Source organism: Caretta caretta, chromosome 7 (assembly GCF_965140235.1).
Source record: "Caretta caretta isolate rCarCar2 chromosome 7, rCarCar1.hap1, whole genome shotgun sequence".
NCBI lineage: Eukaryota > Metazoa > Chordata > Testudines > Cheloniidae > Caretta > Caretta caretta.
In genome coordinates this window covers 45,123,424-45,265,962 of record NC_134212.1, presented here as the reverse complement: position 1 = coordinate 45,265,962, position 142,539 = coordinate 45,123,424, and the positions used below count along the sequence as shown (strand labels likewise).

Below are 142,539 nucleotides of genomic sequence, written 5' to 3'. Positions count from 1 at the left end.
CACTTCATGCCAAAAATCATTCAAAGCATCTCACCTGCCTTACAGATCCCCTGGAAACTCCATACGCCCTGGAGACCGCAAGCCAGTGGGGTAGTGGAGCGTACCAATCAGACTCTTAAATGACATCTCTCAAAAGTGTGCCAAGAAGCCTCACTGCGATGGCCTGATGCTTTGCCCCTCGTCCTACTCCGTATCCGCGTTCTCCCAAAGGGTAGATTAGGGCTCAGTCCCTTTGAAATTATGTGTGGAAGGGCATGGCCTATGAATGGCATCCCGGTTCTGTCAGGGTAATGGTTTTTTGTCACAGTATATGTGTTCCCTGTCTGCTGTTCTCTTGTCTCTTCACAGGTATACCAAGGATTCCCAGCCTCTCCCCTTGGACACTCCCGTCCACTCCTTACAGCCCGGTGACTCTGTGCTTGTTCGCACCTGGAAAGACGAGCCTCTCCAGGAAAAGTGGAAAGGACCCTATACCGTCCTGCTGATCTCCCATACAGTGGCAAAGATCGAGGGACACAAGAACTGGATCCATCACTCTCATCTGAAGGCAGTACCCGCCCCCTTGTCCGCAGAACAGTGGACCGTCCAAACTGCTGACTCCTCATCCAGTGACTATCTCAGGCTAAAGCTACTGTTTAAAAGACACAAATAGCGGGCACCTTAATGCTAAAATGGGCCCACCCAGGTACTGGAGACCCTGGGTTGGGAAGACTCTGGTGATAATTAATTGGGTAACATTGTTATTCTCTGTATTGGTATTTCCAAACTGTGCATATTGGGAGCATAACTCTTTTGTTTCGCTTGCGCACCATGTTGCTACTTTAACAAACCAGACTGATTGCTGGGTTTGTGCTCCAACTCCACTGTCCCCCAAAATGGGAATGCCCCTTGACATGCTGCCCCTGACCCTACCAGAAATAGCCACCACCAAAGAGCAGGAAAGAACGGATTCACCGTTCTGGAATAAGACCTCTTTACAGCAAGCCACTTATCAGGACCAGGAGTATTCAGTTGCAGTATTCAGTGAGGGAGTGCTATGTTTTACCCGAAACCAATCTGATCACTATGGGCGTCCTGTGGGAAAAAGCTCCTGTGTTATTACACAGTGGGCTGATGGGTATTGGATAAAGACCAACAGGGGAGGCCAACAGTGTGGGTGTAATGGTTCCTCCCCTTTTAGGGAAACTCTTACAAATAATCTTACCACAGAAGAGGGGTTTGGAAATGTAACTTGCCGTCCAGTTAACATCTCCAACGTAGCAAGCCAATGGTGGGTTTGTAGTGGTCTCTATGGCGAGTGTAATTTGAACAGCACAATTAGAAACGCCCCCACTTGTACCCAATCAAAAAAATAAGATGCCCCCTTAGGGGCATATAAATTGTTTAAAAAAGTAGCCAAAGCAGCCTTAAATATCCCAGGAATCCCCTTAAGAAACAGTCCTTACTGGGCCCTACAGGGTCACTATTTTGTATGTGGCCGAAAGGCTTACAAGGTGCTGCCAGCCAACTGGACAGGTAGCTGTTATATAGCTCATGGAGTTCCTCATCTTTCCATAACTGCCACACTGCCCAAAGGAAAGATTAGAAATGCCCGAGACACCTCTGTTGAGTCACAAGAAAAGACCCTGCGGCGACTGACTAAGGCATTGGAGGGCAATATGAAGAATCCCCTCACAACCGAGAAGCTTGTAGGGTGCTCTGTACTGGGAATAGCGCCACTAGTTTCTGGACCAGCCATGGCATGCATAGGCCACTATACTATAAGGCTGCAAATGGTACTTGAGAAAGTGGCCTTAGAGTTAGAGGACTCGGTTAGTGATTTAGGGTCAGCAGTAAAAACATTAAATAAAGAGGTACAGCAGCTCAGGATGTTTTCCCTCCAAAACAGGCTGGCTTTGGACTATCTCTTGGCATCCCAAGGAGGGGTTTGTGCCCTCGTTGGGCCCCGATGTTGTGTATATGTAAATGAGAGCAGTTATGAGATCTATGAAAAGGTGGTACAGGCTGAGGCCCATGCCCGAGCCGGAGCACAGGTTGCCTATATTGCCCCAGAGAACGATTGGTTGCAAACCTTGTTTTCAGGCTGGGGTTTGTCGTCTTGGCTTGGTGGTTTATTTAGCCTGCTATTGAAAATTCTCTTTCCTGTATTGCTTGTATTATTGATATTATGCTGTACAGTATCATGTGTTAGGGCCCTTTTGCAAAAGTTAATAAGTCATTCTTTTCAGGGCTATCACAAAGTGCTTATGCAAAGTCCTATTGTAAAGAAATAAGTAGCCCAAGTGAGAAAACTCAGAGCCAAGGTTGTTGAGTGTTCTCAAAGGGGGGAGTTGTTGGGGACACTGAGGCATGGCCACTAGGTAACTCGAGGGGATGGAAGACCACGAGTGTCGATGAAGCCCCCTCGCACTAGGCCCAGGTGTCCTTGGCCCCCCCTCCCGCCTGGAGGCACTCGCAGCAGCTCTGCGTACTAGGCCCAAGTGTCCTTGGCCCCCCAGCCTGGAGGCACACACAGCAGTTATGCTGAGGATCTGCAACAATATGCTGCAGAGTCAGACTGCCTGAAACTAAGCAAGGCCAAACAGGGCAGATATGGAAGAACAATGCTGAATAAAGCAGCTTTATGTATAGTTTAACAAATGATACAGAGAACCAGGGAACTAGCTGGGAACTGGACTGGCTGGCTATATGGATACTTGGGGCAGCTTGCTATTGGATAAGTATGCTGGGGAAAAGGATGTATAAAAGCCTGTGTAACTTCCTGCTCTGTGTACAGGATTTGAGAGTCAAATCTCCCTGTACCTATTTGAAGCTTCAAATAAACTTTTCTGCTTCTCCACCCCGTTGTGATAATTTGGTGTAGCGCACCGGGTAACGAACCAACTCAAGCTGTTGTTCGGCCTCTCGGCACTGGGTGCCGGTAACACCAGCCTGAGGATTGGCAACACCTGCTAACTTGACAAGCCAAGGGCTATAGAGGCTGGGAGGGAACCAGAAGGCAGGGGGCAGCAAGGGAGAAGTCAGTCAGGGAGGGAGCTGGAGGCCTCTTAGCTAAAGGCTGACTGCCTGTAAAGCTTGTATGTAGATGGACACTGGTGGTGGGACAACCTTAAGTAAATAAAGACACGGGTGTTGCGCCTCTCTGAGCCTTATTGTGGAGAGCAAGCGGGTCCCAGCAAGAGGGGCGGGTTGTGAACCCTGTTACACAGTGATTTTCAACCGGGGGTCCGCAAACCAGGGCAGAAAGCTCGGAGCCCTGGTACCCTGTGGCTGAAGCCTGAATGCGCCCCCTGCCACTTGAAGCCTAGAACCTCAAGGTCCCTCTGCAGATGAAGTCCTGAGGCTCCCCTGCCCCAGAACTTTTATAGCATGTGCAGGGATGGGGGGGCTCAGAAAGACAAAAGTTGAGAACCTATGACCTATTGTTAGGCCACCTGAATATCTTCCCGAAATATAAAAAAAAACAAAACATAAAACACATACAAACCCCAAACTAATTGGCTGTATTATGGGCTTTAAATACACAGTCCTCTTGCAAACACATAGAGGATTTGCTGTTAAAGTGCTGCAGCCTTGTGGAAATCTCTGAAAAAATGTTTCAGTTGAAACCATTCTCCTGCTGACATATATATATTCCAGTGTACTGTTTATAGGGATATTTACACGAAGCTTAGATTTTTGCTTCTTTAAGGATCCTTTTATATTCCTGCTGCTCATCCCCACTATAGTCATAAATCTCTATGACATCACCATTGCTTCTACATTGGTTAACTAACAATATTGTAATAAAAGGGCTGCAGATGGGAAATAAATACTGTCTTGGCTGACACAATTTCCTCTTTATACTTACATTGTAATATCTTTGGGATGGGGCCTCATTGTTATTTGTACAATGCCAAGCACAGAGGGGGCCTAATCCATGACCAAGGCCCCTGCTTGCTACTGCAATATAAATAATAATCCTCCTTTAGACTTCTAGTCAATTCTCCCCCTTTGAAACTCCTAATACATTCCACTCTGAAACATCTACCTGAAGTCAACACAATAAGACTATTTAATTTGATCAAAAAGACTCCTCTTCTATTTCCTGCTTCCAATGTTTGAGATTAGGAAGTTGTACTGTTTCTATTTTATATTTTTCTAACCTCCTGAAATCCATGAACTTGCATTAACGTAGAACTGAGGAGAAATTAGAATGTGGTTCTACTTATTTTAGAGATGATGGAAGAAGACTGGAAGAGGAAGCAGTTCTACATTTGTAACGGTATTTAAATAGCCCTACTGAAAGTGTGATAAAGGTTGTGGGTCTGAACCACACTGCAAATGCCTGGTTTTCATACAAATGACCCCAGTCAAGAAAGCGATGGGGATGAAATTCCTAAAACTCAGAATGTGTGTTTTCTGTAGACAAAGATTTTGTTGTGGTTTTCTGGACAGTTTGAGCGGCTCTTTCAGTGTTTGCAGATGCCAGTGCTAACAGTTCTAATTTTGTAGCTATTTTACCCACACAATCACACATCCTGATTGCAATGCCATTTTGCATGTCCTAAAAAGCGTGTCAGGCCAGAAAAGTGTCATCACATCTTGAGTATGTCACATGATGAGCACAACATTACATTAGGAAGTGATTTTGTTTTTCCATGGTATCACTATGTTGCATCATGACTGTGATATCTGTCATGGAAGCACTAGGAGCATTATCCAAGACCACAGTGGGCTTTGGATCAGGCCCTAGGAAAAAGGCAAATGCTCTATATCTTTTCTGTAAAGGAGAAGGTAAATAGAGTGAATGAAGCCATTAGTCTGTAAAGATCACATAGCCCAGAAGATTTTGTACATATATGTCAAGGATAGGGAACATCCTAACCTCAGAAGAAACTTCATGCTTCAGTCTTGCCAGCTTCCAACATGGTGGCTGGAAATGACATCATGCCAGTAGTGTGAAGCCTTTTCCTTCCTTTACCTGTTACCCTAAAGTAAGCAAGAATGACATCAGGCCAGTAGTTTGAAGTCCCCTATCCCCTCCTGCCCCCCCCCCCCCTTAAATCATTAGTTGGAAAATAAAAGCAGACTGAATGTCTGAATTTTACCAAATTAGAAAGCATAAAACCCTACTGTACTAGGGTAGATTACAAATTAAACTGAGCACTAATTTAAAGTATAACTACTTGTCCTTTTCAGCTGTAGCTCTCAGAGTGCTTTACAAAGGGGAATTGCTATCATTAGGCCCATTTTACAGAGATGGAAACTGAGCTACAGAAATGGCCAATTTTTCCTAAAGAAGGGTGCCTATGCGATTCTGACTTCAGAACCCAGGGGATTAATTTCTAGAGGTGAAAAGAAAAGGAGTACTTGTGGCACCTTAGAGACTAACCAATTTATTTGAGCATGAGCTTTCGTGAGCTACAGCTCCCTGTTGCATCCGATGAAGTGAGCTGTAGCTCACGAAAGCTCATGCTCAAATAAATTGGTTAGTCTCTAAGGTGCCACAAGTACTCCTTTTCTTTTTGCAAAGACAGACTAACACAGCTGTTACTCTGAAACCTTTCTAGAGGTGCTAAGCCTCTGCAGCTTCCACTGACTTCATCCAGGTCCCCCAAAATCAGTGGCTATCTGGAGGCCTAAGAGACTTTTCTAAGGCAGCAAACATGTCTGACTCCTGAGTTTCAGAGACAAGGTAGCTGAGGTAATATCCTCTATTGAACCAACTCCTGCTGGTGAGAGAGATGGAAGGCTTAGTGGATGGGGCTGCAAGGTGACCAGAGCCACCCAGAAGGGGGAGCAAGTGGGGCAATTTGCCCCAGGCCCCGCAGGAGCCCCCACGAGAATGTCTGAGGTCGGAGACAGGGAAGGTGAACTGAATGTGACTGCCTTGAGGGCCTGGGGTGGGACAGGAGCTCTGTGGCCCACGGTTGTGAGGTAGTAGTTGGCCTTAGTGGTCCAATTTGTAGGGGGGGTCAGGAGGTTGGTGGCCCAGTTTATGGGGAAGGGAGCGGGCTTAGTGGCCATGGGTTGGGACCTTGGTGGCTTAGTTTGTAGTGTGTATGTGGCAGGGGAAGGGGCTCGGGTCCTAGTTTATGGGGCAGGAAGAGGGCTGAGCAGCTGAGACAGAAGGGCAAGCTTGATAGGTTAGCTGTAAGGTGTGTGTGTGGAGGGGGGGGAGGGGGACTTGGTAGCCTAGTTTATAGAGCCGAAAGGGGGCTTCCTGGCCCGGGCCCAGCTACTGCCGGCGAAGAACGCGGTCCTGCTGCCACACACAAAATGGCAGCCAGGGCCAGCCGGCGGTGGGTAACGTCCCCCTCCGCTATCCCACAATGCACTGCTCCTTCACTTCCCTCTCCGAGTGCCGCCCCTCCCCGTCGGCGTCCCACAATGCACTGCCCCTCTCCAGCCCTCGCGCTTCGCCAATCCCACAATGCGCTGCTCCTCCGCTCTCCCACAAGACCCCCCGCCCCCTCGTCCGCCCCACAATGCCCCGCTGCCGGCCCCCTTTTTCCCCTGTGAGCGGCAGTGTCTGTCCCCGTAGGAGGAAGATGGCGGACACAATGAGCAGGAGCCGCCTCTCCACAGCCTGAGCCGACCCCGCCTGAGGGCGCTGCCCGCCCGTGCCGAAGCCGCCTGCTAGCGCCGCGCGGCCCTTACCCGAGACCCGCGCGCTTCAGGCCCCCGCCCGGTTTCCCTTCTCCGTTGCTTCGCAGGCCCCGCGGGCACTAGGCCGCCGCCCGGCTTCTCACGTTCACCGGCGTCCTCCGTGCCCGGCTCCCGCTGGGCCCAGGCCCGGCTCCTCAGGCCCCGCTCGCGCCGCCCCATCCCTCGCGGCATGAAGCTAACGGACAACGTGCTGCGGAGCTTCCGCGTGGCCAAGGTCTTCCGCGAGAACTCGGACAAGATAAACTGCTTCGACTTCAGCCCCAACGGCGAGACCGTCATCTCCAGCAGCGACGACGACTCCATCGTGCTCTACGACTGCCAGGAGGGCAAGTGAGTGGCGGGCCGCCCGGGGGGGCGGGAGATCTGCCCGCGGGTGGGGGGTGAGCGGAGTGGGGAGGGTGGCCCGTGTGTGGTGATGGGCGTGCGAAGGTGCAACTGCAGCACCCCCCCCCCATGCCCGTGGCTGGTACTTAGCCTCGTGGTGGTGCTGCCCTGGGGGCCTGGGCGGGTGGAGCAGGAGGGATCGATCCCCCGGGATTATCGGCTCTCCCAGGTGAGGAGCCTGTCAGGGAGAAAACGCGGGTTCAGGAAGGGCGGAGAATAGCACGGGCTTAGTGTATATCTGCTAGCCAGGGCGCTAAAGCTGCCAGCTAAAGGCTGATGTGAAAGACCCGGGGGTGGGGAAGACAGCCACCTAGGTGTGGGGAGAACCTCCCCAGTGTTGCTGATGCTCAGGTTTTCCCCAGGTAGAAGCTGCTGAGTGAAACTGACATTTTTGTTACTTTGCTGTCCACAAGGTTCTTCATAGCAAAAGTAAAGTTGATCAGAGATTCTTATGTGTTTGGTTGTGCTGCTGCTTGGCAGAGCTCTGAGGAGTAGCTGAAAATATTGTAATTGTGTGTCTGCAGACTAGGGAACCTAGTATAGGTGCCTTTTTTTTTAAATGAAATGAGTGTATAAAACTAAAACACCAGAAAAAATATGACTTGAAAATGGAGCTGGAACAGATTATTTTTATTGCATTCTGTCATGGCACTGTGATTAAAGCATCTGAGTCCCATCTACACTACAGCCTTCACTGTTACTACTTGTGGTGGAGCTGAAACTGTGGTGATTCACACCTAAATGTAGCATTGTAGATATAGACTGGAAGACTTTTGCTTCATATTTGGAAGGTTACAAATGTGATTTTCACACTTATGGAGACTAGAATCTTGTTTTACAGGAGCTAAAATTTGTTATTAATTGATGGCCCAGGACTTTTCACTGATCACAGAAATCTTTGCTTTCACTGGTGGGTAAATGAATGGATTTTTCAAGCTCTCTCACTTTAGATTTGGTTAATAAAATTGATGGATAACTCATCTGTAAGTATAGCTATGTATATGGGTCCAAATTTGAAGTCAGTGGAGTTGCCATGATTTTTCCTTTGAGGAATATGCCTATTGTTAGCTACTCATTGCCGCAGACTCATTTCTTGATGAGTATTTCCATTGAAAATCTAAGCTAGAGAGCAAAAATTTGATTTAGGCATGTTAAATACCCTGTTTGGGTTTAAATGAACAGGATGAAATGGGAAACTGTTTTGATGTGCATCTAGAACAGTTTGCCATTTTAAAAGGTAACCTTTTAAATATATTTTAATTCCATAGTGGAAGATGGCATACTGTACATGATCAAAAAGAAAAGGAGTACTTGTGGCACCTTAGAGACTAACCAATTTATTTGAGCATGAGCTTTCGTGAGCTACAGCTCACTTCATCAGATGTTATACCGTGGAAACTGCAGCAGACTTTATATACACACAGAGAATATGAAACAATACCTCCTCCCACCCCACTGTCCTGCTGGTAACTTTAAAAAACTGTAAAAACAATGAGGAGTCCGGTGGCACTTTAAAGACAAACAGATTTATTTGGGCATAAGCTTTTGTGGGTAAAAAACTCAATTCTTCAGATGCAGTTAAAAAACTGTGGCATTCCACTAGAATACATAGCCACTATTATGTAGGAAGAAGGGATTCTACTGTGCTTTGTGTGAACCCCTTTTGAGTAGTTGACATCTTTACCTACAAACTAGAATTAAAACATCTATGATTCTGCTATAGAGCAAGATGGGGACAAAAGGGAGGAGGTATTGCCTTGTATATTAAAAATGTATACACTTGGACTGAGGTTGAGCTAGAAATAAGAGACAGACTTGTTGTAGGTCTCTGGGTAAGGATAAAAGAGGTAAAAAACAAGGGTGATGTCATGGTAGGGATCTACCACCAAACCAGGAAGAAGAGGTGGATGAGGCTTTTTTTAAACAACTAACAAAATCATCCAAAGCACTGGACTTGGGGGGAGGACTTCAACTACCCAGACATCTGTTGGGAAAATAACACAGCAGGGCACAGATTATCCAACAAATTCTTGGAATGTATTGGAGACCATTTTTTATCTCAGAAGGTGGAGAAAGCTACTGGGGGGAGGCTGTTCTAGATTTGATTTTGACAAATAGGGAGGAACTGGTTGAGAATTAGAAAGGGGAAGGAAGGCAACTTGGGCAAAAGTGATCATGAAATGGTAGAATTCATGATTCTAAGGAATGGTAGGAGGGAGAACAGCACAATAAAGACCATGGATTTCAAGAAGGCAGACTTCAGCAAACTCAGGGAGCTGGTAAGTAAAATCCCATGGGAAGCAAGTCTAAGGGGAAAAACAAATGGAGACATTTGGCAGTTTTTCCGAGACATTATTAAGGGGACAAGAGCAAACTATCCCACTGCATAGGAAAGATAGGAAGTATGGCAAGAGACCACTATGGCTTAACCAGGAGATCTTCAATGATCAAAAACTAAAAAAAAAAGTCTTACAAAAAGTGGAAACTCAGTCAAATTACAAAGGATGAATATAAACAAATAACACAAGTATGTAGGGACAAAATTAGAAAAGCCAAGGCACAAAACAAGATCAAACTAGCTGGGACATAAAAGGAAACAAGAAAACATTCTACAAATACATTAGAAGCAAGAGGAATCATAGAATATCAGGATTGGAAGGGACCTCAGGAGGTCATCTAGTCCAACCCCCTGCTCAAAAGCAGGACCCATACCCAATTAAATCATCCCAGCCAGGGCTTTGTCAAGCCTGACCTTAAAAACTCCTAAGGAAGGAGATTCCTTCTTCCTTCCTTCCTCCTTAGGCAACGCATTCCAGTGTTTCACCACCCTCCTAGTGAAAAAGTTTTTCCTAATATCCAACCTGAACCTCCGCCACTGCAACTTGAGACCATTACTCCTTGTCCTGTCCTCTTCCACCACTGAGAATAGTCTAGAACCTCCTCTCTGGAACTACCTCTCAGGTAGTTGAAAGCAGCTATCAAATCCCCCCTCATTCTTCTCTTCTGCAGGCTAAACAATCCCAGTTCCCTCAGCCTCTTCTCATAACTCATGTGTTCCAGACCCCTAATCATTTTTGTTGCCCTTTGCTGGACTCTCTCCAATTTATCCACATCCTTCTTGTAGTGTGGGGCCCAAAACTGGACACAGTACTCCAGATGAGGCCTCACCAATGTCGAATAGAGGGGGACGATCACATCCCTCGATCTGCTCGCTATGCCCCTACTTATAAATCCCAAAATGCCATTGGCCTTCTTGGCAACAAGGACACACTGTTGACTCATATCCAGCTTCTCGTCCACTGTCACCCCTAGGTCCTTTTCTGCAGAACTGCTGCCTAGCCATTCGGTCCCTAGTCTGTAGCTGTGCATTGGGTTCTTCCGTCCTAAGTGCAGGACCCTGCACTTATCCTTATTGAACCTCATCAGATTTCTTTTGGCCCAATCCTCCAATTTGTCTAGGTCCCTCTGTATCCTATCCCTGCCCTCCAGCGTATCTACCACTCCTCCCAGTTTAGTATCATCCGCAAATTTGCTGAGAGTGCAATCCACACCATCCTCCAGATCATTTATGAAGATATTGAACAAAACCGGCCCCAGGACCGACCCCTGGGGCACTCCACTTGACACCGGCTGCCAACTAGACATGGAGCCATTGATCACTACCCGTTGAGCCCGACAATCTAGCCAACTTTCTACCCACCTTATAGTGCATTCATCCAGCCCATACTTCTTTAACTTGCTGACAAGAATATTGTGGGGGACCGTGTCAAAAGCTTTGCTAAAGTCAAGATGCAATACATCCACTGCTTTCCCTTCATCCACAGAACCAGTAATCTCATCATAGAAGGCGATTAGATTAGTCAGGCATGACCTTCCCTTGGTGAATCCATGCTGACTGTTCCTGATCACTTTCCTCTCGTGCAAGTGCTTCAGGATTGATTCTTTGAGGACCTGCTCCATGATTTTTCCAGGGACTGAAGTGAGGCTGACTGGCCTGTAGTTCCCAGGATCCTCCTTCTTCCCTTTTTTAAAGATTGGCACTACATTAGCCTTTTTCCAGTCATCCGGGACTTCCCCCGTTCGCCATGAGTTTTCAAAGAAGACCAAGGACAGAGTAGGCCTGTTACTCAATGGGCGGGGAGGGAGGGGAGACAATAACAGAAAATGTGGAAATGGCAGAGGTGCTTAATGACCTATTTGTTGTTTTGGTTCTCACCAAGAAGGTTGGTGGCAATTGGATGTCTAACATAGTGAATGCCAATGAAAATGAGGTAGGATCAGAGTCTAAAATAGTGAAAAACAAATCAAAAATTACTTAGAGAAGTTAAATATCTTCAAATCATAGAGTTATATATATTAAGGTCAGAAGGGACCATTATGATCATCTTGTTTGACCTCCTGCACAATGCAGGCCACCGAATCTCACCCACCCACTCCTGCAATAAACCTATCACTTATGTCTGAGCTACTGAAGTCCTCAAATCATGGTTTAAAGACTTCAAGGTGCAGAGAATCCTCCAGCAAGTGACCAGAAACTGACGAAATGCATCCTAGAGTACAGTCACTCCTCACTTAACGTTGTAGTTATGTTCCTGAAAAATGAGACTTTAAGTGAAACGATGTTAAGTGAATCCAGTTTCCCCATAAGAATTAATGTAAATGGGGGCATTAGGTTCCAGTGAAATTTTTTTTGCCAGACAAAAGGCATTATACATTTTAAACAAGCAATTTAATACTACAGTCATCATTGCTGAGTATGAAGCTTGGTTGAGGTGGTGGGGTCAGAGAGTGGAAGAGGGTGGATTGTCCGGCTGCTCCTCTTGCTGAACTTTCTGGACTTGAAAAAACATCTAAAGAGTGTTTTGCTTTCCTTTTTTTTTTTTTCCTTGGTAAATTTCTTTACAGCAAGTCATTAGATGACCAACTCCCCTAATCACTTTGGAGCTGGGTTCCCTGTCAGGATCGTCATCACTCAGGATTTGAAAGCCAGCTTCAATCATTTGTTGGGAGGTGCCCCTGCCTTACCCTACACAGTCACAGCCCACTGGCACTGGAGATCAGGCAGGCAAGGAGACTGAAGGTGCTGTAGGCTAGGAGAAGCACTTTGTGCAGCTGCAGCTTCCCCTACTCTGCAAGCACTAGGGGCAGGGGGCTCAACCCTCAGCCCGCCCACTCCACCTCTTCTCCCCCCCCCACCTTCTCCCCCTTTATTTCGCATGCTGCGTTCTCGCTCCTCCCCCCTCCCCCGCTGAATGCCGCAAGCCAGCTGATTGCTGTGGGCAGGAGGGAGATGCCCTGAGTCCTCACTCCTCCCTCCTGTCCAGGGCAATCAGCTGGCTTGCGGTGTTTAGGAGGGAGGGGGGAGGAGCAAGGACTTGGTGTGCAAGCTCTCCTCCCGCCTCCTTCCCGGGGCAATCAGCTGGTTTGTGGTGTTCAGGAGGGAGGGGGAGCCCGCATGCCGAGCCCTTGCTCCTCCTCCCCTCCCTCCTAAATGCCGCAAGCCAGATGATTGCTGCGGGCAGGAGGCTGGGAGGGGAGGGGGAAGGTGCTGATCCGCGGGGTCTACTGGTGGGCAGGAGGTGGTTGGGGGGAGTGTAGGGAGGCTGCCAGCTGTGGAGAAAGTGGAGCATTGCACAACTTTAAATGAGCATGTTCCCTAATTGATCAGCAATGTAACAACGAAACAACGTTAACCGGGACAACTTTAAGTGAGGAGTTACTGTACTTGAGGAGCTGACTGAGGAGATATCTGAGCCATTAGCAATTATCTTTGAAAAGTTATGGAAGTTGGGAGACATTCCGGAAGATTGGAAAAAGGCAAATATAGTGCTCATCTATAAAAAGGGAAATAAGGACAATCCGGGGAATTACAGACCAGTCAGCTTAACTTCTGTACCTGGAAAGATAATGGAGCAAATAATTAAGCAATCAATTTGCAAACACCTAGAAGCTAATAAGATGATAAATAAGTCAGCATGGATTTGTCAAGAACAAATCATGTCAGACCAACCTGATAGCTTTCTTTGACAGGGTAACAAGCCTCGTGGATAGGGGGGAAATGGTAGATGTGGTATATCTTAACTTTAGTAAGGCTTTTGATGCTGTCTCACATGACCTTCTCATAAACAAACTAGGGAAATACAAGCTAGATGGAGCTGCTATAAGGTGGGTGTATAACTGATTGGAAAATGGTTCCCAGAGAGTAGTTATCAGTGGTTCACGGTCATACGGGAAGGGCATAATGAGTGGGGTCCCGCAGGGATCGGTTCTGAGTCGGGTTCTGTTCAGTATCTTCATCAATGATTTAGATAATGGCATAGAGAGTACACTTATAGAGTTTATGGGCGATACCAAGCTGGGAGGGGTTTCAAGTGCTTTGGAGGATAGGAATATAATTCAAAATGATCTGGACAAACTGGAGAAATGGTCTGAAGTAAATAGGATGAAATTCAATAAGGACAAATGCAGAGTGCTCCACTTAGGAAGGAACAATCAGTTGCGCACACACAAAATGAGAAAGTACTGCTTAGGAAGAAGTACTGTGGAAAGGGATCTGGGGGTCATAGTGGATCACACGCTAAATATGAGTCAACAGTGTAACACTGTTACAGAAAAAGCAAACATCGTTCTGTGATGTATTAACAGGAGTATTGTAAGCAAGACACGAGAAGTAATTCTTCTGCTCTACTCGGCGCTGATTCGGCCTCAACTGGAGTATTGTGTCCAGTTCTGGGTGCCATATTTCAGGAAATATGTGGAGAAATTGGAGGAAGTCCAGAGAAGAGCAACAAAAATGATCAAAAAGTCTAGAAAACATTATGTATGAGGGAAGATTGGGGGGAAAAAAAAGGGTTTGTTTAGTTTGGAAAAGAGAAGACTGAAAGGAGACATAACAGTTTTCAAGTACATAAAAGGTTGTTACAAGGAGGAGGGAGCAAAATTGTTCTTAACCTCTCAGGATAGGACAAGAAGCAATGGCTTAAATTGCAGCAAGGTTGGTTTAGGTTGGGCATTAGGAAAAACTTCCTAATTGTCAGATTTCAGAGTAGCAGCTGTGTTAGTCTGTATTCGCAAAAAGAAAAGGAGTACTAGTGGCACCTTATAGACAGACTAATTTATTTGAGCATAAGCTTTTGTGAGCTACAGCTCACTTCATCGGATGTAGCTCATGAAAGTTTATGCGCAAATAAATTGGTTAGGCTCTAAGGTGCCACTAGTCCTCCTTTTCTTTTTGCTAATTATCAGAGTGGTTCAGCACTGGAATAAATTGCCTGTGGAGGTTGTAGAATCTCCATCATTGGGGATTTTTAAGAGCAGGTTGGACAAATGCCTGTTAGGGATGGTCTAGATAATACTTAGTCCTGCCTTGAGTGTAGGGGACTGGACTAGATGACCTCTTGAGGTCCCTTCCAGTTCTATGATTCAGTGAATGTAGATGTTTTCAGAAACTGAGCAAATATGGATTTAGACAATGAGAATCGAGCCATTTTGATTCATGAGTGAATAAAATTCATCTTGTAATCTTGGAGCATGTAGTAGAACATCAATCATGGGAATAAATAAATTCACAGAACTCTTGAAAAATGCACTTTCTGATTCGGTATAAGAAAAAATATATATAACTAATCCTATGTAAATTATTGTGTTTTGGGAATAGAACATCTGTAGATGGAAGACGTGAGTCATTTACTATAAGACTCAGATCAAAGTGAGCCAAACCATAATTCCTAAATAAAATTATTTCAGGAAAAGGTAAACATCCTGGTGCACTTACTTAGTCTGTCTCAAAAAGTGCCTCTTTCTGATGTGGCTTTTCTGCTAATAGCATTATACCAGAGATAGTGTGTGTGTGTGTGTGTTATAGGGCCCAGAATTGAGCATGGAGCATCTCAGAAGACAAAGATGTGGTCCCTAATTCGATCTTTTGATGTGACATGAAAGGGTGACCAAAAGTAGCATGTGGATGGTACAAGAAGTGAGTAGGGTTACAGATATGGTCATGTGGTTGCTCGGTTTAAGCATGAGCACATCTTGATTATCTCAAGTGTTAAGGTTTGTTTTTTTAAGAATTTTCTCAAATCTTATGCTGTGCATCTTATTGTAGAGGTGAGCTTTTAGGAATTCAGTGAGGGGTGGAGTGGTATGAATGACCAAAGTAGGCTGCAAGGTATACATAAGATGGTTAGAGTTAAAAAAACAAACAAAAAAAACACAGCCTTGTAGGGGAAGTGGATGAAGAGGGCAGTAGTAGCCGAGTGGAGGTGGTGTGGTACTGTGTAATAAAATGGTAGCCCATATGAGTAGGGAGAGGTGGTGTGATTATTTGACAAGAAAAAAGTTACTTGCCTGTGCTTTTATTCTGTCAAAGAAGTTAAAATGAACTATTGTCGCTGCTGTGATTGTTGAATGGCATCTCTCTGCATTCTGGTTGTTCTGTTTTGGACTACTTTGTGTGGATTCTTTTTATACTTGTTTTCAGTATGTCACTTGGTTTTATGTGTAGTATGTCTTTTTGCTTTCATACAAATTAAAATGTTACTGCCCCCGCCTGTCTGAGCCTAAACTAAGACTATAAGTTATTTCAAATTCAAATAAAATCTAATACCCTAATAATATGGATGGTGTCCACTAGCTTTGAAATCTACATCTTGATTGTACATCCTCCACTAATGCTGGCGCTGATGAGCAGTCACTGTGACTGTCCATGATGGTACTGTTCCTAGTCCCGCTTCTGCTCCTGGGGGAATTCTGCACCACTGTGCAATACAGAATTTTGCAGAAATTAATGTTGCGCGTGCAGAATTCCCCAACCTCACCCCCCCCCCCCGCCAGAAATGAGCAGCAGGCCGCCACTAAGGGCCACTGGACCTGGGAGACACTGCTGTGGGGAGGGGGAGGAGGAGCTGGAGAGTTCCTGGCAGCTGCAGTTCCCAGCATGCCCTGAAGGAAGGAGATGGCGGTGTGCAGGAAACTCCATGCAAGCCCAAGACCCAGCGTCAGGCTGTTTCTCCCTTTGGATCCCTGGGGAGCAGGGGGTGTGAGTGCCTGAGCTAGGGAGGGCAGTGTCTGGCCCGGGGAGGAGGGCGGAAAAACAGGAACTGGGTTGTCTTAGGGCAGGGGTGGGCAAACTATGGCCATGGGCTGCTTCTGGCCTCCCAGACCTTTTAATTTGGCCCTCGAGCTCCTGCCAGGGTCCGGGGCTTGCCAGGGGGCTCTGCACACTGCTCCCGCGCCACCCCTGCAGCTCCCATTGGCCGCACAGAGCCGCCTGGCCACGCCTCCGCGTAGGAGCTGGAGTGGAGACATGCTGCTGCTTCTGGGAGCTGCTTGAGGTAAGTGCTGACCGAAGCTGGCACCCCGACCTTCTGCCCCAGTCCTGATCTCCCTCCTGCCCTCCAAACCCCTCAGTCCCAGCCTGGAGCACCCTCCTGCAACCCCAATCCCTCATCCCCAGCCCCATCCCAGAGCCCACCACACCCTCGCCCCCAATTTTGTGAGCATTCATGGCACTCACCCAGATGAGGCCCTTAGGCCAAAAAGTTTGCCCACCCCTGTCTTAGGGGTTTCTTTAACCCTCTACTCCTAAGGGAATTTTTGTGTGTGTCTGTATTGTTAGGCATACATGCTGACAGGTACTTTGGAATAAATTACCCAAATAATTGAAACTGACGTGATTATATAGTGTTGTTTTGATAAATTTTGTGGAATTTTAAAATGTTGTGTGTACAATTTTTAATTTTTTGGTGCAGAATTTCCCCAGGAATACACTTCATATCAGTAGACAATAGCTTGATGAGACTGGAATGCATCTACATTTGGGCCTTTAGTTTATATCTGTGTCATGTCCTGATGTGGACTTGTTTAGATTAATGTCATTGTGGAAAATCCACAGTTTGATATTGCAGTGCTAAAAGGTAATTCACGTTTTGTCAAGATAAATGTATCTGGAAGTGTAGGTTGCCTGGTTACAGGATTTTTTAAAACATGCATATCCACTGTCATTTGTGCATTTGAAAGTAGGTGCAATTTTAAAGGCATCTATTGATAAGCCACTTTTCTCCTTACTTGTTTTTGTAAAGTGGCCTCGAAGATACTTAATTTGTACATTGCTATATTGGATTATTTCTCTTATCACTAGGCCATAGTGTGGACTCAAAGCACTGGAAACTGAATGATGGTTGCTGTACCATGGTGAAACTTGACAGCATCAGGCCTGTAGATCAGTTTTTTTCCTACAGTTTTGCCTCCAAGGAGCCAGAAATCCTTACCTTTTCAAACTTGTTATCCCTAATAATATGCTTTTAAAAATAAGGGCAGGATGATTCTCTTTCATTGCTGTGTTCCGACATAGTGCTTCCTAGCTTTTGAAATGCCTGGTCTAAACTCACTGAGTTCTGCCAGCATTACTGTTGGTGAGGGGATTGCTGTTTTTTCTTTTTTTTTTTTTTAAATTGACATACACTATTGCTTTTATCAGCATAATTATTGGTATAAGGTGCTTTATACTTGTGTTGCTTATTTCACTTTGACAGACCTCAGTAAGCTCTACAGGTGTATGTACACTTTCATTTTGGTATAACTGCTTCTACACTAGGATTCTTTTGCAGTTTTATGCCAGCATAGTTAAAGCAACAAAGCTTTCAAGGGTCAGCAATGTCAGTCTCTGAAGGAGATCATCTCCTTGAAATGTGAGAAATGGCAGGTAATCATGGTAAACAATGTGTCTGCATATTTGCCTGATCTTATAAATGCACCTAAATTGGGCTATATTAGCCCCTGTCTCAGTTTCTGTTGCATGGCCCAAATGGGTAACAACTCAAATGATTGATCATTACCGTTGTTGCAGTGGTTTGACTCACAGCTCAGCATCCCTGGATGGACACCTCCAAAATTACTTACAGTTGCCTGAAAGGCCTCAGCTTAGCTTAGTTAACACTTTTTTTAACTTAGAACTTCAAATTTTACAGTTTTTCAAAACAGATTCACACTTTAAGATATGGACAATGTTTTTTGAGATCCAGGTTAGCAAGCACAAGTCTGTGGGTGATCAAGAATGCAGCATCACTATGAGGAGATTCAATTGCTATGCACCTTTATACAAGAATAACCTATATTAATTGCAAAAAGAAAAGGAGTACTTGTGGCACCTTAGAGACTAACCAATTTATTTGAGCATGAGCTTTCGTGAGCTACAGCTCACTTCATCGGATGCGTACCGTGGAAACTGCAGCAGACTTTATATACACACAGAGAATATGAAACAATACCTCCTCCCACCCCACTGTCCTGCTGGTAATAGCTTATCTAAAGTGATCACCAGGTTGGGCCATTTCCAGCACAAATCCAGGTTTTCTCACCCTGGATTTGTGCTGGAAATGGCCCAACCTGGTGATCACTTTAGATAAGCTATTACCAGCAGGACAGTGGGGTGGGAGGAGGTATTGTTTCATATTCTCTGTGTGTATATAAAGTCTGCTGCAGTTTCCACGGTACGCATCCGATGAAGTGAGCTGTAGCTCACGAAAGCTCATGCTCAAATAACTTGGTTAGTCTCTAAGGTGCCACAAGTACTCCTTTTCTTTTTGCGAATACAGACTAACACGGCTGTTACTCTGAAACCTATATTAATTGGTTTCAGAGTGGTAGCCATGTTAGTCTGTATCAGCAAAAACAGTGAGGCGTCCTTGTGACACCTTGGCAAATAAATTTGTTAGTCTCTAACTCTGTCCGCATATCTATACAAGGGACACCATCATAGGATCTAACCACAACAGCCACACCATCAGGGGCTTGTTCACCTGCACCTCTACCAATGTGATATGTGCCAGCAATGCCCCTCTGCCATGTACATTGGCCAGACCGGTCAGTCTCTATGCAAAAGAATAAACGGACACAAATCGGACATCAAGAATTGTAACATTCAAAAACCAGTAGGATAGCACTTCAACCTCCCTGGACACTCAGTAACAGACTTAATTCTTCAACGAAAAAACTTCAAAAACAGACTTCAAGAAACTGCAGAACTGGAATTAATTTGCAAACTGGACACCATCAAATTAGGCCTGAATAAAGACTGGGAGTGGATGGGTCACTACAAAAAGTAATTTTCCCTCTGCTGATACTCACGCTTTCTTGTCAACATTTGGAAATGGGCGACATCCACCTTGATTACATTGGCCTTGTTAGCACTACAAAAGTACTTTTCCCTCTCTTGATATTCACCCCTTCTTGTCAACTGTTGAGAATAGGCCACTTTCACCTTAACTGAATTGGCCTAGTTAGCACTGACACGCCCCCTTCTTATGGACAAAATGACACATTTTCTGTTTCTGTACATTTCATGAGCCAAAGAGGAGTCATACGAATATGAATCATTGTTTAGAGACCTAGTACAATTATAAGAAGGAAAGTTGAATGTGTTCAGTGAATTAATTCTAGAGGTCGTGCACCAATTTACAAGAAGACAGCTCTTATCAGATTCTCATGCTTTGTGCAAATTACACAAAACATTAATCTTTTTTACAAGAAACTTTAGTGTTCCATTTAGTTGGCACAGGGACTTCAGTATTACCATCTGCAGATCCAGGCTGCTTGTTGAGTTTTTTGGATTTAAAAAAAAAGTGTATCAAGGCATTTTTTAAATTGACAGTTTGTGTATAATTTTTAATACAAATGTGTTTTAAAATAGTGTGGCAGTCGGGGATTTATTTGCAAATTAAACTGGCTGATTCTGGGAACAGCAGCAAACTTTGGTTACAAAGTTGTAACAAAATATTAGAGCAGCCATTTCCCTCCTAAAACCAATTGAATTGTTTTGCAGCAGTAAATAGTCAAGTTTATTTTACTTCAAAGCCTACACTGGCTTGGTTGGCAAGCTAAGCTAACCTAACACTTAACCTTGTGATAAAATGCCTTCCAATTACGCCTGCAGTGAAGACAAGTCCATAGTCTTGGGCATGCTCAAGTAGTTCACTACTCACTCCTCCCACCCATTCTCCCAAGGCACTACTTTATAGTTAACATCAACTAGGCCCATTTCCTCTCCTCTGCCTTGCAGCTCAGTTTTATTGCTCTGCTTAGTCATTTTGTCTCTTCTTGTCTGTGCAGCAGCTCAACTCTTTTCTGCACTCCATTTTAGCTCCTTTGGTCACTCTCCCTCTAGCAGCTCTATGCTACTGTGCCCGAAGTCATTCAACTTTCCGGCTTATGCTTGTTCTAGGTCTCTGAGCAATATGATTTTTCCCAGCCTGGCTTGAGTTACGTTGGGATTCTAAAGAGTGGACAAAACATCTACATTTGATGTGATGGGGAAGAGAAGCCAGTGGAGATGCTAAACTTCTAACACTTGAAAAAATGCTTGAGAATTTGATCAGTGGTACAGCCAAAGTAAACTATGGTGGGACAGAGAATGTGTGTGTATTGGAAGAAGATTCAGTGGGCTAGTATCAGGTTTGATTCTTGGAATTTGGAGTTTTAATACTAAGTCGCTCAGTATCTCTGGAAATTTTGAATTAATACTTGTTTATACATAAAATGTGGTGGTTGTCAGATCAGTTTCAGACAATCTACCTCCTTGAGTTCCCTCTGGTTGTAAGCAGAAACTGAAACCTTACACTGCAGTATGTTGCAGTTAAAGTTTTGTCCACTTGTATTCTGAAAACAAAACAAATTAATTTGTATCTTAACTTCCTCTAGCATATTCAGGCCTTTACTGAGGCTCTTGACATGTCAGAATTTGACTTTCGGGATAGAGGTTACTGAAATTTTGGAGTACTAGAAGCAAATAGTATGTGTGGGTGTCGTGTCCCCGTCCCCCCCCAATAACATTTGTCTATTGGCCTTTTAACTTGTGGAAGAAATGTCGAAGATATTCCCAAAACGTTTCCTAAAGCGGATCCAGAGTCTTCCTCTGTTTGAGAATGAATGAAAAAGAGAGGTTTGGGTTCTTTTAAGGTATTGGGAAAGAATCCAAGTTACACTTTATGGTGTGTGCATGAATTTAGCACCAGTGAAAGCAAGGAACAGACTGTCATAACTTGTACTAGGTTTAGTGTCTCATGCTGTAGCTTATACCACACAACTTTGTCAACTGTTGCCCATTCCTAGCTTAAAACACCCCCAATTCCTTGTGTTTCCTGAGCTGGCATGAGCATGTGTCAAATTCTATAGTGACTGTTGTGGTGATATCTTGTTCACAAGAAACTAAAATGAGTCCTATTAATTATCTTAGGTTTTTAATATAGGTCCCCAGAGGTGGAAGGCTAATCCATTAGTGCACGATGTGACTAGGTCCCCTTTGGTTCTGTTTTCTGGTCTTAATGATCTCAACAGTTTTCCTTCCTCATATAAAAGGACCTGGTACCTCAAAGGATTTATAGTTTTAATTTACTAAAAGTAGACTAATAGTTGGTAGGTTGCAGCTTGAGCTCTTGTGTGTTGAAGTAGACATAATTATTTCTGTATTTTCTTTTGACAGACCAAAGAGAACACTGTATAGTAAAAAGTATGGAGTGGACCTAATCAGATACACACATGCTGCCAACACTGTGGTGTACAGCTCCAACAAAATAGATGGTAAGTGACCGTGTTTAATCTTTCTGCACTTAGATGGCATGCCCAGATAAACAGTAGTGGAGGGCTTTGGTCTTGACTGATATGAATGGCTCATTTTTAGCAACCTCTAGGATGGTGGCAAACAGAGATGTTAATCTTTAAAGCATAACTCAGTCATTCGCTAACATAATGAATGACCTGTTGTTGCTGATTACTGTTCCTCTTTGCTATAATAACCAGAGTTAACATGATTTAATTGTTTGAAGGGAGATGAGTTCTATTCTTGGCTGTTTGATATGGGTCCAATCGTTTAGCTTCTCTGTGACTGTTTCATACAGACATAGTTACTACCTTGTTAGTGAAGTTTTGAATAGTTATGCCTTGAAAAACGCCATTGTGAAGATTTTTCCCCACTCAGTGACTCTACAGCAAATGGTGCTCAAGCTAACATTTTAAAAACTGTTTGTGATGTTTTCTTTCTGACAACCTTTCAAATTCAATTTGAGATCAAGAGGCAAACTTTCTTCTGGCTAGTGCTTCATCACTGATTAAGATTCTGTATCTGGAACTTAGTTAACAATTCTGTGGGTTCCATTCCGGCTCATGCAAGTGTGCTCTTATAGCTGTGTTGGCTTTGCAGTATCAACAGGGGTAAAGAGTACCTTAACAAAAGAATTGTCAAAGCAAGCAGATGACTCAAAACAATACATAGCATTTCTATAGTATCTTTCACCTCTATATCTCAAAGTGCCTTACAAAGATAGGGACATATTCTCCCTGTTTGTACAGAATGGAGGGCAGGAAATTGAGGTGATGTAGCAAATCACTAACTAAGCCTGGAGTAGAACACATCTCTTGTGCATCCAATCTTGACTTTTTGTCCATTGGCCCCTCTGCTTTCCCAGTATAATATGCATGGGCAATCCATCTGTTTTGAAGTCTCTCTCTTTTTCCATAGTCATTTCTCGTCGTAACTGCACTTCATAATCTTCAGTGAATTAAAGTTGCTTGCTTGCCGAGCCTGGGGTGAAAGGATTAGTTGGGTGTTAAAATTTTTGATTTAATTCATCAGCTCCCACAGGTTCACATTCTTTCCTCCACAAAGTGATTCTTCTTCCCTGTGTCAGAAACAGCTGGTATAAATGACTGTGCTGTAATGTCAGGAATCCTTGGAGAACTTCATTCCTGGTGAAGCTCCCAATCAATTTTCTGATCCTCATATAGCTTTCTCTCATGGTTACAATTTATTTTCTGCACTTACTGACTGTCTCATTGTAATGATAGTATTTTACTTTTGCGTTGATCTCCATTGTGGTATCATTCATTGAGAGAAGCTCTGACCTGGTGCAATATTTGTTTATTGTCTTTAAATCCATTGTGTTAAGGTGGTATTTGTAATTTGATGGTTTGAAGTTTGATTATCATTTTGTAAGTGGTTTCTCTTTGAGTAGCTTTTAAAGCAAATACACTGGTGATAGAAATGGATTAGAAAAGATTTATTACTAGCATTTGTACTGCAAGTAATTGTAAACTGGCCTGAGAAAACTAGCATGCTTTCATCCTGTGGTGGTCCATAGTTTGCATAGACCCTATGAGTGAAACTATGGGAAGTGTACAGGATGTTAACTTTTCAGGATGTTGCATTTACAGAAAGAGAAGGGTGAAATGAAGCCATTCCTTTACTGTACGAATGCTGGTATTTGCACACAAGTACATATATGCCTCTGAATTGCTTCTGATGCAGTTCTTTCTGAAGGGTTCCTCAAGAGCTTCAAACCTGGTTCCTCTTGCCTAATTCCAGGCTGAGGTAGTAGTTTGTACAGTTTGAGGGTCTATGATACCACCCGGTACAGGAGATAACTGTACAGGCCACTGCCTTGCCTGGGACAGCGCACTGTCGGCTAAAAGGATCACCCACTCGTGCTTCACAAATGGTTTGTATTTAGCAGAGGAAGGTAAGATTTCACCTGCGTTCTTCTAAAACAGGTAACTGCAGTTTTTAGCAGAAAAACTAGGAATATGTACCAAATTTGCTGTGTAAAAACAGGTAAGTACTAACGATAATGGGATGTAAAACTCCTGATTTTGGTGGATTGACTTATGACATTTGATCATCTGAAGGTACTCCAAAGGAAAAGAAGCCTTTCAGAATGGTGCATCAGATTGAGCTATTCATGCTTGGTCACCAAGTTACCCTTAAAGTTCTCTTGCCAGACTCTGGAGGACTGTGGAGAACTCTGACCTCAGCTGACTCAATGGAAAATCTTTGTCAAGAATTGTTGGATTTGAGGGATTTTCCACATAACGTGTATTTTACAGAAAAAGGCATTTAGAAAAATATTCTAGCCTTCCAGATGTCCAGAAGGTGTTCCCCACAGATTACGAACTCATTACTCTCACCCTGCCTTGCAGAAAAGTCATTTAGCCCACCAGCTAGTATTGCAATAACAAAGGTGAAAACAGAATTTTCCACCTTTACCTTAATTTGGTATTAATGTTGCAGTCTCAGCACCACTTGTTGATGTAACTATATTGAACATGTCAACCTGAATAAACAATCAACAGGTGTCAAAGCTTAATAACAAACAAAAAAACCCCCTGCTTTGGTTTCCTATAACATCAGTCTTTTTGTCCATCTATATTTCTAAAACAGGGTGTATGTAAAAAAGAAATTGGGAGGGAGTTAGCTACTTTTATTTTTCCCTCTTTTTGTCTCCCCTAGTAAAAGTTTACTGCTGATGTTGGAGACTTAATTTGATCTTATTTACACTGCTCCATTCACAAATGCATGTGCAAATAAAAGTATTCTCAACACTTGTATTCAGGTGAATTATGTTCTGTAGAATTCTTTCGATCTGCGGTGAAAAATCTCAACAGAATCTTCCAAAAGAAAATTGCTGTTAGTACTGTAGTCTATATTCGGTGAAGGCCACTTAAAAGAATTACTGACTTCAAAATACTATGATCGATTCTGTCCTGTGCTATTTTACGTTTTTGTAAAGAAAGTGCTGTTAGATGAAAAGGGTCTTTTCTTCTGTTCTCGTTACTTATTCCTCCTTTACTCCCAAAGCTTTTTCCAGTCAGGAAGAGGTGCAAGAAAGCACAAAGGGAACAAGTTTGTTTTGTTTTGTTTTAAAAAAGCCTCTTCTTCTGAGGTATTTAATGCCTGTGCTTAGCAATTAGTATTTAAATGGTCCCAGCCTGGCTTTGACATTTGCATCTCAGACTATGTCTACGCTACAGCCTATGCCAGCAAAACTTATGTCACTCAGTGGTGTGAATATTCCACACCACTGAGCGACATAAGTTATACCACCATAAGAGGTAATGTGCACAGCACTATGTTGGAGGGAGAGCTTCTCCTACCGACATAGGTTATGACACTCGTGGAGGTGGGTTTCTTATTCTGACGGAAGAGCTGTATGTATAGACATGGCCTCATTGTTGTTCTGAGTGACAAAGTTCACACCTTTGCTGTGGTTATTTAGCTGGAGACAGTTCTTCTTGCATGGCTGCATTAACAGGACTATGGTATTTGCATGATAAATCTATACTCCCTTCCTTTCTAACAGGAAATGCTGGCATGAACTTTTAGAAAGCTGTAGTTCTGTGAGAAATGCTTGAGTAAAAACTGAACAATTATTTGATTTTTATTTTGCTTCAGTAACTTTGGAGTAGAGAACTGTATACATCTCATGGCAATTCATTTACACTACATGAAGTATTTGTAGTCTCTCCAGACCATTGGGACCATCCTCACTAGTTCTGCTGTTTCTTTTTCTTCCAGACTGCTTTGTTTCAGTTTCTAATTCAGTTGATCCCATTTTAGCATCCCTCTTGAAGACAAAGCAGACCATCATTGCTATCTGGTGGAGAACATTTATTGTATGATATATGCTTATGTGTTCCTTATATTTTCTTTCAGATACAATTCGTTACCTCTCCCTACATGATAATAAATACATCCGATACTTTCCAGGGCACAGCAAGAGGTAAGAGATGTGACAAGGGGACACTTCTGTGATCAAGATTTTGGTGGCTATGAAACAGAACAAGAGAGGCTAAAGCAGTGTTGTAATGAACCTAAACCATGTTAGACTTAATTCACTTTGCTTCTCATGCCATAAAAAATGTTAAGTATTTTGAACTTGTGTGAAGCCAACAGGATAATAGTTAGTTTGCTAACTTTCTTGCACACCTGTGTGATACCTGATCTATCTAATCTTCTGTATTGCAGAGTGGTTGCCCTGTCCATGTCTCCAGTGGATGATACCTTTATTTCTGGATCACTCGATAAAACCATCCGACTTTGGGATCTCCGCTCTCCAAACTGCCAGGTGGGATACCAAATTCACTTGTATGTCTGCTGACAGTTGTCATGAAATGTGCAAGAAAGCTTCTAGTTTGAAATGATGAAAAATGGGTTGTAGATTAAATAAATAGGTGGTCTCGTTTTTATACTATCATGAAGTATTACATGGTTGCCACCAGCACTCTTGGAATTCGGAAGAACTCATCTCAGGCAGAATCCCTGTTTAGGTATTCATTTTGTGCATACACTGTGTCCTCACTCACTTTCCTCCAGGTTCTATCTTGGGGAAGTGCTGGAAGGGCAAGAAAAGAGCAACTTCTGAAGCTGATGAAACAAGGAGCTAGTTGGGTGTTGTCAGCATATTAATGACACCGTAGCCTCAAACAGTCTTCAGTCTTCTCTAGAAGTCTCCCATGTACCTTGGAATCAGTGGTGACAGAATGGGACCCCTTAGTTGAGTGCTCTGGCTTTGTTTGTTTTTTTTTTTTAAATGAAAAACATTAAGCAGTTAAATACACAAGCAGACTTAGAGCCAGGAGGATTCCAGGTTTCCCAGCTGAATTAAACTTGGGGAAGCTGGAAGATTCACCCTATGTTAACACTGCAACTTTGTCTATGATAAGCCCGTACTGTTTCAAGTGCTGTGGATGTTATAACTAATTTGTCAATTATCCAAAATGCTGTCTAAAGCTTACCGTAACATTGTATATTCATTAACATCTCTCGTTATTACCAGTTACCTCCATTATGCTGTACTTAGTATTTCTGGTTTCATAGTAAAATCCCTCCAAAGCAGAAACTTGAATAGGCCTTCCTATAAAATGGACACTGAAAGTACCTGGCATTCACACACCTTGACTCTTGCGATATTTGCAGTGTTGAAAAAATGTTTGTTGAAGAGACTGGCAGGTCCTAAACATGCCTCCGTCCTTACTGGGAGTACAGAGCTTCAGAGGGAGACAGTCACTGATTCATGAGGACCAGCTGTAAAGCACAAATTGAAAACTTTTTTTTTTTTAACTCGCAGCATAGTTATACCTGCCTAAGCATAAGCCCTTTAAATCAGAAACCTTGCTTTCTTTGGTAGTGTGCATGTTGGTAAGAGCCTCTTGCTTTCTAAATTTTAGCTTGGTCTCATGGGAAGTCAGTAGATATTGCTGATGTGACATTGTTCTCCACATCTCACTTCCATTCTATGTGCGACTTTATGTAATTTTGACATTGTAAAAATCTTAATTTCCCCTGTTTTTCAGGTTCACGCTGAGGGCTTGTCTAAACACAATGTTGCAAGAGTGTCCACTAAACAAAGCTGCATTATGTTATTTAACGTAACACCTGTAGTTAAACCAGTGCAAAGTTTGTGTGGAGTGAGAATTTTGTTCTTGACTCTTATGCTAACCCTTGTGTGGGAATCTGATCTCTTTGGTTTAACACTTTTTTTGCCTCCTAGCTTGTAGAAGGTTTGTTTTTGTGTTAAATCAGCATAGGTAGTGACAGTGTTTATCAGAGCTGCACGTGGGTGCTCATCTCCCTGAATGGTCAGTCTTTTAGCCCCACAACCTCCATCACTTCCAGCAGGAGTGTTCTGTGAAACTCTCAGAAGTGATAATTGTTACTAATACAAGATGCGTCTCCCTTCCCCACAGAAGTGTGTAGTATGTTGCCTCTGCAGCACTCCTTGTTCTGGTTGGTTACTTTTGTTCTTGTGATGCAAGTTTCTTTCCCATAGGAGATGTAGATGGGTGTTGAGCAGGGGGTGTTGAGCAGGGGGTGTATCTGAATTGTTTTCCTAAATTTCTTCAGCAGTAATTCAGACCAATCAGATTATTTCACCTTAATAGTGAAGCTAATATAAAGTCTTTCTCATCTCTCTGTCCTAAACCTTTTAACTTTTAGAATGTATTAAATTGACTAACCTCTTTGGATTGTCCTTTTCACAGTGTTCCATAATAATCACGTGCCACTAGGGATGAGTTGAGGCCATGTATTTAGTTCCTCATACCCTTTCTGGATGAATGGCCACTTAGCCACTTGTTGATACTCCATGTACAGAATTGAGAGGCTAGTGCCAGTGTGGGACATGAGAAGCTGCCTTTTGAAAGATTCTTGATAAGACTGAAGACTGACCATTGAAAACCCAGCTGTTCTACCAGCAGACTGCCCTGCTGGATCTGTGCACGGCTGAGGGAGCTGTCAGAAATGGACTTAGTGCATACGCCAGTATTCCCAACTTGAATTCAAGTTTAACTGTTTTCCATGTTCTAGGGCTTAATGCATCTTCAGGGGAAGCCCGTATGCTCCTTTGACCCAGAGGGGCTGATCTTTGCTGCTGGAGTCAATTCTGAAATGGTGAAGCTGTACGATCTCCGCTCTTTTGACAAGGTAAGAGACAAGCTAGATGCATTTCTGATACTTTATAGCTTACAAGAAACAGCATGTAAACCCTGGACTTTGGAGCATCCCTTGAAACATCTTAGCACGTGCTACAGCCAGCAGCACCAAGGAGATAAAACTTAATATATGAAAAGGGCTTTGTATAAGAGTTTCTTGTACAAGTAGGTGCCACCACCAGATCCTTAAATCCCATGTTGGATCTACTTTTAAGTTCAGTCTAGTTAACCCCAGAGCCAGAGAATTATTAAAATCTGAGTCCCCAGATCAACTTCTTGTAAAAAGCATTTGTTCTGGGTTATGTCCCACCTACTGACCCAACCACTTCTCACCTTCCTACCTCTTCCTCTCTGACATTTGCTCTCCCCGCACGTTTTTCTCCCCATCATAAGCCTTTGCATCCTCGTGCTCCCTCCACCAACATACTCAGCACTGAACTATACTCCATTTCCATAGCCTTGCTTTCTTGTGTCATTTGGGGTCTTTGATAACAGTATCTCCAAGACTGGTTATGAACCTGGTCCACCTTCTGAGGTTCAGGCATATGCTGTTGCCTCAGAGGCCTGGCACATTTCTACACAGAATGGGGTCTGAAGCACAATCTACCAGTGCACAATCCACTTATTCTCTGCTCCAGGAGAACTGGCGTCAGAGACTAGACAGAGGGCTTGGGAGCAAGCCTATGGGTATCATCACTGAGGAGCTGAATGGCATTGCTACCTTAAGCTGATGATGCCCCTGGGTGTAGGGAGGCTGATAGGAGTCGGAGGGAACTTCAAACCCATTTCTCAGGCTTCCTGTAACACGTGGGAAGCAGCAGTTAATGTTTCTTCCTCCTTGCTGGCCCTGCTGGAAGAATATCTAGGTCAGGTGGACCTAGCAGCAACATCCAAGAGAGAAGGAAAACTAACTGGGCGACAGTAGCTGCAAATGGGCGGAGAACAGATCTGTTTTTAGATGAGAGCTACAGTGCTGATGCTCCAGCCCTTAGTTTAAATTAGGTTTGGGGGCCTTGTTAGCAAATGGTCACTATATTGTACATTTAAATCTGCCCCTGTATAATCAGATGTAATGTGAGAATTGATTCTTCTCTCTGGTGACTGTAGGGGTGAACAAGATGTTTGTTCACTGTCGTTTCTTTTATGGTGGTGAAACCACAAGTTTCCTAAACATCCTGTTGTGGTTTCGTTGCTATTGGAGATGACAGAATCATGGCGTGTCAGAACACTGCTGCATCACAATATATGACAGGTTGTTGCTACTCTCCCCTGCCATCCTTTGTGTGGCACCTAGTACTGGCTTGTTCAATATCAGTCTGGTTTATTTCCTTTTAGGAATCTAAAATGTTTTTCCGTGCTGGAGATATAAAATTTTTTTTACCAACAAAGTAAATGTTTGTGTGCACATACATACAAATCATTCCCCCTGTTGTACCAATAAAATAAAAACCAGCAGGATCTTATTAAAGGGAAAAAGGCAAAATACCACATTTATTGTGAATACAGAAAGAATCATAGTAAGCAGTTAGTTCTAGTTATAACATTCCATTCAATCTCCTATTTATTCACACATTCATTCATACAAACACACACACAGGTTCTGCAAGGTTGTTATCATAGTTACCAGCCTTAGAGTTGCTCATGCCAAGCCACTGGCCAGGTGGCCTGGACATGAGGAGGGAGCAGGGCCTTGTCAGATGCTCATCTGATGCTCCTGGAAGTTGGTTTGCAGAATCAGACCCCAAAGTTCTCACTTTTTAGAGTCTATTTTTATAGGAATATCTTCCTATGCCAGTCTATGGGAATTGCTTCATCATGCTGTTGCTGAATCAATCAGCAGATAGCACATTCCTGACGGCTCCAAGATGTTATCTTGTTCTTTGGTTCTCCCATTCTTGAGGCTGTTGGGTGGATTCCAGTCTGCCCTCCGGGTGGGGTCCTCTGGTTATTTCCACTTGACGCCTTCTTCAGCCAATGTACACTGGATTCTTAGGCTGGCACCTTCCTGATCATTCAGTTATTATCCACACCAAGCATCCATCCACATACATCCTCTATCTCTATTTTAATCACAATTGTTAATACAACAAAAGGGTGGGGAGTCTCTGGGTGCTGTTTCTGTTGTTAGAGTATTGCTTTGAGTCTCTCTCTCTGTGAATTGCTTTGAGAATAGACTCTGTCTTAGAATGTACTAACACAATTAGCAGCTTGCAAGTTTCACACACAGAGGGAGAGAAACAGTACCAAAAACCAAGAGACCTCTTAATTAGTAATACCCTGGAATTTAAACTCTGGGGAATCAAACCTCATTTGTGATTTTAATACAGAACTTCTTTAATATGATCCAACACCCCCCACCACCACTTTTTTTTTTTAAGGGTCCGTTTGCTACATTCAAGATGCAGTACGATCGAACCTGTGAGTGGACAGGCTTGAAGTTCAGTAATGACGGGAAGCTCATCCTCATATCAACCAATGGAGGGTTCCTTCGACTGATTGATGCCTTTAAGGGTGCTGTGCTGCATACGTTTGGGGTGAGTATGCTGTCTTGGTTGCCTTCTTGGAAACTGCTGTCTTTGCTACGTCCTTGTCAGGGATGGGATGATGTGGGATTATTAGTTTGGAGGATAAAACACCCCAGTTCCATGTATTCCAGGGGCAGGTCTCTTGGAGCTCCCTTCCAGCTGCAGTAATAGAGATAGCTGATGCCCTGTGGATGACATAAGTATTAGAGAGGGCTTCTTTACTAATTTGCCGCTGATTGTACCCCTGATTTCTTAGGCCTTGTCTACACTACAAAGTTAAAGTAACTTAAGTTACATGGACGTACAGCCATTTCTGTAATTAAAACACCGTTGCATGTCCACACGATGCTCCTTGTGTCAATGGAGCACATCCACAGGAGCAGCTCTTGTATCAACACTGAGAGCAGTGCACCATGGGTAGCTATCCCACTGTGCAACTGGTCACAGGGTGTCTTGGGGAAGGGTTTGCAGTGTCCCTTGGGGGCAGGTTTAGCATTATATTACGCAAGTTTTTCAATCCAATCATTCAATGGGTACTCAATTGCCCTAGTAACCTGCAAGCCAGCCATCTCTGTCAGAAAGCATGGATCCTGCACTGCTGTTTGGTATTGTGCTGTGCGTTATGAACACAAGGCTATAACAAGGAACAATGAGGAATCCTTGTGGCACCTTAGAGGCTAACAAATTTGTTAGCCTCTAAGGTGCCACAAGGACTCCTCTTTTTTGCTGATACAGACTAACATGGTTACCACTCTGAAACCTGAAAGGCTAGAAGAGGAGCTCAATGGGGAGGCTATTTGGCTGAGGGAGGCCTTGAAGGGAGCATTTTAACACTGAGCCACAGTAATGCATCTGATGAAGTGAGCTGTAGCTCACGAAAGCTCATGCTCAAATAAATTGGTTAGTCTCTAAGGTGCCACAAGTACTCCTTTTCTTTTTGCGAATACAGACTAACACGGCTGTTCCTCTGAAACAGTAATGTGTGTTGCTGTAGTGTGCTGAGCCTGGCATAGTGTGTTTGCACCGTGCTATGAACCTTCTAATAATGACTGTGTGCACCCGTTGCTGTTGTCTGTGAATGTTAGCAGCAGACACTATGTGATGAATATAAATAAAGATAAATTCATACTTTCCATAAGTAGATTTTTTTTTCCACACCCATGCTAACCTATCTGTGTAATGCTGAGGTAAACTTCATATATGCAGGGGAAAGCATCTTTAAAGGGGAGGGAACGGGATTCACAAGGACATACACCAATGAGGCTCTTGCAGCTGAATGACTGTGAGGCTGTCATTGTGTTTAATCTCCTGCTGGGTAGAGTGCCTTGGATACTGCTGTGGTCCTGGAAGATATATGGAGAGTGTATAGAAGCGGCGTGTCTGTGGCTCTACATCAGAGCAACTGTTTGCATCCCTTGCTCCTGGTATGCCTGCCACAGCTCTTTGATTTTTACAAGCTGTTCTCCTCCATGCCCCAAGCAATCTGGCTGTACCTGTTAAAGTTCCTAAGGCTGGAGTGGAGCTCTGACTGCACGGTCTCCTCTCCCCACAGACCCAGGAGATCCAGCACCTCCTGTGTACTCCAGGCAGGAGCGTGTTTGCTGTGTGGAGCTGGCATGGTCAACTGAGCAGCTCCTGTTGGAGAGCTCTCATACTTGTGATATTTAACTCCCTTTAATGGAGCTTTCAAGCTCTGCTAGTGAGGGAAAAGTGTTTGTTTGGTTTAGTACCTTGATAGATTATTCCCCACTCCTAATCTTTACATCTGTGCTCTGTCCCCTCCTGTGGCACTTGAAGAGCTTTGCATAGGGCAGTCTGTAATGCTTGAGGGAGGGGCTCCTGTTCTTCAGCTGGAAGTATGGTTTAACATGTCTCCTTTGCCACAGGCTTGAAGGCATTTTAACCTCTTTTGTATTGTAGGGTTATAATAACAGTAAGGCTGTCACGTTGGAGGCATCGTTCACACCAGATTCCCAGTTCATAATGATTGGTAAGATATCCTTACCCCCTTGTAGCCTGCCATTGTGTGTCCTCTTACAAAGCAATTTCAGTGCTTTGAAACTGGGTATTAATATAATTAAACTGAAAGTTGGTTTAAAGGCTGCAAGAGGCTATTTTAGGACTTAGAAAATGCTTTCCTCACTATGCTGTGGGAGACACTTACAATGCTCTCTGTCATTTCAGTACAATGTACTTTAATGTTTAATTTAGTAAGTAGGTCTGTCCCTGTTTCCCACTGGCCAAGTGTTTGCATCACATATTACCACTACAGCTGATGCTAATTGATAGCTTGGCTGGCAATCTCAGCCAAGAGGAAGGCTAGAAAGGGCTACTGACTGAACTTCCCTCTTACCATCACCCCCAAGAGTTGGTCCCCTCAGGCTGCTGTTGAGATGGATTGGCAGAGCAGCCTGGGTAAAATTGTGTAGGAGGAAAAAGCAACTGAATAGTTTGGAATGTTGCAGCCTCCCTCCATCCTACCTGCGGACTACATTCTTTATTTGGGCTACCTGTGTACTGCAATCTGCGCAGTATCAACTAGGCTCTTCTAGGATACATTGCTCTCAGTGAATGAAAACTGGTCTGCAAAACAACTCCACAATCTCATTCATATTCCTCCTAAAGATATTCTAATGTTGAAATCTAGCTGGTCATCAGTAACCTGCCCATAAACTCTTCTTAATAACTAAAATTAAATCTAGGGTGGTATTTCAGTTTCTCAGGAAAGACCATTCTGATGGTGGTTCTTTATTCTGGTGACTGTCCCTTTTTTCTTTATTTTTCTCTTCCCCCCCCCCCCTTCCCCCCAAACCCTCGTTTTATCCTTTGGAGACAGCTTAGTTCTGCATGTTTTACCCTTCTTGCCAGGAAACATATCCCTTCTCAAACTCTTAGGTATCCTCAGTCCTCCTGTTGTTGGACAGATTCACTTCTTTCTCAGCTTTGTCCCTACAACTGCTAAACTCCAGAATCATGCTTTTTTTTTTTCCATTTTGCTTTGTGCAATTTGACTAATTTACCCTGGATGCCAACTTAATTTCTTCTTTCCTAAAAATCCCATATAGACAAAAAGGAAACAAAACCCCCACCTTCTTTTTGGGGGTTTTGTTGAAAAGTCAGGATATCTTATGTAAAAGGGGTTATACCAAAGACTAAAATATTTTTGAAAAGAGGTCAATTTTAAAAATTCAAGGTGTCCCATTAAAATGAAAATTATGGACTTCTGCTATAAAAACTTGTATGGTGATCATGAGAGTTGAAACCTCTTTAACAAGGTTGGCCATTCACATTTAGCGTAACTCACTGAAATCTGGTTTACCATATTTGCAGACTGCACAATTTTCAGTGGCTAGATTGCACTTCTATTGCCTGATTTTCAGCAAGCTGTTGTGCGCATGTGTGAATCTTTGATTTGATTCTGCATGTAACTAGTAAGCATATAACAAAGTCCAATGCATACCTTGCGCTGTGTATGAACTGGGAATTTGTGCAGACAAATACAATATTCCATCTTCCAAGTAGATGCATAGATACATGCACAGCTTGCTGAAAACCAGGTCTTTAATGATATGCAAATTGCAGGATTATAATCAGATGGCTTTTAGGATGCCATTGAGCTTTATTTAGCACTACAGCTACCTTTTTAACAATGCCTTTTATCCTCTGTTGGTCTTCCAGTCATTAATGTGCATAGCAAAGCTGTTCTCTTCGTAGTGCTGGTCTAGACTAGAAAATTAAGTCAACCTTGCTATGTTGCCCAGGTGTGTGAAAAATCCACACATCTGAGCAACATCGTTAGGCCGACCTAAATCCCTGTGTAGACGGCACTAGGTCAGTGGAAAAATTCTTCTGTTGACCTAGCTACCGCCTCTCGGGGAGGTGGATTACCTACGCCCATGGGAGAATTGCTCTTGTCGGCATAGGTAGTGTTTACACTGAAGCACTACATCGGTGTAGCTGCTGCTGTGCCACTAGCATTTTAAATGTATGCAAGACCTCACTCTGCTGATGCCAAGTGTCACCATCTGTGGTGTGTGTATATATAGACTTGAGTATATAAAGTTATTCTGATCAACTCGGTATACTTCCTCTTGGTAACTATACCCCCACAACAAGTTGGGGTAAATTCTCCTTTCATACTTGCATGTACAAATTCCACTGACTTTGAATGGCATTCTGTATGGGCAGCATTTAGCCCTGCAACCTTTTTAAAAAGCTGGCAATCAAAAATTGATTCCTGTAGGTCTGATAGCTCTCTTCTGGTGTCTTAGCTACAGTTTACCAATGATACTTTGACTCTCTGTCCTCTGTTGTTGGCCTTTTATGTGTGTTTATCTTCTCCAACCCACAGGTTCAGAGGATGGAAAAATTCATGTCTGGAATGGGGAGAGTGGGATGAAGGTGGCTGTGTTGGATGGGAAACACACAGGTCCTATAACCTGTCTGCAGTTCAATCCCAAATTCATGACCTTTGCCAGTGCATGTTCCAACATGGTAAGAACACAGGTCCATCCTTTTCAGTCTGAGGGCCAAACACCTTATTTCTGGTAGGTCAATGGGCCATAATTAATATTGAAGTAGATTCTCTATCCTGTTCTGTTCCCTTTGGACTGCTCAGTGCCAAAGGAGTGGAAACCACCCACAAGTCCCCTCCATGCATTTGCTTCTCTTCTCACAGCCCCTGATGCAGAGGTTGTGCTTGAGGTTGGGGGAGTGGCTGGTCTTCAGGATTTTCTAATTCTCCTCTCTTAGGCTGCCCTGGATGGCTGTGTGGGAGGAGGTAGTCATCCTTTGCTAGGTCCTCTCCTAAGCTCAGGAAGAGCCAGTCCAACTTACATCCTGCCCTCCCTGTGATTCCCACAGCCTGGCATTGGGGACAGAAAGGAACAATGTATATGAAAACATTGAGAACAAGCAGTGCATGTGCATGCACACAGAAAGATGGGCTCTTTCACACCACCATAATATGGCTGACACTTCATGATTCTCCATCATAAACACCGGGGGCTTTAAGGTCCTGTTCAGGTTCAGTTTTAGGGGCTTGCTAGGAAGTAGAGTTCTTAACTGTCTAGTGAAGGTATGGGAGGACTGCTAGGCCTGAGCATGCCCATGTATTGTGTGTAAGATATAGAATGAGCGGCTTCCTTTGGCAGCATCAGCTTGACATGCATACCAAACCAGTCCAAGCAGGGATACTAATCCTAAACTGCTGGTAGCATGTATCGGATTCCTTGGCTTGCTTTTAGGGCTCACTGGGTGAAGAATTTCAGGCGCCTATTCTAGCTCCATGCTTACATTTTCTTCTTCTTTTAGGCCTTTTGGTTGCCAACCATAGATGACTAATTCTGAAACCACAATGCCCACTGGGTGGCTTCCGTACTGTTAATAGCAGCGTGTTCTTGCAAAGATTGTGTTGGAGCTGCCTACTTCTCCTGGACTGTATGTTCTCATCCATCATACCCACGTATGTTCATGTATGTCTTTTATTTGCTGCATTCCTTCAGAAGGACTCCTTCATTTGACCTCCGAGAGTCTGATCCTGCTGTACCCAGAAGCTGGGTGCAACATGTACCTACTTTCCGGTCAAAGTCCAATAGGTTCCAGCAGAACTTGTAACTGGCACAGTGTTACTTTTGAGAACGCAGCGGAGGAATAACGGAAAGTCTGATTTTATGAAAAGTTTGCTGCAGTTTCTAAGGTGTAATTGTGTTTTGTTCTCTTACTGTAAACACACAAGCCTACAGACAAACTGGGGTGGATGAGTGGGACATTCAGTTCTGTCCCACACCTGCATGTTTATCACGCCTGGGATCTCTACAGTGTCACTGCTGAATTCTACAAATACAAACTTAATTTGTGCCAAATACAAGTAGACTGACTGTTTTTAACCCAAATGTCAGATGCACGGAGATTTCTTTTGCTATCGAACACTTGGGCAAAGGCTGCATAGTTGCATCATGGCCTCCATCATCAATTTCTAGTGGTCTAGTGTCTGGCAGACCATACAGGTTTTGCCTGCTGGCAGAGAAAGCTTGAAGCAGCCTCTGTGCCATTCATCATCCCAACATCCAAGGCACATAGAGTACTGAAGAGGTCTGGTGGGCATCCCAAGCAATAAAGGAGTCTGTCAGCAGAAAGATGATTAAAACAAAGACTGAAACTGCAGTCGTCTCCAATGCATCTTCCTTCTGTATCATCTTTGCTGATCTTACTTGTAAATATTATGGGGGGAGGATAGTAGGGAGGGGTCATATTTTTTTACTTTTAGGTATTGAAGAGTATGATGTGGGCCAGTATTGTGGGATGAGTTCAGGCTGTTTACCTTCCATTGATGCAGCTTTCTCCTCCTGTTCTGTAAATAAGCTCCATTAAATTCTCCCCAAACTGGGTCCAGGCCTGTATCCCTTTTTTGTTAGTAATACTTTCACACACAAGATTCCATTATGCATTTACCTCACACATTGTGCAAGTTCTCAACAATTGCTTAAAAGGCTGTGGCTCACTTAAGTCGGATGGGTGTTATCCAAAGCCAAATGGAGAATTTGAGATGTCCACCTGATATCCCTTTTTTCTTGTACTTTGCCCTGGCATTGCTGTAAAGAATGCCCTTGCAGAAGTATTATGCCTCTGTTCGTGATATACTGCACTCTGCAGTCCATTTTTGGGTAATGCAAAAAGTAAATCAAGCCTACCAGCTGGTATTTATTATTTCATTTTCTTTCTTTTCCTAAGTCATCACATTGTAAAATTGGTGTGATGCATCTCCATTAGCATGATGGGAAAGGTACAATGTACATGGAGCTGTGTATGCACTGTGCTCTCATCTTAACCAAATACGTGCAACCTAGAGACTGAGCATACATCCTAGGTACATTGGCTTGGAAAATCCATTCTTTCTCTCCTGCTGCTCACCCCACCTTCCAAAAAATGCAAGAGACTGCTAATGTGGCAATCTGAACAGGGAATAGGCTGATCCTGGATGTCATTGTAGTGTCATCTCATACCTGAAAATAATTTGTTACATCTCTGGTAATAGTGATCTTGATGCTCCATGTTGTGTAGTTTTCCATCTCCACTGTAGGGCCTGGCGTCTAACGCAGAGCATGTTCCACTGGAATAATATATGGATTTGTGGTACAGCCCACCCCTTTCTCTGCTCCACCCTTGCTTGTTACAACTGTTAGCATAACGCACACTCCCATAAGCAAGGGCTAGGGGTGTAGAATGGGTTTTTCATCCCCTTTGAGGTATTGGTGCATGTTACTCTGCAGCGTTATCTATGACAGGCACTCTGTACGTCACCAAAAGGGCTGCTGTGCATGAGACAGTCTGAGAAATTGTTTGATTCTATGCTGTGACTAAAAAAATGCTGTTTAGACTCTGTGATGTGCCTGTGTGCTAATTATACTGTACATGTTTAAAGCCGATTCTATGGTGTGTTCTGTGTTACGCGAGTTAGTCTATTACTCAGACTCGGTGGGGATGACAGACTGACTTCCTTTTGATCTCGCCAAACACTTATGCTGCAGGAGTTCCAGATCAGAGATTCCTTTGTATGGCTGCACCAGCATCCCTCCTACTGGCAAATACTGTGCTGATTTCCCCTCAAAAAGCCATGGGCAAAGGGAGATGAAAATCTATTCTTACACATGACGAGGCTTCTGCAGCTGTTTCTTTTTTAGCTCGCTCTTGTTGCATTCTGGGCTGTTTGATGCTATAGCTGCCATTTAGTGTTTCTGTGAGCAGCCATATTTTGCAGAGGTTTATAACTTAGCATGTTTATGGTGGTGGTGAGGAGTTTAAAAATAAAATTGAGGTTGAAACAATGATAACCTGAAGCAAACTCATTCAGTTTTTTGCAAAGGTGCTCTTAAGTGCGTGAAACGAACAGTTAGTCCCCATCAGATATTACTTAAGCAGGGAAGAGACTCAAAAGATTTTTCTTCTGAGAAGTGCCACTTGCAAATCTGCTCTAAACACTTTTCATAAGGCTGTATTCTGTATCCCCAGCTGCGTTGAAACCCTCTATGGTATGTGCAGCATGGAATGTTTAACACAATAGAGGGCTGAAATGTTGATCTAAGAATTTGCACATCAGAAACATCAAACGTTTTCAGATCAAGAGAAGTTTGCAGGATCAGACACAAGGCATCACTGATTGTCAGTGTAAAATTGGTAGTATTTTGTCTCTAGGGAACTAGATTTTTCTTTTTTTCTGCTGACTGATTTTCTTTGTCACGAGTCTCTCACAATCTTAATGTAGCGATCAGGGTTTCTGACAGGGTTTTAGGGAAAAATGGAAAGAGCTGACTGTGTTGCCAAAACAATTATCTGGAAACTTTTATAAAACAACAAACTCAGTTGCATTCATTAACTTTCATAGAGCAAACTGAAAGACTGGGAAAAAGGCTTTCAAAGAATATGCAAGGCTTGAAAACTAAAAGAATGTTAGGAGTGACACTTCAGTACTTTTAGGGGAACTGGGTATAATCAGAATAGTACCTCTAAAAATATCATCACCATACCCAGCCTACTGTGTGAGAGCTCCGTGGCTATATCCTGTCACTTTGATTCCCATTGGCCCTGCAGAGTTGATAGGGGAGAGTGAGCTGGATTCTGTTTTGCTTCGGGCACTGATCAGTGGAAGTTCTGATTCCGAATCTTCATTACTGGTGGTGTCAGTAATAGGAGTAGAAAGGAGCCCAGTTTGACCTCTTCTCAGATCCATATATGATTGCAAAGGAGGCAGTTTATCTTTATTTAAAAAAAAAAATCCTGTCCATACCCCAATCCTGCAGATATAACACAGATGCTTAACTTTAAGTATGTGAATAATGCTATTGATGCATGTGTACAAAAGTTTGCAGGATTGTGGCGTTGATTCATAATCTAATCAGATTTGATAAGAAGCAACTGAGAATAAATAGGGAAGCTACAATCTCTTTTCTGATCACAGTTCTGGCTATATTTGCACTTTAACAATCTGCAACAGGATTTCTGAGTAGCAGGCTGGGATCCTGTTTGCCTTTGAAAGGCTGTCCATTGCAACTGCTGTCTTATTGACTATATATTTGGTTGTGAGCTTGGTTTTGTGAATTTAACTTTTAGGTGGTGACCATCTATTGGAGTGTAAATACATTAATGTCAAATTTATGAGATGCCATAAAGTACTGCAGATGTGGAAAATTCAGTGTTGCGGCTGTTACCAAATAAATATTTTGTAGACCGATTATTTTTTAGTAATGTAGATTCTGTGTTTACTACTTGACAATTAGTTTTACTGTGCAAATTTATTTACTGTTTGTAGGGGAGGGGAAAACTAATTTAAAATAACTTTAAAAATGTTCCCTGCCTATGAAGAGTTTGTTCTACCTAATTATAAGGGTTTTGGTAATGGAAACAGACATCTTATGCTATTGCTATACTAACAGTCTGTTTAAAAAATGCTTTTCTTGCCCTTAAATATACCAGTAACTTGAATAACTAGACATGAGTTTTGTACTGGGACTTGTTTGGTCATCTGTGTGTGACTGTACCCCAGTCAGGTGATTGTTTAGGATTGAACCTGTGACCTGGATTTAAAAGTATGAGACCCAACTGCTTGCTCTATTGGCAAAAGGTCTATTGGCTTGAATGTAGTGGGAGACACAAACCTCTTAATATGGTCTGGCTGCTAGAGAAGGACAAAGACTTGCACTAAGCTAATGTGGGTTAGATCTGAGTTGTTAAACCATTAGGTGAATTTTATTGTTTTTACTTGAGAAACAGGAAAAAACAGAATTGGGGAAATGAGTTCTATTACTAAAGTTCTCCCCCTAAGTATGGCTACTCTGAGCCTCTTACCTATCCTAACACATTGTTCAGATGGTCTGGAATAAGGGTTCTTTTTTATATTCTCTGACTTCTCTAACCTGCCAAAACATAATAAATGTGGTGCCATGGCTGTCCATAAGCAGGCTCGAAAGAACAACTTTGTCAAGATAAAAAGAAAAGGAGTACTTGTGGCACCTTAGAGACTAACCAATTTATTTGAGCATGAGCTTTCGTGAGCTGTAGCTCACGAAAGCTCATGCTCAAATAAATTGGTTAGTCTCTAAGGTGCCACAAGTACTCCTTTTCTTTTTGCGAATACAGACTAACACGGCTGTTCCTCTGAAATTTGTCAAGATAAACTTCCCTACTGAATTCACCTGTAAGCTATTACAGATTGTGGTAAAAGTAAGGCATGTCTGCTAATGGAAAACCCCTAACACTGCTTGGGCAATTCTCTAATGTCCTGCTCTACATCTGAAAGGGCTGTTAAAGATATGAAAAGGAGGGGCCATCGAACTGGAAGTGATGCATGAACAGGTTTCTTATGTGGAAGGAATCTGTACAGAAATATATTTTTCAGTTAGTTTCTCTTATCCCCATGGTGCTTAAAGCACTCTACAAAAGAAGTATATCTGAGACTTTTTGTCACAGAAATCTGGCAGTTGTGGTTGTGAAATGCACCATCTATTTGACTGCACCGAAATTTAGGCTAGATAATCCTAAAGCAGCAAGACAAATAGTTGCCCAAATCTGAGCTGAATCCTAGATGTAGAGTTTAAAAAAGCAATTATCCAAGTATTGTCACCTCTGAAAGATGGTGCTTCCAGCACCATAGTCTGTCTTCCCACCATCCTGGGGAACTGGTCTCTGCACTGGTTCAGTGACAAAACACCACCTTCTCAATCATCACTTCTACTTCAAGCAGGCTGAGTCTTCCCTGGAGGTTTTTTTATCCATGTACTAACTGAACCAGCTTAGCCACTTGCATCTGATGAAAGCTCACGGTCCTGAGATGTTATAGGCCTGGGTTACATGAACAATGCTCTTTTGTTATAAGCAAGTGTTTTATTATTATCTATATCAGTCATAACAATTATGTACATTAAATTGCAAAATATACCATTCAAGTTTATCTTAAATAACTGACCAATGTATGTCTTTATACAAGAAACTTCTTGTGCATCTTTGAAGTTTATTTTGTTGTACTGGATTATTCAGGGCTCCTTTTACCAACCAGCATCTTCTGTTTAAAATAGCATTGGCTGCAGGGGCACCCTAGTGATAGGGAGGAGCTTGGTGCTGTTGCTTCAGCACTTCGATGCCTCAGATATGCATGGTTCCCACACCTAGAACTACAGTCCTTCCCAGCAGCTTCCCTGCTTTTCCAGTGAACTGTAAATCTCCAACTCGTGATACATAAGGTATGAACCCATCTCTAGCTGACTACAAGCCCTCATAGAATGCAGCCGTGTATACAAACCTTCACCAAAAACTCAGCTGCTGTTTAGTCTGCTTGAGCCCCAGATTTCCAGAAATAAGACTTATGCGCTCCCTACTCACCCAGTGCAAATGACTCTACGTGTGCCAATGGGAGAGATTCTATACTGAAGTGCTATGGTGATACAGCTGTAACATTTCAACTGTAGACAAGCTCTGAGAACTGCTTAAAGGAAGGAATCCATGTGAATTAAAGAACGAAAGCAATTGTAGTAAGTGACTGGCTTCTCTTGAAAGGGTTAAATACAGGTACTGTCAGGAAGTTAGTAGCACAATAAGCTGGTTGTTTCTCCTTTGGAGATGTCCTGCAGTTGTTTAATGATTCATCTTAAGGGTGAGGTTTTTAACTGTGCCTAACTTATTTCAGAGGCCGTGGTAATTGTCACCATGTTCATTGGTGTTTCTCAGTGAACCAATCCCCATTTTAGCCTGACCCTGCTGTAGTGTACTTAAATCATGCATTGGGTTAGCTTCAGAAAAGGACAACTCGTGTTCTTGGACATCCAATACTACCCCTCTGACTTTGTCCATTCTTGTGAGGTTATTAGGGAATGAGGGGGATGTAATACAGAGGTATAATGCCAGAAATGGTACAGTGGGCTAGTATGTTTTGTAGGTGGGTGGAGCAAAAGGAAACTTCTCTTCTGCTCAAGCTGGCACTGTTCCAATACCTGTCTTACTACAGTAACTCTTCCTCTTACTGGAAAGTGCACACAACCGTGCTCTCTGAAGTACACCTGTCTCCCTTAGTGCTACTTAGTCATAAAACCCTATTATACAAGAGTTCTAGAGCTTCTGTATGATGCTAATGTTAGACCCACAATACAGGTCTCCCTATGGGATGGGGAGAAAGCAGATACCACAGCCAGGGTTGGTATATGATACTCTAAATGCTCTTCATTGATTACCAAAAAAAAAAAACCTTACTCCACATTCACACCCCCAAACATCCTATACCAGAGTCAAAAGGTCAGAATGGTCTTGAGGGCTAGAGCAAGGTTCCTTCCATCAGGATAAGATCATAAGCTGTAGGGAGCTGGCAAAACCACATCTATAGCCACATGGGACTCTGGATCAATAAACAACTCTGATTTGCAGAAATCATAGGCATCCATTTTTTGTCCATTCTGTCGTGTCATTGGTTCTTTGCCTTTGTTTACTAGGCCTTCTACCCACCCAATTCCAAAGAAACAATTCTGGGCAGGCTGCCATGATCCAAGATGTGCCATTTCCTCCACTTCTTATACAATTTTACATAGTCCATCGGGTTTTCTTTTCTTTTCTGATGACTTTCCATATTTTTCTCAGAACATAAGATTGTTTTTGTATGGAGTTCTGATAGACCTTGACCTTAAGTCCTTGCTTTGGTTGCTAACTTGCAATGCATGCATTCATGTCAAGCACATGTCATTCATACCAGGCCTTAATGACCTATAACATGGATATATGAATCATATATATATACACACACGCACACTAACAGTCCTCATCCCTGTTATATAGTGGGATCACAAAGACAGAGATATCATCGTAGGATGCTGGGCCGTTGCCATCCAAAATCCACTGATGGCCATTTTTCTTCCCCCTTGCTGTGTGTACCAGGCACCTGGCCAGTTCTGAAAACCTGCAACAGGAAAACCAGGTTAGTTTGGGTTTATCATGGATCTATCTCTCAAGGACTTAATACATAGCACTGCCATTGTTCAAAGCGTGACCTGGAGCCTGACTGACAGCCTCTTATCACCCCCATGAAGAAGGCATTGTTATCCCCATTTCACGGAGGGGCAAATAAAAGTTATGGCTTTCCCCAGACTCCCAAAGGTCTTCCAACTCAGAGGCAGAAGTTAGGTGCTTTTAGCTGCCACCTTTTGCTCAGCCCAACCCACTCACTCTCGTGTCACTGGGGCCACAGATGATGCTAATAATAATTATAAAGGAGGTCAGTATCATTATAGTCATTTTACAGATGAGAAAACTCAGGCACAAAGTGGTGACATGACTTGCCCAAGGTCAGTCAGTAAGTCACTGACTGAGTGAGGAATCTGCCGGCTCCAGGCCCATGCTCTGTCCGTTGACCCATGCTACCTCCCCATGCATCTACAGCCTCCAGTAGTATGACCGGGTCCATGGGCTTGGGAATAAGCAGTGAGTTTGGATGGCTACAGGAATGCTGATGAACATCTGACCAGACTACACTGGCTGATAATACAGAAGGGCCACGATGTTCCATAAGAGAATGGGAGGATAAGCTAATGTGGTTTGAGTACAGCAGCTAATGCTATAGGAGTTTAATTTAACACACAGGAGCAAGACATGTTAGCCAGAGAGTGGAGTGATTTGTGACTTCACAAAACTGTCTTCACTAAGAGCATGAGCAGTCCCCCAGCCAAAGCAAGGGGAGACAGAGGCCCCCATTCATCTCCATACCAGCTGCATGGGGTAGTAACAGCTAGAAAAGCTCAATACTACCTGTATGGGTCTGTTCTGTTTTTGTCAATAAAGCTCCTGACAGTCTGGGCCACCTCTTCATTGGACAGAATGTCCCAAAGGCCATCAGTTGCCAGGACAAGGACATCATCTTCTTTAATGTTATGCGAAGCAAAGTCAAACACTTTCACCTAGAGAACAAAGTTAGTGATTTACTTAGGTTTTCCCCATCAGCCCTAGTACACAGAAAATGGTATTCTTCATGTTTCCTCTAGTGTGTTTGGCCTCAAAAATGTAAGCAAATCCTATCTTTCTTTGATTTCCCCGTTTCTTTGATTTCCCCGTTCCTCGTTGGTCATGCTTAATGAACTTCATGAAGGCACATGGCCAGGGGCTGTCCACGAGGGTGGGCCTATTCTGCCATAGTCAGGAAGCCTGAAGAGCATTTGAATCCAAAACTAAATGGGTCATCTTGGTTTATAACAAGCTGGGGCATCGGCAGCGTTCTAGTGGATTGTTATAAAAGGCTGGTGACTGCACCATTGAATGGGTAAGCTTGGAATGAGCAAGGGGTTGCTCCTCTGAAAGAATCCTGGGCTATGAAAACAGACCAATATACCTGAAACTTTCCCTATCCCTGTCCTCTCCACCCCAACCCGTGCTGTTGGATTAATACCACCCGCTGGAAGCTGTGCAGTATGCAAACCAATACCAAGTTAGGCTGAGTCCTGCTGCTTCAGAAAGGAGGTTCCATGACCTGGTTCTGCTAAAGTGGGATCCCTAGTTCTGGCAGCTAGACTCTTTTATGTTCACTATCACAATCCTCACTTCCCCTTAGTCACTTACCTGGGGGATGTAGGAGAGGAATGGCTTGACTTCAATGTCTGTGTCAATAACTTTCAGCTGATGATCCCCCAGCCCTCGTGACACAGCCAGGGTCCCCAGCAAGCGTGTCTGGAACAGAACAAAGCCATGTGTCAGTGCAACCCAGAACTCAGTGCTCTGAAGGAGTTCTGAGACTTTGGGTGTCAGTGTCCTGCCTCTTCCCAGGCAGAACTGAACAAAGGCCACAGGCCATGCCACTTGGCACAAAGCATGGACCTGATGGGAGAGAAGAGAACCCTTGAGACAGAGTCTGATTCTGCCTGGCTCAATGTGAGCAAAAAGTCAGAGGGGCCAAATGCCTGTGGAATGTTTTCATTGACATGAATACACCTGTCCACTAGACCTTGGTTTGGACCAAAGGTCACAGGGTGCTATGGAGATTCAACCTGCAGGAGGCGGGGCTGGGTTCAGGGCTCTTCTTTAGGCCTAGGGAAGCCCGTAGCTGTAACTTCCTTTGATTTTGGGAGAACTACAAAGATAAAGCAGATTCTCAGCTTTCACTTGCAAAGGCAGGTTCTAGTCCTGTTCCTTCTGGAGAGCCTTGCAAATATAAAGCAACGTAACCCCTGCAAGGAGCTAGCAGCTGGGCTGCTATAGCATGAGGCTGGGGTGACAAAGTCCCACCCTGAGATGCATGAACTTGCTATGCCCAATGGTGGCTGCCCCCGCACACACACACACACAAAGAATCCTGACACTCCCCTGAATACGTAGGCCCCCACGTACAGTGGGGTGATCATGGTGGATGATAGCAATCAGTTCTGTTTGGAGACAGGGGCAGAAAGACACTTGTGTAGCCCTGCCTCAAAGTGTTCATGCTGGCTCTGGAGGTGCTTGTGTGTGAAGGTCAGTGCTGAAAATGGTGTGCTAGACTGGATCTGACCCATGGTCCATCTAGTCCAGTGTCCTGTCTCGGACAGTGGCCAACAGCAGATGCTTCAGAGGAAGGTGTAAGAACTACACACAGACGTCTCATCCTGCTCTCTAATAGAGGTTGGCATAAGCCCTGAAGCAGGATGTTTAATATCCCTTTCAAAAGTTTGGCTGTCATTAATTGTAACTCTAGGTAGTCTTGATAGCCACATAACTATCCTCTCCCTCTTTGAATCGTGTTGAGTCCTTGGCCTCAGGGCAACACCATGCCCCCAGCAGGGATTAGAAAGCACTGCACGTTTGCATTGCAGGCTGATGAGGCTTGCCTGGCTGCTCTGTGTTGGGGGGATTGGGCTGCAGGGGAAGCCATGGTAGTGTCTGATGTGGAAGGGTCTCGAGAGTTTCTCTCTGTATGGGATGAAGAGACCATGTTGGTCAGCTACTCCAGGGCCAAGCCCCACAGCATTGCCTATAACTAAATTAAAGAAGGGGTGCTGAGCAGCTGTTACTGTCTTGACAGTCATGGCTCTGTAAGGCTCTTGCCCTCCCAGTGGGTAGGGGTCTGTAGTGAATTCATTTACCTGCTTCCCATGGCCGTGGATAAGAGGGTACTTGAGGTCAGCTTTCTCCACTGTCTTGTATCCCCTAGAATAAATATAATATGTCATTCCCTGGCATTTCATTTACTTAAAGGCTTTTCTATAGGGCCCATCACTCAGTGTGTGAGCCTCTCTCAACAACAGTGAACTTGTCTTCCCAACACTCTCTGTGACGCAGGTACAGAGACTAAGTGATGCACCTCAGCTTACACAAGGACTCTGACAAAACTGGGACTTGACCCCAGCTCTCTTGAGGCTTGGTTCAGTTCCTCAGTGACAAGACCAGACCCTTCTCCTCTCACTTCTCTCCATCTGTACCCCTGCTGGTGCACCAAGACTGGGCTTCCTGGTCAAATACCGAGAGAGATGAGGTGCAGAAGGGCTTTTATGCCGTAGACCATCACTTCTCTGGCTTGAACTCATCGCTGCCCTTCCTCGTAGACAGACAAGAACAGGGGGCTTGCTAATGGCTGGCAAGCAGCCTCCTGTGGGGCAACAGCACTGCCCAGGGAGACTAAACTCAGGTGTCTCATCATCCTTACTGCTCACACTGCATGTGGCCAGTACAAACATATCAACCTACTCTGTGCAAGGAAAAGGGCTGGGGGAGGGAATATGGGAATCAGTCGGCCATAAGCATTTTGCACTGGTTGCCATCTGACGGCTATGCAGTGACAAAACAAACTGGTAGCTGGGATTCTGCCTCACTCAAGTCTCCCTTGTTGGCACTCGCAGTAGAGGAGTCCAGAATTTAAAGTAAACTCTCTCCTCAAGAAGAAAAGGAGTACTTGTGGCATCTTAGAGACTAACCAATTTATTTGAGCATGAGCTTTCGTGAGCTACAGCTCACTTCATCAGATGTTTACCGTGGAAACTGCAGCAGACTTTATATACACACAGAAATCATGAAACAATACCTCCTCCCACCCCACTGTCCTGCTGGTAATAGCTTATCTAAAGTGATCAACAGGTGGGCCATTTCCAGCACAAATCCAGGTTTTCTCACCCTCCACCCCCCCACACAAATTCACTCTCCTGCTGGTGCTAGCCCATCCAAAGTGACAACTCTTTACATAATCAAGTCGGGCTATTTCCTGCATAGATCAAGGTTTTCTCACATCCCCCCCACCCCCATACTGTAGCTCACGAAAGCTCATGCTCAAATAAATTGGTTAGTCTCTAAGGTGCCACAAGTACTCCTTTTCTTTTTGCGAATACAGACTAACACGGCTGTTCCTCTGAAATCTCTCCTCAAGGCGAGTTGCCCCTGGGCAGATGTTGAGGCCCATTAGCAGGGCATGTTGTGGTGAAGAGGGGACTTCAGGCTCCAGAGTGTTAGTCCAACTCCTGTCACCAGTGCTAAATTCACTTGTCTCCTCACAAGCAGCATTCAGTATCAGAGGGTTCATGCCAGGACCTCCACTTTCTTTGCACCGTACTTCCTCACTGCCAAAGGTGAGCTCAGCTGAGCTCACTGGGACACCCGGGGAAGGGAGTGCAATTATAAGGATATCTCTACACATCGGAGACTCACCAGCCAGCCATGGAGTAATCCCGGTACAGGACCTTCTGGCCTACGTCATCGCCTTTCAGTCTCCTAGGAAACTCAAACCGGGTGAACTCATCTGCCAGGAGCTTGGGGCAGAGAAAGGCCTAGAGAAGGAATCAAAACGGAATTGTCATCTCAAGGGTTAAGGATGACGGCCGCCCCGGACTCATGGATGGAGCCCAGGGCTGGAAGTCAGCATTAGGGTTGTGCTCTGTCCCTGACATGCCATGTGATTTTAGACAAGTCTCATCATCGCTTGGTGCCTCAGTTTCCCCATCAGTAGAACAGGAATAATAACACTTAAGCTTAAGATGCTTGAGATCTACATATGGAAAATGCGATGTAAGAGCTAAGTAGTGGTATTATTTGCCAGGTTCTGCTGTAGCTCAGCCATCATTACTCCTTCTTGGGGGCTGTAGAGCCTGGACTTGATCCCCTTACCTTCCAGCATGGCATTTACTATTGCTGAAGTGCAGGCTGACAGAACCTGTATTTTCTGAGCTCCATCTACCACCCACTCAAGCTGGTGTTAGGGGGTGGTCTCCTTCCTAATTTGGCCACACTGCATTTACCAGTTCCCCAGCACCGAAGAGGCAGTGTACCTCAAATGATGCTCTTGACAGCCTGGACAAGATCCATGACGTTAGGAGGAGCTTTGATGCTGGGGGCACTGACAGGGCAGTGGCTGGTGAAGGGCATTTGCTCACCTGTACAATCTCACAGGCACACACATTCATCATTACAATACATGCAGGTGGCTAAAAGAAGGCACCACTCACCAGCTGCTGGATTCTCTGCCTCTCTGTCTCTGGAGTGAACTCACTGCTCAGAGGCACTACACTTTGTTGCCGAACAAGGATCGCCCTGCATGGAAAAGAGAGGAGGTTCTAAGCCTATAGCCATCAGGAAAATGCCTTCTTACCTTGTATTTAATTTCCATTTACGGTACTCCTCCTCTGAGTCAGTAACCGCAATATAGTCACTCTCTGCTCCCTCCTTCCTTATGTCCCTACTTAGTGTTTTGTTCCATGGGGTCAGGTACACACAAAAACACTTGGGGCCCAATTCATCACTGGTCAGAAGGCTCAAGTCCACTGAGGTCAAAGTTACACGAGGAATGAATTTGGTGTATGGGCAGATGGACACAGCTGGCCTAATTCAGTGCTGATGTAACTTCCATAATTTCATTGCAATTGAATTCTTACACCAGAGCAGAGTTTGGCCTGGTCAGTTTAAGAATGACACAACTTTACTGGAGGAAGCAATGGACTCTCAACTGCTGTGGAGACTCTAAAATCCTCCCCTGCTTTGTATTTGAATGCACCCACAGGCCAGGATCAGGAAGAAGGGACATAAACAATGCTTATGTCACACTGGCCCAGCTGGAGGTAGTATTAGCTGCAGCTTAATGGATCTAGAACCAACAAAGCAATTGGGGCCCCTTGGCTTGGTAGCTCCTTTCATATCCAATAGCCTAATGCTATCTGCACATTGCCAGTTAGAAATAGCCCTGCCAGTCTGTCTGTAAACCTGTCACGTGGATGAAAGGGAATTCTGTATATGCCTAAAGGAATATATCTTACCCATTGATGGGGTAACCCAGTGTGCCATATCCTTGTGCTCAGCACCCCATAAGCCAGCATGCTCAGCAAAATCCACCATGAGCTGGGGTCTGAACTTACCTGCTGTCCCCGGCATTAGCCACGTAGAGCTTTCCCTGTAGGTAGAGGGCAGCCAGAGCAGTGCAGCCTCCTGACTGATTAGTAGCTTCCATTTCCTGACCAATCATTTCATCCTGTTGGTGTGAACAACTCCAGTTAGTGACCTGATCTGTGGCAGTATGGCTCTCAGGAAGAGCAGCAGACTAAATCCAGGATGGTGACTACAGAACTGATAAAACGATAGTGGGGAATGGAGCTATTGCTCTGGCACAACCAGGGGAGCTGCAGCCGGAGCATCCCAGGACCCTAGTACGTGACAGATATTAGAACCGCTGGACATCAGAGCGTATTGTAGCAGGTTGAGGGGAAGATTTTCAAAGTTAGGCTCCCAACTCCTGTTGAAAGTCCATGGGAGTTGCGCACCTATCTCCTCTATACCCTTGAACGTCTCCCCGTAACTTCTCAACAGAGGCCAATTAAGGGCTTGTCAATATGTGCAGTTGCACTAGTTCAGGCAGGATATACACGGATTCAGTTAACCCAGTGCAAACGGCTGTGTGGACACACTTAATCTGGTCTGGACCAGGTTTATTTCAGTTTAGTTTATGGCAGTTAGGATCAGGTTTAAGCTAAACTACAATAAGCTGCTCTTAAACCGAACTAAGAGTGTGGATACAGGGGTTGCCTAAACCGGTGCGAGTTTGGGTGGCCTTAGAGAGATCAAACAAGAGGGGAGGTGCTTGGCCCTGCGGGAGGCTGCAGATCCCAGTTTGGGCAGTGTGACTGCAGACTGGCTTGTGGGACACCAGGTAAGAGCTGGGCCTCGCTGTGCTAGATGAGAATTGCCTCACTATCCTCCAGTGGCAATGATGGAGGGAGAGACGGGGCAAGTCTGAGTAGCACTGGGGCCTGAGAAATTGCTTTCATTGTTTGTGGCCATCCCTGACACTGGGCATGGGTGGAGCAGCAGTGGTGCAATTCTCTGGGTACCCACGGACGGATCACTCACACATTCCTGGAAGGCATTCTCCAACGCTCCAATGACCACGTCTTCCTGCTGGATTTGCTTTTCCTCCACGAACTGGGGGTCGCTGGGGCAAATGCAGCAGCCACTCAGATGCATGGGGGGCTGGGCTTCAGTGATGCCTTCCACCACCTCCTCCAGCTTCTGCTTGATGCAGTAATGCAAGTAGTTGGAGGCGATTATTGCTGCATCTGGGCCACCGTGGCCATCAAACAGGGCCCAGTAATAACCAGCCAGATACTAGTGGGAGAAGAAGAGCGAAGGTGAGAGGAGCTCTGTGCAGGTAGCAGGAGCACAACCTGGAACTTTTGACGACAGGTTTTATATATACATATATATGTATATGCCATCCTGGCAGGACACACAACCCCGGTGACTTTTTCAGATTCATTAGCACATCATTTGGCCTCCCCAAAATACAGACTGTGCTGAGCCCCAGAAAGTTTTCTGAACATTCTTGTTTTACTCCTGGCACAGAATTGCAGCAGTGTTCTGCAGGGATAATGCCTGAGCTCATGCCTCCTGTAGTGTTTCATGGGAAATTCAGGACATTTATTAACAAAACCAACCAACAAAACCATTAATGCTCTCATTGCATGGTTAAAACCATGAGGCAGCATTTCTCATTCATAGCAGGAGCTGGTCATCCTTTGTCTTCCTTTTCCCACATGGCTACGATGCAGGCACAAACAGTCCACTGACAGCAGCCCAATGATGGTAAATGACATGGCAAAACAGGATGGAGTGGTTAATGAGAGCAACTTAGTTAGGGATATCAAGGATATTTGTTTACTAGCAACTGGCCACATGATGGCCATGCGATATACACTGAGCACAGCTTGTCTCCCGCAATGGGACTCTGAAAGGCAGCAGCGGGTATACTCATACCATCTGTATGGTCAGAGCAGGTGGACCTCACACCGTCTAGATCAGTAGTTATCAAGCTTTTTTACTGGTGACCCTGTTCACATAGCAAGCCTCTGAGTGTGACCCCCCTTATAAATTAAAAACACTCTTTTATATATTTAACACCATTATAAATGCTGGAGGCAAAGCAGGGTTTGGGGTGGAGGTTGACAGCTTGTGACCCCCCATGTAATAACCTCGTGACCCCTTAAGGGGTCCCGACCCCCAGTTTGAGAACCCCATGTCTAGATGTCCAGAGATGGTGGAACCTATATTATGTGTCCTGTGGCTGCTTCCACCCCAGGGCACTGCCCTGCTTCTTCAGACATCCTCTTTCAGTACCTAATCCAAAACCCATTGAAGGGGAGGCTTTCCATTGCCTCCCATGGGGACTGGAACAGGCCCCCTGAGCTGAACCCCAACGCAAGGGTACTCATCATCCAAACAGTTGTGTATGAAGGATCAGACAACTCAGCTAGGTTCCATGGTGAGTGGGGAACTAGACATACATCCATACATGAGATACAGGTAGATGAGACAGAACACATGGAATCACCTGATTGGCGCAAAGAATCATCCAGTCCTGCTCCTCCTTCATGCCAATCTCCCTCCTCCTGATGGATATCTGACAGCATGTCGCCTGGTCCTCATTGAACTCCGATTTCTCTGCATTGATGACTCTGAGGAGACAAATGCTCCAATTAACTGGGAAATGACATACATACCTAGCATTATGCTAGGTCCAAGACACTTGTGTAAAGAGCCTGTGTGGAATATTATAGTATTGCTGTGTTGCCAACTCTTGTGATTTTATCATGAGTCCAATGGCATTTGGTGTTCTTCAAACCCCAGCTCCTGGAGTCATGGGATTGTGAGAGTCTCAGCTTGTATTTTTTTAAAAACTATATTTCTGGCCCTCCAGGCTGCAGAGAAAAACTGGGAAACATGATCCGCAATGGCTCAACTGCCAGAGGCAAATACAAAAAACCCAACACTTAGCCTTTTTAAATCTCATGATTTTAAAGTTAGTCTCACGTTTTGGGGGACAGTGAATCATGATTCTGAAGTGCCTTTGTGAAGCACACAAGGTCAAGTCAATTCCAGGGATGGATCTCCTAGGTGTCTGAGCAAATACAGAAAACTAATTACTAGGAAGAGCCCCAAGTTATTTATTGGAGATGGAGGTGTCTCGGGCAATAGGAGTCAGTGATGTCAGTCATTGCATACAGTCACTGCCCTTTTTGCTACTGCAGGTGTGTACTTAGGTAGTGGCAAAGCCTGAATGATTTTACGTATATAATAATAGTACTTTGCAATTCTCTAGCACGCTCCATTCAAGATTCAAAGTGCTTTATAAACATTCAGTGCATTTAGCTTCACAGCCCCACCTCAGAGGCATGTATCATTAGATACACACACACCCTTTACAGATAGGGAAACTGAGGCACAGAAAGGTTAAGGCCTCCATTTCCAAAGGTGTCCACTGATTTTTGGGTGCCCCACTTGAGATCCATAAGGCCTGACTTCTAGGGGTGCTGAGCACCCCCAGTTCTCTTTAAAGTCGGTTGCAATTGTGGGCACTCAGCATCTATGAAAATCAGTTGACAGTGTCTCAAGTTGGCCACCCAAAAGCAGAGGCACCCAAATCAGTGGAGGCTCTCGGAATCGTAGGCCTTGCTTGAGGTCACACAGCAAAGGTGGAGCAAGGAATGGAATCCAGATCTCCTGACTCCCAGTCCTGTGCTCTGATCACTATACCATGCTTGCTCCCTTTTCAACCTCAGTCATCTCTGTGTCATGTGACAGTGATTGAACAAATAGGTTCATTATGCAGTCACTGCAGGAACAAGGAAGCAGCTGAATGGGGAGGGAGAAAGGATTTTATTCAGAACATAAATGTCAGCAAGTGATTGGAGCTATGGAAAATTATAGCGTGATAATCTATTATGTGTACAGTATGGAGTGTCTGTGTTAAGAGCCTGGGCTCTCTCTGTGGCCTTCTCCCATTGGCTCCGGGAGCACTGGCATTTCTGGCAGGAACGGTACTAATACATACGCCAGGACTTGTGCTGTGTCTATGTCCCTGCATGAGCATTGTTGTTGTTTGCGTCTGTCCCAGTGTGCCCTCTTTTAAAGGCATCTCTCTCCATGTTCTGGCTGGTATTCACATCTTAACGCAACAGGGCCAGACCTATGCTTCTGCTACACTTCCTTGCACCACTCTGGCAGTACAAAGCACCTGTAATGCCAGTATAACTGACCCCCAAAGGATTCCCTGGGTTATGCAGAGCTGTTTGGGTTGAGCGCAGAGATGGAGCCTATCAGGTAAGGATTTTGAGACTGTTTTTGTAAGTTGCTCTGCACGGCCACAGGAACATGTGGCCCAACGATAAAGCACGGTAAAGTCGCAGCACAGGACTACTGGAGTCTCATCATCGTCTGTGAGCTGTCCAGCCAGTCTTAGTGCTTTTAAACCCTTATTGCTCTTCGACGGAGAGGAACAGGCAGTCATTATCATCCAGGCGCTTCAGGCCTGATTCTCTGCTTACACCTGGCACAGCAGAGTGGGAGATGGCAAGGAGCCAGTACATACCCTTGATTTTTAGCTCTGGTCCTGGCTCCGGAGCATTTTAGAGATGCCTGGGAGCTGCTCTGAATTATGTCAGTTGGCTGGGGCCCTAAGCAGCTTTGTGCTCCAGCCATTCCCCTTATCTGCCCAAGACATATACCTCCCCACCCCAAACATGCCCCCTACACTGAGAAAGGGGCACATGAGCCAGTTCCACCAGCTCTTCACCTGTTGGAGACTCAGCCCACACCAAGGGAATCCTCAGCAGGGGACTCAAGGGAGGTTTCCACTTTCTTTGCACTGTAGAGTGGGCCAGAGAACTTGGCCCTTCCTTGGCCAGGGATGAAGTGAACAGCTTCTACAACCAGCAGTATTGTTAACACTAAAAAGCAGCCAAAGCCCAAACATTCACTTTGCTCTTTTCTGGGGGCTGATCCAGTCCTGGCTGGCACAGCAGGCACCTCACTGATTTATCTCCTCAAGTTTGAATTTGCATTATCAGAATTCTTCTACTGTTTTCCTTGGAGCAAAGGATTAACATCTCCTCCTCCTGCCTGCAAGCCTGGCTCACACAACACCACCGTGTAGCCCGGCCTGCCTGTTCCAATGCTAGGAATTACTCTGAAGAGCCTTGTTTGACCAGTTTTCTGCAGCTTTGAGGTTTCTAGCAGACCTTGTGCAACTCAGTATAAACAAAGTCATCACAGAGGATGGGAGAAACATTCAAAAGGAAGGGCCAGATCCTCAGCTGAAGAAAGCAGGCACAGCTTCACTGAAGAGGTGTGGATTTACACCAATGGATTTACACCAGCTCAGTGTTTGTCTCCAAGAGTTGAAGAGCGATGACAGCACGGGAACTGAGGCACAGGCCTGTTGGAAATGCATGAGTGGGTAAAGCTGGGGGAACGGATCCTCCAAAGCCCACAGTGGCTCCCTCTTCATTTGACTGCAATTGCAGGGGTGCTGACATTGCTCTATGATGAGCTTGGATCCTGGCACCTGAGAGGCTGCCTGTCTCCCCATTCACCTGTGCCCAGTTTGGCTGGCTTTACAGGATACCGTTGCAAGATGGGCTAAGCCCTTGCCTTCCTTACAGCCATGCATGGAACCTTTGCCTATAATCATGTCAAATCACCCCAGCTAAGCAGCACTGAGTGTGGAGAGCATTTGGCTGGGAAATCTCCTGTGTGCTACAAAAGCCGTGCTGCTGATGAACTAGGAGGTGCTCTTCCCCACCCACCCGAGCCATTGCTCCAGTACAGGCTAAGGAGCTCTCTGCTGCCAGATGGTGACATCTCTCTTGCACTGGTATCCTGGCCAAACTCCCACAGCGATAGCTACATTCTGCCTTTAACTTCTCCCTGCAGTTTCAAGTGCTGTGCCTTTCTTTTTCTTCCCTTCCTGCCCTGAGCAGCTGTGGTGCTGCTCAGCAGCCAAGCTTCACCCAGAGATGGGATCCCTGGAGAGTCCTTTGGGATGAGGGGCATGAAGAAATGGAAATACTATGTCATCCTAATTCTCTTGCTTCCTTTCTAGCAATCAGGAAGATCTGGAGCCTTCAGGGTAGAAGTCTTTGGTCTGGCACCAGCTGTTGATGCCCTGCTGAGCTGGCAGTCCATGAAGACAACACTGGTTGTCTCCAAGCAGCTCCTAACTAGGCAGTAGTTCTCTGATCTCTGCCTCTGCAGCACCTCTTGCCGCTCTACTGGGAGCTCAGGGAGTCCATCCTCTGGCCCTAGGGGCTGTGCGAGCAGCCGCATGCAGGCACTATTTCTGTTGACATGCTCACACCCCCTAACAGGAGAACCCTCTCCCTCTCCTAGTCTGTAGCAGTCAGGGAAGATCTGACATGCCTGCTCTGCACGTGTTTTCAGAAAGCTCCTATTTCACCAAGCTATAGTAAACCTGCAGATCTTTCTAACCCTGGTCTGACATCCTGCTTTCGTCTCCCTGGCACAGCCTGGCATGTTCCCACAGGGGCCACAACCACTAGAGGCCAGGACTCCCCCTGTTAGATGCTGAAAGCACTTCTAGCCCCAAACCCTAGTTATTAGAACTGAGGCTGGTGTTAGACATTAGATCTGCTGGCAGGGTCAACAACAGATACAAGAAGGGGCAGGGGAGGGAAGACAAAAGCAGTGTAGGCTGAAGAGCCAACATTTGCATTTCCTCCTGGGTTTCAGGCTGGGATTTCAGGACACTCAGTATAAAGCTGCTGTGGCATTAAAGCTGCTGATTCCATCACAGTTTTGCTCCCCCTCCCCCGCCCAGCTATAAGCAGACCTATATTCTCTCTCTCTCTCACTCACACACACACACGTCTTCCAGGCTCTCTCTCACGCACACACGTACATCTTCCAGGCTCTCTCTCACCCCCCCCCCCCCCCACACACACACACACACAGACGTCTTCTTGGCTCAGCCACGCACCGGATTCTCCCCCATCCCGCCAGTAACCCTGAGCAAGGGGTACTCACTCCGCGTAGCCCGTCCTCCACTGCAGTGGCCTGTCCCGGGGTGGGCAGTAAATAGGCCGCTTGCCTGGAAGCCTCTCGCCGGAGCAGACTCCGCGCAGGAACTTGGGCCTCCTGTACAGCGAGGCAGCTGGCAGCTGCTGCTCCACCCCCCGCCCGAGGGACTCGGCTTTCCCTGGGTTTGTTGTGGATCCGTGTCTCAAAAAATGCTTCTTAAACCAGACTGAAGACATTAAAAAGGAGAGTGAGGGGGAAACCACGTCAGCTTCGTGCTCTGCCCGCGACTGCTCTCTACAACTCAGAAACAAAAACAGAAGTTGGCTGCTGTGGGACGAGTCATAAATGCTAATATACGGCAATCAGTGACCTCATTGCCTGTGAGTCAGCCACATACAAGCACTGACTGCAACAAGAACTCAGCCCCTGCTTCTCCCTACGCCTTGCACAGTTCCGCAATACCTAGAACCGCACACAGGCAGTTCCCCTGGTTACTTGAGGGAAGACTTTGGTCATTTGCATTAGCAAGATTGCAGCCCTATTATGCTGGATTCTGTACAGACATGGGGAGAAGCAGTCCCTACCCCAAAGGGTTTACAGTCTAAACGGGACAGACAAGGGGAGTGTTGTTATCTCCTTGTACAGCTGGGAAACTGAGGCCCAGCGAGAAAGGAAGTGACTTGCCCACTCAGGAATCAAACCTGAATCTCTTGAGTCCCAGTCCCGTGCTCTAACCATATGATCAGACTTCCTTGGTCCTGGTGACACTCAATACTACAGGGAACAGTAGGACAGCTGTTTCCCTGATGGCTAGTAAAGATGACGTCAAAGTGGCACATTTAAGGCACTGTACGAACTTGAGCAACCACTGAAGGACAAACCAGAATGAAAGAGGCCCTTGCGTAGGTTAGAAAAGGGCAGTGGTCTGAGCACAGGACTGCGAGTTAGCAATTCCTGAGGCTAGTGCTAGCTCTGACACTGACTACCTCTATGGTCTTGGGTAAGTCATTTAATGCAGGGGCAAATTAAATGGGCCTCTGACCCTCCAAAACTACTGGATTCCCCCCAAAGTACTGAGCAGCTTCTTTCACTCCCACACTGCTTGCTCTTCTCCGGTCTCCTACACAAAACTTTCCACACCATGTCTACAGTCTTTCCTTCCCCAGCCCAGAGAACATATCAGTTTCTTGCTAACTCATGGCTGTGTGGGTTCCAAGCAGATCTCCAGGCCTGGATCCCTTTCCGCCCAATCCTGCTGCTTTGCAGGACTCCGCTCTGGCTCTGAATCTGCTGCATTGTCCTGTCTGCACCTCCCCCATGGAGATAATATTTACCATCCTACCTAACGGGACTTCAGGGTTGTGAGGATTAATTCATGTCTGTAAAGTTATCTAAGTGCTAAGTATTGTCACCAAGTCTGACATAGACACCTCCCTTGGGTCCCGGGATGTTGCTGTTGAATGCCCATGTTTCCCAATAGCATTTGTTATGATTCCCACCCTGGAAAATGGGGCAGTTAATACACATTTTGGGTTCTGCGTTTTCATTACCTATTAGACCAGCAGTCCCAACCTGTGGCCCCAAGAGTACTCAATAATGGCCTATGGAAAAATGGCACTGGCTCATCTCCTCCTTGGCCTTGTCTTCATCACTAGCCTATGTAGCGCCCCCTCTCCACCTGGTTACCTCCTTTAATGCCAATCCGCTTACAGGTTTTGATGGCCAGGTCTGGGTTCTTTTGGATCCCGCCACCCACTCAGTGGGGTGTATCTTTTTTCTTTTTTCCTATGAAATTATTTGGGGCGGTGCCTCCACCCCCCTCGCTCCTTCCTGGCAGGGTCACCAGGGCAGCTTGGGCGAAAATTCTAACTACAGAGTAATCCTCACTTACTTGCCAGGTAGTTGGAGACTTCCAAGAAATAACACAAGCACATAAAAATACATTCAAAACAAGGGTGGAGTCGGGGCGGGGCCGGGGGGGGGGAGAGCACCCACTGGCGCTGGGGAAAGTTGGCGCCTATGGATGGAGCCCTGGCCCCCATAAAGTCAATGGGAGTTTTGCCATTGACTTCAGTTCTGCTAGGATTTTACCCCTTGCTTCTTACTGCTTTTCCAGGCCTCAAGGAGAAACAGCTGAAAACAAAGAGTTTGGCATTGTATTGCCGAGAGTTTGCCTCAACACCATGCAACTTATAACTACAGCTGCCTTGTCTTCACGAGGATTGTGACATGGGTTAAAAATACCCCTTTTTCCAAGTGAAGGCACAGCCTAGATGACCACACTGGTCCTGCTGTGATAACTGGGTCTCCAAACGTACCCTAATTGTGAGCTCATCTGTAAAATGTGAGTGAAAGTTCATACGAGATCACAATTTAGCCAGAGCTCAGGACAGCTCCCAGGATTAGGACACAGAAGGCACAATGGTGTTATGCTGGATCACGGGGTCCCAGGAGATGGCAGGGGTGGCAGCCATGTGAAGTTTGCTCCTTCCCTTTCTCTTGTCTCTCAGTCACTCACACTGCAGTAACCAGATTTCCCCCCAAAGTCCTTTTGGAGGACCCCAAATGGGAGTGACGGGTGGCATAGCTCAGCCCTTCATTACTTTGTTCACCAATTAGGCCTAATTTCTGACACGGCTATTTTGGTTTATTGATTTCTGGTCTCACACTGTTCTTGTTTACCAGGCATGATCTTACACAGCTTGAATTTATATCCGTTGGCCTTTGGTTTGGGCTAATTCAGTCCTTCTGTCTCTTTTTTAGCACCTTTTCCCATCTACATTTGTTATTATAGGCTATTGTGATCTGGCCAGACAGAGGGACTCAGATGACATTATCACTTCCACTGGCTCTGGCTAAATCCCAGCCGCCACCTGGGATGTGAGACTTTTGTCTCCCCCATAAGTACTTTTCCTTCCCACCTTATTTCTTCTCTTTCCTATCCCTCTCCTTTTTCCTTCCACCTAATCTGAGTTTGTCTCAGCCAGCCAAGACTCTATATTTTGCAGCACCACTGTAAGCTTGTGACCAGAAAGGCAGCTCAATGAAATGATTCCAACAGCCAGATGCTGGTACCAGCTTGCCAGGTCTTGCAGTGGCTGATAAGACTGTGTGCTGGGCCCAAACTTTTCAGCAGTGAGATTGCCATGGAACATCGACATCAAAAAGAGAACTGGATTTTCTATCCCTGCTGTTCCTTTCTTTCCCCTTTTGTGTGTTTAGTAACTTCTCTGTGCCCCTGAAAGGACAACTCCAAGAAGCCAATGTAACTGATTGGGCTATACCAGAGAACAGGACTGGGACCAGGCCAGTCCAAGACTGGGGAAGAGCAAAGGCTGCTCTGGGTGTTGCTGTGATACATATACTAAAAATAATTATTCTGATGAAACCTAAAAGCAGAAGTGAAACTTGTGAGGGCCAGGGAGAAAAGGATGAAGCACAGAGACTTGCAATTTATATTTGTGTTGTTCCTAGAGGTGCATGAAAGCCCACCAAAATAAAAAGATTCAATTAAAGAGACACTGTCGGATAATTTTGCAGCCAGATGTGGGGTTTGAACTAAATGCTGCCATCAGTTCTTGCAAACATTTTCCTATTTGGAAATAAAACATGCTCATGTTTAGCTTGATATTTCCTCCCACAACCCCAAAATAACCACTCTGCTAGGACCAGGAAGTGAAAGTGACTATTGGCAAAAAGAGAAACTCTTTTGACTGTCCAAGTTGAGTCAAGAGCAGAAAACAAATAGTGAAAAGCACATTGGATTATACAAATTCTCTCTGTTTGGCTTCTTCCACGTGTTGATTGTAATGCAGCAGAGAAGGATGCTTGTTTGATTATGGTAGTGAGGCAGTGTACAGATACCCCAATGAGCACCAGAGAGCTAGGCGCCATACAGGCACACAATAAAAAGATAATCCCTGTTCCTTTGTTTTTGTCACCTGTGTAAGTATTAATTTGTATGCAGTGTAGGTGTTGCTGTGTTGGTCCAAGGATATTAGAGAGACAAGATGGGTGAGGTAATATCTTTTATTGGAGCAGCTTCTGTTGATGAGGTCAGAAGAAGAGCTGTGTAAGTTGGAAATCTTGTGTCTCTCACCAAAAGAAGTTGGTCCAATAAAAGAAGGTATTACCTCACCCACCTTGTCTCTCTAAGTATTAATTTGGTAATTTACTGAATGTAACTAAACTGGTATCAGGGCAGGGGCTTAAAAGGGTTTAAGTTCATCTGCACTGTGGTTTCAGTGGTGTAACTGAATCTATTTCAAATCCATTTGGTTCCACTAGTGGAAGTTTTCTGATACAGACAAGGCCTCTGAGAAGTTCCTCTTCTTTCCCATGTCCCCTCCCACACATTCTTCCATGGAAGAAAGTAATCTGTCTTGTGACTTCTAACCTGTTCCTTAAGCAGCAAAGCTGGTGTCATTGCCAGTAGGTGGTGCTAGCTGATTTGAGCATATTTGTGCTGTTCATTCAGGGAGAGCAAAGAACCTACTCTGCTAGCAGTGGGTTTTTCTGGAGGTGAAGATGAAGAGAGTGGGAGAGAAGCAGCAAACTGCACGTTGTACTCTAAGATTTGGCCTTTCTAAGTTTTAGGGAAGAGAGAGAGTCTGTGGTACACCCACACTATGCAGTTCTGGTAACCCCATCTCAAAAAAGATATGTTAGAATTGGAAAAGGGTACAGAAAAGTGGGGGAGGAATGAGTAGGGGTATGGAACAGCTTCCATATGAGGAGAGATTAAAAAGACTGGGACTTTTCAGGTTGGAAAAGAGATGACTAAGGTGGGATGATAGAGGTCTATAAAGTCGTGACTGGTGTGAACAAAGTGAATAATGAAGAGTTATTTACTCCTTCACATAACACAGGAACCAGGGCTAACCCAGTGAAATTAACAGGCAGCAGGTTTAAAACAAACAAAAAGAAGTACTTCTTCACAAAATGTACAGTCAACCTGTGGAACTCATTCCAGGGGATCTGTGAAGACCAAGATTATAACAGGATTCCAAAAAGAACTAGATAAATTCATGGAGGATAAGTCCATCAGTGGCTATTAGCCAAGATGTTCAGGGATGCAACCCCATGTTCTGGGTGTCCCTAGCCTCTGATTGCCAGAAGTTGAGAGTGGGCGACAGGGGATGGCTCACTCAGTGATTGCCTGTTCTGTTCATTCCTTCTGGGGTACCTGGAATTGGTCACTGTCAGAAGACAGGAAACTGGTCTAGCTGCATCATTGGTCTGATCCACTATGGCTGTTCTTATGTCCCCTTTTTTTCCAGTGTTATCCTTGTCCTATGTCTTCCTACAGCTTCTCTTGACACCATATTGCCCGGGCAGGATTACTCAACTGCCCTTCTCTGCCTAGTACACTATCTCTTTTGCCCTCTGTTCCCAGCTTCCTCTCCTCAGGAATCTTAGTTAGGGTCCCTCCTCAGACCCTTCATCTCCTTATCTAGGCTAGAGACATACCTATTCATGCTGGTAAGGCAAAAAGCCTGAAAAATGTGGATACAATACAGATTAAATCTGCATGCAATATGCATACATTTCAAAGGGAGTGTCCCACTGGACCCCTCTCCCTATCAAAATCCACCAGCTCCTCTCAATTCCATCCCAACTCTCCATCACTGCCCTTAGGTCACCAATTTGACTCAAGCTTCTCCCCCAACACCTCCTGCTGCTACTCTGCCCCTCGCTCTCCCTTTCCTCCGCCCCCCTTCCCCTCCTGTGCCCCTATTCCCCTTCTGCTGCTGCTGTTTCTCCACAACCTCCACTTAAGGATGAAATGTGTATGGAACATGCACAGACATCTGCCAGTCTGCCCCACAACTTAATCAATTTCCCTCCCAAAGCCAGCAATGCTCCCCAGTATCCCCATAACACCTGTCATGCTTCTTCATTTCTCCTGGGCCTAGCCAAGCTCCCTCTGCATGGCAGTACTTCAGAGATGCTTTTTTCCACCTTGGGGCTCAGAAATCCGGCTCCTGCTCTCAGCTTTGCTCAGTTCCTACCAAGTCTCTGATGGGAGGAGTTGAAGGCAGGGAGGGCACTGATTGGCTGGCAGAGGAAGGCGTGACAGAAGCATCAAGCCCTGCCCACCCTGGCAGCCAGCTATAAAAGTTGGAGCAGAGGCAGGAGGGGCTGCAAGGTTAGGTAGGAGGGGATGTGTAAGTGTGCCAGGCATCAGGATTGAAGTGCTTAGGTTCTCTGGAGCCATAGGTGTGATGGATTGACTCACAAATAGGTGTCTTCAACCTGGTGATGAGCTGGAGGAGGTGAATCAAGCCACAAGTTATCTAAGGAAGGAGAAAGACACCCAGGTCAGCACCTGGTCAGTAGAGGGCCCAGTGTGACACACAGCAATCAGGACCAGGAAGGGTTACACTGAGCATCAGGATAGAGGCTGCAAAGGGAAGATCAAGGAACAATGTCTGAGGGGTGGCAGCAGCAGCAGCTAGAACCCCAGAGGGTAGGAGCCAGGAGTGGCTGTGAGCTGGCCCACAGCAGGACTGAGAAGGGGAGAAGAGCAGCTCAGCTGTATAACTGCCTGGTGGATCTGGAGAAGTCAAAATCAAGGTCAAGGATGTGGTGGTAGGGTCAGGAAAGCCAGTGTAGGAGCCTGCAGGGAAAACTGGCACTGAAGCAACCCCCAGCTGGCAAAATGTGCAGTCACAGGTGGCTAGCAATGCCAAGGGAAGGCCTTGTGAAAACAGCACTTCTCCCAGAATCTAAAATAGTAGCTGTATTAAAAAGCTGTATTGGGAGAAGAGCCTCTGGGAACCAGGCAGAGGAGGCTCAGGGATGGGGTATCTGCCACTTTTAATGGTGCAGCCTCCAGCAAAGACTGCCGGGCACTTACAGGGGCTATTTTAGAGGGGGATTTACTCAACCCAGGGTTGGAAGTGGGCACATCAGGCCAGATGCTGGGGCAGGAGTGTATAGCTGTAGCTCTCCTCTCTATCCAGGAGAAGCCCCCAAATGTGGTTTCATGGGGACAACCAATGCTGGGAGCTCAGGTGATGATGCAATAGCCCCCATGTGTCACCAGGTGGTTAGAGGCAGAGATCAGCCCAAGCAGGGCTGGGACGAGGGTAGGCAAGCAGGTGGGTCACTGACTTGCATGGGGTGCAGTGCAGCTGTGCTGCTGGGCTTTTTCTTTTTCCTCTGCTCTGATTGGCCGCCCTCTTTATTTTGCTCGGCTGGTTGCCTGGCTGGTGGGGTTGGGGTCTTTTTTGCTTGGTGGAGGGGGCAGCACCAAAAACATTTTTCACCCTGGCCGGCAATTCAGCTACGACCGCTCCTCAGCCAAGGCCGCTGAGGCCAGTTTGTTTCCTCTCCAAGAGAGGGCTGGACTTGAAGGGGCACCTTTGGGACAGGCCCTGAGTGGCAAGGTTTCCATATTATTGGGCAGCACCCAGTGGAGTCTATTGAGGGCTATAATAAGGCTGGGATGTTGGCTCACTTTTTCTAGTGGTCCCACCTTAGTGAAGCTCTCCTGTCAATGCTGCAGATGTCCGAGTTCAGTGGGCACTGATACAGGGTGCAGCCTGTTGCGCCTGGCTTCAGTCTCCCAGTGCCCCTTCACCTGATCATGCGCGGGACAGGGTCTGAGCAGTAACATGACCTAGTGTGTAGGGCACCTAACTAGGACTTGAGAACCCGGGGATCTATTCCTGCCTCTGCCAGGCATGTGCCAGCCCCAATGTTGATTTCTATTCGTGCATGAGCATGGGATGGGGCTGGCTGGGACAAGGTGTGTGTACAGCACCCAGCACAGTGTGGGGCAGGGGCAGTCCAAGGTGTGTGTACAGTGTCTAGCACAGTGAGGGCTGGCTGGGACGAGGTGTGTGTGTACAGCGCACAGCACGGGGCAGGGGTTGGGATGAGGTGTGTGTACAGCACGGGGCAGGGTGTGGGACGAGGTGTGTGTACTGCGCCCAGCAAGGCGCAGGACAGGGGTTGTCATGAGGTGTGCATACAGAGCCTAACAGAGCATGGGGGAGGGGCTGGGACATGTGTCTATAGCGTCTAGAACAGTGTGGGGCAGGGGCTGTGACAAGGTGCGTACAGCGCCTTGCACAGAGTGGAGTGGAGGCTGGGACAAGGTCTGTGTACAGTGCCCAGCACGGTGTGGGACAGGGGCTGGGACAGGGTGTGTGTACAGTGACCAGCACAGAGGAGGGGCTGGGACAAGGTGTGTGTACAGTGACCAGCACAGCGTGGGGCAGGGGTTGGGACAGGGTGTGTGTACAGCACCTAGCACAGTACAGAGGAGGGGCTGGGGTAGGGAGCACCCAGTACGGCGTGGGGGAGGAGCTGTGACGAAGTGTGTGTACAGCACCCAGCATGGGGCTGGGCAGGAGCTGGGACTAGGTGTGTGTTCAGCGCCCAGCACGATGCAGGGCAGGGATGAGGGGTGTGTGCAGAACCCAGCATGGGGCGGGGCAGAGGCTGTGATGAGATGGGTACAGTGCCCAGCAGGGTGCGGGGCAGGAGCTGTGACGAGGTGCGAGTACAGAGCCTAGCAGAGCATGTGGGAGGGGCTGGGACGAGGTGTGTGTGCAGGGCCCGGAGCAGGCCAGGGGCCAGGGACAAGACGCGTGTACAGCGCCGAACACAGCCCACTCCCCCAGCTGGCACGAGGCCGTTCCCCGTGTACTGGGGCCCGTAAGGCCCATGGCCAGCTGGCTAAGTGAACCCGGGTGCTCCGCCCATCGCAGCCCTGCCAGGGGCGCAACCCCCTCACCCCGAGGGCTCCCCAGATCTCTGGGCTGTGCAGGGTCTCGGCCCCCCGCGGTCCCCACCGCCCTGCCTAGGGGCGGAACCCAGCCAGGCCCCGCCCCGCAGAGGCGGTGGAACCCGGAAGCGGGCGGCGCTGCTGCCAGAGCCGTTTCCTGCCCGGGACGCAGCGGCCAGGGCGGGAGCGGAGCCGAGCGGAGCCATGGCTCACCAGACCGGCATCCACGGTAAGGGCGCGGGGCCGCTCGGCCAGCCCGGGCCGGGCCGGAACCTTCTGCCACCGCGCGGACCGGGCCGCAATACCCGCCCCGCCCGGGCCGGACCTCCCCTGGCCCTGGCTGCGCTGCCGCGGCTCCCTGGGGGTCCGGGCTGCGCCCCCCAGCCAACTCGCTCCCTTATTGATGCCCTTCTAGCGGGACCCTGTGGAGCCTGGAGCAGGATCTCTGCCCCAGGGGGGTTGCATGTCTCCTCGACGCGCCTGGCTCCCCATGTGCCCTATGTACTGCCCGACCCACCGCAGGGCCCCTTCTCCAGATCTTGGCCCTGTACAGCCCGTAGACCCACAGCAAAAGATGTCCCTGGGGAGGTTGTGTATCCCACTCCCTCCTCCTACTGGCAGTCGTATTTCTGCTGTTTAGTAGTTGTATTGCGGTAATGCCTGGGAGCCCCAGACCCCACTGTGCCAGGCTCTGTACAGATACAGACCAAAAATGAGTCCTTGCCCCAAAGCGCTTACAAGCTAAATACAGAGCCTGTATGTGCTGTCTGTACTGGCATCCTGCCCTTATATTAGGCGTGTGTATGCGGTAGTATCTCGGCTATAAAGCCTATAGACTTGCCAGGGCATCTGTCCTCCATGGCTTAAACATCCTGCCTCTCACTAAGCCTTCAGCATCTTCCCTTCTACAGCACTGAGCTTGGTATGGCTGCAGCATCTTCTTTCCTATGGTTTCTATAAATGTTCCCTGCCAATATTTGGTTTTATAGAAAATGGGTGCAAATGCATCCTATAGATATCTTAGTGTCCTGTCTTTGTGCCTAGTAAGCTGTTTATCAGTAACTTTGTCCATCTGAATGTCCTTGCTTTTCCTTTGCTGCTCCATTATCTCGTAACAACACGTTTAGCTCTGCAGTGTGAATCATAATCTTGGGAACCATTTCACTTTCTGCAAAGCAGGTGGCTGCTTGATTTGTGTCATTTTTTAATGTGGTCCCACAAAAGTCTAGTTGAAGCTTAAATAGTATCTAAGTTTTTAGATTTACTTGGGTCTCATTTCAACCCCAAATGTGTCATGGCTGTGAAAGTTTGAAGAGAGTTCAGGGTTTGATCCAGAACTAAAGGCAGCAGTGCCTTGCTAATGTGGGGATGGAGGGCAGGGAGGAGTTGAAATATTCATCTCCCATACCTTTTACTCTCTTATTTGTAACAATTTTACAAAGAATTTCCAGGGAGCAGACAGGCATACAAAGCCAGACTTGATGATAAACGCATTACATCTCTCAAAACTGCATGAGACTGTCCCAGCAGCGTCACTTAAAGATCCACTAATATCTAATCCGGTCCAGATTAAAGAATTTGGGGGTCCTATGCGTTGTGGAAATTGGGGAAGGGCATCTTCCTTAAAGTGACACCACTCCATAGAGACCCCAGAATGCCATTTTTTGCCCAACTCACACACAGACCTCCGAATGCTCCTTGCTGCCCGCATATACGGCAACAACCTTCTGATAGCTCTCACACACATCCCAGCAGCTCTGACATATATCTGACTCACGGCTGCCCCCAGCTCCTCCACTCACCAGCTACAAGGTCCAACACTCCCATCTTTTGCCTGGGATTCACCGGGGTCCTTCATGCTCAGCACTCTGCTGCCCTCCCAGACTAGGGGAGCTCCTCCCAATCCTGGCTCCCCAGCTCCACTCACTCACATTGTCTGTCTGGTATTCACATGGCCCCACACTGCTCTGGTTTGGCCCAGCTATCCATCCGTTCCACAGTCAACTTGTGGAACTCTTTGCCAGAGGATGTTGTGAAGGCCAAGACAGGGTTCAAAAAAGAACTAGATAAATTAATGGAGGATAGGTCCATCAATGTCTATTAGCCAGGATGGGCAGGGATGGTATCTGTAGCTTCTGTTTGCCAGAAGTTGGGAATGGGTGACTGGGTGGATCACTTGATGATTACCTGTTTTGTTCATTCCCTCTGGGGCACCTGGCATTGGCCACTGTTGGAAGACAGGACAGTGGGCTAGATGGACCTTTGGTCTGACCCAGCATGGCCGTTCTAATGTCAGTAGTGTTACGTCCTTGAGTGTTTAAAAACTTGGCTAAATCAGAACACTGTTATTACCGTTGGAAACAGTCACTGCATTGGTTGTCTATGCTACTAATAGAAATATTCTAGCATGGACAGCTCTCGATGGCAGAGAGCAGTGCACTGGTATGGTGGTTTTGTAATCTACAGGAAGCCCTTAGATCAGCTATTCAGCTGTACAAGTTTAGGCAGATCCCATCCCTCCAAAGCAGATCCCAGTCCTGAATGGGCATTAACAACTGAGAATGCAACCAAAAGATACATTTGTGAGTGTGTCACTGCGTCCCTAGTTGCTGAGGCTATATGTCTTATGGCCAACCAAACATTTCATGGGACCAGCCAGAGTTAACTTCCTGGATTTCAGGTGTACTCCTGGTCCTTTGATAAGTCCCATGCCAGTTGATAGAATATCTGGTTGGAGCCTTTGTTCTAGAAGCTTTGTTCCAAAGTACTTAACGCTACTGTTTAAGTGCCAATTGTGTGTTCACCTTTTACAGATTTGCAGGTGCCTCTGGGCTGGAACATGACCACCAATCTGCAACAGCAAACCTACGCGGCTTTTTGTTTGTTTTAGCAAGAGGAAGGAATGCTTTCCTCTGGGGGTTCGGTTGGAGGAATTTCAATAGTCAGAATATAGTTCCCTAAATTAGAGTCTGGTTATTACGTTGGTGCTAACAGCACTAGTCCAGCCACGGAATCTTTAATGAGCATGTGTGATCAGGGTATTGGTTTTGTGTCTCCCCTCCACTACCACAGTGCCCCCTAAAACGGCTGTGGAGCCCTGGTGCCGTATTTACTTCTAGGGGCCATGGGGGTGATACTTAGAATGCTTCCCTTGAATTTCCTTGGAGGCATCTCCAAATTCTGACTACCCTGAGGGGGCAGCTATTTTTTGGATATTAGTAAGAATTATCTTTTTAATGTCCTCTAGAACTTCTTTGGTGGCAGCTGACTGTTCCTGAATGAAGAAGGTAGCTTCAGAAAAAATAGCCAGACAGTTGACGGAGGGAGGCTAAATGAGCCATGGGAGGTGATGGTAATTGTACGTGGATTTAAGAGTCCTAACTGTGTGGGGCTTTTCATTACTTTATATTGTTTTTCTACCTGGTAACTAACTTACAATATTAATCAAGACTTAAAATGTTGCATAAATTAAGCAACACTGTCCTTATGAGAGCATAGAAGTTAGAGATGCAACCTCTGAGGTCGTCTTGTCCAAGGGGATGAACAAAGCACAATTGTTCTCTAAAGTATATACTTCAGTGTTTTGTCCAGTCTGATTTTAATGAATCAAGCAGTGATGCTTCTTCCACTACCCTGGATAGAGTGGGCAGTATAATAGATCTCAGTAATACTGAATGTTTCCTTATATTAAACACATTGGTGTGATCTTTTTGCAAGTGTGTTGAATTTATGGTCGCTGTTACTTAGTGGCTCAGCCACTTTCTTCCTGTATAAACTTCTGTTACTCAAGGACAAAGCCAAGAATAGCCTCTCCCTTTGTATACTCCAGAAAGAACTGTATTGAGAAACTGTTATTGAGGGTATTACATATTTGTTACTCTAGGCTCTTCTGATGCAATGATCTGTGACTCATTATATTGGATCTCAGCATTCTGGCGTAACCATCAATGTTGTTATCCAGTGGCTAGGACACTCCTCTTTGTCATGGGCTGTCCAGGGTGCTCTGCCAGAGTGCTGCCTCCTTCATCTGGAATAAGGGTGGAGTCCATGGACAATCCAGTCCTATACATCTCTGCTAAGGCTGCCAATCCTGGTGTGAATTTAGATGCTGGATCCCTGCTACCAGAAACTGGAGTGAAACCCATCGGTTCGGTTCACTTCACAAAAGCCAGTAAGCAGCCATCAGACAGGAATGAGTTCCAGCCATTATGGGCGGAACTTGAACTGATGACCTGCATGGGGAGAGGGAGGAGAAGCTCCATATCCCATGACATGTGCACAGCATTGTAATGTAGCCCAGTAGGTCACAGAAATAAAGAAAAATACAAGAGTAGATTAAGCCTTGCACCTCCTCCCCCTTCTCTTCGCTCCACTCTCAGACCAGGTGCATTCTTCATTGGGCAGAATAGAGTTAATTCCAAAGTTAGTCAATTTTATTTCCCCCATCCTCTGAAATCTGTCCAGGGTTGGTGTGGTCAGGTTCCTGAGAAGTGACTCATAGTGCCCGCTCTTACAGTCAGCCATGAACTTGGTGCTGTTTTGGTCTCTCTCCAGGGCAATGCACATCATCACTTCCTGTCTTCCTTGTAGCCTAGTTACACACCCTTTCCCTCCTCAACCTGCAAGTTAACAGGAAGGAGGTTTGAATTTCTTTTTAAGTAATTGCAGATCAGCACCACAGTGACAGAGGAGAACAGTGGGTAGAACCCCTTTGTATCCCACCCAGTTTGACTTTGTCTAGTCAGTAGCAAATAGTGGTGCAGCTGCCTGCCTCTAGCACTGTCTGGCCTGGGGAAAGCTAACCTGGTTTTAAAATTTCCCCTGGTAGGATTTAGCTGTGAGAGTGCAATCTGGGTTAATACCTCCAGATTGTCCCGCCAGGAACCTTATTAGCACATCTGAGGTGGTTTCTGGACATGTAATGAACCATGTTAAGTCAAAATCATGTATGAAACAATCTCCCTTAATAAGTCTCAGACGTTATTGTGGGACAGGCTTGTAGTGTGGTTTCAAAACTGAATTATGTGGATGCACACTGTGCTACTGAACTTCCAATGGTATGCTTTACCCCAGTGTAGAAGGTGGCAGAGTGGGAAAGGCTTAGCGCTCTCTGTCCGTTGCAGGCTAAAGCACCCAGTGCCATTTGACCTGAGCCTTTGTCTGTCCTTTGGGAGGCAGTCAATGATGGTTGGCTCCACGCACATTCAGTGCTTCATGTTAAAACTTCTAGGAGGTAGACATTTCCTCTTTACATATACATCTGCTTATCAAATGCCTGAGACACTGAGCTCAGGCTGTGGCAGTGCTTTAAGGAAATCTGCTGAGTGTGTTTCATATCTTTGTCCTCTCCTGCTATGGAGAGATTTCCCACTATAGTGCTTCTATTGTCGTCTTTTTCCTCCTGTAAAGAATGGATGATGTCATATCAGAAATGGTGATGGCTTGAATCTGATTCCAGTGTTGCCTTCTCTTGTGAATATCTGAGGTTTTCCCCATTCGGTGCTGCAAGATGGAAAGATGAACAAATACGGGGGATCTTTACTAAGTGCCAGGCTGGCTTAGTGGAATATCATTTTCCCAGTGCTTATCTCAGCACTTGTGTCTTCAGCTCTCCATTGTGGGGACTCCAGCATGCAGGGATTCAGGTGCCACCTTTACCTTCCCTGTTGCCCAGTCCCAGATTTATAGGCATGACTTTTCAATCTGGCAGGACACAGCAGTTGGGGCATGGCCCTGAGCCAGGGCCAAATACTAGCAGAGCAGAAAGCATGAAGTGACATGGGAATAATTTCTTCAAGATAGGTAAAACTTTTCAGGTCCTCCGTTCCCTGATTCAGCATGTCTGATATCTAAAAATTGGCACTGATACAAGGTGCCAGCTCAGCAGGCTTGTGTGAGGCAGTTCTAAATTTGTGTCTGCAAGGAAGGAGAGCAGAGAGACATGTCTGCACATAAGGAAGGCTGCAGAAATAATGGGGTAGAGTCTCGGCCCAAATATGCTCCCTTAAATCCCTTGCTGGGGGAGGCATTGCCAGCAGGCATAGAGCTGGCTACTATGCCTCCTTTCCCCATAGCCCCCAGTGCATGGGATGGGCATGATGAGGGAGTGACTAGAGTGTATTTGTCTCCAGCTGGCATATAGTTCCTAGGGAACGGTACGCGGCTGGCATAAGTTAGAGCAGCCACCAGACTGCTCTGACTTACACGTGAGCTGGGGCAGAAAATCACGGGTCAGTTGCCCTGACTGCCCCCACCCTCTGCTCTGCTGTGGAAGCTGAACACAGCAAAACAAATTGTTCCCAAGAATGTCTTAGGTGGGACCTGCAAATTATTGTTATATGTAGATATGTTTTGCTTTGTAGCTGAGGATAACTTTCCTCCTCTGATCCCATTGGGTTTCATAGTGACCTTTTTCTAGTGCTTGCTCTTGCAATACCTGCCTTGCTGAAACAATAGATGCTACTTTGTTTACTTCATACTCAATGCCTACTACATGAGAGGACAGGAGCTGTAACAAAGGGTTGGGCTGTCCAGATGGCACAGAGTAAATAAGAAAAGATATCTTATTACAGGATTCAGATAATCCCTTGGACTTCATTTGTGACTCAGTCTTATGGAAATTCCACATGAGGGCTTGGGGAGGAAGTAACAATTAAATACAGGCTGACAGGGTGGTCAGTTTGAAGTAAAAGCAGCCCAGCTGGGTGTCCTGGAAGAAGGAGAGTCCTTTGAGTTTTCCACTGCTGACTTTTCAAGAAGTTTGACCTCATCTCAAATCTGGGGCTACCTCCCTGGTCTTATGAAGCTGTGGATATATAAGGTTTCTCACTTTAATTGTCCCTTGTTAATGAGAGAACCTGCCAGCCATTAAAATGACCTAGATGGAGTGTCCAGCTTCTCATCAGGCTGGAAATCACATGCAAACTTTAAAGAGCGAGGTACGTAACCATTGGAATATCTTATCAAAGGATGTGGTGGATTCTCCATCATGGCAGTTCTTAAATCCAGACGGGATGTTTTTCTTAAAAGCGCAGACAAAAGTTTATGGGCTTGATGCAGAAATTACTAGGAGAAATTCTGTGGTCTGTGCTATGCAGGAAGCTCAGACTAGATGTTCTTTTATGCTTTCAAATCTGGGGATCTTATGTATCTTACTAAAAGAGACGTTGGCTTTCATATAGGACCTGATCCAAAGCCCACTGAAGTCCTGGGAGGCTTTCCATTGACGTCACTGCATTTTGAAAGAGGCTGTAACATACACTGACTTGAACACAGCATATTTTCCCTCCCCCAATTTTTACTCTTTAAGGGGGACTGAAAATGCAGATTTAATCCCAGAGTGAACACACTTCCCTAGAAACTGCTGCAACTGTGGCATGTGATCAGTTTTGCTGCAAAAGACCAATGGACGTGAAAAGCAAGCAAGCAGAGAGAATGAGATGGCCTCCCCCATGGCTGTTGGTCCAGTTCCTATGTCAGTTCCCCTCTCCACCACCTCACTGCTGTACATCTAAACAGTAGCTTTCATAGACGCTGTAAGAACCTGCAGGACTAAAACCTGGGGATTCTGGGCTGCCAGCACTTCTGTGTTGTCACCAGACCCTCAAACTGGGTTTCTGCTGTGGGACCCTGTGAGACTAGACACTGCAGGAAGTACTGCCCAATGGAGCCTCTGTAGTGGGCCTCTGAAGCCCACTGATTGGCCCATGCCAGTATACAAACCAAGAAGCTGTCTCAGGGAGCTGTCTGAGCAATGATGCAGACTGCCTGCTTGCTTCTGCTCCAGACCTTTTCTTGCCGTGAACCCCTGACTGGCTCCTGACTCTGGCTCTGCAACTCCTCTCCTGATCACAACTTGGTAACTGACCCCTGCACACGGGCTGTCCAGGCCCTGACACCAGCCCTGATAGAAGCTGAGAGGACTTGCAAGTTCAGGTGGCTCTTCAGGTCTACTGACATCTACCGCCTGGCAGTTAGAAATTACTATAGAGCTCTTTAATGTGTAAGAGATTCTGGAGGCTGTATTCTACACCCATAGATTCAAGTGATTCCCATGGATGTCAGTGGGACTTACTTCTGTCCTAGTTGGGGAGAATAGGGCCCCAGGAGTAGTAAGCTGAAAGACTGGATGTGAACTAAGTCCAGCATTGACACCTGGCTCTATTTATATACATGGCTGCAAGAGAATATTGTAAAGCTCTGAGCTCCAACCCTGTTTTTTTTGTTGGGAGGGAGGAAAAAGGAAAAACTAAAGAACAAACCTACCAAAGAATGGGTTAGGGAAGCAAAGTGAAGGAAAAGAATGGAAGAAACCAAGAGGGAATAAAGGGACAAGGACCATACTGTATTTTAGACCAACCTTCATATGGTTGCTCTCGAGATATAAATATATCAGAGGGGTAAACACCAGGGAGGAAGAGGAATTATTTACATTCAGGGCCAATGTTGGCACAAAGACAAATGGTTATAACTGGCCATCAATAAGTTTAGGCTTGAAATTAGACAAAGAATTGTAACCATTAGAGGAATGAAGTACTGGAACAGCCTTCCCAGGGGAGCAGTGCGGGCAAAAAATCTAGCTTGTTTCAAGACTCAGATTGATAAGTTTATGGAGGGGATGGTATGCTGAGATTGCTGACAGTGGCACATGGCCCATCTATTACTTCTATCAGTAAACATCTCCAATAGCCAGAGGTGGGACACCAGATGGGGAGGGTTCTGAGTTACTACAGAGAATTCTGTCCCAGGTGTCTACATGCTGAGGGTCTAACTGAGCACCATATTTGGGTTCAGGAAGGAATTTTTGCCTACATCTGATTGGCAGAGACCCTGGGCTTTTTTGCCTTCCTCTGCAGTGTTGGGCATGAGTCACTTCCTGGTTTGAATTAAAGTAAATGGTGGATTCTCTAACTTTAAGTCTTCAAGATTTGAGCACTTCAGTAACTCAGCCTAAGGCTTTTTGGCCTATTACAGGAGGTGGTGCGTGAAGTTCTATGGCCTGCAATGTGCAGGAGGGCAGAGTAAATGATCACCACAGTCCCCTCTGGACTTAGTCTGAGTCTATGCCAACTGCTTGTGCACTGAGAATACCACAGACTTTTTCTCATCTTATTGTACCAAAACTCTCAGTGCTCATAGTCAGATCAGAGACTTCAACGCATGGAGCTTGAAAATTCAGCAAAATACTCTGTTACAAAAAGGCTCTTCCCAGGAATCTCTCCTCCCCTGGCTTGCTATAAATGTAACATGGCTGGCACGTCCTTTCCCTTACTAGGGGCATGGCATGTCTGTGTATGTTCAGTGCTGGGCTTCTGCTTTCAAGAGGTCATGATGGATATACTGGAGGGCTGAAAAGAGGGACCAACCTGTTTGGTGTAAACTGTACTCTGAAGCACCCTCTGACAGTGGAGCAGTCAGTCATAGTCAAGATGGAGTGGAGAGCACTGTTTTTTCCTCTTTTCTGCTTATAGTGAAAAGGAGAAGTTGATTGTCTTTAGCTTTCTAGTCTAGTCAAAGCACTCTTGTTTTGATCATGTATAGTAGTATCTTCTTATACTTCCTCTATTCTCAGCCATAGGAATTTGCTGGGTTTGGGGGAAGAGGATATTCTCAGCAGGTGATAGAATACAGAGTCTGCTGCTCCCTGGTGTGGGGACAGATAGTGCAGTGATAGGTCTGTTTACAGACCCAGGATTATAACAGGTTGCTTCAGGCAAACTAGGAAAAAAATCCTAGGAAAGCCAGTCTGAACAAGTGAAACAGAATTGCTTGCTGCCTGCCAGACAAGTTGCTGACCTGCACTTTAAAATCCTGGTTATGATTTCCAAGCAGAGTTTGTGACTTGAGGCAGCAAATGAAAATTAGTCTGTTGCTTTCCTCTTGTAAACATCACCAAGTGGCAGAAGTAAGGAGTCATTCATGTGTCCAGCTAGTTACTTTGCCACATTCCTCATCTGATTCCTCCTGCCTTTCAAGAAGCATACATGGGGCTAATTATTTGTCAGTGTGTCCCATAATGCAGTGTGGGCTTGGTTACAAGGAAACTGAGGCAAGAGGCTAAATTTTTTTTAACTTTAGCTGAAGAATGCATTTGCTGTGCATTGAAGGCACCAAACATAAATCGGGACAACAGCTTCTCTTTGCAGATGAGAAATACGGCAAATATACAACATTTTTTCATGTCTGTGTGTGTGTGTGTATATATATACATGCATGTATCCGATGAAGTGGGTTTTAGCCCACGAAAGCTTATGCCCAAATAAATTTGTAAGTCTCTAAGGTGCCACAAGTACTCCTCAGTTTTTTTTTGCTGATACAGAGTAACACGGCTGCCACTCTGAAACCTATTTACATTTGTGGAGCTCATAAATGAGATAATTTCACAGTGGGTAACTTTGCAATAGATCCTACCATGGTTTCATCTCAAACCTAATAGCTGTATGTGCTCCCAATTCAGGCATTCTAATGGGTCTCTTTCTGTGCAAATGCAGTCTGTAATTGATCTGTTTTACAGGTAGGTCCATTTTTTTTTCTGTCCGTACCAAGACTCTACCATGTGCAGCTCTTATTTTGTACATTGGGCACCCAGAGGTGGCTGTGTGCACCATTTAATGTGTACAGCTAATATGCAAATGGTTCAGAAATTGAGAGACGTTTTAAACCAAAGGAGTTTCACTTGATATTGAGCTGTAATTTTGTAGATGAGTAAATAATTAAAACCCCATGAAGTTAAGCACGTAAAGGCACCAGAGGAGAGGAAATCCCGTGGAAAGAGTGTGCTGAGAACCTTTAAGTGAAATGCAATCACAACTTGAATCTGTCCTTTGGGTCCTGGGTGCCTGACACGACTCTCAGGAGATTTGGGAGGGAGAATGTTTTACAGGGTTGGAGTTCAGGCAGTAATATATAAACTGGGGCAACTTCTTTGCTCTTCTCTGAAGCTGTCTCATTAGGCCTGTGTTTGGGACAGCATGGGTCTGTCTTGCAATCTCTCTCCATTCCCCAACAAACACAGTACAGATGCTATGGTGAGTATGACTGAGCCCTGATGAAGGTTGTGTGGGCCAGACTAGTGTCCTGTGTCAGGCAACTGAGGAAAGGTGGAACTAATTCTGATTGGAAAAGAGGATGAGTTGAGGAGACAGAGGCTTTCAGAATTTATGCCAGGGAAAGCTAGTCATTTAGTGGTAAATAGCTCCTAAACCAGTCACCTGTGTGAATTAGGGACATGATTTATAAGCCAGGAAAGGAGCTATATGTATTAGAGCTTATAGGAAAAAAAAATAGGACCAAACTTAATGGAAAATTCAAAAGAGTTTTCATTCTTGTCACAGATTTTTTTTTTTCCATTTGCTGCTGTATTTTTTGTTCAATTTTAGTTTCAAAATCAGTAGTTTTCTAAAAGGAAAACGGTTTTGACCATGGTCAGCTTAAACATCAAGTGGGATTTTTTCAGTCCCAACTGGCGATCTGAGAGCACTCAGGTGAAATAGCGTTTTGCAGAGTGACCAGGCAACATTTCTGTTGTCGAGTTACATTGCAAACTTTTGAAAAATGGAAAACTTACAAAAACCCCTGGTTTCGACAAAAGGCCCTTCTTGAGTAAAGTACTCTTTCTTTCAAAAAATGTCGACAAGCACTAACAAATGCTGAACTTGGGCAGAACTGTTCCCACAAAGGATATGCCTTCACTGCAGAGTTAGCATGAGCTCTTGCCCAGGTGTTGCCCCCATCACTGTTCCTGTACACTCACCCCTCTCATCTAAGATAAGTGGTGCTTTACACCCAGGCTAGCTGGTCCCATTGAGGGTGTGGGCTAGAGCTTGGGTTCTGCTTTCACTCACTTTGCGATGAGGATTCAGGCTAAATGACTCTAGTGCTGCTAGTCCTCCAGTGCCCTCCCACAGTTCCCCCTGTGTGCCTAGAACAGGGGTGGCCAACCTGGCTCTGGAGCCACATGCACCTCTTTAGAAGTTAACATGTGGCTCCTTGTATAGGCACCGACTCCAGAGCTGGAGCTATAGGTGCCAACTTTCCAATGTGCCAGGGGGTGCTCACTCCTCAACCCCTGGCTCGGCCACAGGCCCTACCCCCACTCCACCCCTTCCCACCAACTCCCCTGAGCTTGCTGTGCCCTCACTCCTCTCCCTCCCCCTGAGAGCCTCCTGCACCCCATGAAACAGCTGATTGGGAGGTGCGGGAAGGAAGGGAGAGGAGCTGATTGGTGGTGCTGCTGGTGAGTGGGAGGCTCTGGGTGGGGGAGTGCTGATGGGGGGCTCCTGACGTATTACTGTGGCTCTTTGGAAATGTACAGTAGTAAATTCTGGCTCCTTCTCAGGCTTAGGTTGGCCACCCCTGGCCTAGAAGGATAGACAGGTCTCTAGGATGACCATGTTTCCCAAGCTGAAAACTGGACTCCCCCAGTCACTCGCCCGAGAGGTCCCCCCTTCAATGCTGTTACTGGTTGCTGGAACCCTGCCCCCCCGCGGCAGGCTGTTGCCCCTTGCTGGAACCCTGTGCCTCCCCATCCCCCAGTGAGCCTGTTGCCCAGTCCCTGGACCCCTGTGGGACACCCCCCCCTCCCCCGCCAGGAGGCTGTTGCCTGATCGCTGACACCCTGCAGGGGCCCCACATGCTGGAACACTGCTTCCTCCTGCCCCACAGGGGACTGGGCATCTCCACTTGCCCCCCTCCACACTGCATCCCACTTGTTCACTTTTGTCAAAAATTTGTCCTGTTGGCTCTTGCCAACTGAGCAAGTCAGTAAGAGCAAATGGGACAAATGACTTCTTTTGGGGAAAAAAAGTTGGGATGGCTGGGACTAGGCTTAAAAAAGGGACCTTCCCAGCCAAAATGGGATGCATGGTCACCCTACAGTTCTGACACAGTTCGCTGTGAAAAAATCTTAGAGTGGCTTAGCATATTTCAACACACAACCCCCTGGGATGTGGTCTCAGCAGTCCTAGTGTTACACATAGGTGAGTGCAGCAACCATGAGGACACAGTAACTTGGATAAGCCTCAGCAGTGTGGCTGCTCACACCCAGGCTAGGCTAACTGGTGTTGAGACCTGGCTGCCAGTCACTCGAGTTTATTCTGCAGTGAAGACCTATCCAAGGAGTAATACAAGATGCAATGATATCTCACCAAGAAAGGGGACCAGAGCATAGATGGATTTCCTTTTAGGAAAGGAGAGAAGTAAGGGATATGGTGGAAAGTGGGAGGGACTGGGTTCAGAGTAACAAAAACCAGGCAGGTAAGTTGGCTGACTGACCTTGCCTTCCTAAAACCTCTTGTGGTGGTAAATTGATTTGTGCAAATACATGCAGTTTCCTGTTCTGTGTACAACAGTGCAGTCAGTAGCTTTGGAGTGTTTTCACTGTTTGCTGTATGTGGTCCCCATATGGGAATGGCTATCACAGGCATGTATACACTATGATCTTAAGTTGACCTACGTTAGGTCGACTTATAGCTACCGCAGTAATTGTGCTGATAACGCCCTGAGAACCCAACAACTGCTTCCATTCTTGACCCTGTGCACAGGGAGTGCTCACAGTCTGAGACACCAAACAGCATATTGGCACCTTGCTAGAACCCTGTGGCTGGCATATCATTTGCATATATATTTACATAACTGTGGATTGGAGACAAGAGACACCTTCTCTTCCTCTCTTCTTTCCCCCCGGGTCTCAGAACCCACGCCCCAACCTGAGCCCGAATGTCTACACCACAGTTTTATAGCCCAAGCCTGAGTCAGCTGGCCCAGCTGCAGCCATGCCGTGGGTCTTTTATCTCAGTGTAAACATACCCTGGGAAAAGATGTGGAACAAGACTGTCTTCAATGCATTGTGTTGCCTCTTGTCCTTCCAGGCCCTGCTTCTCCAGCAGCACGGGAGCAGTGTATCTCTGGTCCTGAACTCAGGGATTGTGAATGTGAAATGAAAGCAGCTGCCTGGAGTCACTTTAATGTGAGGATTATGTCCAGTAAATGAAAGATTGATGTCCGGAGGCTTAAGTTACCTGTCAGAGGAAAGAGTGACTTGATGCATTCAGAAAGGCATCCATTTCAGGAAGCATGTATTATTGATCCAGAAGCATTGAGCTGTCACTGGGACAGGGGTTGATGGTGAAGTTTGCACAAACAAAACCGAACTCACTTTCCCCCCAATAGGTGTATATGTGAGAAGACTGAGTCTAGAAGGAATGTAACCAGAGCTGGGCGGGGAGCTTGTACTTTACTGGTACATGTGCCTGGGAAGCTTTGGGCATTTATTAACATGTTTGCTCTTATTCGAGTCCTGAGCTCTGGGCACCAATCTACCTGTGTGCCGTGGGGCTTGGGTGTGGGTCTGGAGACACCCAGACCTGTGTCCTCCTCTGGAGGGGCGCATAGTGGCTTGAGGCATCTTCATATTGGTGAGTGTCCCCACTTGGTGGGGTGAACATTGGGCACAGTCTATGCTTCAACATGTGTTCCTGCTACGGTAATAAAGGCATTTCTAAGTAGTCCACATCACACTGGGAGATTGGTCTGTTATGGAAATGAGTCTCATAAATGAGAGATTATATCTTTACTGTCAAGTAGGTTAGGTGAATTGTGAGGGAAGAAGGTGTTTCTAAGCACAGAATGGAGTAAATGGCATTTAAGTGGACTGATGAACAAAGCCTGGGTAGCCTATATAAGAGGGAGCCAGTCTATGGAAGGGCTCCTTTGGTATTAAATGATAGATGGAAGGTGTATCAGCCTCTGGGGAAAGGTGCAGCTTTCCCCTTACTGAGCAATTATTTGTTCTCTTTATTCTTAACTATCCAATGGGTCTGGGTGGCAAACTAGATACAAATGGAGCTGGTCATGGCCTCTAATCCTCCCTGGAATGTAGTACAGCCAGGACACGTCTGTGAGCAGTGCAAAATGTGGGAATTGTCTCTCTCTGCTCTGAGTGGAACAAGCTTGCCTTCTGTCTGCACTTGTTTAATAAGCATTTCACCCATAGAACATGCCCAGCACCTCTGTCCCTCTGGTAGTCAGAGGTCTGGGGCTTTCGCTTTTACCGAGCCCTTATTGTGTTCTTGTAGTGGGACACGATAGCCAATCACAGTGGCTCTCATTCTAAGGTCTCCAGGTTGTTTATGCCTTGGCGCCTGCATCGAGGCAGTGAGACCTTCTGCCCGCTCCAAGGGTATGTCTACACTGTAGCTGGGAGGTGTGATTCCCAGCCTGGATAGACAGACTTGCGCTAGCTCAATAGCAGTGTGTACATTGTGGTATGGGCAGCCGCTTGGGCTAGCCACCTGAGCTTAGACCCAGGTAGTCAGGCGGGGTAACCTGAGCCATTGCCTATACTGCAATGTCCATACTGCTATTTTTGGCACAGTAGCTGGAGCAGAGCTGAGCTAGCGCGAGTCTGTCTACCCATGATGGGAATTACACTTCCCAGTGTATCTCTATAGGCTGAGTGACCCTTTCAGCAGGGCTTGGTGTGCTCTGATGTCATTTTCTGGTTAGTGCAATCATGTTTTATATTCTTTGGACCACGTTTGGTGTGTTAGTGCTCAGACTGGAACAGTGAGTTGTCTAGAAGGCTTTTGAAAAACAGCCTTTTTGCCCAGCTTCTAATGGCTACAAATAGATTTGCCAGAGGTACCCCCTTGGAATCTGTGCTGTGCATTTTACTCGTAGCCCTCTGTCCCTTAGGCTCTTCTGTCTGGCCCCTGTTCTTGTAGCAGCCCTTCATTAGAGGTCTGTGGCTCTGGTTCCTGATTCATTGCAAGCTTCTCAGTTTAGTACTATTGTCTGGAAATGGCTGTCCTGTTTGTTCACTGATTGGTCCTTATTAATTCAGTCATGGGCTCTCATAAAAAGAAACACCTGCTGTCGAGTCCAGTGACAAGTGACATAAGAACGTCCATACTGGGTCAGACCAAAGGTCCATCTAGCCTGGTACCCTGTCTTTTGACAGTGGTCAATGCCAGGTACCCCAGAGGGAATGAACAGAACAGGTAATCGTCAAGTGATCCACCCCCTGTCGCCCATTCCCAGCTTGTGGCAAACAGAGGCAAGGGACACCATCCCTGCCCATCCTGGCTAATAGCCATTGATGGACCTATCCTCCATGAATTTATCTGGTTCTTTTTTGAACCCTGTCTTGGCCTTCACAACATCCTCTGGCAAAGAGTTCCACAGGTTGAGTGTGCGTTGTGTGAAAAATACTTCCTTTTGTTTGTTTTTAAATCTGCTGCCTACTAATTTCATTTGGTGGCCCCTAGTTCTTGTGTTATGAGAAGGAATAAATAACACTTCCTTATTCACTCTTTCCACACCAGTCATGATTTTGTAGACCTCTATCATGTCCCCCTATAGTAGTCTCTTTTCCAAGCTGAAAAGTGTCAGTCTTATTAATCTCTCCTCATATGGCAGCCGTTCCATACCCCTTATCATTTTTGTTGCCCTTTTCTGAACCTTTTCCAATTCCAATATATGTTTTTTGAGATGGGGCGGCCACATCTGCACACAGTATTCAAGATGTGGGCCTACCATGGATTTATATAGAGGCAACATATTTTCTGTCTTATTATCTAACCCTTTCTTCATGATTCCCAACATTGTGTTTGCTTTTTTTGACCGCCGCTGCACATTGAGTGGATATTTTCAGAGAACTATCCACAATGACTCCAAGATCTTTCTTGAGTGGTAACAGCTAAATTAGACCCCATCATTTTATATGTATAGTTGGGATTATGTTTTCCAGTGTGCATTTCTTTGCGTTTATCAACATTGAATTTCTTCTGCCATTTAGTTGCCCAGTCACCCAGTGTTGAGAGATCCTTTTGTAGCTCTTAGTTAAGTCCCAGGCAGACTGCTATCTTGAGTAGTTTTGTATCATCTGCAGATTTTGCCATCTCACTGTTTACTCCTTTTTCCAGATCATTTTATGAATATGTTAAATAGGACTGGGCCCAGTACAGACCCCTGGGGGACACACTATTTACTTCTCTCCATTCTGAAACTGACAATTGATTCCTAGCCTCTGTTTCCTACCTTTTAACCAGTTACCAATTCATGAGAGAACCTTCCCTCTTATCCCATGATTTCTTACTTCGCTCAAGAGCCTTTGGTGAGGGACCTTGTCAAAGGCTTTCTGAAAATCTAAATGCACTATATCCATTGTCCATCCCCTTGTCCACATGCTTGTTGACCCCCCTCAAATAATTCTAGTAGATTGGTGAGGCATGATTTCCCTTTACAAAAACCATGTTGACTCTTCCCCAACAAATTATGTTTTTCTATGTGTCTGACAGTTTTGTTCTTTACTGTAGTTTCAACCAGCTTGCCTGGTACTGAAGTCAGGCTTCCCGGCCTATAATTGCTGGGGTCACCTCTGGAGCTCTTTTTAAAAATTGGTGTCACATTAGCTATCCTCCAGTCATTTGGTACAGAAGCTGATTTAAATGAAAGGTTACAGACTACAGGTAGTAGTCCTGCAATTTCATATTTGAGTTCCTTCAGAACTCTTCTTGGGTGAATACCATTGGGTCCTGGTGATTTATTACTGTTTATCAGTTTGTTCCAGAGCCACCTCCTAATGACCTGTCAATCTGGGCCAGTTCCTCAGATTTGTCACCTAAAAAGAATGGCTCAGGTTTGGGAATCTCCCTCACATCCTCAGCCGTGAAGACCGATGCAAAGAATTAATTTAGTTTCTCTGCAATGGCCTTATCGTCCTTGAGTGCGCCTTTAGCATCTCGATCGCCACACTGGTTGTTTAGCAGGCTTCCTGCTTCTGATGTGTGGTGTTTTTTTTTTGGGGTGTTTTTTTTTTTGCTATTACTTTTTGAGTCTTTGGCTAGCTGTTCTTCATATTCTTTTTTGGCCTCCCTAATTATATTTTTTCACTTCATTTTCCAGAGTTTATGCTCCTTTCTATTTTTAAAAGATTCCTTTTTGCCTCTCACTGCTTCTTTTACTTTGTTGTTTAGCCACGGTGGCTCTTTTGGTTCTCTTAGTATGTTTTTTAATTTGGGGTATACATTTTAGTTGAGCCTCTATTATGGTGTCTTTAAAAAATTTCCATGCAGCTTGCAAGGTTTTTACTTTTGGTGCTGTACATTTTAATTTCTGTTTCACTAACCACCTCATTTTTGTGTAGTTCCCCTTTCTGAAATTAAATGCTACAGTGTTGTGCCGCTGTGGTGTTTTCCTTGCCACAGGGATGTTAAATTTAATTATATTATGGTCATTATTACCAAGCGGTTCAGCTATATTTACCTCTTGGACCTGATCCTATGCTCCACTTAAGACTAAATCAAGAATTGCCTCTCCTGTTGTGGGTTCCAGGACTAGCTGCTCCAAGAAGCAGTCATTTAAGGTGTCAAGAAACTTTAACTTTGCATCCCATCCTGAGGTGATATGTACCCAATCAGTATGGGGATAGTTGAAATCCCCCATTGTTGTAGAGTTTTTTATTTTAATAGCCTCTCTAATCTCCCTGAGCATTTCACAATCACTATCACCATCTTGGTCAAGTCCTCGGTAATATATCCCTACTGCTATATTCTTATTATTCAAGCATGGAATTACTATCCATAGAGGTTCTATGGTACAGATTGGTTCATTTAAGATTTTTACTTCATTTGATTCTACGTTTTCTTTCATGTATAGTGCCACTCTCCCACCTGCAGAACCTGTTCTGTCCTTCCGATATATTTTGTACCCTGGTATTACTGTGTCCCATTGATTATCCTTGTTCCATCAAGTTTCTGTGGTGCCTATTATATCAATATCCTCAGTTAATACGAGGCACTGTAGTTCACCTATCTTATTATTTAGAGCAGTCCCTGCTCTGCACAAAGTTAATCAAGAACCTTAGGTGAATATGGTAATGTCCTAGCAGGTTTTCAGGAATGTTTTTTTAGTAGGGCCCTACCAAATTCTCGGCCATGAAAAATGCATCATGGACCATGAAATCTGGTCTTTCCCCATTAAATCCACTCTTTTGTGTGGTTTTACCCTATACGATACAGATTTCATAGGGAAGACCAGTGTTTCTCAGATTGGGAGTCCTGACCCAAAAGGGAGTTGCAGGGGGTCACAAAGTTACTTTAGGGGGCTGTGGTATTGCCACCCTTACTTCTGCGCTGCCTTCAGAGCTAGGTGGCTGGAGAAAGGCTGCTGTTGGCCAGGCACCCAGCTCTGAAGGCAGCTCCCTGCCAACAGCAGAACAGAAGTAAGGGTGGCATGATATGGTATTGCCACCCTTACTTCTGCGCCGCTGCTGGCAATGGCTCTGCCTTCAGAGCTGGGCTCTCGTCCAGCAGCCACCGCTCTCCCAGCTGCCCAGCTCTGAAGGCAGCACCGCTGCTAGCAGCAGCACAGAAGTAATGGTAGCAGTACCGCAACGTCCCCCTACCACAATAACCTTGTGACCCCCGACCCCTCCCCCCCCAAACTACTCCTTTTCGGGTCAGGACCCCTACAATTACAACACTGACATTTCAGATTTAAATCACGAAATTTTTTAAATCCTCTGACCGTGAGCTTGACCAAAATGGACCGTGAATTTGGTAGGGTCCTACTTATTAGGGAGTGAGATGAGTGGGACAACCTCTGACACGCATCAAGTTTTATTACAGGCTGCTAAGAGAAGTGGTCACGTTCAGGTGCTCTGCGCTCATACTGAAAATGCTCTTGACTAACGTTTTCCTTTTTCCCTCTGGTGTATTTGCTACTTGACCTTCCTCAGCTCCATGATGGGATTTTGAAAATTCCCCCAGTGATCTAGGAGCACAAATCCACTGACTTGCAATGGGATTTGTGCTCCAGAGTCACTCTGGTGCTTTTGGAAAGCCCACACACCATTTTTACCAGGAAAATAATGCTCTCTACTTTAAGTGACTCTTTAAGTACCTGATATGCAGCTAAATAGAATGGATAAATTTGGAGGGCTATCAGTCAGCACCTTTTACCAACTCTAAGGTTTACCTAGGGTGAAAAATGAAGAAAAACCTGTTTATCTGCGTTAGAGCTCTCCCCGTGTTTTCTATTCAGTGATTGGAGCTATATAAATACATAAGCGAGACAGTCTCTCCGCTTTGCCAGTGCAATAGAAATTTGGGATAGAAAAGACTTACTGGGGTGTTTTGTTCACCTTCATGGGTTCCAGTGAATACAACTGTATATCTCTTTTCCCCTCAGAGGACCTTGTTGAGTGGTAGATTCCCATACGTGGGCAGGCTGTTTCCTTCCTGCCCTGTTTGTGGCAAAGGGGATAAAAATATCAGAGGAAGCTCATGTGGCGAATATGTTAAAACCAGCTTGTCTCTGACAGCAGAGGTGGTGCTGGGATAAGTTGAAAGTGTGATCAGTCTTTTTGAAAAGGAGAGAGCATTTCCAGTTTCTTTGGGCAATTTTCTGGCTGCAATACCACTTGGCTTATAGAGTTCCTGTCTCCCCTAAAATGCCTTAATTTTAGGGGTCCCCTTCCCCCAGTCACACTGCCTGCATTGCTGTTTCATCTCAACAGATCTTAATTATGGGGCTCTTCCCACCCAGTCACACACCCCAACCTGAAATCGTTAAGTCTCTGGAGTTTATTTCAAATCTCTACATTTCGAAGGGGCTTATAACTGCTCTAATTCACAAAGTCCCAGCCTGATGGACAGTTCTCTCCCACTCCCTCCAACTGGGAGATGGAGGGAGAGAGAAGTTAGTGGCCTCTGAGATATTTCTATTTAAGCTGTGGCATCTGAAAACTGTCCCAGCTGCAAATAAGCTGTTGTGAATTTACATAAACAGTAACATCTTAATGCATTCTAGTGCTTTAGGCTGTCCTTGTCTGCCCACGGATTAGCATTTGCTTTAACAAGAGTTCTGCCTGTGGAATAGAGAGAAGAGAGGCTCTGGCCTGTTTGACGGGCAGCTGCAAGGAAGATCCTGTACTAAGGAGCTTTTTTGTGAATGTCTCATTTCCAAACGAGTTTTCAATCTCTTTCTATGTGTTCCCTTTCAAATGGTTCTCGGATGTGCCCCAGAATACTTTGCGCCAGTTTTCACTACTCTTCAAAAGCGGTGCCTTGCCTGTGATCTTTTGGAAGAAGCCCTGTTGGAATGGTCACAATGAGAGGGTGGCCCACAATGAAGAGTGTGGCTGCTTGGGGCTGAGCACTGCACTTCAGTGGAAGAGCAGAGACCTGGAAGAGGAGCCGATTGTGAGCTCTCTCCCTCGTTATTAGCCCACTCAGTCACCAACAGCTATCCTTGGGGAGTTAGTCCGCTCAGTTCAGCTATGCTAGTGATCTGCAAGCACAGAGGGTTCCCGGAGGGCCATTACTTTCCATCTTCTGTGCTGTCCACATCTCCTGCATTCTCCAAAATGTTTCTATGGAAGGAGGTAGGGAGATTGGGTGGTTTGCACAGGAAAGATTCAAGTTTGTTGCAGTGTTTCCACGGTAAAAATCCAGGTGTCTGATGTTCCTGTTCACATCACAGGACTAAGTGGAAGAGATTTGGCCCCAGGTGGAAGGAAATTGATCATGTTGAGTGCTGGCTCCAACAGCCATTCAGTGCAGCTCTTTGCTAACAAGTGAGATTGTGACAGCTTCCTTTGTAATACTACTTAACTGTGGATATTGAAGCATTTGTTGGCCACCTCTGCAGATGCCTTGCAAGTCCCTTTGTTGCAAAGTCTGATTAAAATCTGCCTTTGGCAAGAAGGTTTGTAATGAGCACTTGCAGTGTGACTCGGGGAGGGGAGGGGAAAATTTGCTCTTGACAAATCAAGTATTGATATTGAGGTGGCTTATGGGGTACAAAATGGAGATTTACCAGCACAGCTGGATGGTAAAGAATCAGATAATTGACACTTAGAGCACTGGTGTGTTCTAAGCTGATCTGTAGGAAATGCTTAGAAATGCTTGTGCACAGCATCCAAATCACCTAACAGGATGCACTTGAATAATATAGGTTTCAGAGGAACAGCCGTGTTAGTCTGTATTCGCAAAAAGAAAAGGAGTACTTGTGGCACCTTAGAGACTAACCAATTTATTTGAGCATGAGCTTTCGTGAGCTACAGTGATGAAGTGAGCTGTAGCTCACGAAAGCTCATGCTCAAATAAATTGGTTAGTCTCTAAGGTGCCACAAGTACTCCTTTTGAATAATATAGACACTAATTGGGCTCCTTGAAAGGGCTGTCCATTGCAAGGACTGTGATATACCCCGTAACTAACGTGAGAGGTACATCTTTCTTCAGTGAAGAGGGGTGGGAGGAAGAAATTAAAGGCCCTTCCCAATATTGGTGGAGATACCGTAGGCACTTGGCTGAAAGGTGAGCTCCAGAGATCTTTGTGTGTCCCTGATAGAGGAAACAAGTCCTCCCCAGCTAGAACTATTGCTGTCGCTGCCGATTCCCAGTGGTTTGAAGACTTCATTCGAGGGAGTTCCTTGCCCCTGGAAGCGTGGAGTGGAAGTGCATGTGCTCCACATCGTAATCAAGCAACCTGGACCTGTGCTATAAAATAGAGGGCTGGGCTTATTCCTTCACCCACTTACTTCCCTGGTCCTTCTCGCATGAACAGAGAGCAACAATACCCGAAGTCCAAAGGTGCAAACAATTCGATGTTTATTGGGGTGAACTTCCAGCAAGCATGATTCCAGTTTCCTTCCTTAGTATCCTCCTTCCCAGCTCTGACACCACAGAGCCTTACACCTGTGTCCCTGTTCCCATTCCTGCCCTTAGCCAAACATGATTCCAACTTCCTTACTCCCATTCCCTGTTCCCATTTCCCCCTTTAGCAAAACATGATTCCAATTTTCTTACCCCCATTCCCTGTTCCCATCTCACACACCCACATGCCCACCCACACCCAGTCACTTCCTCATTGAGTACAGATTATATAGTAAAACTTGAGTTCTGCTTAGCTATACCTTAACCAATCATTTTCCTGAAATTTAACTAACCAATCCTAACATGTTGTAACATGATTATGTAACCAATTAGTTTACACCCAGCAAAATTAATTATACAGCAGACAGGAACAATCACAGAACCAGACAGAGATTATACAGACAAACAACAGCAAAGTGGGAACTATAATGACAAAACAATACAGAAGTGAGGATTTCACATCCCAGCTATTGATAAGTGAGTTCTTGCCAGACAGGATGCTATCAAACTAAGTTTCCTTTTACATTTTCTAGGCACTTCCCTTTCTCTGGAGGTGATAGGAATACAATCCTGTCCTGATAGTGCCTAACAGCCCAATAGCACCTTATTTCAATGCGACTAGTTTGGAATGTGAGGAGGTGACCGGTCGCTTCCCAGCTTATGGCTGCCTCTGCTGCTTAGCCAAAGGCCTGAGCCTAAGCACAGGGCCACAAACTGTCACAGTAAGAGAAGGCCCTTACACTGGCAGACAGTGGTTTTGATTCTTTCTTTTATACCTCTATCACTAGCCAAGTGATAAGAATACACCTAAATTCTTAGAGTATAGGCCTTTACAGACAGGCCTGAATATCTATATCCTAACACTAGTGTTATTACTAGTATTAATAGTATTAGTACTAGATATTCAGGCCTGGGTGGGTGTGGGTGTGGGTGGGCATGTGGGTGTGTGAGATGGGAACAGGGAATGGGGGTAAGAAAATTGGAATCATGTTTTGCTAAAGGGGGAGATGGGAACAGGGAATGGGAGTAAGGAAGTTGGAATCATGTTTGGCTAAGGGCAGGAATGGGAACAGGGACACAGGTGTAAGGCTCTGTGGTGTCAGAGCTGGGAAGGAGGATACTAAGGAAGGAAACTGGAATCATGCTTGCTGGAAGTTCACCCCAATAAACATCGAATTGTTTGCACCTTTGGACTTCGGGTATTGTTGCTCTCTGTTCATGCGAGAAGGACCAGGGAAGTAAGTGGGTGAAGGAATAAGCCCCCTAACAGTGACCATCTGGCTGGCATGTTCAGTGAAAGATTAAGCCATGGGAAAACCAGATGGTGTTTAGAAAAACCTGATGCTTAGAACAGTAGTGGCCTTTCCTTTCATCTCCCACTCTTGTCCAAAATATCCCTCTCTTTCCGTTTGGTCCCATCTCCGAGACACTGCACCCTCAAAAAAGCCTAGAAACACTGCAGAGGTGTTGGGCCAGACTTTGCAGACACCAGTCTGTATGTCGCTCAGGTTTAGTAAGTGCTTCTGAGGTTAACTCTGTGGAGTTCAAGGGAAGCTGCCTTTGAAGTTCTGACCCTGGGCTGTAAGAGAGCAGAGCAAATCGGAGTGGTCAGGCACTCTAATGCAGACAAGTAAGCCTGGTAGGCACTTCCTGTGATGGGTGACAAATGAAACTTCAGCTGGAACAGCAGTCCAGAAAATTCAATATTATTTGAACTTAAAGTAACCTCTTCTTCTTTCCTCCTCCTCCAGTCAAACTGAATGGCCTGAGAAAGGCAGCCTGTAACCCTGACCGTCCATTGACATTATGTATTCAAAATCCCATTGAGCCAGTCTAATGCTCCATTTGGCTGCAGGCTTTAGGACATTGTTACAGTTACACATAAAAATGTAATGGGCAGTCAGAGTTGGTGGCATTCCCTGGCCCTCTTGTCAGTCTGTCCCCAGTAAAACTGCAAACTCTAGGCTTGTATTAATACTTCATTAAGCTCCTTAAAGTATGTTTACGCTGCCAAAAAAAACCCCAACAACCCAGCAGCACACCACGGCAGCAAGCCTGGGCCTGGGTCAACTGACTCGGGCTTGTACTATGGGGATAAAAATAGCAGTGTAGATGTTTCCGCAGGAGCTGGAGTCCGGGCTCTGAAACTCGATGTAGGGCTATGGGTGAGTGGGCTCTCTCAGCCTGGGCTCCAGCCCCAGTGGGAATGTCTACGCTGCTGTTTTTAGCTGAGCCTGAGTCAGTTGACCCAGGCTCAGAGACTCACTGCCCTAGTTTGTGGTGTGTTTTGCAGTATTGAGGTACCCTTTGATTCAGCTACCCATCTGACATGTCTTCTCTCTCCACAAAGCAGCCAGGTTCCCTCTGTGCACTAGGGATGACTGGCCACATGCAGTAGTGATGTGATACTGGCCAGGTTACTGCTGTATGGTGCACTTCCTGTTCTAACCCAAGTCTTTCCCCTCTCTGAATATTTATGATGGCTGCTTTACCTGTGATCCAACGTGTAGCATTTCAAAGGCCAGCAGGAAACCCTGGTGTTGGAGGTAGGCTGGGGTGCTGTCTGTTGGAGGTGCTTTCTTGCAGGTTAGATGTAGCTAAAGTTCTGATGGCTCATTTTTATTAAGATGTTGAGCAAGAATAGGGATGCCAATCCCAGATTCCTAGCTTAAATACTAGTGCTGATCATTACTGGGCTGGGGCTCTTCTCCACTTCCTGCCCTAGGCTGTTGTTACAAGTGTTGCTGGATGCTGTTAAACAGCTGGTTTCAGAGTAGCAGCCGTGTTAGTCTGTATCCGCAAAAAGGAAAGGAGTACTTGTGGCACCTTAGACTAACCAATTTATTTGAGCATGAGCTTTTGTGAGCTGCAGCTCGCTTCATCGGATGCCACTACATGCATCCGATGAAGCGAGCTGTAGCTCACGAAAGCTTATGCTCAAATAAATTTGTTAGTCTCTAAGGTGCCACAAGTACTCCTTTCCTTTTTGTTAAACAGCTGATGAGTTTAATTCAGAGGTGGCTTCCTCTCAGTGAGGCCAGGGGTGGAGCGATTCCTTTGTATGTTTGAGAGCATATAAAGTGCTAGAGGATCCTCTGGGATGAATGACTGGGGTTGTCTGCTAGCGTCCCTAGGATTTTGATTCTAACTAGATAAGTATCCACAGTCACCGGTAACCTTGGTTGGTGGGAGGAAAGGAAGGCATCCTAGGAATTGTATTCCAAACTGGCCTGCCTCATTTTCTTATAACCGAAGCTACTCAGGCCCTGGGGGAAAGCCTACTAGGCAATACAGCCAGTTGTTGCTAACACACAAACAGGTCTCTGTTCTGCAGGATCTGAGTCCTCAAGTCCCAAGGCTTATCACCGCTCATCCTTGAGGGGTCATGGTGGGACAAGCAGAGAGTGAAATTCAAAGTGGCTACAGTTCCGATTCCTATAAAATTCTGGCAGCTTCTGTGTTATGCAGCCTTCCCGCTGGAGGTCACACGCTCCAGCATACAGCATCCAAAGCAAAACGTAACCAAGGAAAGTGTTTGAACACAACAGAGCTGCCTCTACCCATCATCACACCTTCCAGCTGCCCTCCTCCCCCACCCCACATGCAAACCAGGATACGCTGCACACTTAATAAACTGACACTTGAGCCTGCCCTCCCTGCCCCAGCCAAACTATCATCTAAATTTGGGCTATTATGTTCACCCAGTCTAAGTATCAAGTTCTCTGGATCACATGTGCTCCTAGACAGTATTTAACTCTGAAACCTCTGAGAGACAGGACTTTGTATCCTTCACAGTGTAGATCACACAGCAAGTGAAATCGGCTGCTTTGTTTTTATTCTGTCCACTTTTTACCATCAGGGATTTTTGACTCTCTTCCACTTAGTTCTTTATTAGTTTTTGTCACCTTCTCCTCCCTCCCTCCCCCCCTACTTGGTTTGAAGAGTAGAATAACATTTGGTTTGTCTACTAAGTTTGATCACAATGTTTCTGGTTCTTTTAGCCACCACAGAGTTAAAGGACTTTTTTGCCAAGGCCCGGAATGGCTCGATCCGTCTTATCAAAGTCGTCATTGAGGATGGTAAGTTCTGTTTAATTCCATTTCTTTGTGCTGCCTTGTTTTTCTCTATGGCTGTGGCCGATCCTGCTATAACGGAGAAGACCTTGCTGCTGCCGATGGAAAATCCTGCTAGGGGCTCCTGGAATGTGGCCGCTCAGAATAGACTGTGTGGAGTGAACACAGCTGACATTTTGAAGGAGCAGAATTCTGATGCCTTTTATTTTCTTCAGCAGTATCTCTATGGGACCCACTGTGATCCACCTGTTTCCAATGGGGAGCAGTCACTTGTACAGGCAGCTAGTACTGCTTCCCAGTGGCAGTAAGGGGTTCACAGTCAGTGTGGCCTGATGCAGTGCTGGTATCTGCTTCGCTGTTCTCTGTCAGGTCTCTTGGATGTTGGGGCTGCGTCCTGACAATATGGCTTTGCTGGTGTAGACTGTTCTGCTTCCCTGGGGCTGTTTGCCAACTGCCCTTGAATGAATCCTACAGGAAGGAGACCCCCACTGGGTGATGGGTGCTCTAGAAACACCTAAGAGAAGGATAACCACCCCAGATGCTGCAGTAATACTGTAAATGGTAGTGCTTTGGCCTGTTAGTGTAGCCTTTTTCAATGAGGCGACGAGTGGGTATGGGATTGTTCCCAGTCTGGGAGTTTATTCCTTTTTCTGGTGCTTAAGCTTTTCCTCAGCAGTCTCTTTAGTGTAGCTGTGCCTTTAGTCTCTAGAGAGCTTACAGCAGCGGACCTGAATCAATGCAGCGGTGCCGCTGTAAGCTCTCCAATGTAGCTGTTCGAAGCCAATGGGAGAGAGCTCTCCCATCGGCTGAACTACTCCAGCCCCCCACCAGTGGCAGTGGCTATGTTGGCGGGAGAAGCTCTCCCGCCAACATAGTGCTGTCCACACTGGTGCTTACGTTGGTGTAATTTATGTTGCTCGGGGGTGATTTATTAACCTCTCTTCCCCCCCCCCCCCCCCCCCGAGACAGAAGTTATGCCAACATAAGCTGTAGTGTAGACCAGTGGTCTCCAAAGTGGGGTGTGCAAGACGATCGATTGGGGGGCGCAGCAGGAGGAGCGCCGCCGGAGCAAAAGGGTGGTGCAGCAGGAGGAGCGCCGCCGCGGGGGGGGGCGGCCCTGAGTCCTCCTGCCTGTGGAGGAGCCGGGGCAGCCGTGCAGCCAGCGGCCAGAAAGAAGCGGCGCTTTCCCCTTCAAAGCGCTGCTTCTCTCCAGCCGCTGGCTGCGCGGCTGCCCCGGCTCCTCCTGAGTCCTGCAGCTCATGCTCTCAGGGCTGCATTCCAAAAGCGGCTTTAGAGCTGCAGGCCGGGGCCCCCTTAGCCCAGGGCCCTAAAGCCCCTCCGTTCTGGGTGGCCCTGCCTGCCAGGGGGAGGGGGGGCAGCTCTCAGAATCGTGGCCATGGGGGTGGTGCTGCGCTGTGCAGAGCCCCCTGCAGCAAACAGGAGCTGCCCCAGGTAAGTGCACCTCCTGCCTGCCCCAGCCCTGAGCCTCCTTCCGCACCCCCACCCTGAGCACCCTCCCACACCCTAACTCCTTCCCAGACCCCGCCCTGAGTGCCCGCTGTGTCAATGTTAAACCAAGATTTTCAAAACTAATAAAGCATATTCAATCCCATTACTCTCACTAAAAATATAAATTTTTTTTTAGTGAGAGCAAAAAGGTTTTTTGTACTGTGAATAAAAAAAAAAGATTTTAAAAATATTTTTCATCTTTATCTCATTGGTTTTCAATTTCTATTTTTTGTGTATGTTTAATAATTTACACAATATATTGTACAGTAATACATGTATATAATTTATACATAAATATACATATATTGGTGTGTGCTCAAAAAATTTTTACTGATAAGGGTGTGCGAGACCACTGGTGTAGATATAGCCTCAGAAGAGCAGCATCCCTGAGCTTGTTTACACTTGGCGGTGCTGTAGTGCTTAGTGAAGACGCTACCTGTGCTGAAGGGAGAGCTTCCTGAGAGGCGGTAGCTCAGTTGATGGGAGAAGCGCTCCCGACATAGCTCTATCTACCCTGGAGTTCAGTTGGTATAACTGCCTTGTCCAGACCCCTGAGTGGTGTAGTTATACTGACATATGTTTGTAGTGTGGACCAGGGCCGAGTCAGCCCAATGGATGCTTTCTCCTTCCGTGACCTGAAAGCAGCATAGGATAGGGTGAGCAAAACTCCAGAGCCAGATCCTCCGCTAGCGTAACCTGGCACAGCTTCACTTCGTCAGACTTACAGCTGCCGAGGAGCTGGCCCCAGATGTAGAGAGTAAGTGAAGGTGTTCACTCAGACCAGATCCTAGACTGCGTTTCTTCCTGTCATAGTGTGTTTTATGGCTTTCACATCCCCAGTTTCTTGTGCTTTAGGATTTTTTCCAGTTCCTACTATTTCTATTTTGGGTTTAAATTGAGTGGAGCAAATCAGTCTGTGGCATGTTTTTTGTTTTTGGGCTATCTAAAGGTAACTTTCAGTAGCTCACATTTATCAGATAAATAAATGGAACAAGGCATTGATTTGCCTGCTAACTTACTACAGAACCTTTTTGGTAGGTTTTCCATAGCCCTAACTGCAATATGTCCCAGAGCAGGCTGCGTTACTGATTAGCTGACCATTGTAAAACGTGCACTGCAGACGTTAATCCATGCCAGCCCATCAGCTGCTTGCTAGGGCAGAAGGGCTCAGGGCATGTTTCTCTTTGGGGTGATGGGCAGGCTTGTCTTTTGTTCCATCAGGTGGAGACTTCAGAAATCAGCTGGTGAAAGACAATGTCTGTTTATCCTGTAATAAATACAGCAGCATTCATTGCATCTGTGTTCTCTTCTGGCTAGTGCTTTGTATGCACGATCCCTCAGCATCGCAAGGGCTTGTTCTCTGCAGTACTGCCAGGGCATGTGGAAATGCATGAAATCTGCATTGTAGCTCTCAATGAATTTGTGGAGGTAAATGTTAGACAGATTCTGTGCCCCACCTCAGCCCCTACGTACTTCTCCATCTGCATAGAGGGAGTGGAAAGGAACTGCAACTGGCTTCTGTGGTGTGCACACTGCATAGGGCCAATATAAACAGCCCTATGCTGTCCTCTGTGCAGACCCTAGCATAAGGGGATGTGCAGGGAGCAGGAGAGAGCAGGCACATAGCCCTTGGTGCTATAGGAGTTGCGCTGCTTAAGTTAGAGCAGCTAGGGTGTACTCAAACTCACGCAAGGGGCTACTTCCTCCCCCACATCAGAACCTAAGACCTGTAAAGCCACCTCTGCACCCCCACCCATGTGTTGAGGCCTTGCTAGGGTACCTGCTGGAGGTGCTGCACAGAGTTGGACCCAGAGTGCATAATAGGAAACTGACTAGTTACTGCTACCCATGGAGCAGGAGGCATAATGAACTTGCGTCCAATCAGTTCTGTTTTTGCTTTCTCTTGCATAGATTATCCTACCCAGATATACCAGGATGTTCCATCGTCCCCTTCGCCCTCTCCTGTGTGAGTCAGTATCTCTCTCTCTGCTGGGTGCTAGTTTTGTATCCTTTCCATGCTGGGTGAGGGACTAGTGCAAGTCATGCTCGTAATGTTGAGCAGATTCTGCTTGCTTCTGTGTGCCCTAGCATGTTGCAATACCCAGGGATTTTCCAGGTAGAGGCTGGACGTTTGGTAGGACAGGAGGACAGTCTCGTGACTAAACCACGGGTTGGAAGTCAGGCGTTCCAAGTTCTGTTCCCAGCTCTGTCACTGACTCACTGTGACCTTGGGCAGAGTCAGTTGGGGCCTGATTTTCAGAAGTTCTGATCGCCCACCCCTTCAGAGTAATTAGTAGGAGCTGAGAGTTCTCAGCATTTTTGAAAATAAAGCTCTTAATCTCTGTGCTTCAGTTTCCTCCTCGGTAACAAGGGATAATCCTTGCCTGGCTCATGGGGCTCTTGGTAAGATCAATTCAGTAAGGTTTATGCATAAGCAGGGTGCCCACTCTTTCCCCTCAGTGCAGCTGATTCAGTGTTGGATTATTTGCAACTGGCGATCTCAGTAAGAATACATTCGTCACCACTCATGAGAGCTGTACTCATGTCATCTCTGCAGAGACCGAATGGGATATCTTCTACAGCAACACGTCATGCAGATGAACTTGAGGACTCCATGGGGAACTGTATGGGAGGATTTAACTGTGAGCTCCCCTTGTCTGCAAGGCAGGAGTTCTGGTTTTCCTGTGTGAATCTTCCCATGATTATTTTTGTGGGGGACATTTTGTATAGCCCAAGCTCCCAGCAGTAGAGAGGGGAATAGGTATAGACCATGGGACTTGGCATCTGATCAACAGAGATTGTGTAGAATTGCTAGCAGCTAAGCTGGAATGATCATCAGTCCTTAAATTATGTGTGGCTATCGTAGTACAGTGGAGGAAATCAGCAAATGGCTTTTTACCCATCAGAAATGCCTGACTGTGTCTGAGCAGAATAGTCACAGGAAATGCAGAGACCTATTTAACCAGTTTACTAGGAATTGTTGGGATAGAAGGTGAATTGAGGGATAATAGCAGTTGGCTCTAGTGACAAATTTCACTTGATCAAAGCACATAGTGGCAAGACCCACTGATGAAGGTATGATTGCTGCCAGTTGAGTCCTTCTAGCGAGCCAGTGCTCTGATACGGGTTTGACTCTTGGGCTGAGGACAGCCTCTTCAATTCTCTTAAGGAGTGAGAAAGGGGGAGCTCCTGCAATGAGGAAGGATGAACTAGTGGTTGAGATGCTGGCCTGGGTCGTGGGAGACCCAGATTGAATTGCTGCTCTGCCACTGACTCCCTGTCTGACCTTATGGAAAATCACTTCCGCTGTCCAAGTGGGGAACTGAGGCATAATGGGGCTAGCAGCACTGCACTGCCTCACAGGGGACTCTTGAGGATATAAAAATTAAATGGTGAGGTGCTACAGTACTGGAGGCCTAGGATAACTAGGGTGGTCTTCGGTCTAGATTTCCCTTTTTTGAAAGTGATACCTTTGAGATAACCAGAAGCCATATTCCCGTATTCTGCTTTCCTGTTCTGCATATGTAGGGAGAGCAGAATAGGAGGATCGAGATCTACTGTGTGGATCTGAGAGGAGAGTTGGGCCCTAAATGGGAGTTGGCATGGGGGAATGGGGAAGGGAGGAGGCTGAGGATGGGGTATTACATCTTTGGTTGAAATACCATTCCAAGTGTGTCTGCATCAGGAATGGCATCTGAGTTACCAGATTTGGGAGAAGGGAATGTATTAGAAAACCAGCCCATTGCTATCCTGAGCCCGTACAGTACAGTGATGCTTATTTAAAAATATGTATGCTCCATTCATCTTTGGTTAGAAAGCTCGGCAAATGAGTAATGAAAGCAGGCACGTTCCGTTATTCTGTCGTAAGCTGGCATTGCTGAGATGGCCTGAAATTAAATGGACACATTAGCAGAGAAACGGATTGATATGGTGCCAGGCTGACGCTGCCTGCCTGTGTCCACCATCCCCTTCTCTATCTAGCCAACCCTGAGGCTGGGCAGCTGACGATGCTATTCCCTAGCTGGGTGTTTCGTGCTGCAAAGTTAGAACTTTCCACTCATTGCCTCTTTGAACTTGACTGCAAGCAGCCAGCTCCTTTGAGGTTGGCCGTCAAATCACGTTTGCTATTCTAAGGGGTAGATCAGTGATTCTCAACCTATTTACTGTTGCAGGCTGCATATGCAGCTCTCTCTGTTATGTGGGCCGCATCCACACTATATATATATGCTACCTGTATGGCCCTCAGGATGTCCCATGGGCCATAGCTGTGTGCTGATTAGGCCGCAAGTGGCCTGCAGATTGAGAGCTACTGGGCTAGATGGAAGATGCTGAGACACTTCCTGGTTTTATGAAAGTTAATTTTATTGCAAAGCATTTTTGTATCCATGCAGGTTCTGTTTGGATTGCTTCTAGGTGTTAGGCAGAGTGGATTTCTACCAAAGTCTTACACTGACACCGGCTGTCCTGTTCGGGGTATAATAATACTTAGTTTCAGAGTGGTAGCCGTGTTAGTCGGTATCAGCAAAAAGAAGAAGGAGTACTTGTGGCACCTTAGAGACTAACAAATTTATTTGGGCATAAGCTTTCGTGGGCTAAACCCCCCTTCATCAGATGCATGCAGTGGAAAATACAGTAGGAAGATTATATACATACATCTTCCTACTGTATTTTCCACTGCATGCATCTGATGAAGGGGGGTTTAACCCACGAAAGTTTGTCCAAATAAATTTGTTAGTCTCTAAGGTGCCACAAGTACTCCTTGTTCTTTTTAATAGTACTTAGTGTTTGCCTGGAACGTCTCATCTTCAAAAAGTGTCCAGCACCCTGTGCAGTAGGTAGGTTTAAGTTAGCCACTCACCACAGTAGCTCTCTGCACAGCAGTATTGGGTAACACTCGTAATGCCCCAAAGAGCTCTCTACTCCCTGCCTCTTGGACAATTCTATGCTTTTTTGGAAACGGGGAGTTTGAGGCAGAGAGGTTGTGATTTGCCCAAGGTCTGTGTCAGATCCAGGGTTAGAGTTTGGGAGTCCCTGCGTCCTGGGCCTTTGCTTGGAACACCAGGCAGGATGGCTCCAGAGACTGTCGTGAGACTTATGACTTCTCTTTATAGTGTTCTCCTGCCACTGTTTTGAGGTCTGTCTGTCCTCCTGCAGACATCGCTGCAGAACAGCAGGCCAGCTCAGTATGCAGGAGACCGAAGCTGTGGACAGTCTGCCTTTTAAGGTAATTAAAAGTGAAGCAGCCTGCTAATGGCTGTTCTGTGAGCAAACCTAAAAGGGGTCAGGAAGCAAAGCACTCTCCCAAATGTAAATAGCATGCTGTGTAATGGATTAGGCTTTCAGAAAAATGCCTAGCCTGTGCAAACCTCTCCCCAGTTGAGTCATTCAGTAGTTGGGGGTGGTTGAGGAGGCATCTTTATTTATTATTTCTCACATCTCCACAGACCCTGGACTTTAAGCTTGGCACGGTTCAATTCCATCCCAGCTGTCTCTCCTGTTCTTGTTCCATCTGCCTTCTAGCTCCATTGCAGTGCTTCTTGATCAAAGTTTTATCGTTCCCCAGAGCCTGGTCTGTTGGAAGTTGAAATCTTTCTGAATGTTGCACTGCTCCATTTGAACAGTCACTGGTGATGTATTTTAAGAGCTGTCCCTGCAGAAATGGTTGGCCAAAATAACAGAATCCTTGTCACTAGAGACCAGCCGTAGCAAATGACAAGCCCAAGGAAGCAGGACTAGGGAAGGAAATCCGGGGATGAGCTTGTGCGTGAAGCAGTGGGGAGCATGTGAAGTTGAGAAGTGAGCGTTGCGGGATGGAAGCAAGTGGTGGTGAAGGCAGTGGGCAAAGGGAGAACCCTCCTCTCCCCCAGGGAAAACCCTGGCATGTTTTTTAAGGAAGCAAAGTTTCTTTTACTTGTGTGGTCTAGAAGCACCACTTGGTACAGTCATGACCGTTAGTAGTCGTTGAATACAGAACTCCAGCGCATGCTAACAGTAGGAAAACTAGGAGGAAGCCAGGACAATAGAGGAAGTCTCGCTAGGTATGAAATGACAGGGGGTCAGTCTCCTGTTTCTTTTTAGAATAGATACATTGACTGCAAAACTCACTCTAGCCTTGAAATCAGACAAACCTGTGACCCTGACAGAAATTCAAGCTGACTTTCAGTTCCTGCTGATGGAGGTTCCTTGGTTCTGGTGTCGATGCTGTTGTCCAGGGAGAAAAGAAACAGAATTTCCAGCCTACTTGAGATCTGGACCTGGAGGTTCTGGACAAAAACGCTAAGGGATCCAGGTTGTTTTAAGCTCTGTGTTTTTGAAGTTGATTCTTAAGGAACTCCAAGTAAATCAGCATCGCCACAGAATGAACCGGAACGTGCGTGAGATCGCAGGAGATACAGCAGATGAGGCAAAGCAACTGTCAGCCACTCATGTATCCCAGCTGGAGGAATCCATTGTGCCGTACTACTTTAGCCTTTGTGGGAGCACATGTCCCCCCCCTCCCACTCCCCCAGTTTTTATTTTTAAATACTTTGTCTATCCCTTTACCTGCATGCCAGCCAGTAGGGCAGCAGGTCACTGCTATCCCTGCCGAATTCTGTGCCTATCCTTCCAAGGGTTAAAATGCTTAATATCAGTTTCCCCCCAATCCAAGATGCAAGTAATTGTAGCAAGAGGATGCATAATGAGGCTTTAACTCTGAACTTACGCTGAGAGAGTCAGAGGTATTGCCTAAAGCAGGGGTTGGCAACTTTTCAGAAGTGGTGTGCTGAGTCTTCATTTAGTCACTCTAATTTAAGGTTTCAAATGCCAGTAATACATTTTAACATTTTTAGAAGGTCTCTTTCTATAAGTTTATAATATACATGCAACAATAGTTTAGTTATAAAGTAAATAAGGTTTTTAAAATTAAATTAAAATGCAGAGCCCCCCGGACCGGTGGCCAGGACCTGGGCAGTGTGAGTGCTACTGAAAATCAGCATGTGTGCCACAGGTTGCCTACCCGTGGCCTAAAGCTAAGTGGCTTGTTTCTCTCCATCCACAGCTACCGCAGTGCAGCTCTCTTGCCTGGGTGCAGACAGACTAGCTCATGCTCGGTGACTTGGGGGGAAGGAGTGATCAACATTTAAGCAGCCAGACTCTGTTCCTGGGGCCAGGAACGATGTGTGAGAGGAATGTGCTGTGCTGGAGTGGTGTGAGTCAGCACCCAGTGATACGTGGCAAAGCCGCTGCTGCTCAGCTGTGTAAAATGTTAACAAATGGCTGCTTCCCAGGTTAGGACACCTGCAGAGATCTCTGCTCTGCCAGGGGACATTGGTGGTTCCTCACGGTAATTGAATGATGGGTTAATTTTCTATCTCTAATTCCTCTTGCTTCATGGAACCTGCTCGCCAGAGTCCAGTGCAGGATTGCTCTCAGGCACATCTTCTTGCTTATCCAGTCTAGTTTTAAATGTTACAAACCACATAAAGAGACATCTGCCTGGTTTTCCCTGTGGGGCCCCAGATTTTCATTTCAACGTGTGAAATGTTTGTTCAAGTCACATGGCTCCAGTGATAGAAAGTGGGAGTACATCCATGTAGCTAGGATGTGTTTTGAAACTCAGTTCCTCAGTGGAAACAGGCTGAGGTGTGCTGATGGGTATTGTTGGGGAAGCCTGGGGGGGCAACCTGTGTGTAGACTAGAAGTGGAAAGTGCATGATAAATGTGGGCTGACTGCCAGGTAGAGCTCTTTAACTGCTTTGGTCCAAATTGCCTTTTTGTGGTAGTAACATGAGCTTTATGTTCCCTGGGAGCAAACAATGCTGTGGAGCATCACAGTGAAGGCACTGAATGTTTGGGAGTGAAAAGGCAAAAGGAACGGTGAATGTACACATGACCAGAACTGTTCTGCTTAGTCTTCACCTGCACAACTTCTCTTCCATTCACAGCACGCAGTTATTGGACAGAAAAACCCTCCGCTCTCTGAACTATGCATGTCTTGCATAAGGCAGAAGCTGGCATTAATGGCACCAGGGGGTGGTGGGGAGAGTGTACTTTGGCATCTTGTCTAAATGTTTCTTGACCCTAACAAATGTGCCGACAAGTGTCCTGGTTTTATTTTTTTTTTTAATGCCATCGGGCTTCCACTGCTTCCCTGAGGTTTACTGGCAACCCACAAGTTACTCCTGTTGTCTGAAGTTTTTCCTGACCTTCACCTGCTCCACTGCCCCAGTCCCATTTGGTTTCTTCCCTCCCAGCTATATAACCCGTTGTTTACAGAGGTGAGAACAGGGTATTTCACTACTGTTTAGTATTTTGTTAATAATAGGGTTGCCAACCCTCCGGGATTGGCCTGGAGTCTCCCAGTGACTATTGAAAGCAATCTGGGAGACTTTAATAGGATATTTTAAGAAAATGACATTGTCGTGGGGCGGGGGGGGGGAAGAAATCTCCTGGAATAACTTGAGTCAGAGTTGGCAACCCTAGTTAATACCCACCTAATGGCTTCCATTTCTCCAGGCAAGGCTCTAGTAGTGAACATTGTACTGAGGGGATGAGGTTCATCCTCTCTGTAAGAATCAGCGCAATTAATTGCCTGCCTTTGCCAAGCCATGTGCCCAGAGTGGAGCCACACAACCTTTAGCTCAATAGCAGAGCTTTTCAGTAGCTAGGGGTTGGAAAGAAGGAGATGGGGAGCTGCCAGTCTGGGAGGTGGAAGGAGCTATTTAAGTCTGAGGCCCAGTGAGTCACGAAATCATGCAGTGTCCCAGCCCTAAGAGTCAGCTCTCATTTTTTGATCTAGTTTTGTGCTTCTCTCTCTTTAGTCTGGAGCAATCTTAAGAGAAGAAGAAAGCTTTTAAAGCTGAGAAAGGAACAAAGATGATAGTATGGATTTGCATGGCAAATCATCACATTAGTTAGGGTAGTAATTGAAGGAAGCATGGTAAATAGCGGAAGATAAGTGATGCATCAGACTGCAGCAGTGGTACAGACTCTTGCAGCAGCAGCAAAGACAAACTGGCACAGCAGAGACTGAAATTAGCATGAGCATTGTTAAAACATCAAAGCAGAGAGAGAGAGAGAGAGAGTTTAAAGGAAACTGAGGTTTCTGTCAACAGTCACACCTAGGGACTAATCTGATCAAATGTGCAGATGCTCCTCAAATGCATCTCTCTGGTTGCTTGCATGCAAAGTGACTTGATTTACATACCTATTTGTGACAGTTGTGCAATGCACATTGGGTAGATGGTTGCATGTGCAGAATTTAGAAAATCACACCTACCGTTGGTTAATTTTGCAAAGAAATTTAAAATGCTGCCCTAGCAGGCGATTATTTATTCTAGGCCATTTCAGGTTGATGAGTTAATCTCTCCTTTTCCTCCTAAAATACTTCACCAGAGCAACACCTGCAGAATAAACAGTTTAATAGTAAGTGCAGTAGCTACTTGCTGATCAGTGACGTAAGGATTGATACTTTTTTTAAATACATTTCCGATCTTGTGCGTCTCAGGCCTATATGTTGTGCTAGTTTGAAGCTAAAATACACCAAAGAAAATCACTTATTGGTTTACCAGTTTTTCTGTCTGTTTCAACAGCTTGTTTAAATGCTCACTGGCAATTCCTAAAGGTGAGACAAGGATCAGGGACAGCATGACTTCTGAATAGCTGGAAGTCAGTGCCATCTTGTTTTCCCCAAAAATCCATCCAGTAGAAACAAGGATTAATAGAAACAGAGGGTGAGATATTAGGAAATGCTCAGCATCCACGTAGCTCTGCTGCCCTGGAAGTCGAGGGGAGTTTTACCATTGACTTCAATGGGAGCAAAGTTAGGCCAATGCTGAGCACTCTAGAGAATTGCACCTGAAATGTCTTCTCTTATTGACACTGGCAATCGTGTATTGGTGAGATCAGGGCTCCTAAGGAAACTGACTTGTAATGCACTGTTCTCCCTGACCAGATTTTCTGTGGTTTAGTTTCCTTTCAAGCCTGGAAATGCCCATGTTTGTTTGACAGGTGCCTTGGAGGGTGGGGAAGCCCTGGGAATGGCTCCCTGTCAGCTTCTTCTTCAGGATTATGTGTCTGCTTCCTAAACACTTGGAGCTTCAGGCTAGTCTATGCTACATCTGTAACCGCACCAGGGGATTCAATTCCAACACTGTTGTCCCCTGCCCGGTTACTGAATGGTGAAAGTGGCCATGTAGATGGGACTGAGGTGTCCCTGGAATCAGAAGTCTATCGTTAAGTCCCAGCCACTCTACAACTTCTAATCGTGTTCCTGCCTGTTCGCGCTTGCAGAGCCAGCAGGGCCTCGCTTGACTGATGGAGCTACCTGTCCAGAGAGGTGGTCTGCAAATGAAAGGGGAAAAATTGCCCCATGCAACCTATTTTTCTGGTGAGAGAAAGGCAGACAAGGCATCCTACATACTCAGTCCCCACCACAGCCCTCTGACTCTTGAGCTGCCCAGTGGGTGTCTGTCCCTTCACCTCTGTGCATCTGGAGTTTGGAGGTGCTCCCTGTAACCCAAATGGCAGGTGCCTCTTGTCTGCTGTAACCATCCTGTAGGTAAGGGCAGATGTGACAGAGGTGAAAGGACAAGGAGGGAGGGAGAAGGTTGGAACAAACAGCCAATCAGCACCTGGCAGAGAGAGTTCTGTGACTGTCCAGAGGACCTTGCTTTGGCGGCTGCTTCTCCTACTGGCTGCAGTCTCTGGCCTCACTTCAGGTTCCCTCACTGCCCAGACTGGCTGCATTCCTGAAAATCATGGTCCTGACTCCCATAGATTTCAGTGGGCCCTGGATCAGGCTCTGTGACAGGATGGTCTTTAGCCTGAGACACATACAGCACACTGGCTAGCACTGGTGATCTGTGTCTGATCTATTCTCATGTGCCCAGGTAGTTTTCTTGGTTGCTGTTACAGGGTGTGAGTGCTGTCAGTACTTGTGCTTGTCTTCTTTGCCTGAGGCTGTGGCCGGCTGCTGTTGGAAGAGAGCCCTTCATCTCATGGTGACCAAGGGATGGCCTGATCCCTTCCTCTTCAGCATTTTCAATCTCTGCATTCTCCTTCTGAGTTAATGCAGAATTTTTCAGAATATTTGGCATCTCCTCCTGGAGCCAGCAGAAGTAGTCAAAGGGACACTGTCCAATTGAAAAACCACCTTCCCAGCTGAAAGTTCTGTACCCAAGACCGCTATAACAGAAGGGGATTCTTTAGGCTTGTGTGTTTGCCAGTCCTTTTGTGTATCGTTCATTTCGCTGGTGATGCTCATTTGCACTCTCTCTCCTGCGCTAGTGTCATGACCTTGCTCTTCTGCGCTGCTCCTTGGAAATTCACAGGCATGCTGGGCCCCCGTCGCTATAAAATTCACATCAACAATTGCTGCAAAGCTGAAATGGAGGAGGTTGAGAACGGGGATGTGCCCAGAGAGGATGTAGGACCGGACTTGAGTATATTGACCTGCTTTCAGTCCCTTCCAAAGGAGCAGAAAGCCCCTTAGGACATCTAAAAATGGAACTTGAAACGATATTTAAAATTTTAGCATCTAAATGGGCCAAATCTGAATTTTTATTTTTTAATGGACTAACTTCCATTGATTTGAATTTGGCAGTGGCTCTCTGTCCTGTGCTTGCTTATGGTTTCTGTTCCCTGCTGTATCTTCCTGGTTGCCTGACTTGGCATCCAGAATTGTTCTCCCCTTTATGTTAGGATCTGTATTGGTGTAACCAGTAAAATCCATCCACTCCTGACAGAGTGGTGGGGTGCACTTGCAGGTTTTATTTAATTTGACTCTAAAATAGACAACACAATTATGAAGCAAACTCTCTCAAATGGAGAAAAACTGTAAAACTTAAAGGGTAGGACCTTCTTCAACTCCAAACACTCCCTTCTTCTTCACCCAGTCCCCAGTCATCAGCACCTCACCTTTAAGGGTGATACAGGTGAGTCTGGCAGCATGTTCTGATGCTTCCCTGATTCAGGTTCTAGCAGAGCAAGGTAAAGGAAACAAATTCCAAAGCCAGGACCCCTCTCTGAGAACCTCCTGCTACTGGACCCCTCCCCCCTCCACTCCCCTCATTTATGCAAGTTAAGGGGTGCTGTGTTAACACAAGAACCTGGTTACCTGAGGATAGAAACAGTTGCTCCAATAGATAAGTCTGCATCTGAAACGTGATCCCTCTATCTAGTACTGTTGATAGCTGTCTACTTTGTAGCTGTAGGGAAAAATGTACTTTACAGACTTAAGGGGTGTGTGTGTGTGTGTGTGTGAGAGAAGGTAGGTCACGTCCGGTGACCCTGGGTGTTTTAGCTGCACAGAGCGCGAAGGGATCGATTGGGAGGAAGGAACCAAACAGCCTGGGGGCAGGACGAAGTGGGAACTGCGCGTGTCTGTCACTAGGACGAAGGGTGTTGACACCCAGGAGGGGTGTTGAGGTAGCAGAATGAAGTTAAGTGAAGGTTGAATATCAGAGAGGATATAATGGGGGAGCTCTGCTGGACTGAGGAATAGTCTCCTGGAGGAGATGATGGGACTGGACATTGAGTCATTCACCATGAGGCTGGACAAAGCACTTAATGGTACGTTGCTGTGGTGAACAATCCTGCGTCGACAGAAGGGAGTGGGTGAATGGATAGGTGTCCTAATAGTTCTCCCCAGTCTGACTTCTTTATTGCTCTCTTGCAGTGTAGTGCCTTTCCCCGAGGAAGTGTTCAGCTCTCCTGAGATCTCCCCACTGATCTGCCAGCTGGGAACAAACAGGTTGAGTTGCGATGGCTGCAACTGCAGCGAAACAGATTGTGTGTGTGTGTGTGTGTGTGTGATTGATTCAGCTGTGGTGGAGAGCGGTTTGAGGATGTCCTGGTACCAGAGACGTGGATGATGAGGGTAAAGACTGAAGAACACGCATGCCTGCCCCCTGCAAGCAAAGGAAATCTGTGGGAATCTGCCACCTGACCTTACAGATCACATGAACCCTGCTGGAAAAGTCCAGCAGAGCTGATTGCAAACCTGAAAGCTTCCTTTTCCTGATTGGAAGCAAGAGAAAACTATACTGTGAGCACTTTTGTTTTGAATCAAGTGATGTATTGGAGATGGGCTGACGGTCAGTGGAAGTGGGCCAAGCTGCAGGGGTAATTGTCCACTTAATGAAAAGGAGGACTTGTGGTACCTTAGACTAACCAATTTATTTGAGCATAAGCTTTTGTGAGCTACAGCTCACTTCTGACCGATGAAGTGAGCTGTAGCTCACGAAAGCTTATGCTCAAATAAATTGGTTAGTCTCTAAGGTGCCACAAGTCCTCCTTTTCTTTTTGCGGATACAGACTAACACGGCTGCTACTCTGAAACCTGCCCACTTAATAGTCTCTCCCTCACCTGCACGCACATGCATTATCAGTGCTGTGGCATGGTGCCACTTGTAACTTACTGAGAGTCCAGGACTGCTAAACTCATAGGCAAAGGGGTACGTAGTTGTACAACTGCAGTTTTGCAGGCAGTTTCAGTATTTGTGTGCAGAAATTATTCACATGTGTATAAATGGCTCTGGAAATCTGGACCTAGTTTTTCTGAGGTGCGTGGTAGAAACAGAATACATTTTTGGTGGATTTGAATTTCTGTGATTTCAGGAGCAAAACCGTAATTGCTAGGTCCCTTGGAGTGTCAAGTGCAGTGGATGTGTGGGATAGGGTTATATGCCGGAGGATGCAGCTGTGATGAGGGTAGGTGGAAATTAGGGCTGTATGAAACCTCTATTTATCCTCCGACCCAGTCCTGCTGAGTTTGACATTGCCCATGCGGGGGCTGGGTGTTTGTACAGTGGTGCAGGGAGTGTGTGTGGGGGAAGCGCAACCCCTACACAAACAGACTTTAACCATTGCTTTAGATAGGGCATCTTCAAAAGTTGTGGGAGCCTGGGGGCTCCTGCTCATTCTTCTGGACTGGGTGGCCCCTTCTGTGGGTTTGTTCTTCAATCCAACAGGCTCATCCACATGCCACCTGGTGTAGGCCACTGCCTCCCAAACCCTACATGGAGAGGCACCCCACAATTGCTCAAGCAATAGCTCAGGAGCACACTCAGGTCCCCTAGCAGCAATGCACCAGAATCCCTAGAGGGTGTCCCATCAGTTCTGAAACCAGGGATTAGGAGGCACTTCTGGGTGGACCCAGAGCGTGTTCCCCTCACCAGCTACCCTTGTGTGCAGGAGGTGCACTCCTCCTCCTTCTTCCTCAGTGGCTTCCTGAAGATCCTCCTGGGGAATCCCAAAACACAGGGGAGATGCCTGTGGCCATGTGTTTTCCCACCCCACGGGATATCAATGGTGGTTGTTTGGGAAAGGTAGCGCCGTAAGAATATTAGGGGCAGAGCAGGTAGGCTGCTCTTCCTGGAGCTCTGTGTTCATCCAGCTTCCTGATAACCCTGCAGAGGCTGCTTTGCTTTCAGCTTCTGGGAAACCTAAGTCTCCAGGGTTATCACAGCACAAGTGGGAACCTTACAAACCCCTGTCACGTCACTATGTCCTGGGTGAAGGAGCAGTGGAAATCCTCTGCTGGCTCGAGATTCCCATTGAAACCAATGGGAGCTATCCTGGGATGTGGCAAGAAGCCAGAAAAGACAGACAGACAAACTGTTTGTGGCCTCTCTTGGAAGGCTGGATGTGAGAAGTACAAATTGCAGGCTCTGTGCTCCTGTTTGCACGCTGGCTCACCACCCGTTGGTACCCTGCACTTAGCGGACTGTGTTTAGCCACGAGTATGTCGTTTGTTTTGGAACACAAGGCTCCTCGACATGTGAGTCTGATGGGGTTGGGTTGGGTCTAGGGACTGGACGAATGCAGCTTTCCAGGCAAGACTCCTCTGCCCCTTGGGGCCACTGTGGCCCTGAGAAGACAGTTTCTGCTTTCTTTGCACACACTGTATTGTTACACACTGACAGCGTCACCTCTCTCCAGGGATGGCTGCAGGGCTCAGGAATGCTCTCTAGCTGCATGTGAGCTCTTTCCCGAAGGGCTCTGGTTGGGGCTGTTTGCTGAAGACCTGCTGCTTTGGAAGGCCCTAGTGGGGTCTGACTTGGAGGTACTACATGAAAGGTGATCTGTGGGTCCCACCCTGCCTTTCTCCACAGCACCTCTCCTCAATCCGTGCCTTGCTCATATGAAGATGTCGTCGTGCTCTGAGCATGGGGGACAGTGTGTTCCTGCACACCCCAACCCTTCCTTTACACAAATTCCCCAGACTCCACTACCTGCCCCCAGCATGGCCCCCTGCTCACCCTCCTTGCAACATGGCAGAAGGGTGTTTGACTGGGGAAGGGAAACCCCAGTTCTATGAGCTAGCATCTCATTGGCTCTTACTTCTGAATGGTGCCTTGCCCTGCTCCTCCTCCCCTGCATGCTCAGTACTTTCCTTTCCAGGCATGTTCGACACCTTTTGCGTGGCTTGGCATCAGCCTTGACAAGCTCGGCAGGAAGAGGAGGCGCAGGGTATTGCCCTGCGTGGCACCATAGTGCCATCAAAATGGTGTCAGTGAGATGTGCCCATAACTTCCCTTCTCCCTAGATGGTAGGATGCGTGCTTGGACCAAACCACAGCAGCAGGCTACGGGCAGGAAGCGGCTGATGTTGGCAGTCGTATTTCAGTGGTGGTTTCTCTCCCCTTTTTGCATCACAGGGGAAACTGAGGTTTCCGGAAACGGCCCCAAACGCTTTGCTGCCTTCCCCTGTCACTGCTGTAGTTCAGCTGAAAGCCTAGGGACCAGACCAGTGACCACTGGGGAGGGGTGGGGATCCTTAGCCTGGACAGGAGCGGGGATAGCGGGCAGGGAGGGTTCCGGGTGGCTGTGGGGAGAAGGAAGCTATCCACGCGCATTTGATCAAAGTCTGCAGAGCTGGGGAATGCTGGTAGCAACGCTGGTAGCATCTCCTGTGAGAGCCTCACTCACCAGGTCTGCCAGGGAGGCTGTATGGGTATGAGGAGTGGCTGGAAGACAGGAGATTCCAGGGGAGCTCAGCTGAGCAGGGGATTCCAGCCATCTTTTGGGACTCCTGGAAATCAACTGCTCTGCAGTGTGGAGAAGCAGCTGGTGGGATTGCTGACAGGTCAGTTCCTCGCTGCCGGCAGTGGCTGAGTGACTCCTGTAGCTGTGAAGAGTTAAGTCGTGTTGGTTTGTGCTGGCCACACCCACAGTGGCTATAGTGGGGCTGTGGTGTCCTAGCCTCTCCACCCTCCCTGAGTAGCTGGCACCTGCCTGTGTGCCCACTCCTCAGCCCTGGTGGTTGCAGCTTCTCCCACTTGTCTTCCTCCCCTGTAACTCCTGCTTTAATGTGCACTCATTGAGAGACTGGGTGAGGCTGTATCTCACTGTGGGGAAGGTCTCTGGGAGGAGGCAGCCACCCAGCACATTTCAGCACAGCAGACTCCATTGAATGCAGAAAGCAATGTGGAGCAGTTGCCATTTAGATTAATTAAAACCTGAGCATGTTGGTGCCTCTTCTAATACAACAGGTAACTTCATCCAGCTGTTTAGAGCTGCAACTCCTGAGCCCTGCTCTCCTGATATGGGAGAAGCTTCATATTCCAGTGTTAATTTTGTGTTCAGAAATCATGGTATGGGGTAGACCAAGCCCCTTTGCAATCCCATGTAACCTTTCTCCTTCCCTTTACCTCCTAGTGGCTGGGACTTTTGAAACATCCGCACATGTTTATGGGGGTGATATTGTGCACTCCACTCCCCGAGAGGCTCTGAGAGTGCACGGTCAGCCCACATGTTAATGCACGTAAGGGAATAGCATCTGGATTGCTTTGCACAAGCTCTCTCAGATAGAGCAGAGAATAGGGCTGCAGCATCTGAGCTCTCAGGAGTGCAAGGCATTAGAGCAGGGGTCTCAAACTCAAATGACCACAAGGGCCACATGAGGACTAGTGCATTGGCCCAAGGGCCGCATCACTGACAACACCCCCCACTCGCTGCCCCCCCCAGCCCCACCCTCCACCCCTTCCATCAGGCCCTGCCCCGCCTCTTCCAACCCCTTCCCCAAAGTCCCCACCCCAATTTCCCCCCCCCCCCGCCCCCAGGGGGTGCAGGAGGGGTTCTGGGTGTGGGCTCCGGGGTGGCAGTGGTGCGCACCGGGGCCAGGGCAGGCTCCCTGCCTGCCTGCCCTGCGCCGCTCTGCTCTGGGAAGCAGCCAGAACCATGTCCCTGCAGCCCGGGGGGCCAGTGAGGGCACAGGGCTTTGTGCGCTGCCTTGCCGCTCCTCCAGGTACCCTGGCCGCAGGGACGTTGTGCTGGAGCGGGAGTGGCGCAGGGCCACGGGGGGAGATCCGGCCCGCGGGCTGTAGTTTGCCCACCCCTGGCTTGGAGGTAGGCCGGGGGTGGGCTGCTTGGCGGGCTGCAGGAAATAGCTCTGTGGGCTGCATGTTTGAGACCCCTGCACTGGAGCAATGAGTCATGCAGCCCTGTGGCCTGTGCTAACTTTTGCTTTGTAATTCATAGTTCTTCTCTTCCTTTCAGAACAGCTAGTGCTGGGAGCCTACAAAGAATTGTCTCGCCATTGGGATAAAGACTATGACTCCTTTGTGCTGCCGCTGCTGGATGAACAACAGCCATGTTATATCCTCTACCGGCTGGACACCCAGAACGCACAGGGCTTTGAGTGGCTCTTCATCTCCTGGTCCCCTGACAATTCCCCCGTAAGCCTTTGGTCTCTCTAAATTCCTCTTTGCAGAGTTGTAATTTTCCTGGCACTTGCAGGAATGTTTGTGTATCTGTATTTAAGGGCTGATTATTGGAATTATTCAAAGGTTAGTGTATCACTTTCTGAAGACTCACTTAGCAGAGCTTATCATCTAACTTCCGTGTAGTGCTGGTTAGCCAGATGGATCCTAACATGCTCTGCAAATGCTCTGTTCTGTAGCATGCTTGTGTAATGCCGTGTGCAATCAGTTCTCCTCTGGGGGAAAGCTTGGCTACCGTTTAACAGACTCCCATAAACTACATGACAGATGCAGGTAAGGAGTGAATCCAGCCTGTAGGGAGAATTTAGGGAGTGGAATGTAATTATCCGTGAGGAAACTTGGCCAAGATTTAACACTCCTACTCTGGCAAAAAGTGCCACCGTGAGTGGTCAAGACCTGGGTTTTAGGTCTCATTTGTAAGCTGTTCCTGTCAGCAGTGTCCCCTTCCAGTTTGCCCAGGGGTTGATCCAGGACTGACTCTAGGGAAGAGAGCTATCTACAGAATCCTCTGGCCACCCAAGTCACGACTCAGCCCAGCCCTGCTTTACTTGAGATCTGACATGTAACCGCATGCAGGCAGGGTTGACTCAGACTTCAAGGCCAGCAGGGACAATCATGAATTCATCTAGTCTGACCTCCTTCACGTTGCAGGGCCCAGAACCTAACCCATCCCCTCCTGTAACAGACCCCTACCCTCTGGCTGAGCTACTGAAGCCCTCGAATAATGATTTAAAGACTTCAAATTACAGATAATCCACCATTTACACTAGTTTAAACCTGCAAGTGACCCATGATCCACGCTGCAGAGGAAGGTGAGAAACCCACAGGATCTCTGCCAATCTGACCTGGGGGAAAATTCCTTCCTGACCCTAAATATGACAATCAGTTAGACCCTGAGCATGTGGGTCAGACTCCTTCTCCTGTACACCGTCTCCAATTATCAGCCTGTATTACTCTAACAACACACATCAAACACCACAAGAAAAAAACCTTAATTCTAGAGCCACAGTGACTCCTGGTGGCCAGTCAGGATATTAATGTTTGTACCTGATCCCGTTGCACCTAACTTTTTTTTTTTTTTTGAAGCCCCAATCTCCCCATAAGAGAAGTGTTCTCATTCCCACTTTTCAGAGGAGGGAAAGTGACAGCTGGTGACTTAACCCAAGCTCAGCTCAAGTCAACAGTAGAGGATTAGAATGAAATAAGATTGCTCTGGGAGGCAGCGTGGTCTAGGGGATAGAGCACTTGGACGGTACCCGAGAGATATGGGACCTATCCCAGCTCTCCTGGCTTAACTTGGGCAAGTCACTTCGTCGCTCTGGGCCTCTGCTTCCCCATCAGTAAAATGGGGATAATGATGCTGACCTCCTTTTGTAAAGTGCTCTGATATCTACTGATGAAAAGAACAATCTAGAGGTTACGTGGTATTATTAAAGCTGTCACTGCTGTTGCCTGAGCTGGCTTGGCTCAGTTAATCAGACACTTTCCACCAGACCTAAATTCACTACAGAACCCTTCTCCCCCAGGAGTGCCAGGATCCTCCTTCTGTTATCGCCACTGGCTGTTGAGTCAGGTTGTGCTTTGTGGTAAGGTGATTACTGGCTGCATTTAAGCCATTCTGGACTGTCCTGCTATCCAAAAATTCTTCTGCAATGGGGGCTACTGACTAACAGCAGGTTTTTGTGGTGGTGAGTTGGAGAGGGAAAGTCTGGTAAAGCAGTCTTATGTGGGATGGACAGTAATAGCTTATGGACAGAAGCAATCAAGAAGTTGGTTGTGATGGTGTGTGGGCGCATGGGGAGAAAGGCAATTTGCTTCTGGCTCTAGGTGGAAGACCAGAGGCAACCAAAATAGCCAGGAGAAATTATTCTCTGGAGTTAGACTTGGTAAGATTAGAAACCATGAGCTTTAATTAAAGTCACAGCTTTCTCCTGCTGCTTTAAAGTGGAATTTTAAACAGTGAGATCAATCAAATAAAGGATCCAGTTTAGAGGAGGACTGAAATCCAAACTGCAAGCTGCAATTTTGGAGCAAGTATTAGAAATGGCTTGTGTTTAGAGATTAGCCCTTTAAAGGTAGGGGAAACGCTTGTATGGCTTGTCATGCCAGTAAAGTTACTGAATTGGGTTGACTAGAATCTCGATGACATCTTGTGGGTCTCAGCTGTCATTACTAATTCTATAGCTGTGTGAAAATGAAACTGATAGGACAGTCTGAATATATCTTAGGACAGTGAATGTGACTGCATCGCCAGGATGGTGCAGTTAATAACAAATAGGGGTGGATTCCTGTTAATGAGAGGAGTTCTGTCTTCTCCGATGCCTTGTAGTATCACCAACAGTAGAAGTCTAGCACTGCAGCAGCTGCAGAACTGATGCCCTTGAATTAGCAGAGAGCAGGAGCCCAGGCTCCGGTCCTGTTAACCTTTCTACCTCACTGAATAGATCTTGCTCACTCTCTACTTGTCCAGGTTAGGCTGAAGATGCTGTATGCAGCGACCCGAGCAACAGTGAAAAAAGAATTTGGAGGAGGACACATAAAGGATGAGCTGTTTGGAACAGTTAAGGTATGGACTGCAAGCCCACAGCACCTTCTGGTTAACATCTGAGGGTCTGGCCACACCGCTGGAGCACTGTGGGGCGGACCTTTGCTGCAGCAATAAGGAGAGGTTTTGTCAATCCGCTCCCTTGAGGGGTGGTAGCTAGGTTGATGGCCTAGCTGGGTCTATACCTGGGACTTAGGTTGGTTTAACTGTGTCTCTTGGGTGTGAATTTTTCACACCTCTTAACAACTGTAGCTAGGTTGACCTTAGTTTTAGGTGTAGATCAGGCTTGATGCAATAACCAGTGCCAAAACTGCTTGGGATACCACACCTGGGGGTTAAAATATTCCTGGATCACTACTAGGTTTTTCCCTCCTTTGTTACTGCTCTCTCTTTGTTTCTTTAGAGTCTGTCTTCATTCTTTTAAGGTTAAAGAGAGTGCCTGCAGGCGCTCTGTTCTTGAAGTGTCTGTGCACAAATGAGATTGACTGAGATCTTTGACCTTGACTGTTCAGCTCAGCAGCAGGTGCTGAGATTTGTGTGGGTCACTACCTTGGTAGCTGGGGAACAGGCTGCTTTCAGTCTGCTCACTCCGGGAGAGCTGGTTCCTTTAACCCCTTCACTGCCTTCAGGCTGCATCTTCATCCATTTAGGGTTATCCTGGCAATGTCCTTAGTCCTTCTTCTTTTTGAATGAAGAAATCATTTTATAAAATGATTAATCATATTGCCCCTTGGCACTAAGCAGAAGAGAAGGTTTCTTTTCTGCTAATCTAGTGAAACACCAAAGAAAACCTGTTGTTACATTTATAGAAGAGATTGTGGGATGCACATGGTATTTTATAAAGTTGCTGTTTTAAATAAAAACTGCCACAAGGTGGCAGCTTGTCTCAATAAATGAAACCAGGTTGCTATAGTAAAACTTGTTTGCTAACTGCAGCCACCTGCGCTAATAGCTGCCACCCATCTTGGTGCAACACAGCCCACATTTTTCTGCCTTTCAGAGCATGCTCCAATGTAGGCTTATTTTTCAAGGGTTTTTCCCCCAAAGGGACGTGATGGGGGATGGGGCTCACTTTTTTGTGAGCTGGGAGTTTCTGAAATTGCTGGCATGATCCAGCCTGAATTCTGTGGGTCAGCTGTTTATGTGCCTAGAGCTTGGGATAAGTACCTGTTACAGATGGAAATAATCTAATATCTCCAGCTGCCACAGATTTGCTCAGGTCATAAACTGTGTTGCAATCGGGCAACTGGAAGGAGAAACCACTTCCAGATGGGGGATTATTTGAAATGTGCAGAAAGTTAGTTAAGATTTTGTTTAACTTCTAAAAAGACTTAGGGCTTGTCTGTGCTTGTAAACTTCAGTGAAGTAGCTATTCAGGAATAATTATTAATCATCATATTATTAATTATTCCAGAATAAATGTTTTGGTAAGATTTCCTAGTGTAGACAAACCCTTACAACTGGTGTAGACTGTAAGTTCTCCTGAGTTGGGATCAAATCTACATCTTCATATAAGTCACAGTGCCCCAATGGATGTGCTACCTACTCTACACAGTGTGTTACCTGCTATATAGAGCTAATCGTAATCTGTGATTTTTTTGTTACTGTATGAAGTAGCCTCCTGTTATAGTGGCCAAAAATGTGGAGCCCCTATATTGCCTGTTTACAGGCTGTGCTGTGCTTCCTTGAGAAACCTTGGGAACGACGTGAGTTCACACTGTACTGGATTAGGTGGCCAGAGTCTAAAGCAGCGGCAGGTAGAACTTCCAGGAGAGCGTTCTCTTCCATCTCTCATGCATTGGTGGGCATTGTGGTCTGGGGAGGGAGCAATCTTCATTCTGTATGCTAATGACATTTACTCTCTCTCCTGTCTGGTGGCTGCAGGAAGACCTCTCACTAAGTGGCTACCAGAAGCATGTGTCGTCTTGCTCTGCCCCAGCCCCGCTGACTGCAGCTGAACAGGAGCTCCAGCAAATCCGCATTAATGAGGTGAGAGGCTGGGCTTAAGAGACTGGGAAAGGATTTGTATTGGCAATGGGTGCAAAACAGTTAATGCTGGGAGCTGTTGCTTCCAGACAGCAAGATGCATTAAGCTGTGAAATAGCCTCTCCAGGGAAAGGCTGGCTGACTCCTTACTTGGAAATGTACACAACTAGACTCTACAAAATGCTAGCAAACGTATTGTGGGAATTAGAGCTGTGTTGGCAGAGAGATGGACTGGGTGTGACACTCTCTGATTCTGTGTGGGCCTTGGAGTGGGAGCCACCCCTGCCAGTGCAGGAAGACAAAGACTCAAAAGAAAAATACCAGAAGCCAAAGCAAAAGGGTCCAATTGAAACATGACAAAGCTGCCTTGTAATTGAGTCAGTTTCACTTTAAATGATTTTGTGTCTTTATTTTTAAAGCTGCAACTGCCATTTTATGTTTGGCTAAATCTCTGAAAGCAACATTTGTCATCAGTGTTCTTTAAAACTAACTCCCGAAATAAACTCACTAAAGGCTTTTATCTGCTAAGACGTTTGCTCACAGCTCTATTTAATTTCCCCTGCTGTAGTTGGTGGGCAAATGATGATGGTTTAACATCCAAAGCAGAGCAGGGAGCTGCATTCTGAACACTGCTGTAGGCATTAGCAGTTTTATCAGAGCAGAACCCAGAACGTGTACTTCAGGAGGAGGGCAGGAAGAAGTTATTTTTAGCCATGTTTCTTCTGAAATGTGCTTAACACCATTCTCTTTTAGCGCCCATAAATGTACTAGGTACTTCCTGAAAAGACAGTCCTGTCACAAAGGGCTTGGATTCAAAACTTTTAGGTGTGACGAGATGGGCAGGGATGTGAAACACAGGGAGGGACTGGGCAGAGGAAGGATGGGGTGATAGCAGTATGATCAAGTGGATACTTTCCTGGCCTCTGTACTTTGTGGTGGTTGTGTGTGTGGGCACATGCATGCAGATAATGTAGGGAGGAGACAGTGAATGTTGTTGATTCACTTACAGAGGACGTCCTGGGAAGAGTGAGATTTCAGGAGGAATTTCATTCAGTGAATAGAGGCTTGCAGAGTGAGGGGAGCATTCCATGTATAGGAGGCAGCATAAAAATGGCACCGAGACTTAACAGAGAGACAAGCAGGCTATCAGCGATGGCATTATTGAAGGGGTGATCTGAGAGGCTTGGCTGGATAAGTAGGGAGCATAAGAACTACTTGTCTGTATTTCTGAAGCCTACCCTATATAAGAGGTGCAGAATACAACCTGATCCGATTCCAATATTTATCTGATTGACGCAAGGCTGGAGATTTCTCCTGCCAGTGATCTCTCAGCCTGTCTGTCTTATCATACTCCGATATTTACCTCTTCAGTCTGTACCAATTCACTGTGGGGAGAAGCCGCCTGACTTTTCTGCTTTTCATTTCACCTGTCTCTTTCCTTCAGATTTTTATTTCAAACCAGTCTGTTAGAGCATTGACATCAGTGTTACAGATTTGCAGTCACTAATCGGCTTCTGGCCCCATTGTTCCCTTCCCTGTTGCTTCCCGCAGCCCATAAACCTAATCTCTCCAGATCGGTCTGGATTTGTTTGCTGTGTCCCTCCACATTTGCTGCTGCCTTAAATTTGTGTCCTCTGCAAACTCAGATGTTAGATTGTGCCTCTTCCCTCAAGGTCATTAGTGGACCAGGCAGGGTCTGAATTCAACTGCTTGAGCTTTGCAGGGCATGTTGAAGGGATCTTGAGGTTCTGGGGTGCTGCTGAGACTGGGGAGCTCAACCCAGGTAAAATTCCAACACTTCTACAAATCCTGATGACCTCCCCAATTTCTACTCCCTTCCCCAGATACACACACTTGTCACCTCTTCCCCTGGAGTAGTTTTCTCCTTTCCCCTCTAGCACTCCAATAGGATTGGAGCCAGAACTATAGTTATGTTTCAGCACCACACACACACATTTTGTATTATAATCCTTATTTTGAGAGGGTGTCTGACCTCTTGTCCCCCTGGCATCATGCTCTTTCGCTCAGCACATCAGTCTGTGCGGTGCCGTCTCCAGAAGAGACCTTGCTTTACCCTCACCAAGCTGTTCAGCTGAAGCACTTGAGATTCTAGCCCATCTGTCAAATAGGATCTATTACAGTAATACGTTTGGTGCTAAAATGTACCTATCCGTGTTTCTGATCTCTTCCCCTACACCTGCCATCAGGCGCCCAGCTCTGCTACAGCCTTCCTTTGCCCTTTCGATGATGCTGACATGCTCCAAAGAGAATCCCGTCTCCTGAGCCAGGCCACTGCTCCCTGTAACCTGGTGCTGAAATGTGGAGGGATTGAACAGGGTGTCGGTCCTGGATGCAGTTCAGAATGTTGATTTCCATCTATAAAACACTAAATAGTCTCTGACGTGCCCCTTTCACAGTAGCTTTTGATCCACAACCTGGAATTTACCAGGAGACAGTGGTGTGGCGTTCTCTGGGGGGCCGTGACACTTGTAATCCTTCCCACTGGGAGTTCAGCATAGCCCAGGTTTTGTAGCTGTTAGAGCATGGTGCTTGCTTGCCGTTTTCCTGGTCTGAGGATGCTGGGAGCCCCTTAATGATTAATTATTGGTCTCTCTAGGTCTGGTTTCTGTTCTTGGGGGTTAGGTAACAGTTGTACTGGATGGTGTGGGCTGATGCAAAATGTGTCCCAAACATGTTGCTTTATGTACAGTAAATAGCATCAAGACACCCTGCAGATAATGTGTAATAGACAAACAGAGGCAGGGACAAGGGGCTCCATCAGGGAAGCAGAAATCTCTCACTTAAATACATAGAAGAGAAGCTGATTAAAGGCAAATATAGTTTAGTGAGGGAATTTGATCAGTGTTAGCTTTGTAGCTAAATGCGGCGGTAAACGAGAGCCGTTGCTAGTATGTTCCGGCAGACAGTCAAGCTAGGAGTGACTCTGCAGCTTTGCATGTAGTGCCCTCTCCTTCTGGCCTCTGTCGTCATGCTCATCTGACTGGCTTGCTCAGTGTTGTTGGATTAAGTGCTTTTTGGCTGTGTCTTGCAGGATAAAGTTGCCCAGGTAAGTGCCTCCTTTTGATGCTCATCTTCTGATTGCTGTGTCTGGTGTTTGCTTTCCCCCATTGAATTAGGGGGCATGTTCTCAATAAGTGTCCTGCTAGGTGCATGGTGTGTCGCGTTCTAAGGATACAATGTCCCTTGTGTAGAATTCTGAAGTCGAATCACTGAAATATTAGAACAACAACAACGAAAAAAAGCTGTCTGCATGAATGCAAATAGTCAGTGTTTTGGTTGGGGTTTTTAAAGACACAAACCCCAGGAAATTAGATGATGGCTCCCAAAGCACCTGTATCTTGGCTCATTGATCTAGATACCGTTCTTATTAGAGAGGGAGGGTAGTCTAGTGGTTAGCACAGGAGCTACCTCCTGGTTTCCAGCTCTGTCACTCACTTCTCTGTGAGCTTGAACACTTGACTTGACTTCTGAGTCTCAGTTTTCCCATTACTAAAAAGGGCATAATACTCTGTCCCACATGGGGGTCTGTCTGAATTATGTAATATTTGTAAAGCATTTTGAGATGCTGGGGGAAAGGTGTGTGCATGTGTATCCACATACAAGGTGACTTAGTTACATTTGCTTTGGGAACCAGAACTTCTTCAATTTCCTGACTTTTTAAAATTTGTATAGGGGGGAAAAAAAAACAATGTCCTTTGAGGGAACTCTGATCATAGAGCCAGGTAACTGCGCACTTATTGACACTGCATTTGGCATGTATCTGGTTTTTACTCATTCTGTAGTAGCTTGCAAGCCTGATGGTGAATCATTCCCTTCATTTGTCTTTCCCAATCCATATGCCACTACATTGTCAGGTTGCTCATGAGCGCTAGCTAGGCTGGACTTAAGCATGGAGAATTTCTTGATCCTGGAACACAAAGAAAACGTGTAGATTAAAGATCAAGGTTGGCAGAGGCCTAGAAATGTGCCCTTTAAATTAGTTCTAACAAGCAGCTATAAGAAGTAGCTGGGACTTGATTGTACAGTCAACTAGGAAAAAGTTGACTACAAATTCCACAAAGCTTAATTATTAATCTCTCTAGAATTCTGTGGGTGACAAGGGGCACTGTTACCATTAAAAAAAAAAAAAGGGGACGGGGGACGGGTGGAGGATTTGTGATGTGTTGTGACCCGCACTATTTTCCATGCGTGTCTTTTCCTTCTTCCTGTAGATACAATTTCAAATGCATATCTGTTCTGTTCACTTCCTATGTTTCAATGCATGTGTGGCTGAAGAATATCTGGTCCAAATCTGTTGTGTGGTGTTGCTGTTGCCTCCACCCCAGAGGTGGATGTATTTCTGGGGGGCTTGAAGTGATGCTTACATTAATCTGTTTGGGGGAAAAACTCATATTTTTGGGGGTCCTTCAAAATTAGATGAACTGCCATAAATAGAAGGGTGGTGTTGGTGCCAGAGGGAGTGGGGTTTGGCTTTCAGCTTCATAGAATCAGAAATGTCGGGCTGGAATTGACCTCTCGTCCAGCCCCTTTACTGAGGAAGGGCCAAGAAAACCTAGTCCATCCCTGACAGGTGTTTTTCCAGCCTGTTCTTAAACACCTCAAAAGATGGGGATTCCACAACCTTCCTTTGAAGCTTTTTCCTGTTCTTAACAATCCTTTATTGTTGAAAAGCTTTCCTAATTTTTAACCTGAATCTCCTTTGCTACAGATTAAGCCATAGAATCCTAGAATATCAGGGTTGGAAGGGACCTCAGGAGGTCATCTAGTCCACCCCCTGCTCAAAGCAGGACCAATCCCCAACTAAATCATCTCAGCCAGGGCTTTGTCAAGCCTGACCTTAAAAACTTCTAAGGAAGGAGATTCCACCACCTCCCTAGGTAACGCATTCCAGTGTTTCACCACCCTCCTCGTGAAAGTTTTTCTTAATATCCAACCTAAACCTCCCCCACTGCAACTTGAGACCATTACTCCTTGTTCTGTCATCAGCTACCACTGAGAACAGTCTAGATCCATCCTCTTTGGAACCCCCATTGAGGTAGTTGAAAGCAGCTATCAAATCCCCCCTCATTTTTCTCTTCTGCAGACTAAACAATCCCAGTTCCTTCATCCTCTCCTCATAACTCATGTGTTCCAGTCCCCTAATCATTTTTGTTGCCCTCCGCTGGACTCTTTCTAATTTTTCTACATCCTTCTTGTAGTGTGGGGCCCAAAACTGGACACAGTACTCCAGGTGAGACCTCACCAATGTCGAATAGAGGGGAACGATCACGTCCCTCTATCTGCTGGCAATGCCCCTACATATACATCCCAAAATGCCATTGGCCTTCTTGGCAACAAGGGCACACTGTTGACTCATATCCAGCTTCTCGTCCACTGTAACCCCTAGGTCCTTTTCTGCAGAACTGCTGCCGAGCCATTCGGTCCCTAGTCTGTAGCAGTGCATGGGATTCTTCCGTCCTAAGTGCAGGACTCTGCACTTGTCCTTGTTGAACCTCATCAGATTTCTTTTGGCCCAATCCTCCAATTTGTCTAGGTCCCTCTGTATCCTATCCCTACCCTCCAGCGTATCTACCTCTCCTCCCAGTTTAGTGTCATCTGCAAACTTGCTGAGGGTGCAATCCACACCATCCTCCAGATCATTTATGAAGATATTGAACAAAACCAGCCCCAGGACCGACCCTTGGGGCACTCCACTTGATACCAGCTGCCAACTAGACATGGAGCCATTGATCACTACCCGTTGAGCCCGACAATCTAGTCAACTTTCTACCCACCTTATAGTCCATTCATCCAGCCCATACTTCTTTAATTTGCTGGCAAGAATACTGTGGGAGACCGTGTCAAAAGCTTTGCTAAAGTCAAGGAACAACACATCCACTGCTTTCCCCTCATCCACAGAGCCAGTTATCTCATCATAGAAGGCAATTAAATTAGTCAGGCATGACTTGCCCTTGGTGAATCCATGCTGTCTGTTCCTAATCACTTTCCTCTCCTCTAAGTGCTTCAGAATTGATTCCTTGAGGACCTGCTCCATGATTTTTCCAGGGACTGAGGTGAGGCTAACTGGCCTGTAGTTCCCAGGGCCATCCTCATTCCCTTTTTTAAAGATGGGCACTATATTAGCCTTTTTCCAGTTGTCCGGGACTTCCCCTGATCGCCATGAGTTTTCAAAGATAATGGCCAATGGCTCTGCAGTCACATCCACCAACTCCTTTAGCACTCTCGGATGCAGCGCATCCGGCCCCATGGACTTGTGCTCATCCAGCTTTTCTAAATAGTCCCGAACCACTTCTTTCTCCACAGAGGGCTGGTCACCTGCTCCCCATGCTGTGCTGCCCAGTGCAGTAGTCTGGGAGCTGACCTTGTTTGTGAAGACAGAGGTGAAAAAAGCATTGAGTACATTAGCTTTTTCCACCTCCCCTGTCACTAGATTGCCTCCCTCATTCAATAAGGGGCCCACACTTTCCTTGCCTTTCTTCTTGTTGCTAACATACTTGAAGAAACCCTTCTAGTTACTCTTAACATCTCTTGCTAGCTGCAACTCCAGGTGTGATTTGGCCTTCCTGATTTCACTCCTGCATGCCCGAGCAATATTTTTATACTCTTCCCTGGTCATTTGTCCAATCTGCCACTTTTTGTAAGCTTCTTTTTTGTGTTCAAGATCAGCAAGGATTTCACTGTTAAGGCAAGCTGGTCGCCTGCCATATTTACTATTCTTTCTACACATCGGGATGGTTTGTCCCTGTAACCTCAATAAGGATCCTTTAAAATACAGCCAGCTCTCCTGGACTCCTTTCCCCCTCATGTTATTCTCCCAGGGAATCTTGCCCATCAGTTCCCTGAGGGAGTCGGTCTGCTTTTCTGAAGTCCAGGGTCCGTATTGTGCTGCTCTCCTTTCTTCCCTGTGTCAGGATCCTGAACTCAACCATCTCGTGGTCACTGCCTCCCAGGCTCCTATCCACTTTTGCTTGCCCAGAAGCAAAGAAGTAAGCCAGTTACTTCTTGTCCTACCATCACCTAGATACAGAGAACAATTGTTCACCATCCTCTTTATAAGAGGATATTTAAACCATATTTGAAGACTATTATCAAGTCCCCTCAAGTCTTGTTTTCTCATGACTAAACATGCCCATTTCCCACCCCCCCTCTTTCCTCATAGGCAAGTTTTCTCAACCTTTAATCATTTTTGTTGCTACTTTCTGGACTCTCTGCAAGTTGTCTGCCTCTTTCGTAAAGCGTGGCACCCAGAACTGGACACAGTACTGTAGCTGACGCCTAACCAGTGCTGAGTAGAGCAGGGTAATTACCTCCCATGTCTTACATACAATACTCCTGTTAATACACCCCAGAATATTAGCCTTTTCACAACTACATCACATTGCTGATTCATATTCAATTTATGTTCCTCTCAGACCCCCCAGATCCTTTGCAGCAGTACTACTGTCTAGCCAGTTATTCCCTTTTTGTAGTTGTGTGTTTGATTTTTCCTTCCTAGGGGAAGTGCTTTGCACTTGTCTTTAATGAATTACAACTTGTTGATTTCAGACCAATTTTGAATTCTAGTCCTGTCTTCCAAGGTGCTAGCAACCCCTCCCAGCTTGGTCTGCAAATGTTCTGAGCGTATGCTCCACTCCATTATCCAAGTCATTAATGAAATATCAAATAGTTCTGAACTCAAGCCTGAACCCTGTCTCACCCCACTGGATATGTCCTCCCAGTTTGACAGTGAACTGTTGGTCTGAGTTTGGTCTTTCAATTAGTTGTGCACCCACCTAATAGTAATTTCATCTAGCCTGCATTTCTCTAATTTGCTTATGAGAATGTCATGTGGGATTGTGTCAGAGGCCTTACTAAAAGCATGATACATCATGTCTACTGCTTCGCCTCCCACCCACAAGCTCCCCTGTCAAAGAAGTAAACTAGGTTGGTTTGGCATGATTTGTTCTTGACAAATCCGTGCTGGCTATTCCTTATCACCCTGTTATCCTGTAGGTGATTGCAAATGGATTAATAACTTGTTCCAGTATCTTTCCAGGTACCAAAGTTAAGCCTATGGTCTGTAATTCCCCAAGTCCTCTTTGTTCCCATTTTTAAAGATAGGTAGTTTGTTTGCCCTTCTCCAGCCCTCTGGGACCTAACCTGTTCATAAATCCTCCTACATCACTGAAATAATTTCAAACCAGCATCAGCAGTGTCATGCATTACTCTGGTTCATTGGTTCAGGCGGGAAAGTCCTGGGCCCAAGCTGCTGAGCGAAGAGAACAGAATCTCTCCAAAGGCAATGGCAGGTGAAGGGAGTGAGCAAAGCAACCCGGCTGCTGGTCAAAGGGAAGGGGGAGGGGTCTAGCTGATGTCAGCCACAGAAATAATGCCCTGGGACATAGAACAGATGAACAAGACAGAGGCTGAGCCTCAGTTGAATGTGTTAGTGCTTTGATAGAGCTCTGGTGACAGCAGAGGGGAGAGATGAGGGCTTCTCAGGTAGTTCAATGACCGTTCTCTCATCAGAAAGGCAAGCGATAGTATAGTTTGCTGCCCAAGCCAGAGTAGGCTTTCCAGTTGGATAAACTACAGTTTGATTCTCTTGCTGCTAGGGCCAGACGTGTTAACTTTCAAATCAGCACTCAATTTACATGCTATTTTAAAACACATTTCTGCAAAACTTGTCTATACAAGACTATCCATGTAAAAAATGTCTGGAACACATCAAACCATTCTGCAGGGTGCGGGGATTAATAAAAACCCCATCTGGCTGAATCAGCAGAAGGTAAGACTGAAGCCTTCAGGCTGAGAAAGCGTAAAGCACACAGCCCAGAAGAGGATGTAGGCAAAAAGATATGAGAAACGTAGATGATAATGTGCTTTTTAGAATTCATAGGAAGCGAAATATCCATGGGTTTCATGTTGACAGGATGAGTTCTGTGCATGTTTGGCTTGCAGAAAGCATGGGAAACTTCTTATATGGTGTAAGACCTCGAGAATGTTTCCATGCATCTTACATGACTGCTGCTGCTCATGTGAAATACATGGAAACAGATAATTTCCTTTTTGTCCATAAGAAGCTGCTATTAGGTTGCTCTTTAAATGCAATGGGGAGACTAAAAAAAGTGAAAACATTTGGGGATTTGAACACCGCTTACACAGTCAGAAAATACGATTTCAGTTTTAGAGAGTTTGAACTACCATGCAGTGGCCTTCAGCTTGGGTCAAACTATATCTGGGACATGCAGGAAGCAAAGATTACAGCTGTTTGCTAATGGATCTGCTGATAGGTCTGTGGCAAGAGTCAGCATACATCCCATCTGTTCAGGATGGGAATCCTGCACTCTCTGCTGTTGTAATAGACCTGGAATCTGAGGCATCTGTGGTATCCCATAAGCAATAAAAATTGCTTAAGAGCGGTGGGAACAAGGCAAACCCAGTTGGGGTCTGAATGTAGAAGGTGAAGCAGTGAGGATGAGCTGTTTGATTTATTAGAGCACAACCGTCCGTTACTGTGCATTGCGGTAGAGAATAGGTACATGGAGGTCTGGTTTTCACTGTCAAAAAAAGGTGTGTTGTAGTTTTTACAGTGAGGTAGCTAGGTTAGATGAACCACAGGTCAGGGGTGTAGGGTTAGTCTCATCTGGCTTCCTCATGGTAAAAACTACAGGTGCCTTGTGTTTCCACTACAGTTTTACAGTGCAGTAGCTAACACATTTGTTATCATGTGGTTTAAAACCCCACATCTGTGGTTGTTTTCTTTTTTTTTTTTTAAATGAAGCCATAGCCAGTGTCTCTCTGGAATACTGGTTTTGTGTATGGGTTCAGAACCAGCCAGGGCTGCCTTAGTTGGGAATGGATCTAATCAACTGATAATTAAATGCAAAAACTATTGATCTTGCAAACTTTGCGGCATTGATGCAAAGACTCCAAGTCATCAGGAATTCCAAAATATAAAGTTAACTCTGCCTTACTGCACATCCTATATGTTTAATGGTGTCTATAGATGTTAAATGTAAGCCTTAATCTATTAAGGGAAAGGAGGAGAGAATACTGCGATTATGGTATGTGACATATTTAATGTTGCCAGAGCAACCTTAAACCTTTTGGGATTTGCTGACGTTTGAGCACTCAATCTTTCAGCCTTACTGTTGCATTAATGTTGATCCCCTTCACCTTCATTTAATTTCCTAGGCATTTTAAGGGAAAATTAGAATCTGGAGGCATTGTGCTAGGGAATTCCTTTTTCTACTCCGATTTGCTTTCTGCAGCTTACAGCTCTTCTAGTTAGTTTTGCCAGACAAGCATGTATGCTCTTTGAATCAACATGCCCACTTCCCTAACTTCACTGAATCTGTTTGAAGTGCGCCCATCTAGAATTAAGCACCTTACCTAACATGCTGTTAATTTTCAAACACTAATATAGTGGTTAAATTCAAACCATTTTTAACTAAGCTAAGGACTAGCTCCATGAAATGTGGCATGGTCATAGAACTCAAACTTCAGACATTTGTCCTGTAGCCCTGTCTAAAAGTGTGGGGTTTTTTAATTTAATTTAATTTAATTTATTTATTTTTATTTTGGAATATTTTTAAACGGAGAAGTGTATTTCTTTTCCCGCCACTCAAAATCTCTTGATAAAATTTTGTTGCAACTCTCTCACCTTCAGGCAGAGACCAGCGATGGAAAATTTCAGCTCAACACTTTTGAGTTAATGGCTGGAACCTGAAAGTTTCTTAGGTTCTGTAATATTGTAACATCCATGGCCACTGAAGCTGCCAATTTGCCATACGCAATGGCCACTTGATGCGCTGTTCCTGTGACGTTTCTCTTTTAGCATGGTAGAGCCTATGAAACACAATCAGTCAGTGCCCATGCCGTTCAGTAGGGGGCAGTGATATGCACACACTAGACAGTTTGTTACAACACATACCTCAAGCCTTTGTTTGAAGTTAGTAGCGAAAGAGCTAGCTGGTGGCAACGTTTGTGGGGTGTTGATGTCCTGGATTAGATATTCATCCCATTCTAATGTAGCTAGATCTAGGTCTCAGGTGGTGTTACTCTGGGTAGCTCTTGAGAGAGCGCTGGACCAATTAATTGAAGGGCATTACAATTTTAATACCGATTTCTACAGCTTATGCTGAAGCCTTCGCTCTCTCTTCATGCCAGTCCTGCCTGTGGAGATGGTACTCAGATGCCCTTTTGTGTGAGCGTCGATCTGGGCAGGAGATGGTACTCAGACCCCCAACAATATTTATTTATGGAGCACCTAACATTGCTCCGCTAAACAAATCTCAGCCCTGGCCTAAAGGCCATCTGCCCTCTGTGGTGCTGAGGTATGTTTGGTCTTTGATTCTTCAAGGCCTCTAGATCACTGCTTCTGGAACATTATTTTTTCAGAAGAGAGATCCTTGTATGGATCCACCTCCCCTTCTGACTCCCCAGTCTCCTACTTCTTGGCTTTCATTAATTCTTCCGAGCACTGTGAGGTGCTCTGGACCACAGCTGGGCCATGGTCTGCAATTTGGGATCCACTGCTCTAGAGAGAATCATCCAAAACGTGTGAGGGGTCAGTGGTGACTGAAGAGCCGAGCAGGCCACAACAAAGAGTTGCTGAAGGTGTCCAGAGTCCTCTTCTAGTCATCTTCATCCTCCACCTCCCTCTGCGTTAGCTCTGTCAGCCCCCATCCCACCCATGCAGAATCCCATTAGCAGGTGTGAATGTATTCTCCCTTCTGGAGGTGGGTTGCTTGGCACTGATGTTTTCCTTGTGCTTTTTTTTGTTGTTGTGCTCCCAGGATCTGCGCTCCCTGGCCTCCAGCAGTGACGTGGTAGGCCTCTCTCCTCTGGTGTGTCCATTCCCCTCCTCTCCTTTAAAACACTCTCCTCTGTGTGCCATACTTTGTCCAGACACCCCCCTTCCTTAGTCAGTGTTCTCCACCCTCTTTGTTTGTTTGAGAAATGTATGGGAGCTACCCTTCTGTTTTCCTCTGAGTTGCTGAACTGATTTCTCCTCTCCCCATGCTCCCAGGACTCCTGCTTGCAGGACTCTAGCACTGAGATGGTAGGCTGGCCTCTGGATATTTTGCACATTCTCCCCATGCCTCTGTCTTGCTCTGGAGTCTCCTCTTGTGCCTGCTTTACTCAGTCCCATGCTCCCAAGTCCTTTAGGATTATTTTCTGTAGGGAATGAGCTGCTAAGCCACCCCTGGGCAAATCACTTCATGGTCATATTTGCTACCTCCTACCCTTGGGGTGTCAGAGTTTAAGCCCAAAAGGATTGCCAAAGCATCTAGTCTGACCACCTGCATCTCACAGGCCATTAAACACCACCCAGCCACCTGCATACTAAACCCGGCAACCCAAATTAGACAAAAATATTGCAGCCCGCAGGAGACTAGATGGTTGTATTCCACAGGCAGAGAATAGGAGGGACCAAAGTCCACCAGTGCCCAAGGCCCCTGCTGCAGCAGGGAGACAATGAAATGAGTTATACTCCGATAATCCTGGCAACTGACCTGCAAAGGGGAAAGACGCCCAAGGTCACTGCCAATCTGACGCGGGGGGAAATTCCTTCCCAACCCCACATGTAGCCATCAGTTAGACACTGAGCATGTGGGCAAGAACCAGCCAGTCCAGCACCTGAGACACAGAATCCTTTTGTTCACCTCAGAGCCCTGGCCCCCCTGGCCTTCCTCTCCAGCCATGGCCATCCCTGATGCTTCAGAGGAAGGAGATATAAAAAACAAACCGAATATACAGGGTGGAGTGGGTTAGTCTGATCCCTCCTGCTGAAGTTCTGAAGCATGAGCTTTTAGGACCATAAGACATAAACCAGAAGTGAGCTGCAGGGCTGTTGAACCTCACCCCCCTCATGGTTATAAATGTTCTAACTTCCAGCCTGAGTTTGCTGATGGCCAGTTAATATCCATTTGTTCTTGTGCCAACTTTGTCCTTTAGTTTAAATAGCTCTTCACCCTCCCTGATATTTACCCCGATGTATTTATAGAAAGCAGCAATATTGCCTCAGTCGTCTTTTTGCTAGCCTGAGGGAGCCAAGCTCTCCTCTTGTAGGATAGGCCCACCATTCCCCTGATCATCCTGGTAGCTCTTCTTTGCACCTGTCCCTCTTTCTCTGAGGTGTCACTGAATAAGGGTTGTGAAGGCCAGAGAATCACTTTAGGGCAGGAAGAAGTGGGATCTCCATGCTTCCAGCCCTGCTGTGCACGTTTTCCCAAGGGGGCCACGTTTGGGGTGGAAAGCAAGGGGAGAGGGTATCCTTTACAGATACTCCCATTTGTGAAGGGCTCCTGGTCACTTCTGGGTGATTCAGGGAGTACATTCCGTGTGTGTCTGACAGACCTGAGCGCTAGTTCCTGCTCTGTCCCTCACCTTGGGTGGCCGCGGGCAAGTCACTTAATCTCTCGAATGCCTTAGTTTCCCCGTCTGTATAAAAAGGGTAATGCTACTTGCCTCCCTTGTATAAAGCACGACGGCTGAAAAGTGCTTACCGGGGTTATCAGTAATAGATTGTGGCACACACAGTCTCGCTGGTTTGCAGCGCTGTAGAGATTAGCACACACAAAAGTCACTCTGACTGCTCAGTATGCAATTTGCAAATGTGGATAACTCCACCACATCAAACCCATGTCCCTGTGAGGTCTGGCTGTGCGCTGGTACGCAGAGGTGACTGTTTCCTTGGTGCTTTTCATCCGTCGGCTCGAAGCCATTTTGGCTGTACTGTCACTTATTTTAAAAAGTCATTGTTTATTAAGGGAAAGTGCGGAGTGATTTTTTCCTCACTCAGAAATGGCTGAACCATCTTTGCTCAAGTAAAATACCTTCCCCTGGAAGCAGAGCCTGAGCCTGAAAGATGGGTGTTTTCAGAAAGCTGCTAGCAGCTGAATCTGGGAGTCACAATGGAAACCACTGTACAACCAGGGCCAGCTAGAGTGGAACAGCCCTTGCGCCCCAATGGGAGGCAGCCTTTCCAACATGGCTTTCAGAGCACATTCGGTATTCTCGGTGCTTAGCAGCCTCTAGTCACTGAGCTGAAGCGCGTGTGAGGCTTTTCAGAGAGCCATTCTCTCCTCTGCCTTCTCTGTCACTGACGTGGCTCCGTCTCCCTGTATTCCATGTGACAGATAGTAGTGGGCTGTTGGTGCTGCCCCGCGCTGGTAGAATTCCCCAGCCCTGAGGAGGTATGCTGTGTTGTGTTGTGCTTTGAGCTGTGTCTGAGGGATTCTTTCTTCTCTCATTCTTCACCTCCTCTCCTGAGTGGCATTTTTGTCTCTTCTTTTCAAACACTTGCACACGGAAGCTGTACTCTGAGCAGCGCCTCTCACACTGCTGAGAGAGATGTGAAGAGTAAGCTACCTGGTGGCGGGGGGGGAGGGAGGGAGTTGAATTTCCAATGGAAAAATCTGTGATTCCTTTGCTTCCTCCCCTTCCCCCCTTGAAGTGGATTTGGGTGCACTGGAGAGTGGATTTGTTGATGCAGAGTATTCCTTGTTAGGGTGGTCCGCTGTAAGACTTTAACATAAGGGGCCATGTGCCTGCTGCTTACCTCCACTTTCCAGGGCTTGCTCTGAGAGATTTTCACTATCACCTGTGGCATTCTCAGTGGGGGATGGGGGATCCACTTATTTTATCCAGAACTAATGGTGCACAAACATCACAGTCGATTGTTCATTGGAAGCCTGTATTGAGAATGAAAAATCGCAAGCAAAATCTTGCTATGTCATAAAACACCAAAATTTGGAGGAGAGATTATTTATTGCAGTAGCGCCTGGGAACCCCAGGACCACATTGTGCTGGGTGCTGTACAAGCACAGAACAAAGCTGGAGAGTTGCAGAGCAAGTCCTGGGATGGCAGTAGAGGACCCGGCAACCGAGGATGTTGCCGTCTCATGAGACCCTAAGCAGATTCTCCTCAGAGCTCTATTGAAGATGTCCTTGCATGGCAAAACTGGCTAAAGCCATTGTGCAACAAGGGTTTTTTGTGGCTGAGAAATATGGACCATAACCCCCCAAATGCTAGAGAATGGAAATACAGTTTGAGCAAGAATATACCACAGTCACTTCCCATTCCTGTTTCATTTGAAGTTTCCCCAATGACAGCTGCAGAATCCCGTGTGCTTGATTGTCTCTCTCATGCACCCAGTTATTTATAACCAGCCATGAGCAATGATGAACTGAGGGCATCTCCCCCAGTGAAAACTTTCCTCACCGCTCATCCACGTAGGCAGGGATTAGCTGTGGGGAAAATTCATCATTGAGACCTTTCTCTGAACACAGCAGCCCACGTAAATAAGTTGCACTGGAAAGTCTGTGGGAAGATGGTTCTCCCCGGGTGGAATTCAGAGTAGATTCTCTGTGGTCCTTGCCTCTCACTTCACATCGCCACGTAAATCTCTGAACCAGCCCTCCAGAATGAACAGCAGGGCTGCTTGAGACCAAAGAATCCCCCTGCCTTGGGAAGTCTTAAATTTCCATTGTGATAAGCAGCCCAGTGCCTGGTGTTTTGATTTAGTGTTGGCTGTCTGACAGCTGTATTTTTATTAGAAAACTGAGAATTTTAGTGAAGTTAGATGACTATTGAATTTTGTTGGCATTGTGGCATCTGTGACTTTTCACTAGGACTCTCCCCTGTATGTCCATGTAAATGTATCGGTTTGAAGGGTGCAGCAGGCTTGGAATCTCTCCTGCCTCTCTCAAGATCCTGGGCGACAGGCTGGTGCTACTGAATTCTGAAGAAGTTCAAATGAGAATGAGGGACATGAGGGGTTTCTAGGTCAATAACCCACCTACTTTATTACATGGTATGTCTTAAGGTGCTTGTGATGGTGGTGTCTGAGTTGCTTGCTTAGCTTTAACGTTCTTGTGAATCCTAAGGTTGGGGAAGAGGAAATCTTCTATCCCTTCTCCCTTTGCTTCTCAGCAGCTTCCTTACTGGTGCAATCTCTGAGATTAGTTCCTCAAGCCCTTAGCGGGGTCACCCCCTTGACCTTAAGAGGAGAGGTGTTGAAAGTGGCCTGTCTTGCTTCTTGTTGATGGTGGCAAGCCCCAGGCTCAACATGATCTCCATCGGTGGTGAATCCCATCGCGGAGGGCCCTCTTCGGAGAGTGCCCTGTGGGAAGGCACCAGTGGGAAGGAGTTTCCTTGTCCCCGTTGAATATAGTTGCCACAGGGGCTGAGTGCCTCGTGTCCTTTTAGGGCCTGAGAGATCAGCAGCACACTGACTTGTACCTGGTCCGGCAGAGTTGGTGTGATGCCCGGATGGTTTGCTGCACTAAGCAGGTGGGACTGTTGTTTCCAGGTGGCCTTCAGGGCCCTCCCCAGGGGCAGCATATTGCAATAGTGCAGCCTCCAGGGGCCACGACAGGGGGACGCCGTGTGTCCGGGATGGGAGTGTACAGTCTCTTGGTCAGTTGCAAGGATTCTGGAGTGCTTCTGCTGACTGGGTGTCCGTGTGCTGCTCAGAATCACTCCTCACTGCAGCCCTGGCCCCCTATGTTCTCTGGGGCTGGTTTCTCACACAACATGCACTGGCCAGCTAGGCCATGACCCTTCTTCCTGGGGTCAATGTTCTCAATGAGGCAAAGCAAAGGGTGTTCCCCCTGCTGGAATCAATCAGCTTTGATCAGCCTGGAAAGCACTGCAGCTGGTTTTGCATGCACTGGTGCTCAGTGGGCATGCCATCCTGGCAGGCGCTGCTCTCCTGGCGAGGGCTCCCCGGGAGATCCTGTTGCTCAGTGAGCTGTGAGTGACCCATCCTGGCTGGGTTAGAGTAGCAGTTTGTGTTTGGTTTTTTTTGTTCCCTTTATCCAACCCCTCTCCTCCTGCTTGCTGGCTTCGTCTCGGTCGAGTCTGACGTTGGGGTCTCTGTTCCCAGGTGAAGACCGAGATCAGTGTGGAGAGTAAACATCAGACTCTGCAGGGCCTGGCTTTCCCACTGCAGGCTGATGCGCAGCAGGCCATCCAGTTGTTAAAGCAGAAGAAAATCAATTACATCCAGCTGGTAAGGAGGCAGTGGCCATCTCCCTTACACTTTTTTCAGTTCCCCCAACTCCTGCCCCGGCCCCCAGGCTCTCCTTGAGTCTGCTGAGCCTCTGAGCGTTGATTTCAGTGTTTTACTCTGAACTCTTTCTCCCTTCCCCTTCTCCCCTTTAACCAGAAACTGGATCTTGAGCGGGAGACTATTGACCTGGTCCATACCAATGCCACGGAGCTAGCAGACCTCCCCAGAAGGATCCCCCAGGACTCCGCTCGCTATCATTTCTTCCTGTATAAGCACTCTCATGAGGGAGACTACCTGGAGTCTGTGGGTAAGCTCTGCACGGTGCTCAGCCCTCTCGACCAGTACCCCCTAGGAGAGACAACGCCTGCGTCGGACCCCAGTCCCCCCCCTGCCCTGGGCAGATGTGGCGTTGCTCTATGTTCTGCCCACATGTGCAGTACAGTTTTCCTGTGTAATCTCTGGCTGGAGCCAAGCCTACCTTCCCCTCCGCACGGGCCACTGCTATTCCAGTGAATGAGTCAGTAGGCGGATGCCTTTGCTGGCCTGCTGTCATCCTGGCAGGCAGATAGCTATATGTTTTGTTCTCGCCATGCCGTTCTTTACCCTCAGCTGTTTGGGGATCTTGAACCAGTTCCCATTCATGCCCTTCCGTTGAAGGGCGTTTGCCCACTCACCTGCCACCAGCGCCTTGCATGCCAGCAGAAGCCCCCTTTAAACCAGGACCCCTGACCCACACTGATACTGAAGAAGTGCTATGGAAGCCAATGCCAAGGATGTATCTGGGGCAGTCTGGTTGCTGGCACCGGAATGTTTAGTCCTAGGAGGAGGAAGCTGTTTGGCTACAGGAGTCTTTCTCTTGGTGTTTTGTGTGTTCTCCCCCTCCCCTCGTTTCCTCTCCATGGTAGGTTTGCTGTCTCAGTCCTGTCTATGGTAGCGAGCTTGGCACGGGACTACATGTGTGGCACTCTTGTGGGCATGCAGGGCCGAGCTGGGCGGGATCTAGGGCTGGATTCTCACTGCTGGATCTCCGTTTGCAGATGTTCCTCAACATCTGAGGCTGGGGTTATGTTGACTGTCTCGCTCTCTTGCAGTGTTCATCTATTCCATGCCCGGGTACAGGTGTGGCATTAAGGAGCGTATGCTGTACTCCAGCTGCAAGAGCCGGCTGCTCGACACTGTGGAGCAGGAGTTCTCCCTGGAGATTACAAAGAAGGTAAATCTGTGTTTCCTGCCTTGTCCCCTAACACTAGGCCAGCAGGTCATGCCCCCCAGCTGGACAACAGAGAGAGCAGATACACACCTTTCTGCCATTCTCTGGAGGACAGTGAAATTGTTGGGTGTTCCAAAGGGAACCCACCTGAGAGTTGAGCAAGGGAACATTTAAGGTGAACATCCAAAGGCTCTGTCCTACCGACGTCTAAGAGAAGTAGCGAAAGCCCCATCCCTTGAGTCATTTCAGGGTGGCCTGGGGAGTGTACAGGAGAATGTACTGAAGGGGCCAATGCAGGACTGTTTCCTCAGGGATAGACTAGAACAGTGTTTCTCAGCCTTTTGGATCCCAGAGACTGGCTTGCTGCCTCAGGGAGATGTCAGGGATGGGGAGAAACACTGGACTAGAGGACTTCATAAGTCTCTTCCCATCTCAAATGTCTGATTTAAAAACCAGCATCAAATCAATGGAGGTTGGGCTTATTTTGGGGTCTGAGATGGGTTTTCTGTCTGGCCTGAAATCTTGCCTCTTAGCTGAGCTGGTGCCTGACACCCATGTGAGGCTGTTGGCTGCCCCTGTCCTTCCTCCTCCTGCTTTTCATGGCCTTTCACTGCGAGGATCTGGTGCCCTTTGAGCCATCCCCTCACAGCGGGTGCAAATCTGAACTAGCGTTCACCTGCACTGATGTGTAGGTGTTAGGGGTGTTGTCTGTCATATCCGTTGCCACGGTCCCGCGGACAGCCACAGAGCAAGCATTTTGAATGTATGGTGGAGAGGCTGGCTGGTGGCATGGTGCCAAGGTAACTGCTTCCCGCCAAGGGCTGTCTGGAGCATGGCGATTGTGTCAGTGATGCCCCAGGAAGCCATATGGCTCTGAAGAACAAGAAGTCTCAGCTCCCTGAGCCCAGCCAGATGATGGGAGTGGAGAGGACACTGTGAGTGGGAAGGAGGGAGTTGGTTTTCCTCCATGGGTCATCAAGGTGCAGAGGTGAGGGGCTCTTGTCTCAGAGCTGAGGGGGGAGAAGGCCCCCGTTCTCTCCTCACAATGGCTCGAGGGCATCAGAAACCAGTGTTGTGGAGTTAATCCCCCCCCCCCCCCCCCTGTGCCATTTGTGTGCCAGATCGAGATTGACGACGGAGCCGAGCTGACTGCGGAGTTCCTGTACGACGAGGTCCACCCCAAGCAGCATGCCTTCAAGCAGGCATTCGCCAAGCCCAGGGGCCCCGTGGGGAAACGGGGACAGAAGCGACTGATCAAAGGGCCAGGGGAGAACGGCGAGGACAGTTAGATCCCAAAGGGCAGGAAGCTGGGTCAGGAACAGGCCTGTGAACTTCCGATGGAACCCAGAAGGGTCGTTTCCACAGGATCCACGTCTCTACTTCTGAGCCTGCCCACTGAACCCAGAAAGGCTTTCCCTCCCCCTCTTCTTTAGTAAAATCATGAACACCTGGCTTCATTTGGGGAGTGGGAGGGGGCAAAGAATCTGGGGGCAGGGGTCTGTGGGTGTTCTTATTTTCTTTCCCCCTCGCTCTTTTGTTGTGTAATTCCTGAGCAGAATGGTTGTTCTAGTCTGAAATGAGGTTTAAACTGATGCTCTTGTGACTTGACCTGCCTTGTGACCTGGTTTACCTGGTGCCTGCACTGTTTGAAGGGCTCACTTACCAATAAGCCATGTTATGCAGCGGCCTTGGAATTAAATCCTGGTTGGGATTGATCTGATGGTGAAAGCCAAAGGCTTTCCCCCTCGCCTTGAATGTGTTGCTACAGACCTCTGCTCTCTGTGTCCAAGTCCCTAAATCTTGACAACTCCCCTCTGTGGAACAGTCTCCTCAGCTAGCCTCTGCCCTGGTACATATGTGCCAGACGGCTGCTTCTCTGAGGAAGGGGCCCAGCAGCTCTACTGGTGTGTGGGATCTGGGGAACATGGGGCAGGAACGCTGCCCTGGCATTCCCAACAACAGTAGGGCAACTTCACCCTGAGGCTGGCAGGCTTGGCGTGAATGCACTCAAGGGGCAGGTGGTCTGTGATCAGCACCCCCCAAGAGCAATGGCATGCTGCCTAGGTGAGTGAAAGCCAGGCAGTTCCTCACCTGTGGGCGGAAAGGCTGTGGCTTGCGGAGAGCTGTTCTGTGTGTTTCACAGTCCATGATTTGCCTTGGATTTGTGTATCCAGGTATGAAGGCTCCTCTTGTCACCTCCATTTCCATCCATTGGTTTTTCTGACAGAGCAGCCCAGAAGAAGCAACCCTCTGTCCTAGGTCTGTGGCACTGGATTCTGCTCTACTAAAGACATTTCAAGCTGTATCCTACCTGTGATGTGTGAAATTCTCTGGCAGGCAGTTAAACCAAGTGCTGTTTTCCCTTTGTCTCAGGTTTGCTTCATGACAGCTGAGTTGAGAGGACAAGGGAGGCTAGCCCTGAGCCATCAACCCCTGCTGGCAGCTCTTCTTTGCCTGGGCTTTGATCCTCTCGCAGCTCCAGCCACCTCACTAGATCATGGGTCCAGTGGAGCTGAACCCAGGCAGATCCACTGGACCCATGATCTCCAGTACCTGGCTCTGGGCTGCCTCACCGTACCACACTGGTGCAGGAATGTATCTTGTGACCCTCACTCCCAGCCCACGGCTGCATTACCATCCTGCCACCAAGATCCACTCCTGAACCTCTGACACTCATTCAGTCCTGAATTCACTGTCCAAAGCCACAGGGACTTCTGAACACAGGGTAGCAACCCACAGCCAACCAGGTGTGCATTGTGCATCCCAGTCCACCCATAACCTCATTCATCCTCACGCGATGGTTTAACCTTTCGTTATGCCCAGCAGTTGCATCCCCATCCTTCATTCCAGCACTGCACTCATCCACCAGGGTAGAGGGGGTAGCCACTTATAGCTGTGGGCTACAGTACGCGGTCACGCTGATCATTAACGGTGCGGCTTTGCTGGGCTGTGGGAACATTAACAGCAGCAGGTTTATCTGTTGCATTCTGCACTCTGGTTAGCAGGGCTGTCCGTTCACCCTGACCGGGAGCGCTTGGTGCCTGAAAAAGACTGTTGTAGATCCACGTAAACCAGGTTGGGCGAAGAGGTGTCTAGGAAGAGGGTTTCCCAGGGACAGAGGTGAGAGCAGTGGCCCATGAGGAAAGGTGAGGTGAGCTGTGGTGGTGATGAGGAAGGAGCATGTGCTGTGCTGTCCAGGCCATATTAGAGCGTCAGGACAGTTGCTGGGAAAGGGGGAGAGTTGCAGTTTTTGAAAATCCACCTAGTAGATGTTTGTTCCTGTGGGTCACAATATTTAATGCACACGTCATTCCGCCCCCTAGGCAGCCTCTGATTCGTCTGTTTGTATCACATCTGAGGGGACTTGGCCTTTCTACACTGTCTGTTCCATTAGACTCAAAGCCATTGTTTATTTTTGTTCTCTTGGCTGCCATGGAAACTTTTGAAGGAGCTGTCAGCCAGGTTGATTTTTCTGCAGCAGGGATCGTCCCAGTCCCTGAGGAGGAAGAGTCTGGATTGAAGTCAGCTCGTCCCTTCCGGGCAGGAAATGGTGGTGGCTTGGTGTACAGCGCAAGACAGGGAGGTGGTGAGGAAGGGATTTTACCAGCCCCCTGGCTCAGCCCATCTGTCTCCTTGTTGCTAGGTTTTCAGCAGTCCTTTAGCCCCCAAGAGTTTGGCTGCTGGCCTTACTGCCTGGAGCGGATCATGGCAGCGTTGGGGCAGCCGACTTTCCTGATGCCTGTCAGTGGGTTAGGGGTAAGTCTTGACCTGGCAGGAGACATAGGCAGTCATTGCCAGGGATTTTAGCTTAGGGGCCTCACTCACCTTCCCAAGCACAGACTATCCAACAGGTCCCAGTCTGAGCTGGGTTTTCACCTCCCTGGCTTTTCAGTAGAACTCTTGTGTTTCCTGCCAAGAGTGATGGGAACTAGTCAGTGGGATTCTCTTGTGACCAAACCATGAAATATCCAGCCATGTGGGAGGGAGAGAAGTATCCCTTCCTCCCTCTCTCTAGAGGTCAATGGCTTTACAGACCTGGACTCCTGCTTTCCTCGTGAAGTGATGTAGTTGCATCTTCTGTGGCTCCTGTTCTAATTGCACAGCCATTGCTGACATTTCTGGATGTTGCTGAACTGTCCGCCTATCTGTACCATAGCTCTGTACCTTTGGGAAAGTTATGTGAAAGGGTCCACATATGGGGTGGGTATCCTATGCATGCAAGGACCTATTCCACCCATGTTTTATATTGTGCTGTGGGACACTAACACCTGCCAGGGCATCCCTCTGCCACGGTGAGATCCAGTGAATAAGTGATCTGTGTGTGTTCTGTCAAGGCAGGGGGTTAATTTGTCATGTTGGTGCCTCATGTTATCTCATTCCATTAGGAATGTGCGCACAATCCACTTTTCAGGAGCTTATAGTAGGCCAGGACAGCAAGTGCTGGAACAGCTGTGTTAGGAGATTATTAGTCTCTTTCACTGAGCGAGGAATTGATCTCCACATCCTCCTCTGGGCATGGAGGGTTCATGGGAAGTGTATGGGAAGTGTTTAGGAAGTGTTGGATTACATGCTTCTGGCCACCCTTGATCCCCGGAAAAGACATGGAGACCTGGTCATCTTGTAGGCGCTAAGTATATCTGGGGTGATGGTAGCTGTTGACCTATTCACTGATGTCCGTCTCCTAAGTCTCTCCCCCATTTTAGAAAAAAGTTAATCCATTTTAGAAAAGAGTCTACAATGTAAACTAGATCACCCAGACTGTATCTAGACCTTATGTTGTTTGGGCTTGTCAGTTAGTTTTGATCCCATTGTTGTGCTCTATTGATGCAAAATATTGTCATGTAGTAACGGCGAAGGTCCAGATCAAATGTAGCTATAGGACCTATCAGAACTTCAGTGAAGGAAGAGAGAGCCCGTAGCCAGCGTCACTGCTTCCCCTCCATGCCCTGCTTGTTCCATAAAGTAACCCCATGCTTAAGGCAAATTCTGGTCCTGGAGTAACTGGAATCATGTGGGATGAAGGGGTAACCATGAAGCCACTTTTCTCCCCCCTCTAAATTTGTGCCTGGGGTGGAGTTGTTGACTCTGACCACCAGATGTTTGGGAATGATGTCTGGCAGGCCTTGGGCATGGAAAGTGTCTGGGATCTTCGGAGGCTCATTGAGGAACTTAAAGGAGTCATGTAGCCTGAAGATTGTCTGCCACTTCCACAATGGGGCTGTCTGCAGTAGTTCCTTCCCTCACCCCCATTTCCTTTGAGTTGAAGGAAGGACCACCTACCCCCACTCTGCCCTCAAGTTGCTTTTTAGGGAGGGCACACTGATGGAACTGTCCTGAGCTCCTTAGGCTACTGTGTAGATGTCACAGCAGCCTTGGAGTCACATTCTCTGATCCTTCCCTAGAGAGACAGATGGGGTGGAGAGTGGGACCACAGAGCTCATTCCATGAACTCTCTGCCCTCTGAATAGCTCCATCAGTCCCTACCATAGGGCGGCTCTGTAGGCCTTCTGAGTCCCCTTCTACACCAGCTTAAACATTCTCGGGGTTAGTCAGGCCAACTCAGAGCTGGCATGTGTGGGAGCAATGGGCTGAGGTGCTCATTCCTCCTGCTAGGATGCTATCGGGTTGGTTTCTGTCCTGAGGACGCCAAATCTATGAAGACCTGGTTTCCAGTCTGTCCTGGGTGTCACATAGGCCATCCAGATGTTGCTGAATGGTGAAATTCTTGGTACAACCAGCACCAAATGGAATTGATTTTGATCTGGGGGCTATCTCAGCTGCCAACTGCATGGTTAAGGGTAACTGGACATGAGCCTCTTCTGTAGGAGGATGGGGGATTTCTCAGGGTTCCCATGAGTCCTCCAGTGCCTACCCAAACGGCACACATCGCTAGTACTGTGAGCTTGTCTACACTAAGGATTTTTAGGGGGAAATTTTCTAGTGGTGCTATCAGTCTTTACAGCTGCAGCAGGGGCAGCCCTAGGCAAGATTCTGTCAGCTTCTGGAGATTTTACCAGTAGGTCATGGTGATAAAATTGCCAGGTCATGTGCTAGAAGTGGCTTTTGCCTTATGTGCACAAGAGCTGCCGCTGCGCAGCTGAACCAGCGATAGCCACGTGGCAGACGTAGCCTGTGCGGGAGAGGGGGAGCAGGCTGGGCGGCAGTGTGGATTTGAGCTTGGGCCGAGGAGAAGCAGAACACACTGTCTTCAACACTGTATTTTCTAAAGAATAAAATATTTTTAAAACAATTTGCTGTGGTTCGAGTGGAAGATCTCTAGCTATCGCACCCTGCCTCGCGCTAACACAGTCCTTCCTGGGTAGGGCCTGGTGCACCCACACTTGACAGGTGCCAGGTCGGGCCCGTAATTCACCTTGCAAAAGCCCTAGGTGCAGTGACGGTAACCCAGGGATGAAATGAATGTTCTGAAGTCTACACTGTAATGCTGCAATTTGTAATATAAACTCTCCGTTGTTTCTCCCCCTAGCAGCTGCTTCACTCAGGTTTGCTAGTTTATTTTGCCATCTTCTTCCAAGTCACTGTAAAAACATGGAATTTAGTTATATTTCTTCAAAACATTGCCAGAGCTGAATTCCTCAGTAGAAAACTTTAGGATAGGAAGGGAGAAACCAAACCAGACTGACTTTTGGAAATTCTCGTTCCTTCTCCTCTGCCCCTCTTAAATAATCGTTAACTCTCTCTCCTAGTCAGGGTAACTTTTAGCTGCTAGCAATGTTGAAGCAAGATAATTCATGTCTGTTCTACATCCTCTCTAAAAATCTACTTAACCTATAAGAAGGGGGCTAGTTCCCAGGTGGAAACTACCCTAAGAAACCCATGGGACTTGAGTCTTTCCAATAGAGCTTTTAAATTGCCCCCTAGAACTTGATGAGTTTTTTTAAAATTGTCCCTGCTTTAGAATTCTGTGAGTTGATTTAAAAACTCCATTTCCTTCGCTACTACGTTCTGTAGGACTCTTCTCTTACACGTCATAAAGTCTCTGGGTGGATACTCTTGTTCAATATTTTATATTACAGTAATGACCAGAGCCCCCCTCAAGACTGGGTCTCTATTGTGATAGACCCTAGACAAATGTATATGAGGATATATTCCCTGCCCCAAAGAGCTCTGTGTATCTGCAGCTTCAAGTCTGCGTACTCTATCAAGGATCTGGTGGCTTTTATAGCTCTGCTTTCCATCCACTTATTTCCTGGACTAGGCTAACATCAGCTACCCAGCTCCTTGCTCTAAATGATGCCTTTCTTTCCCAGCTTTGGGCTGGAGAAGAATCACTTTCATGGCAGTCATCTCCCTAGACCAGATGCTGTACAGCTATTGCGCTGGTGATTCATGGAGACTTCCTCTTGAACGACTTGTAACAGAACAATTTCCCCAGGGGAGAGGGCTGTACAAAGCTATCCTTTAACAGTTTTAAAAAGCATCGGCTCTGCTTTGTGATACTAAGACTGCAAGGACCCTTGGTCCAACTCAGGGTCTGGACAACTGTCCTTTAAAGAGCAGCATCCCAAAGGCTATAGCGGTTCAAATAGAACTGGGCTAGTTCTGACCCTGCTGTAGTTCCCATACAACAGAATGCTTAAGACACTTGAGGTTGCTGGTGGCGGGCTGGGGCACTTATTTTGGTGCAGTTGTAATCGGAGAAGGGGCTATAAATGGCATTTTCATAACATCTGCTTGAGGCACTGCCAGACTAGTTTGACTCGTTAGCTGTGTGGTGTAGTGATGGGTAGCTGAGCTGGAGTCTGTTCTAGCTCACCCATTGTCCACTTAGTTCTGAGAGGAAGCTCTGTTGTTGACACCATGTAAGGATTAAAAGGACACTAATATGGCACCCACACTGCGAGGGAAGCCTGGAAGCTTGCGCTCTCTGTATATACAGACCTAGGTAGACCCACTGTCACCTTGTACATAAGTGTTGTGGGTGGAGCCTGTGTGACTGTCCCATGCTCATGTAGCTTCCCGGGGTCAGGATGTGTAACTCAG

The 142,539-nt window shown here is 46.5% G+C and overlaps 3 protein-coding genes and 1 long non-coding RNA gene across 5 annotated transcripts in view; 3 read left to right on the top strand and 1 right to left on the bottom strand.

Annotated features, from left to right (window-relative positions):
* LOC142072747 (uncharacterized) overlaps positions 1–2,839 on the top strand; it is a 10,950-nt gene extending 8,111 nt beyond the window's left edge. The window contains exon 2 of the long non-coding RNA XR_012669304.1: positions 349–2,839. This is a non-coding gene — a long non-coding RNA (uncharacterized LOC142072747). The remainder of the gene's footprint in view (positions 1–348) is intronic.
* A 3,614-nt stretch (positions 2,840–6,453) lies between these two features.
* Positions 6,454–40,045, top strand: WDR82 (WD repeat domain 82). Its single transcript, XM_048856406.2, has 9 exons — positions 6,454–6,981; positions 21,512–21,609; positions 25,514–25,580; positions 25,826–25,925; positions 28,166–28,282; positions 30,669–30,824; positions 32,736–32,805; positions 35,167–35,309; positions 36,129–40,045. The coding sequence occupies exons 1-9, from the start codon at positions 6,821–6,823 to the stop codon at positions 36,156–36,158; spliced, it is 942 nt and encodes a 313-aa protein (XP_048712363.1). The 5' UTR covers positions 6,454–6,820; the 3' UTR covers positions 36,159–40,045.
* A 1,628-nt stretch (positions 40,046–41,673) lies between these two features.
* PPM1M (protein phosphatase, Mg2+/Mn2+ dependent 1M) lies at positions 41,674–57,454 on the bottom strand. Its single transcript, XM_048856405.2, has 10 exons — positions 57,096–57,454; positions 52,606–52,729; positions 51,129–51,383; positions 50,141–50,253; positions 49,238–49,322; positions 48,444–48,562; positions 46,892–46,955; positions 45,399–45,506; positions 44,595–44,743; positions 41,674–43,749 (listed from the first exon to the last, which is right to left on the bottom strand). The coding sequence occupies exons 1-10, from the start codon at positions 57,323–57,325 to the stop codon at positions 43,602–43,604; spliced, it is 1,395 nt and encodes a 464-aa protein (XP_048712362.1). The 5' UTR covers positions 57,326–57,454; the 3' UTR covers positions 41,674–43,601.
* An 8,468-nt stretch (positions 57,455–65,922) lies between these two features.
* TWF2 (twinfilin actin binding protein 2) lies at positions 65,923–140,785 on the top strand. 2 transcript variants are annotated; one of them, XM_075130606.1, is made up of 9 exons: positions 65,923–66,055; positions 92,486–92,563; positions 111,552–111,725; positions 114,241–114,336; positions 116,200–116,304; positions 133,200–133,325; positions 133,482–133,632; positions 134,417–134,538; positions 135,657–140,785. In XM_075130606.1, exons 2-9 carry the CDS (start codon positions 92,525–92,527, stop codon positions 135,822–135,824), a joined length of 981 nt encoding a protein of 326 aa, XP_074986707.1. In that variant the 5' UTR covers positions 65,923–66,055; positions 92,486–92,524; the 3' UTR covers positions 135,825–140,785. The 2 variants fall into 2 exon arrangements, with proteins under 2 accessions (XP_074986707.1, XP_048712698.1); XM_048856741.2 differs by having other exon boundaries at positions 111,547–111,725.
* The last annotated feature ends 1,754 nt before the right edge of the window (positions 140,786–142,539 follow it).

Coding starts and splice junctions, on each gene's coding strand:
- WDR82 (XM_048856406.2), top strand. CDS start 6,821: ATGAAGCTAACGGACAACGTGCTGCGGAGCTTCCGCGTGGCCAAGGTC. Junction 28,283..30,668: donor ATCTCCGCTCTTTTGACAAG/GTAAGAGACAAG, acceptor TTTTTTTTTAAG/GGTCCGTTTGCTACATTCAA. Junction 30,825..32,735: donor CTGTGCTGCATACGTTTGGG/GTGAGTATGCTG, acceptor TTTGTATTGTAG/GGTTATAATAACAGTAAGGC.
- TWF2 (XM_048856741.2), top strand. CDS start 66,031: ATGGCTCACCAGACCGGCATCCACG. Junction 66,056..92,485: donor TCACCAGACCGGCATCCACG/GTAAGGGCGCGG, acceptor TGGTTCTTTTAG/CCACCACAGAGTTAAAGGAC. Junction 134,539..135,656: donor CCCTGGAGATTACAAAGAAG/GTAAATCTGTGT, acceptor TTTGTGTGCCAG/ATCGAGATTGACGACGGAGC.
- PPM1M (XM_048856405.2), bottom strand. CDS start 57,325: ATGTCTTCAGTCTGGTTTAAGAAGCATTTTTTGAGACACGGATCCACA. Junction 51,384..52,605: donor TGATTCTTTGCGCCAATCAG/GTGATTCCATGT, acceptor TTCTCCCACTAG/TATCTGGCTGGTTATTACTG. Junction 50,254..51,128: donor AGAATGCCTTCCAGGAATGT/GTGAGTGATCCG, acceptor TCACACCAACAG/GATGAAATGATTGGTCAGGA.